Genomic DNA, 120653 nt, shown 5'->3' with positions numbered 1-120653 from the left:
GGAAAAAAAAGATTAATGTGATGATATATGAATGAGAAGATACCAAGCATTGGAATAAACATCTAACAGGACTCTAATATATTGCTGGATAAATTGTCCCAGTTGTAATTATCACATTGATCAGTGCAAATTTTTAACAATATAGCTTCTACACTCACTATTATACTATACTATACTCAGCATATACTATTATTTAAAAACTTTATATCGCAACTGACTCAACAAATTAATGTAGCCATGAGATACTAAATTGAGGTAATGAAAATCTTAATGTATGCATGGGATGTAGACTTTTATTTCTCTATTTTGAACCATGGAATTAATAAAGTTACAGATCATTAAAACGAGCAGTTTTAATTATTAATTATTAAAATTTGATTTCATTTTACTTACTAGCTTACCAAGATCACTAACAAGCTAGCTGGCATTACACTGACTGGTATATTGTCTAACAATCTATAGTTAAGGTTGCTAATAGACTGACCATTATAGTGTATGACAAATAGTAGCCATGTTTGCTGAAAATTTGCTAGACTGACTATTATACTATGTAACAAGCAGTAGCAATGTATGCTTAAAACTAGCTAATGTGAGGCTGATTTTATACTGTATAACAAACAGTAGATATGTTTTCTAACAAACTGGATAATGTTAGGCTGACTATTGTATTGGCACTGGCACTGTGCCTTTATAATTTTCAAATAAATGACTTAACAGCTATGTGCTAGCTAGTTAAGCCATTAGCTTCTGTCTTTAGCTAGTGTCCAGTTTTAGCTCAGAACCTAGTTGTCTATCCTCATGACTTTACCCAAAAAATGGTGAGAGGATTTTTGTTTTTCATTTCACAAGATCAATTTGAGAGTATCAACATGTATCATTAGCATTGATTCTGATTTGTTAATAAATGTCACTGGTGATCAGTCATATGATTAGCAAATTATTTGCACTAGTCATCAGAAGGGCATGAGGTTAAATACCAGGAATGCCAGAAGGCCACAGTTGGATTCCTGATTAAGGCTCTTAACCTTTATCTGCTTAGCAACATTTCTATATGGCTTACAACACATTTGGATAAAAACATCTGTCAAATGAACAAACATAAATATAACCGTAATGCTCCAGTAAGACTCCAGTATATGATCAGTGAACTCCAACATCGCCACATGATCTTTCAGCTATAACACACTCTGAAAATGTGTTTATAGTTTTTATTTATGCTTTAGTTAATACTGGCTCAGTTATGGGATTAGACTGTGTACTGTGGCTGTTCTTTAATCATCTGTCTCATGACACTGACACGTCGACATGTCAGCATCTAAAGTAAACAACTTTTAATGCACAACACAAATATTAACTCTGTGTCACTGATGTTGGAATAGTAGAATACACAAACTTCACACACACACAGACACACAAGAGAGAGAGAGAGGGAGAGAGAGAGAGGGGACAAGGAGAGGGAGACACAGAAAGGAGGGAGACATAGAAAGGGAAAAAAGGGATACAAGTAGAGTGAGTGACTGAGAGAGAGAGAGAGAGAGAGAGAGATGGTTCCTCCCACAGGAAACATAGTGCTGGTTCACTCTGGCCTTTTATGGTAAAAAAAACTCTCCTGGAAAAGTGTGCTGGTGTGAGACAAGAGCTGACAGACAGAGCTTACACACACACACACAAACACACGCACACACACATATCATTCATTTTGACACCTCTGCAGGAGTGATAGGTCCTTTAAGTATGATTCATCGTTGTAGGTTGTCCTGTCCAGCGACTAAGCAGAACACAGATTATTATTTTAATATAAATATTACATGTTAATATATGATTACAATATTAGTCTTACTATTATTAATATTACTATAATATCACTGATAATATCACTATTATTACTACCATCATTAATATTAATAATATTAATATTACTGCTTAATATTAAGATCACAATTATTCATCAGATTATTAAGGAACAAAATAGTCTTAATACATTTGAGTATTTAAATGAATGGAAAATGGTCTTTTCTTTGATGATTCAAAATGATAATAAATGTTAATAAATAAATATAACACTATAATATCAACCAAATTGATGGTTAAAACATGTAAACACACTAATAAGTATTTAAACTAGCATAACTGCTCGGGTAGCACAGCTACCACAAACACACTACCTTGTAATTAAACTACCATGGATTTAACTTTAACTACTGTGCCTACTGTAAAGACTCTAAAAAGTAATCAGATTACTGTAACGGTTGGAGTAGCAAACAAATGGATAAACTACTATACATCCTGGAGTAGTATGCTTACTATAAACAGACTAACGAAGAGACAAACTACTATAACTGCTCAGGTACCATAGCTAATGGAGGAGCGCACCTACCATACATACAAATAGGCAAAGTAATATAACTCCTGCAGTAGCACAGCAACTGTAAACACACAAACTGGACAAACTACAGTAACTACTGGAGATGCATGCGTATCGTAAAACATGCTAATAAGTATTTAAACTACCATAACTGTTGGAGTAGTACACCCACTGTAAAGTGTCAACAATAATCAACCTACTTTAACTGCTCAAGAAACACGTTCACCGTAAACATACTAATAACTTACTAAGCTACTGTAACTGCTGGAGTAGCATGCCTACCACAAACACACTAACAAGTAATCAAACTACCATTACTAACGCAGTAGCATGTCTACTGCAAACACACTTACAAATGGATACACTACCCTAAATACTAGAGTAGCATGCTTCCCGTAAACACGCTAACAATCAGACCGACTACCGTAAGTGCTGGAGTAGCTAATAAACGTCATATTTACAAGTGGAGCTTTGGGAACAATTTTCGTACCTATGTTTGTAACTTGGTGCTGTCCTTTAACATTCCATCATGACAGGAGAAAGACTTATTGCTTTTACTGGTTGATGGTTGGTAATTTTATTATTTTTCTATACACCTTTTTTTTTCACTCTGGCCACTGGCTTATCTAAAATGCTAGGAATGCAACGAAATACATCAACGTAGATACCTAGCTGACATTAGAGACAAACATTGTAAATTTACCATTCTTTTTAGTTCACCCTATTGTCAGGAGATCGCGAAGATGAATCCTGAAGATGCCACAGACATCCGTGGCCATTACTCAAGGGAGCAAAACGGGACATTCTTTCTGGGTGGGAGGGTCATGCTCTCTTTCCACTGTCAATCAAAGCGACACTAGCCAGTCATGGTGTAGCACTGCCCCATAATGATGCATATTATACGTGTGTGTTTAATTATTGTAATTATTGCCACATGTGAATTGTTAGTGCTATCTGGTTACCACCACCGACTAAGTGTTTGGCCCAGTGCTAGTGTTATCATGAGACTCATGATATCAGGCTGCCTCTAAAGATGTCAGGCTGCCTCTCTGGGCAAGTTGTTACAGTGGGCATCTGTGAGCTCTTGTATGCGGAAAAAGGCAGATAGCATTTCCTCCTAGGGTGTTACACCGCCCTGTGACGCAACATGAGCAACAGTTTCAAATCATGTACTGGGCTGTCTTCATGTGTCTCAAAGGAAGCACGTGTTTGCCCCATTCTCCCTTGTCGTGTGATAGGGGACAGTTAAATAGTGGGTTGAATTTGTCAAATGACCAATTTGGGGAGAAAATTTTAAACACAATTAATCTTATTGTCAAATAATGTCAGTTTTGCGCTCTTGGTTGTATTTGGTGTGTGTGTGTGTGTGTGTGTGTGTGTGTGTGTGTGAGGCAGCAGAACTCCACCATATGACAACAAAGCAAAGCCTAACAAATGTAGAAGTTTTAGCCCAGTCTGATATTTAATCAAACAAGTATCTTCTTTATTAAGAACAGGTTTTCTTTTATGATTGAGAATAAATTTAGTGGCAGCATAAAATAAAAAAAAAAAAAACAAGTTGAAATAATAATAGAAAATGAATTACAGTGCAGGCTACAAGCCACGTCTGCTCTGAGTCAGACTGTCCTGCTGGGATATATAGACAGTCACCAATAACACGTTCATCTAGTGCACCACTGGGGAAATCCAACAAACTGAGCCCAAGAAGGAGACAAGGCACTGAACCAGGAAATGATTCAGTGTAGTGCCAGTGGACATGTTTATTAAACAAAAGAAAAACTCTGGTTTGGGATGTGAACTCAATCATTAGACTCACACCTGCCATAACTACACATAATTAGTGTGTATGTCCTCTTGACAGGAAATTTTGTATAACATTGACTCAGTGATGTAATGTCATAAACCTCAGCCTAATATCCATTTTTCTGGATGTTCTCCCTGCGTCCATGTGGGTTTCCTCCGGGCTCTCCAGTTTCCTCCCACCTCCCAAAAACATGCTGTTAGATGGATTGGCTATGCTAAATTGCCTCTTGGTGTGAATGTAAGGGGATACAACACAACAAGGCATGCTATAGGAAAATTAGCAACATGGTGTACGTGGAGTAAATGTTACCACCTTGAAGGTAATTATTTTCCTATAACAGGATAACATGAAGTGTTTTATTCCTCTAATACCACAGCAATTTACCAACAATTACAATTTTTTATTACATACACTATGTTTATTTAGTCTTCATCATCAGCTGTGGATCAGCAGAACATGATGGTTCTGACTGAAAAATGGCCAGGTAAAAGATTTCCAGTTGGTGTTACGCCATCGTGAATCAGTCAAGGACAGCTTAAACAGTGTCTAACGAAGTGCAACACCCACCAAATATTTGATCTCTACTCTACCACTTATGCTTTTTTAAGACTTTCACAATACTTTCTGATGATTGACATGTGATTATGATAATGAAGCACATGTAGTCTGAAGTCTGAAAAGTCTAAAGCTCCTAATACACCTATAATGCGCAAATGATCGGTCAAAATTGCTAGACTAAATCCATGGATGCAATAAGGTGATGTTTTAAACAGCAACATGCAACTTTGGGAGATTTGGGGATTTGGAGACATCTCTGGTAGAAATATGTTATTGCAACTACTAAAGAGAACATTATTCAACAAAAGATGTGCTACGTTTCCTTCTCCATGCGAATTAATCTAATTATCACAGGAAGAAAATCACTACACATTCGAAGAGTATTAAAGTATTCATTAAAGTATTTAAGTATTAAGATATTAAAATATCTTCTGTGGACATAATTATCTGCAGCCATTTTTGTCATCTTCTCAGTATTACAAATGTTTTACAGAAATGGCAATCATGTTGTGCACCAAGTACTCGGTGAAATTTTTATCCTAAGGTTAAAACACAGTTAAAAAATTCATGGTTAGCAAACTGCTGTACAAACCTTAGCTATTCGATTTACAATTTGAGGTTAGTAGAATGTTTCTGGACTTAAAGATCTTGTACATTTGTAGCACAAATGTGTGATAGTGTGGGCGACAGTTTAAGAACATTGCTAAGCAAACCATCACATGCTAGAACATTGCAGGAACATTATTTTTTTTAACATTACCTACCAACCTAACCTTCTTAGACCTTCTTAGAAGGAATACATTGCAAAATACTTTGTTCCATGAGTAGCTAAAAAAAAAAAAAAAAGCTAAAAGTACAAGCACTTTGGCTTTGTGGATTAAAACCAGATAAACACAAGCTGTTAGTGAAAAAAAAAAAAAAACACACACACACAAAGTGGAGAAACAGACATACACAGAAACAGTGACTTTAAACACTTTAATGAATACCAAAAACCTAAAACACCAAATAAAATGTCAGGAACAATGAACAAAGTGCTGTAGTGTGGTGGTGTGCGACATCATCAGCTACCAACAGCACCATCTTGTGATTAATGTTGTGACTCACACACATGCAGCATTGTCTTATTACAGTATATCACAGTGCTGCTGAAGTCTTGATTCTGATTGGTCAGAAGGTGTTGATTAATTTTCTATAACAGCATCTCTGATAATAGTGCAGCTGCACATCACAGTTTTATATTAATGCACTCATTCTAATGCGTTATCATTTCTGTGGTGACAACTTAGATAGGAACTTGTATGTTGGACACTCCACATAAATGAAGACTAATAAACAGATTTTTAAAAAAAACAATAAGAAAAATATACTTTATACTTATAATTTAAAAATTATACTTTAGTTTTATGTTGTCCCTTAAAGGCTCAACCCTTTTTGGATGCTAATAACCTTTATTTTTCCAACAAACCCTTAAAGAACCATTAAAGACCTTATCCTGAGCACCAATATATCACTTTTTTGGGAGACGCACTGATGAAAGAACATTAATTTGTCTAAACTCTGGGATGATAAAGATTGTTTTAGAGTATTAGAGATATTAGAAACATTTTTAAAATGTTTTTAAGCTCTTAAAACTGAAAGTTCCTCATGGGTTCACGCGTTCTTGAGTTAGGTTAGTTCCATAGATGACCCCTGACCTGAACCTAAAATAGTGTTTTATATGACCAGCAGATGGCATAGTGACACTGATGATAAAAATCTGAGTCACACGGCTTGTCCAGATGGTGTCTTTATCTTCACTGGGTGAATAAAATAAAAGCAGTAACACTTTGAGAACACTCCAGAACCAGATCCAAAACCCTGACTGGTGGGTACATTCCTGTTCAAGTGAAAGAATAACTAATGAATTAATTCATCTAAGGGTGCAGTCTTTTTAAATCAGTTTTAAATCAGTGTATAATGTTTGAGAAAAACTTTTTTCTTAAATTGAGGCAGCTTCAATAAAACATCTGCTCAGAAGTGAAACTCTGGTCTGTGTTGCCTCAGGTTGTATACAAGAGAAAAACTAATGACTGGACCACCAACATCAAACCAATCACAGTAAAGATGCATCTCTACACTGGACAAACTCTACAACAGTGTTTTGTATCCCTTTTTTTTCCCCTAAGAGTATACGTAGAATAAATGTAAGTGTAAATTCAGAAATGTCCACCTCTTTCACTGCTTGTGAAGAGAGCAGTTCTAACTGTTTGAAATTTAGGGCTCACAACAACTTGCTTCATCTAAGTTTTACCAACATCTCTGAATATAACTTTAATTATCAGTCGAGTGAGTAAATGATTCTATCATAGGATCACGGGTTAAAATAACTGAAATTTGGTAGAAAGACCACACCTGAAGCTCCATCTTCTTTCTGCTCAATTACTTATCACCTTCTGACCAATCAGAATCGAGAATTGAACAGCACCGTGGTATAAGGCAAAAAATATCTTCATGATACATGATTTTACTGAGGGTTTGTGCATGCAAAGTAAAAATAATTTCACCAAGCATGGTCTCCATGTGCTTTATGTTCATCTGGAGAGGGCGGTGCATCTGTTTCTCCAAAACAAAAAAATTTTTCTCTTTTGGTTCCTAATGCACGCAATTGGAACCAAAATAGAAAAATTTATTTTTTTTGGAGAAACAGATGGAGGCTCGGAAGCTCGGAGGCTGAAATATAAGATGATTATGATGATAAGATTACTCAAAATGAAGTTCCTTCTGCCACTTGCATGTGTTTTAAAGCAGGTGTCATTTCTCAGAATCGGCTTGCAAAGTAACCTGCAGGAACTGTTGCACATCTCCACCTCCATGGTCAGAGCAAGAGCTACTGTGGGTCAATGAACTCAGACTGACCTGTGGAGATTTATGACATGAAAAATGAGAAGGAACCTGCCGCCATGTTTTAATATTAAGACGAGGATGTAAGTGAGAGCTCTAGCGTGTCAGGGAGGTTGAGTTGGAGGACTGGAGTCCATATCAATGGATCACAGGGTGCCAACATAAAGAAAACAAAGCTGTCCAAACATCCTGATTGGATTTCCAAAGAATTCATGCATGTGAAGACCTCAGCTGTGGGATATGAGGGAACAATGCAGAAGCTAGAGCTGGACTGCAATATAGGGGGTAGATATTTGTAAAAGGAGCCATTCGCCAGAAACAATAGGAATGATGAACCATCCAATTGGCATTGTGAAAGAGAAGGAAGGGAAGGTGAACTCGTGGTCACCTGTATGTTGCTGCCGAGGATGATGAGGTTGGGCAGCAGAGAATGTAGAACTGGATTCCAACTCCTTCACACGATGGATCAAGCATGATCAGTGTGTGATTTTATCACTACATACATGCTAAGCAATTTTGTCACATGTTAAACAGACGGCCTCATGTTAACCCGACCTCTGTGGAAAAGAAAAAGGTTTTCCATGAAAGAGAAGAAAACATGCCCCCAAAGACATTATGCAATTCATTTAAAATTTCTGACCATTAAGCTTCATAGTTTATCGTAAACTTTTTTAACCAGAATTCCTACTTCCATTTCATAAGTAAGGAATAAAACACTTGTGGGTGTAATGTTGACGAAAGGGTGGTGTGATGCTGCGCTATACGGCACTAAGCAGAGTTACTGTTGCCACCTTGAAGTTGGTTATTTTCCTATAACAGCACGTCACTTATAAGTTGTCAGTGCTAACAATTTTTTTTTTTAAATTAAAGAATGACGTTGTGGAATGTCCTTAGAAATAATCGACACAGGTAGCATGCCCTATGTATCTTCTTTGTAATTCTCTGCTGCATGTGAAAGGATTGCATTTACAGTGCTAACATTGGCAGGTCTGCACTTCCTTTGTTACGGGTTATCTTCCACAATCTTATAACCCCTATATGGCCTATATGAGTTTGTCCTTAATGACCCCTAACTATATAAAGAACCCTTGAGGAACATTAATTTTTAAAAAATGTGGCCACATTTCAATTCCATTTTTATATGTATAGCGATTTTTAACAGTAGGCATTGCTACAAAGTAGCTATAAAGAAATCTGGATGTAGATTTAGATCCATAATGAACAAGCCAGAGACCAGAGTGGCAAGAAAATTCTCACTGAAACAACATGGGAAGATACCATAAGAGAAACCTGACTCCGGGAACCTATCCTGGGTGAGACTGCATAGCACAATTTTGATCATTACAGTAAAAATACTGTACATACAAAATTTAAAAAGTACAAAATTAATTGTAAATTTACATAATTTCAGGTATGAGCATATAGTAAAATATATATATATATATATATATATATATATATATATATATATATATATATATATGAAACACATACATAAGACTTTCGTGTTTATTATTATTGTTTATAATAATAATAATAATAATAATAACAATGCATCTCTGATTCTTTCTTTTGGCTAAAATGAATATTTTAAGCTTCAAAAAGAGGATATATCTGGTGAAACCTGTATGTCTTGCATGTCACATTATCTATATGCTTCATTTCGAAGCTTATTAAATATAAATTTGTCTGGAAAAAAAAAACAAGGGAATTTTTTAACATGGCTGCTGCAGGACCAGGGCCTGGAAGAATACCAGGGCCTGTCTTTGTGTGTGTAAAACGTTGAGGCGTGAGAAACATGTGGCCGAGCAGATGTGGCATTTCTAACAGAGGGGGTTCTGCTATGAAGAGGGGAAAGTAAGAGCAAGTGGGGGGCACAAAAAGGGAATCAAACACACGGCACATAACTCATAGACCTCATAGACAGGCGTGTGGTGAGGAGATTCCCCAAGGCCTGTGTCGTTTCTCTGTGTTACTCAATGATGCATTTTTACATCCCAGAGGATTTTCAGTCATTTTGAAATGTCCGACTAGTAAGGACAGCTGGATTTGTGTTGTAAACTTGAAGATGATTACTACACAAGATTATAAAACAGACCTTGGATCTGAGATCAGAGCTCAAGAGAAACTGCCAGCACCAGAAGCTTTTTTAAGTATCCCTGAACGTGTAATTTTAAACCATCAAAAACACACAGTGCCTATTTGCACCCAGGTAAAAATAGCATTTATCCACACAGTACAAATATTTAGATCCTAAACACACAAAAAAAAACAAAAATTAGCAATGAAATATGATCACAGAATTACAAATTTGAACTTATTAAATCACCAGTAACCTTCATTTTTACTTCTTTAGCATAGCTAAAGCTTAGCATCAAATACTGATATTTTTTACACAATATCATAGTTTAGCTAAATCAGCAACATTATTGCTTGAATGCATTACTGAATGCTAACATAACTTGAATGATAACATTATCTAGTCTGCTGATATTATCTCTCCAACAGTAGCCAAGTTCACTAGCAAGCTACCTGACATTAGAGGCGCTACTATATTTTGTAATTAAAACCAGAAGACAGGTTTGCTAATAAGCTAGCTAACATTTAGGTTAGCAGTACATTGTGTAACAAGGTAGCCTTGTTACAAAGCTAATTTAAGTAAAATAATTGATTGTGTAATTAAAATTGATGGGCAGCTTTGCTAGCAAACATTTGGGTTAATAGTGTATTGTGTATCAATAGACAAGTTTGTCAGTAAGCTAGCTAATTTTTGTAAACTATTTTATTGTGTATTTAAAACTGATAGACATGTTTACATAGCAAGCTAGATAATGTGAGGTCAGCTATTACATTAGCACTAAGCTGGATGCAAATAGTACATATTCCACATGCTGATGCCTAAAAATAATATGCGAAGAATAATAAACAGTTTAATATTTTTTAATACACTTTTACCCTGATTATACTGCCAAAATCTCTGAATGTACCTACATAACATGCACAAAAACAGCTAGCTGGATATCTAACTGCTAGGAAACTAGCTTGCATTCATTTACTTAACAGTAGCTACAAATGTCAAAATATAACATTCTCAGAACTGCCATTATGTTTAGTGCTAATATTTGCTAAGTAGCTGGCTTAGCATGCAATCAGTTTTATACAAACGTACTGAGAAAGTTTCTGTGTATCTGTAGTGATGTGTTGACACATTTTGCTTAAATATCTGTGTATACAATCAGACGCAGTATCTGGGTGGAGGTAACCATTTTTAAAAAGTAGGCTTTTTTGTGAAGGACTGCTTTAAACTGCTAATCATTACCTCGAGTAAATGGTGCAATTCTCTTGGGTGTATCCTCCTGCAATAGCTGCTAGAGGTTTAAAAGTTTAAAGGTTTCCCGCCATGCCTGATTAAAGTAATAGCTCCAGCATACAGAAAGCTGTGCACTAGAGGAACTGGACAAGTGTTTCTCATTACAGCACAGCTGTCCAACAGCTTTCCACAGAGATGACAGAGGAGAAGGCTGATTTCAAAGTCAAGCAGCTGTTTCTTAAAACGGCACCCTATTGTTTGAGCCAACAAATCTGAAACACTAGCCATTTCAAGCATATTTCTGTGTGATGATATTCAGAGACTAGCTAAGTGTCTTACTTCACCTATCAAAATGAAATTTACACAGTATATTTACACCTCTTGCCAAAAATGTAGTCAATCAGCTAAGAAATGTTGGTGTCCGAATTTTTAGCTTCTTTCTACTCACTACATTTTCAAACACATCACTACATTTCTCTATAATCAAATATTTGTAAAGTCATATTGTGACTATGTAGCATCAGGCAGCTTTGAGGACCTGAATTCCTAACGTATCTAAACTTGAACAGATGAGACAGCGGCAATGAGACTTAATAAACATCACTGTTATCTATCTGTTGCTATGTTCATTTTGTGTATGTCATGTTAGTTTGTATTGGAACAGCTAGTTTGTATGGTCAGAGTTATTAGCATACTACGTAACATTGAGAGATTGGGAATAAAGCTGTTGTTACTTAGCTACCTTATGGTTGAATTCTTGAATCTGATTGGTCAGTCGTTGCAATTCAAATTGCAAGTTTATTATTGCCCTTGTTTTACTACTATATAGCTTTTATAGTAACAGCTCATTCAGTTGGACTTGTATGGCGGACACTCCACATGAGGTGTCAGCGCTTTGTAACAGTCGTGCTTCGTGTTCTCTGTCACATAAGAAGCTCCAGTTTTTTTTGTCTTGTTAATTTAAAGAGAAAGAAAAAATTGCAGCTAACTGTTAACATTAAAACATTAAACATAAAAGTTAACATTACGATTACTAATACAGTATATTGTGAAATTAAAACCTATAGCCATGATTGTTAGATTATTAAAGGCTCCTTTAATATTAATTTATTAAAATTAAAAGTTTTTAGGAAACTGTGTTTATGGCCAGTATTGTGTTGTTTAAAACACTAAAATGGCGGGTTTTGGTTTCACTAAAACAAAGCTAATTTACACCCTACTATATGCACCATCAGATATCTGTGTAGGACATACTCACTGTCATGTTCCCTTGCTGAGTGTGCACTTTGTATACAAATGGTCATCAGAGCAAGTCACAGAGGAAGTATTGCACTTTAGGACTCTGGGGTTTTGCAGCCAGACACAGTTACGCCACTGACAACTGCGAACGACTGTACCTCTCACATCCACAGGGAGGTAACATTGCAATGCTAATGTTTCAAAATAGCATAGCCTTCTTAGCAGGTCTGTCTCTCTCTCTCACACACACACCAGACATCTCAGTGGAATTACATACAGCATCTAAGGTTAGCGATTTCCACAATCTGTTCGGTCTTAGCTGCAAACCCTGTGGGCTGCCGAAACATTCAAAGGTTCAAACAGATGGCTTTTATTTGCGCCACTTGCAAATATTAGTATCAGCTTAGCTGTGTTTAAAAAAAACTGAAGGTCTTTTATTACACTAGTGTTTATAGTGTTGTTTATAGTTCAAGCTCTTTAGTTCAGTAGAATTAATCTGGAATGAAGCTTGATTAGGAATGTTTACCGGCAATAAAATAACCTGTAAAACTGACTGAATGGAAGGTCTGGATATGCAGTTTACAGTTTGAAGATGCTGATCAGGCTGAAGCCGATCCTGCGATCCTGCTTGTGCAAAGCCCCAGATGTGCTGGCTGGAAACCACGACTCATTTTCATTCTCACTTGAAAGTGATGTCTCGTGATTAGAAACAGCAAATTTTTGCTGTAAGTTATACACGCCAGCAAAGCATACAGGATCGGGCACTTGAGTGAGCCGTTACCCATTCAGGAAGTGCATGGTTGGGATTTTGGTCATGGTTGCTTGCTAGAAACTATGTTTAGCCCAGAACTGACAAGCTTGAAGAGGAATAATGCATAGTCTAAGGTAGAAACTGCAGTGTACATATAAATGGGGTTTTACTGTAACCACCAAGCACTTGGGGGAAAGGTTGCCTCTTGTCTATTTTAGTTAAGACATAGACGCTAGAAAAGTTTACTACCTAATTCAGTTGGGATTTTCTCCCTAATTAAGTCTTGGCCTATTCCCACCCACAAGTCAGTCAGCTGTATCTTTTTGAACTGCTGCATAACACAGTTGGAGGAAAGTGCTATCTACTTTCCTGTTTCCAGTTGCCCATGATTGGCTATTGTCGCCATCATTGACAGGGGAGAGAGAAAAGGCCACCCCTCCCAGCCAGAGAGCACAGACTCCTAGCCACAGATGGCTGCTGCATCATTGGGATTCAAAATCACAATGTCTGCAGAATAGGGCAAATGCTTTTCTGTTGCACCACTCAGGAGCAGATTTTTGTTTGATAATTGTAGCAGCATACAACAATGTTAAAATGTGGTGCTGCTATATTTCTCTCTAAGATGGATTGTTAAGCCCTACTGAGACAGAATTAATATTATTACAATTCTCTCTGATGTTTGTCATGATGACCAGTACACTGAGCAGCTTTATTTGTCTGTGAATATACAAATCCTCTAGTGATGTGGAAAAAAAAAACACTTGGAATAAAAAAATACCCTTATATTCTTGAAATGGGGCTTAGTTAGATTTCAACATAAATCAAAACCAGAGGAATTGGACTGCACTGTTTAGGAAATTCAGATATTTACTTTGCTTACTTATTTACTAGGACAGTCAAGTGATGAGTAAGATTTACTGACACACTTCCTCTAAATGAGACATTAACCCCTTAAACATCTGGCTTATTATTCAGTTATTTGAATTAGAGCATATGTAGTAGCCACTATTCATTTATGAATTTAATAACAATCAGAGGAAAGGTGTGCAGTTACAAGAGTGAGGAGTGTTGACTTCGTGGCAGATCCTGGGAGGTTAAGGGGTTAAAGTCTGTTTATTTCTTTAAAGAAACTTCCATTTATGAGACTAGAGAAAGGATACAGTAATTGAGTACCAGGGTGGGACTGTCCCTCTTCAAACATTTTTTTCCCTCTAGGGGGAACCCTTAAAGCTTCTATGTAGAAGCTTACACCAGAGGAAGTCTACACCCTTTTGGAAGTTAAGAACCCTCAATTATCCAACAAACCCTTAAGGATCCCCTGAAGAACTAATGATTTTGAGGACATTCCACAACATTGACTGTTACAATAAACAGACAAATGTTATGACTTGCCATTCTTTAATAAATAATAAAAATTGTAATCGTTGGCATATTGCTGTGGTGTAAGAGGAATAAAACACTTTGGGAAATGACGTTATAGGACAATAATCAACTAAAGTGTAGTAACAGTCACTTTAACTTGCATTGGGCCGGATCACAACACCCTGCTGTTCATTATTTTCCGGTAACTGTTACATGTCTCAAGTGTTTTATTCCTTACATAACGAATAATGTTAAAAAGTACAGAAATGCAATTAATAAAACATGATATAAGTCATGATATAAGTGACTGAAAGTTGTCAATTAAAATGTAAGCAGTGAAAATGTGTGTGTGTTTTTATGGGAATGTAGTTGACTAAGAGAATGTGTTCCTTTTCAATATTTCTCAGATAACTAGAAATTATACTTAAATATAAAATAAAAAAATCTAATACTGCAATTACTTTCCATTTCTCTGAGTCCACTGCAAAACAAAATGGCTGCTCTTTCCTTAGTCTGAGACTTCATTGCACATTATTAAGCTTCTTAATGCATATTTCAGGAGTTTCATTTGCACACACATTCTATTCAAACATGTGGTTCTGATCAAACTTTCACCAGTATTTAAGTGCATGTGTTATGTGTATGAGTGCATGCATGTTCCGTTACATAATACCTCTTATGGTATGCAGTCAAGATGGTGAATGGTCAGAGTAGAAAACTCCCACATACTCATATAACAACACCAACCCCCCACCCCTACAACCCCCACCTCACACAGGGCTTTGGTCATGGTGGGGTTAAAATGTCTCAACTGTGCAGTGTGCCTAAGCTCTGCTCACCACTGTCCACCCAATCAGCTTCAGTATTTTCTCACACGCCCATTGACCTGCTCCCCAAACTCAGAACCTGAGCTCTATGACATTGGCTTTCTCAGGGCCAAGATCAGGACGAGATCCTCGCTACAGATCAGCCTCCACACTGCAGTCACCACCACTGCCGCTGCTCCTGCTGGGAAATGCTGGTGCTTTTCTTCTTTCACATGAGCCAAACTGTGGCATTATCAATTAAATAAACAGTGTGGAACCTGGCAAAACATCTGGTGTGAGAGTTTTTAGATTTAGTATATATTTAGCAGGATAAACAGTATAAACTGGAAAACCTGGGCTGATTTTACTCATTCTGAATCATTCGCCTTAGACGAATATGTAGGTATAACTATATTGTTGCAGAGTAATAATGTAGCTCTTTATGAATATATATATTCAGTATGTGTTCCTTGGCTTTATAGGATGTGTGAATCATTTTCAAAATAAAATAGTTTCATTCCTTGTTACAAGTCCAAAGGATAAAAAAAAAAGATTAAAACAAAGTACTATATATAGATATTTAAAATGTTACTTATGTAAATGTTACTTTGATTAAAAAGCATATAATTAAACTAAACATTCACAGATTATTTATATTTACTTGTTTATTTAATTAAAATGTAATTATTCAATTCCTAAAAATAGTGTGTTCCTGCTGCCATGTCCAGAGATTATGTTTGGAAGTATCAATATACAACACAATTGTGTGTGTGTATATATATATATATATATATATATATATATATATATATATATATATATATACATACATCAGCCTTCGTATTTATTCATTTATTTATTTATTTATTTATTTATTATTTAAACGAAAAAATTTCAAAGATTACACGCCTCCTGATAGTGAATGATTAAGATTAGTGTGTGTGTGTGTGTGTGTGTGTGTGTGTGTGTGTTGGGGTCGAGGGGGGCGTCGAGTTTTTTTTTCTTTTTTTTTTTTTTTTTTTTTTTTTTTTTTTTTTGCTGTTTATGCCCCGCCCATTGCCTCTAACAGGGCCAATCATTTTACAGCTTATTTGCATATGGACCAATAGAAAGTGATATGCATATGAGGTCCGGCTTGAGGCTTAAAGACACGCTGATAGCGGCGACTATTTCTAGTGGAAGTGCTGAAAGCGCGCAGGACATCACGCTCAGTACTCTCACCCGGACTAAACCAAACTTTATTCTGCAATTATTATTAAAAAAAAAACCGAGTAAATATTTAGCACTTGTCGAAGAGAATATGGGAAGAGAAAACCTTGTTCTGCTCATCATCTGGATGTATTTTTTGAATCTTTCTTCCAGTTTTTCAACCACATTTGCTCCACCAGTGGAACCAAGCGCATTCAGTAAGTATTAATGCTTCTGATTTTATTACTGATCACTTCATTCACACTGGAATAACATTGGTTTGGAGAAAAAGGTGCCCCCTCTTCCTGGCAGTTGTGAATGTAAAGTGAGTGAAATTGAATTAAACAGATTGTGGAGCCCACAGTGCTGAGTCAGTGTGCTGGGGCCCTGCACAGACTCTCTGACTTTACACAAATGCAAGCAAGAATATAAATCCAAAGAATATAAATCTGATATAAAATTAGGAAACTGTATTTTTTATTGGTGCAATTTATGCAAATACAAACTGATGAATGAACCAAAAACTTTATTTGCATTACAGACTCTTAGAATTTAATGCACCCCTGTGTGCATTGTGTTCCATTTTTATTTTCACTTTTCTCTATGATTGGTCTGCTTTTTGTATTGCATCATAGGTAGGTTAAAAAAAAACTTAAGTCTGTAGGTGTTCAGGCATCACAAGTGTGTGCATGCTACTATTGTTGTAATTCGATTCGTAAATGATTGGTAAATACTGCAAGGGTTGCAAGAACTCATTTAAAGAACGTTTAAGGAAATCTGTTTATTTTATCATTTAAAAGTGCATTGCAGCACTAAATATTTAAAGTTTTAAAGCATTTAAACATTGTTTTCAACTTGTATTTAAGTAGGCAACACCACAACCAACTCTACAGACTGGATGGTGGACTTCAGTGACATTGAGTCCAAATTTGCTCTGAGAACGATTGAGGAACCGGAGGATGATATATGCTACATCGTTCCTGGCCAACGGGACAGCATTAAAGAGTGCAATTTCAATCCAGACACCAAGACTTTTATAGTCATTCATGGCTGGACGGTAAGTGTGTAAATTCATAAAGTGTGTTAAAGCAAAGCGAGTGTGAACGTGTTTCCCACACACTGATAACCTGATCTGTGTTCAGGTCACTGGAATGTATGAGAGTTGGGTTTCCAAACTGGTGACAGCGCTGTACGAACGCGAGCCAGTGGCCAACGTCATCGTGGTGGACTGGCTGGTCCGGGCACAACAACATTACCCAACCTCAGCCGCCTACACCAAGCTTGTGGGCCGCGACGTGGCCAAGTTTGTCAACTGGCTACAGGTCAGAGACTAAGCTCAGACTCCACAGAGCTGTGATTAGCTTGAGATTTGAATAAGTGCATCTGCAAAGTTGGCAGCATATTATGACTAGCTTGAGATTTGAATAAGTGCATCTGCAAAGTGGCAGCATATTATGCCAATAATATCAATACAAAAGTTTGAATCTCCCTTTCTAAATGTTGCAGAAATCTCCTCTATTAACATGTATGTCCTGCCTTTGCCTTTATAACCACCTACGAACTCTTTCACATCTTCTGAAGAGCTTTTGTTTCTTCTCAGTTGTAATATTTACTACCCTTGCATAAAAATTCTTTCAAACTCATTTTCTAATGGTTGTACTAGGGGTTGGTGATATGACAAAAATATCATATCATGATTCTCAGAGGCATTTCTATGATACACGAAATGTAGCATGATATAGGTTAGCTCACAAGCTACCAGCAATACAGTAGTGTTCCATTTAAAAAATATATATTTATTATATTTGATGTTGAATATTTTCTAAAATAAAAAATTAAAGCCGAAAAGGAGAAAAATATTTAGTAAAAAAAATATTCTGTTATTTTTATTAATATTTGGCAATTTTAATGTACAAAATTTAAACATCAAATCAGATGCTGTCATTTTGTAATTACATTTATCTAAAAAAAAGCTTTAAATTTTTTTTTAATTATGATATCCGTGAAAGTGTATTGTGAAATGATATATCATGGCTCAGCCATAGATTGTACCTTTTATCTTGAATTGTTCATCTTGTTGCAGAATTTACCCAGATTTCATTTTTAGCATGGTGACATTGTACACTGTCTGAAAAAAGGGTACTAAACTCTACCTTTCCTTGTCATTTAACCCTAAAGGGTACAGCTTTTGTATCTTTAGTGTGTATTGTTTAACTAGTGTAGTGTAGCTTTAAAGCTTTACTCTAAAAGGTAATTATTGTCCAATTAAATCTGTTTTAAAGGTACACTATACCCACATTTCCAGATAAAGGTATAGGCAGCGCAAATGTTTGCATCATATACTGTAAGGTTAAAGAGAAATAGGTATTCCCCTGTTACTCCCATATAAACCAAAAAGGGCTTGCTTTGCTCATTTCCTGCTGACAGGCTGAGCTGGAGTATCCATGGGAGAAGCTTCACCTCCTGGGCTACAGCTTGGGTGCTCATGTAGCCGGCATCGCAGGACTCCTCACAAGGAACAAAGTCAGCAGGATCACAGGTAACTCATCAACATACACCCTTCCTGCTGGCCTAACTTCAGGTTTTTAATTCTGCTGGTTTGGTTAGGCCTCAGTGAAAGTCATTATTAGGCTACAGGAGCTCATTATTGTCTTTAGGAGGACAGATTAGAGCTGTTAACCCTTCAGAGGACTTCATACATGAATACATTTTACATGCGTTTTTTTTTTCTTGTGGAGTCTTGATTTAACTTATTAAACACCCAGGAGCTGGTAGTGGGTTCAGATGTACATTCCTCAGTCTCATTACTGCTTGCATTTCTGTTAATTTCACTGTAGTTAGTAAGCATTATGCTTTAGGATGAATATTTGTATAATAAACTGGAAGTTTTGCAACATGAATGATTAGCAACTTTAAGAAATTTGATTTTATATTTGATAATTATCTATATTTTCAAGTCAAAAGTGTACATAGTTGGCGTTTAATGGTTTAGTGTATAATTTGCTCATATCAAAAATGTCATAATTGTCAGTTATGGCATATTAAATGGTAAGAATTCCTTAGAGGATTGACACTGGTGCTTCACAATATATCATTTATTAACTGTTATTGCAATATTGGCCATTCCAATACTGACATCACGGAACCAAAGGCTTTTATTATACCCTGTGAAGGTTCCCCATAAACTTTACATTGGTGTTTTGATAAATCGTGACCAAAAAGTGAAAGTCATGCATGCTGATATAATTTAGCCAATTTTATTGTGACAGTTGTGTTCATTAATGCTTTGACTGTCATTAGTTTTCAAGCATTTTTTATTTCTGTTCATCCAGGCATGGATCCAGCTGGCCCAAGCTTTGAGTATGCTGATGCCCAGAGCACACTGTCCCCTGATGATGCCCAGTTTGTTGACGTGCTCCACACCAACACACGTGGCTCTCCGGACCGCAGCATCGGCATCCAGAGGCCCTTGGGCCATGTGGACATCTACCCCAATGGGGGAACGTTCCAGCCTGGATGTAATCTGCAGAACACAATGATGATGGTGGCTACCACAGGGTTGAGAAGTGCGTTCTCCTCTTTATACAACAAGCAATTTACAGAACCAAAACATGAATACAACTACATAATCCTAAGACACATTCTACAACCTAAATTAGAGTGTTAAAAAAAAAAAGCTGTCAAAAAAACAGTTAACACTATGCTTACATGTGTAGCTTATCTTGTTCTTGCTGAAGAAATGGATCTCCACTTCCCTTTTGTATGCAGATATTCTTACACAAATTTTTTTGGCATAAATAGAATGTCGTCATTACATGCACTCACAGTAGAGGTGTGCTTTGAGACCGAGATCTCATCAAAACGTCACAGAGGTGGGCAGATTTACTGTCATGCAGTCAGGAGCGGGTGGTCACGTGAAATTTGTGGGACAAAGAAAGGTCACGTTCATTAACTTGGATGCATACTGGGTACATGTGAGGGACACAATTACCGCATTCATTCATCCTTAGTAATTGCTTTATCCTGGTCAATAAACTGTAGTAATTTGTTTATATTTTGGGAAACAGAAACAATTTCATTAGAAAATATACTGAGAAGATGCAAACAACAATAAAAAAAAATGTGGGACTGTGCAGGATTGGTTAAATTTTCTCCAAGAAGAGGCAAGAGTGGTCAGATGTGCTCCAGGAGTGGATGGGATTGGTCAGACGTTCTGCAGGAATGGGTGGGATTGGTCAGAGTTTCCACGGGAATGGGTGGGATTGGTCAAGCTTTCCGTGAGAATGGGTGGGATTGGTCAAGCTTTCCACGGGAATGGGTGGGATTGGTTAAGATTTCTGCAGGAATGGGTGGGATTAAGGAATGGGTGGGATTGGTAAACTCTTTGAGGAAGTTGGTAGGATTGGTCAAACTTTCTGCAGGAGTGGGTGGGATTGGTCAGAAGACCCTTCAGGGAGGGAGGATGTGGAATTAAAACGTTCTGCACACACGTCTAGTGCACAGCATGCATAAAAATACATCAGGAATTCGGAAAATATAAAATCTGACCCAAAATTTTAGCCCAATGTTGGTCCAATTACAATACACAGTGCATTGTTAGTAAGAATGAGTGGCAACTAACAGGTAGCACCTTGCCACTGTTAGCTTTTTACACCAGTAATGAACTCATTCTTGTTTGTTGTCTTCACTAGACATGGACCAGATTGTGAAATGTTCCCATGAGCGCTCCATCCACCTCTTCATCGACTCCCTGGTCAACATGAAGCAGCAAAGCATGGCGTACCGCTGCAGTTCCAAGGAGACCTTCAACAAGGGTGTGTGCCTGAGCTGCCGCAAGAACCGCTGCAACAAGGCGGGCTACGAGGTCAACAAGGTGCGCAGCCGCCGGAGCAGCAAGATGTACATGATGACCAGAGAAATGATGCCGTACAAAGGTAAAACATTAGGCTTGTAGCTTTAGTTCAAAAATGAAAGAAGTGAATCACAAGCACCAAGCATGTCTTTTGTACAAGAGGAACCCATTGCTCTATTCCTAATTGTAATTATATTGATGTGCTTTATTGGACCAAGTTTGGGAATTTTTTTAACTGAGTTCTGTGGCTAGCTGTAAAAAAACAGATTGCATAAGAAATGGGTTGGTTTTAAATGTTGGTTGTACAGTTACATCCTGAGCACATGTGGTCATTTTTAGAGCTTTGTCTTGTGCTGTTATTAGTGAAATGACAAAGGATTGGTTGTAATGAGGATCATTAATATGTTTATGATATTGATTTTACAACAGAGGCACCTCCGCCACTATAATAATGGCTGCAAGCCAGTAGATGTTTCCTTTCAAAATAATTCTGATTACTTCCTGTCCCCACAGGGTGGGAATTTCCATGTCTATTTCTGTTTCTCAAAAATTCTTTTTTAATCCCGTATAGTTTTTCACTACCAAGTTAAAGTCCATTTCTTCAGCAAGAGCAAGATAAGCTATACAGATCAGCCCGTGAAGATTTCCCTGTATGGTTACTCTGGAGAGAAGGAGAACATCCCCTACATTATGTAAGTTGGTTTCAGTTTCTCAGGTCAGGTACAGGGCATGGACTCTTGTCGATGGTGCTGTATTTCATGATGTCTGTGTGTTGGATGCGACTCTGCAGACCTGCTTTGAAAACCAACATCACCATCTCCTTCTTACTCACCACGGATGTGGACATCGGCGAGCTGCTGATGGTGAAGCTGCTCTGGGAGAAGGACACCATCCTCAGCTGGCCCTGGTGGAACCCCGACACTTTCCACATTCGCAAGCTGCGCATCAAATGTGGGGAAACACAGTCCAGGTGATTAAAATGGGAATAGTAGGGGTGGGGCATAATTAATATTTATGATATAGTTGTATGTATTTATGAAACAGCTTTTATTGGGTAAAAGTTTGAAGACAGTCAAGACTTAAATGGAGCATGTGGCATGTGCCTGTCAGTCCCAGTGCAAGAGGTGTGGCCTCTGTGCCTGTCAGTTCCAGTAAGGGAGGCATGGCGTGTATGTAAATCAGTCCTAGTGAAGGGGGCATGGCCTCTGTGCCTGTCAGACCCCATAAAGAAGGTGTGGCCTCTGTGTTAGTCAATCCCAGTGAAGGAGGCATGGCCTCACACTCAAAATGATAAAAGTCACAGTACAGTACTGAATCATGATGTAATGCATCGTATTGTGTTGTTAATCAGATTGTTGATTACATGTTAAGATGCGTAACTCAGGAAAAGTTACAAGCTTGCACATTTTTGGCTCTGTGCTACTACATATCTTTTCTCTGCTCACCTCTGGTGTGTGTCTCTACATGAATTTAGTTACAGTGAAAAATAGCCTTTGTGTTGATTTGCCATTTTACAGCTGTACACACCCCTAATATATTGCAATATGTTTGCACACTTTCAGAGTGATCTTCATCGCCAAGGAAGGTGAGTTCTCCTACCTTGCTCGTGGAGGGGAAGCTGCTGTGTTTGTGAAAGACAAAGAAGCTCAGTCAAGCCGCAAAAATGAAAGGTAACATTTTGTGATTTTATTTCCCAACTTACTGAAATACAGTTGTGTCCTGAAAGAGACTCGCATTTACTACCAAGAATGTTTTATCATGTAACAAAGCTAATATAAAATGTTAATCAGTTGACACGTTTTATATTGTATATATCAATAATATGTTTGACTATGTCTTTGACTTTGACAGATTGCACAAGTTGAAGATGCATGGCAGCTCATTCAAAAATACTGCCTTAGATGCTTAGAGATGCTCTCACACTTCCACCATTTTGCCAGAGGAACCAGCTGAAACTGGACTGGGAAGGAGACGGTGCAGTTTCTGTACATTCTGATCCGAGCAAGTTGCAGAATAGTAGCAATTGTGTGACCTTCACCCATAAGCACATCCTGTAAGGAACTTTTACTTGTGATAACCTTTAACTGCTGAGCAGTTTAAATAAAAAAGCCTAACTTCTGATTACCGCTCAGTATTATCGATTAGCCAGACTTGATCTGAGGTCACTGGAGCTCAGAGTAGAGCCAGAACCTGATGTGACTGGAGCCTGACCACTTCTCATTGGCTGTAACTAGGCATGTGCCGATGATAAAATCGGACCATTCAAAAGACATCATGACTGAAATACTGCTGAGGTTTGTTTATGGTTGAAAAAGCTGACCAATGAGACCAGCAATGATTTTATGATAATAGTGATAGGCAATAATGGTAGGAAAATCGTGCACATGCCTAGATGCTAAATATTTCTTTAAATGAAAGATAAGAAGTCTTTTATTGTTATGCAATATATATGTGCGTATATGTAAGTAAACCGTTACACTGTTATAATGTGTGTATTGAATTTCTGTCAGCTTTGGTCAAACCGAAGTGAAAGTAATAAACAATGTAGGGCAAAGTGGGCGTCACGTGGGGCTGCACTCAGGTCACAGGGGCTTCGTATGCCTGACTGACTGACTCACTTAGTCACTGACTGACGGATTGACTCATTGACTGACTGATTGATTTGCTGACTGACTGATTGATTCACCAGTCACTGACTGAATGACTCACTGACTAATTGATTTGCTAACTGACTGACTCACTGAGTTACTGACTGAATAACTCACTGACTGACTGATTGATTTACTGACTGATTGATTTGCTGACTGACTGATTGACTCACTGAGTTATTGACTGAATAACTCACTGACTGACAGATTGATTCATTGAGCCACAGACTGATTGACTCAATGAGTCACTGACTGATGGACTCACTGAGTCACTGACTAATTCACTGACTAGCTCTGAAGGTGAAACCACCTGATGAAGGGAATGATTTTTGTGTCCCTGTTTACCTGCCTACATAGCAATCAAACACTGAGTGTCCTTGATCACAGTGAAGTGGCTGGTGATGCCATGTTGAGGTAGTTTATAATGACGTGATGCTAGGCTTTGTGTATAAGATGTCATGGTGAAATTTTATAGAGTATAAAAGGTGCACAACACTCTAAAACTCTGCGAAACACTGTGAAGCTGCCTAAAACCTATATACTACCTATCAGATACACTTAATGCTGTAGATCCGATCTACATGCAGGAATTTAGCAGTCCACTTTTTACCATAGAATTTAAGTAGGCATAGTATGTTGACCACTTGCTAGCAGGGGACCAAATACTCTCTTAGCTGAATCTATATACAGAAATGATCAGTGTAAATATGTTTAATTGTTCTATATTTGGAAATGTGTAAGTTTAAGTTGTTTTTGTGTCTGTGTTTGGGTTACTGTGTTTGGCACAGGTCACTTTATAGGCTTGGATTAGTTTCCTGTTCAATCTATTCATCACTTAATGTCACAATCAGATGTTTTCATTCTTTTGGTCAATTGCTCACAATTAAATCAAAAGATCACTCAAGACCTAAAACATATTTGTCTAACGTTTAGGTTTTGATTGGTTTTCAGTATTTAATCATACACTTAATTTTGCCTTATAATGTGCTCTTCTGCCAGATTGTTGTGAATTAAAGGAATTCTGAACATGCTTCTGCACACTTCCTGATTGTGGCTTAAGTAGGTAAACTACACACAATTCATCAGCTGTGGTGTTATAGTTCCTACCATGCACCAGAAACCTAGCCCTGAGGAAATCAGAATTAAATAGGCCTTATGAAAATTCCATCAGGATGAATTTCCCCCATAAGACCCATAAAGACAACAGGATTATTTATTAATTGTATATATTTGTACATTAGCCTTGTATAAACAATGTATACCCTTGGGATTATTCATCGTATTAATATGCAATGCACTGCATAAGTATATTTTAATAAAGAGTATGTTGCATTATAACTGTCTAAATCTCTCTTTCTTTATGAGTTTTGAGATGAAATTTAAAAACTCTTTATGATTTAGTCTAAGGAAGGAAAGTGTAGTAGCTTTGTCTCACTTTTTTGATACAGTTCAAAACAGTTGATTAAACAGATAAGTTGTATATAAGATTGATGATCACTGACAACAATTGGAATGAATTTAAATGAAAATGCACAGAAATCACTTAGAAAGTTGTGATAAATTCGACTTTAATAACTGTTTAATCCTCTGAGGTCTGTCTATTTTTGCTCTTTTTTTGATACCTAGGTGTAAATTTAAAAAATTCCCCATTTCATTTGGGTTTTATCTAATATTTTATGGTTTTATGCAGGTTTTATCTAATATTTTATGATTGGTGTTCAGACTGAATTACAAAACATATGATTGGTCAATTTCAAAGTTTTGTTTGAAATCTGTGGGCCTTCTGTTTATAGGGCAACTAAACTCTGCCTTTACAATTGAACAGCAAATAAAACCTATCTGAGTGCTATCTACCATTTTCCACATACAGGAGCTCACAGACGCCCATGATTGGCTAGTGTCGCTGTGACTGACAGGGGAGAGACTGTATGCCCCTCCCACCCAGAGAGCATAACCATTGTTGCTCTCTTGGACTCCTAGCCACAGATGGCTGTGGCATCAACACAATTTGAACTCCAGTATTTCAATGATAACCAACACTTTTTTTCTGTTGCACCATTCTGGAGCCCCCCTTTTTTTAAACAAACCATCACAACTTCTGTGATGATTCTCTGTTTCAGTTTATCCAATCACATGCATTTATGTAAATGATTTAGCTTTCATAGATTTTTTATTCCATTCGCGGTTCTGCTTAGTGAAGAGATGACATGGCTTGTTGAAAGTAAAGCCGGCCACGAAAACAGATTTGTTCAGGGTCTGTGGTGTCAAAAGTGGTAATTTGAAGTGCCACAACGAAATAAATACAAACACTTCAAATTGTCTTTGGAAGTAAGTACTTCTTGACAAAAAGTTGAATACCTCTGCTTTAAAGTTTAGAGCTGGACTTCATGGTAAATGAGCCTGTATTTATTGAAATAAGGGCATCGACCAGCATTCGCCAGGGCAGGGCAGGTCTCTGACCAGAAGGTAGTGAGTTCCCAGGGCAGCCAGAGAGCCAGTCCTTAATCCTCAACTCCTCAGCTTGCTTGGACTGAGTTCAGTTTCTTAATAAAAAGCATCAGCTTAATGAACTAATGTAAATTGTAAATGTCCTAAAGAGGACATTCAAAAGGTTTTGAGTTTTAAATAACTTTGTTATTTCAGTACAGCATGTTTTCCACTATGACATCCAACAGATTTAATCTTGAGACTGCAGCTTGTGTTAATAACAATGCATTCATGTGACATCCATTACACACCCTAGTATGACTGTATTATAGTTTCACTTTGTCCTGATAATATTAATACTACTGTTCAACTAAAACAAGCCCTACTTCTAATCTTAATCTTATTCCCAAATCTGCACCAGCTTTCAGTTTTACTGACATTTGTTTGTTAAACAGGCATTGTTTCCTGCAATTGTGTGGACATTTTGTCTCTGATAAAGACATTAAACAAAACACACATGCATATGGTGTTGTGAAATTTGTTTTTAATGTATCCCTAATCCTTCAGTCCTGTTGGTGGAAAAACAGTCTCCCTCAAAAACAGGAGGTGATTCTTGGCACGAATCTGCGTCACATGCCTTTTATTGGGCTCTCTAAATGGAATTCCTGGAAAGTCAAGGAGGATTTTGGATGCGTCTCAGGTCCTGGCAAGACTTGATGTTCGGGTTGGAAACAAAAACTCTCAAAAGGCCATTTGCTGTGTCTCTGCACACACACACACACACACATACACAGACCAGTGCATAGCCACCTCACAACAACCACAACAACAACCACAACAACAGCATCAGCACTGTGACTCAACTACACGTGACATAAACACAGTGGTAATTATGAGGAGATTCCTCTGAACCTGTTTGCCATGCTTTTCGAGGAAAAGCGGAAACTTGCTTTGGGAATGAATAGAGTCTATTGAAGTCTGTTAAGGTGAGGTTCAATTCAGATAACACTTCCCTTGATGTGTCCATGGAAATTGAGCATTAAACAGAACTGCCAGGACTGCCATAGAACCATTGTTGGGTACTTGAACAAGAGCCGTAACCCTAAGCCTTGGATTGGATTCATTTCATCCTCTAACTTATGTTACTTTAAAACGTTCTGTAAAAATCAAATAAAATTTGGACAATTTTCCTCTCACACCTAATGTAGTTGATCAGCCCAAACATATTTGGTGTATGACATTTATGTTTTTCATTTCTTACCAGAACTACAATTCTAAAGTACAAAGCGATGCCCACCCTCTTCGGCATACAAAGCGATGTCCACCCTCTTCTTCATAGCTCACACTCACCCACGATTGGCTAGTGTCACATGATTGACAGGAGACAGATAGTATGTCATCCCTCCCACCCAAAGAGCATGACCAATTTTGCTCCATTGGCTCCTGGCCACTGAAGGCAGTGGCATCATCAGGATTCAAACTCGCAATCTCCGGATGATATTTTCTGTTGCTTCACTTTATGGAAGGAGTCTGCAGTGTCAGTGCCTTGTAAGAGTCAGAAGTATAGCTGTAACTTTAAATTTTCCAACACAGGAAAGTCTGCAGGACAAAGGAGCACAGAACAGCATGACACCAAATGTTTTATTCTTTACTTACAACATACATTTTCTAAAAAATATTTTGCATAACTGCTAATTACAAGACAATTTGCTGCAATTTTCATGTTATTTTCCCCTCAAATTTCTATGCTTGGCCCCTTTCTCTTACGGAGCATGAAGTATTGTTTTGGCAGGTGACACTATCCTCCATCCTCAAAACAAAGCACATAGTCCAAAAACTATTTCAATGATGAAACGTTTCTTGTTATAGCACTACAGCATACATCTGTCAGTATAGCTCCATCTGGCACCAGCATCCTGACTCTCACGGAGGATTTTTTCCTTCTGTTTTGAATTTCAAGCCTGCAGATCAGGAAGATCACTTCTATACTTATAGGCCTGTTAAGCTGCAGAGAAGAACTCATGATCCTCAGGTCAAGAGGGCGAGCTTCTCTGGCTTTTAGAAGTTTCTGAGTGTGCATGAGGTCACAGATCATGCGAGGACCAACAACACGCTCTTTCCAGGCCATTCGTCGAAGCCCAGGATGACCCCTTCAAAGGTTATTTAATCACTTCACAGTATTTCTTGTAAAATGTCTTGAAACAGAGAAAGGGCAATAACACTACTGACTAAAACAAATATTTTACTTAGATCAAAGGCTGTGTTTGAATCCTTTACTGGTTATTGATGGATTATACCCGAGTGGATGAACCTAGAGAATAAAGATTTTTATATGATCTGCCTTGGCTCTGTGGTTTGCTCTGTATTTGTAAATGTCTAAGAAGACGTGATAGTGATAATGAATCCTAAAAGGGCTATTTGGAAACAATTAACATGGTGAATGTAAGACATGATAAAAAGCATTCTACATCAAAATCCATTATGTAAGGAATAAACAAAGGTACTGTTACAACCCAAAAGTTGATTATTTTCCAAAGTGGTTTATTCCTATTATACCCCAGCAATTTCTTGCTTAATTGATTAAAGAATGACTTTATCTTTTTACTTTTTATCTGTTTATAGGTACATATACAGCATGTAGTGACATGTTGTGGAATGTCCATGAAACAAGTTAGTTCCTGTTGTCACTTACATTTTAGCAGCTATTAACAGTCACACTCTCACTTTCTCTTGAAGTGAATAAGAAAAAAAAAATGCAGCTTGTCATGTTACTGGAAAACAGCGTAACAAGTGTAAATTCCTCTTTTCTGAAGACTTTCCTGTGTCAGAAAACTTAAAGTTATAGCATTACATCTGACTATTTAAAAAGCCCTGACACTGGAGACTCCTTCCAAAGATGATAAATAAACATTTCTTCACCGAAAGCAATGAAGATGTGCTCAGGAGTAAACAAGGGATGCAGCAGTGCTACCCACTTCATCACTGTGCTGTTCAGATATTCTGTCTATTAGTCTGAAATGTGTGGCCGTATGCCTTTATAACTCATTCATCTACAGGGACGTATCCAGACACAGGGTGGTACAGAAGGGTCTGTGGTGTGGTATGCCTTGGTTATGTACAGAAAAAAGCTGATGTTTGTTCCTTGGTGCAAACTGAATGATGGCATAATAATATTATAATGTTACTGATTTCATAGCCATTCTAGATTCTATTACATTAAATTTGCACAAACTGCACAAAAAGAATTGTGATGGGTAAATTTGATTTACTTTATTTACTGTTATTTCTTTATTTTTTAACACTAATGTGGGTGTAATATTGCTTTGTCATTAAACACTAGTGAATGAACACCTACACCTTTACATATAAGCTTATATACAGTAAGTCTAGCATATTCAACAAGTTTATAGGTTTTATATCAATACTGGGATTTAAATTGGTCAGTCTTCTAAAAAAAAACTGCATAGAATTTTTTATATTAATAAATAGACAGGTATGATACAGCATTACAGATAAGAGGAAAAATTACAAATAAGGACATACAACAAGTGCCTATTTAAAAAAAAATGTTCAAGTCTTTGTGTAAATCTAAAATCTTTATAGATTTCTTATTTCTCAATCTATATAGTGTTTTAAAAAGATCAATTTCTATATTAAATTCTTATGTCCTTGTTGGTTTTTACACTTATGAATGAAGTGTTGGCCATGAGTGGTGCAGTGGGTAGTGTTGCCTTATCACAGCTCCAGTGTCCCCAGTTTGACACTCACCCGACTGTCTGTGTGGAGTTTCAGAGCATGTTCTCTTCACGTTTGAGTGGGTTGAGTGGGTTTCCTATAGATTCTCCAGTTGCCTCCCACCAGCCTAACATGTGGATTGGCTAGGATAACATCCAAGCACCCCTAGGACTGAGTAAGCATGTGAACATGTGTGTACATGCCCTGAAGTGGACTGGCATTATTCCCATCCAGGGTTTATTCCCACCTCACATCTAGTGTTCCTGTGCTTACTGAAAGTGAGTGTTTTCCATATGAAATAAAAAAGACTCAGTATATCGTTTAATAGATGACATGCTAATAGATAGATAGATAGATAGATAGAAACTTTATTTACAATATCAAAAGTTTTCATCATACAGTACATACAGTAAAAGTGAGAAACAGACTCAAGCCCCAAACAAATCCTGAGTTTAGCGGTATAAAAAAAAAAAAAAGAGCGCCAAACTGACCCGGGATCAGCGTGGACTAACGCGCAAGCTAGAGTACCGTGTGCTTAGGCCACGCCCACTACCTGTACCCCAGCCAATAGGAACCCGGAACACGCAGGTGGCTGACAAGCCCTCGGCTTATTACTGCGATTTGTGTACTATTTCCTCATTTCCTTTCGTCTTATTCATTCAGTCTGTTTAGGATGTCGTGCTGTTGCGTTTTGGCCAAATTGTGATTAAAAATAATTTTTAAAAAAATCTAAAAAATATCCAAGTGCGCAAAAATTAAGAAATGAACATTCGCCCATTCAAATGTGTCTTCTGTGTCTTCTGGCTCGCAGCTCTGGAGGGACTGTCCTGCACACTCAGTCTCCATGGTAAGTGCACAAACTGCAAGTTATATCTCTTACTGCAGTCAAATGAGTCATTTACATCCATGAAATATCATAAATATGCTTTTATGCTTTTATATATTTTGAACTTTAAAACTTGAATTCATATATATATATATATATATATATATATATATATATATATATATATATATATATATAGCTGGAATTCATATATATATATATATATATATATATATATATATATATATATATATATATATATATATATATATAACACGTTTACTCAGGGGTTCTCATATGGTTTACAACCTGGGACCCCTTCCAGAGTAAAACCATTTCCAGACCCCCTTATGATCATGGTACAAATTTAATTTTAAAAACAGAGCAAACACATACCATCATATTCATTTATTCGAGCCATTAGACCTTTTTAGATCTATTCCTGTACACTCATCCAGATGTAGATTTGAAACACTGTGTATCATATTAACATCACTTCCTTTTTTTTAACTGCAGCTGGATTAAAGTTAACATTATTTATACTTGTATTATAGTTGAGCTTTAGATTAACCCCAATCATTTCGAGCAACCTGTCAATTACGATTACAAATATGACAATTCAATAATAACCATAACATAACATTAGGGACTACCTTGGTATACATCATGGACCCCTGGGTGTCAGTGAGCCCCAATTTGAGAAGCATGGCTGTCCTATAACTTATCCCTAAACATTTCACTCTGTCCTGTGAACATCCTGACCAATCTCAGACACTCCAGATGATGTTCTTTGAGGGTTTTGGGTAGTTTCAGTATCTGCAATGGCTGCATGAAGTGGACAAAAATAACATCTTGTAATTATATTACTACAAGCTACAATCATGATATACCTTGAAGTATATACAAACAAACTAGTAAAACTTGTGAAGCCTGTGATGTCTTTATTAAATTGACCATTATTGTTGTTCTTATTATTATACCCAAGTCGCCAAATAGAAAGGGCTTCATCATGGATGAAGAATTCCTTGAACCAGTTGCACATTTCTATATGCCTCGTCAATTGTGCATGCAGTTTTTGCAGAATGAGAGACATTGTTCTTATTAATGTTTCGTCGTTCCCATCGATGATATTCAAACCTTGATCAACATCAGTTATATCTGGTGTGAGATGAGTCCTCCTGCAGGAGCACCTCCAAACAACACACCATTATCTTTCAGTTAAACCCCAGAGCACCCGAGATAGGTTACCTTGACTGCACCTAGGTTCAAAAACCAGCTTTTACTTTCAAACCAAATTATTGGAACTCTTGGTGCAAATAGGCTTGGATCCAGAAAATGCCCTAAATTTTACTTTTGAATTGTTTGCTACTTCTAAACAAATTAATTCATTCAAGTTCAATAAGTGCCTTATCCTGGTCAGGGACCCAGTGGATCAGGAGCTTATCCTGGGAAAACTACTGGCATGTTTTGTCCTACTGGCATGTTTTGGGAGATGGGAAGAAACCCACATGAGGAGAAGATTAAAGGCTGAAGATTGAGCTCAGGACCCTGGAGCTGTAAGGCAGCAATGCTACCATCTGCGCCACAGCCCCACTTCTGAACTTCTTCCCAAATAGCTTGTTATCTGAAAGATAAACCTTCAGCATTTCAACATATTTACGACATACTTTTTCCCATTCTTTCACAGATAACTTCTTGGAGCCCCTCAAGAGCCTGGGTCTCCAGAGGGAGGCTGGTGAGGCCCATTCCAAGTTTTCTCTAAGGAAACCATCATTGCCTGACGATGACATTTGTTACATTGTGCCAGGCAAAACTGAAACCTTGCACAACTGCAATTTCAACAGCACAGCCAAAACATTTCTGGTGATACATGGATGGACGGTAATTCCTCTTGAAACCAGTTTAATGTTAAACCTTTGTTTACACTTGAGTAATTGATGTGCAATCTCACATTTGCTAGGTGAGTGGGTTGTTTGAGAGCTGGGTGGCCAAACTGGTAGCTGCGCTGTATAACAGAGAGAAAGATGCCAATGTGGTAGTGGTGGACTGGCTGGACACAGCTCAGAATCACTATGGCGTGGCGGCGCAAAATACTCAAGAGGTGGGACAAGAGGTTGGTCGCTTCATTGATTGGATAGAGGTATGATTTCATAAAGCACTCAGTATGCTTTCCAAACACACATTCATATGAACACATAAGTTCGGTATGGAGCATGAAAAAAAAACCCAAATGGATTAGACAGTACAAGAAACCTATAAAGGTTGGTAATAAATGTGGGAAGTGTAAGATCAGGCAGTATCCACTGTATGTCATACCACAGTAGTTTGTAATTCACTGACAGTACTTTGAAAGTACATTGAGAGTACATTGAAAGTACATTGAGAGTACATTGAAAGTACATTAAGAGTATATTGAGAATACAGTGAAGATCCACGGAGGGTACATTGAAGGTATATTGAGAGTATATTGAGGGTACCTTGAAGATGCTCATGGGATAACTTATGGCCTTGGGAGCCTTGTGGAGACTTGCAAATGATGACCATATAATGTCATTTGGACATAGGAGTCACTCCCATTATCGTCAGCCAGTATTTATGTCACATGTCTCTCAGTCACCACACCAAACTCAAACATATCTACGGTCACAATCGACTTCTAACAAGGCACACTTGTACACGATGACATACATACTCCCTTTAAATAACCCAGACTTTCATTCAGCCTTTGTTGCCTTTCATTAAGCATGTGCATGTGACATTCTGAGCTGTTTACATTCCCCTTATAGTTGTTTTGACCTTTGTTTGTTTCTGGATTTCTCTTTTGATAATTGTCTTGTCCCTTTGGTTTGTCTGCTCTGGAGGGCTGAATCTTCACCTGCATCCTTCTGTTCACCCTTCACAGGGTGCTGGATCATTCTCAATCTCTTTTTTTTCCATTATATTCAGGTTCATCACTATGTCTAACAGTTTTCTGACTGTGAGACTCTCAGCAAGAGAAGGAAGTGTCTAAGTGTTTGGTTTAACTGTTTGTTTCCGTCTCCTTTCACCTGATCAGTTCTTCTAGGCACCTTCAAGCAGCTTGGGAAAGTGATGTTGGGGACAAACTGTAGGCAAGCTAAGGGTCTACAAATGTTTCAGTAATGCTCTCTTAATGCCAGTCTTCAGCTTCAGAATTTACAGCTTCACACATTCTACCCATCAGTTCCTCCACTCTATATCTGATTTATGAGTTCTGAGGGGACCGTTGCTTATACGTTCTAATTGTGACTAAAGGTATCTAGCTTAGAGATTGATCCAGATATTGACTTAGACGTTCTTGGATAGTCAACTGTCACTTTGGTGTGGTTGTTGCCAAAAAGACCTAGTTTTTAAGGATGGTCAGTTGATATGATCTCTTCCTCTTGACTTGAAAGAATAGATCAATCAATTCAACAGCAGTTAAATTCAATTATATATTGCAAATCCAAAAATTAAAAATCCAGTGGCATGTTTGTCATTCTTTCACTTCATTGTTCACTTTGTATCCTCTATATGTTTGTGTCTGTCCTTTGTACTCTTTTTCAATTCTTTTACCCATTCCTTAGTTACCACAACCATGTTGTCTGGCTTGTTTTATGTGCATTTGAGTAAGGGTGAGAGCTTGGGGAGGAGGTAGTCTTGTCATTTGTTTTTCTGATTTAGTGATGTTTAAAATTGTACCTGTTGATATAAAACTTAATACATAAAATATTAAAATGACTACCTTTGGTCAGTGCAAAAGACACCTTTTTCCCCATCCAGATTTTGATACTGCTGGATATTAACATTTTCCATTGTCCAATCAGAGGACTGCTCAGGAATAAGTACTACTAGCCAACTAGGTGAAAATAACCATAGTGCAAAAATAAACAATTTGAAAAATATAGTAGGCAGAAGTGGTAAAAGTAGTCTCATAACTTATGTCTCGTAAGATAAGATTTTACTAAGCTAGAGTAATAACTTTAAAGTTAAATAGTAAGCACTGCAATTGTTTATTTAAAATATTGTTTTAAAACCAAAATGTATGCATACCAGAATGGATGATGGCAGCTTTTTGTTAATTATGCCTATATTCCTAAAACAAGGAGACGACCAATATTCCACTGGAGAAGATTCATCTCATTGGCTACAGCCTCGGTGCCCATGTTGCTGGAATCGCAGGTAGCCATGCCTCCAGAAAAGTTGGAAGAATAACAGGTAGATGTTTATCTCAACTCTATAACCAAGGAACAACATTAAAATTGTATCAGTTATGATGCCAAACCAGCTACTTTATATGCGATCCATAAGTTGATGTTTGGGCTTTGTAGGTCTTGATCCAGCAGGACCAGATTTTGAAGGAGTCCACGTGCACTGTCGGCTCTCTCCTGATGATGCCCATTTTGTGGACATTCTTCACACCTTCTCAGGAGGAACCCTGGGCCTCAGCATTGGTATCGAACAGCCGATCGGCCATGTGGACATCTACCCCAATGGAGGAAGCTTCCAACCTGGCTGCAACCTGCGAGGAGCCCTTGAGAACATCGCACATTATGGATTGCTTGGTAAGAACTCTAATTGTGTTGTTGAAAAAGAGGCGTGGCCTCTGTTCCTGTCCATCTCAGTGAAGGAGGCGTGGCTTCTGTGCCTGTAGAGTGCACTATTGCCTTAAATTAGACTGCCATATGATTATTTGTGACTTTTTGTGTGGATGCTCAGTCTACACTTTATCCCATTTCTCTCCAGCAATGAATGAAGTCATCAAGTGTGAGCAGGAGAGATCGGTCCACCTGTTTATTGACTCCCTCCTGAATGGAGCAGAGCCCAGTAAAGCCTACAGCTGTGGGAGCAGCACCATGTTTGAGCGTGGAGTGTGTCTCAGGTGCCATAAGAACCGTTGCAATACGGTGGGCTATGATGCCAGGAGGGTTCGCAAAGCCCGCAGCGTGAAAATGTTCACCAAGACCCGAGCCTCCATGCCATTTAGAGGTCAGTAGCTAAGATTCCTCAGCTTATTGTTACATTTATCTGTTTGCCAAATTTAAGCCAATCCAAGTACAGATCTGTGTAAAAGCCAAAAAGGTGTCCCTGGGTTTCAACAAAGGTGTAGCATAAGTTAAAAAATTTCAACCAATCAGAAATTCACATAAACATTCATACTCAAACAAACCATAAAACACACAACATTAGCTAAGCTGGGAAACAGCTAACTATCTAGTTAGCTGTCCTAACATTGACATTAATGTTAATGAAGCAGCTGTCTAAATTTACATAGCTAGCCACATTTGTTAGCACACTACATTATGCTGCCTTCATTAGCAATTGGAATTATTGTAAATGCAAGCTCTTGACCATGTCCAAGTTGTTGATGTTCTTAATTCTTTATTTTTATTAAAACAACTTACTTTTGTAGTCACTAATTAGGATATAGACACCTGCTTACATCTATAAGCACTGTTTGTAGATTATAAAATTGTTGATGTAGATTTTCATGTTAGTACGAAATAGCTGACACTAGCTAACAAGCTAACATTAGCATTGGACTTGAACACAAATACTTGCTTTTAAGTATTACAACTTTGCAAGTGGGAAATAGCACCTTCTGAGGACAGCGAGCTAGCTCTGGCTTAAATATTATAGTTTGGAATCAAAAACAGAATTCAAATAGTAAAAATAGCCAAAGATGTGAAAAGGTTTGCAATTGGCTAATATGATATTGAGATTCCTGCTGTACCGCCATCAGGGAAACCATTATAGGTTCTATAGAGAACCCTGTAAGAGAGGGCTCCTACTGCATTGCAAGTTCTGGTAGAATCCCTGCAGGACCTGTTTTAAACAAGTGCAGCTAAGCCTTCCTTAGAAAGAACCCATTTCTTGAATTTTGATGGTCATGGTTGTCTTTCTCTGCACAGTTCATCATTATCAGCTGAAGATTCACTTCACAGCACAGACAAATCAGTCTGTGACAGAATCCATGTTAACAGCTTCCCTTTACGGCACCAATGGCAATGCGGAAAATCTCCATCTTAATGTGTAAGTAACTTCTACTATCCATAGCCATAATTAGGCATAATCGCATGTTAGCAAGCACTCAGTTACCTGTTTCTTAAGCAGAAGAGGAAAAATTGGCACCAACACGACCCATTCCTTTCTCTTGGTTACGGAGGAAGATATTGGTGAACTGCTGATGCTTAAGTTAAAGATGGAGTACTCTTCCTCACTGCTGAACATGATGTGGCCCTGGTGGAACGGAGATTCCCCTGAACTTCATGTCCGAAAAATAAGCATTTGGATCGGGGAGACACAAAAAAAGTATGCTTGCTCACTTTTATAAACACACCATTCCTGATTTTCACAATTCACTGGATTAGGCCCAGTATATACTTCATGTCCATAGTGCTGCATCTCCTACATTTTGTCAGCTCAGCTCAGTTCTGTCCTAGTAAGTTTGTGATGTGATTTTTGCTAAAACTTTGCTTCTTTTTTCACCAGGGTTGTATTTTGTTCAAAGGATCTCCAAAATACAAATCTGCTTCATGAGGTGATTTTTGTGAAATGCAAAAACACATGGAGGAGATCGTCTATGAGGTAAGAGTACCAGCAGTAATTCATACGCAACCTGTAGCATAGATGATTTTATTCATTCAAAATATTGATCCAAATCTTTAGATAATTTTTTCAAACTCCGCAGGCGCAAGTACAAAAGCGAATGAGAAGATAAACTCTAACCCACTGGGATGAAGCACTTGAATTATTATTTATTCTGATCTTATTTATTTACCGTATTTGCATTTGACCTTAGGGTTATGTACATTTTATATTATTGTATTGTATTATTGTAATTCATTTAAAACATTCTTTTTTACAAGCACTTCAATTTTAACTCATGGTTGTTTAATGCATAATGAAACGGTACAAATTTCTGTGATGGAGATTTAGTAAAGGCCAAAGACTGGATGCTAGCATATTAAACACCACTGCTGTGCTCTGCTCCTGAACACAGCACTCAGAGAAGCTTAGTCTCAAACCATGTGTGCCAGAGCTGACATCAGAGGACTGAACCGAACAGTGGATTCAGTTAGAATAATTATGAATGTCTTAGATTAGATATTAGGTTAAGTTAGATATTATATTAGATGAAATTATTATATTATGTTATATTATGTTAAGTAAGATTACTTATTAGATTAGGTTTGATTAGATATTAGGTAAAATTATATTCGTAGAGATTAGATTAAATATTAGACTCGACATTGGGATAGATTTAATTATATATTAGATTAGATTACATTAGATATTTGATTAGACATTAGTTTATATTTGGTTAGATAACATTAGAAATTAGGTTGCGTTATATTAGATATTAGCTAATATGTTAAGTTATATTTGGTGTTAAATCTGATATTAGATTATATGTTGGGATAGATTCAGTTAGATATTAGATTTGATTAGATATTGGATTAGGTTAGATCTTAGATGGATATCACATTTTTAGCATAAAAAATAACCCTAGATTAGATTAAGAGTGTAGACTCCATGAGCAGTTCTTTGAAAAGTATTTGAACTTCCTAAAATAGTTTTGTACTTTGATAAATCCTGATGACTGTAGAACCCAAAATGATTCCCAGATGTCTTTCTTGTTTTCATTTCTTGTCTTGTCTTTACTTGAAGGCACTGAATGTATTAAAATATTTTGGAATATTCTTTTAATTCTAGACATCACATTTTATTTTATTTTTTAATCTGGCCCTACTTTAAAATGTCTAAATGGCTAACTGATAGCAAAGAGATCTGCTAACCCAGAGAGAATCTCAGATTTGTGTTGAATGTGTGATGTTTTGCACTTTAAGACAATGGGAAATTTTCTTTTCTTTCATTGTAAGTCACTGTATAATATGAAACATTATACATATGTGAATATGTAAAAATATCAAATATCTCAATCAATAAATCTCACCTCTTTAATAATATATATATATATATATATATATATATATATATATATATATATATATATATATATATATATATATATATATATATATATATATATATATATAATGTGTGTGTGTGTGTGTGTGTGTGTGTATGTTGTATGTAAGCAGTCACACAAATCATAGAAATTTTGTGCCATGGTTTAAAATTTATCTGGAATACAGAATCATAAAAATGAACATTTGCAGTCAGGTGTTTTGTGTCAGTGTTAATGCAGAACTCACAGATGAGTCAGCCCTGAACGCTGCTCCGTCTCTTTTAAATACTGAGTTATTTATATAGCTGTACTCAGTATTCTGCAGTGATAACATCAGGAGGGCAATCTGACACACAGGCTGCTGAATACAGCACAAACTCCACAAAGACAAACAGTTTTTACACTCAGTACAAGTTCATGAGATTACCAAAGTTTATAAGGAATATTCACATCTGATATTTCTTGACCCTTAGAGGCTTTTTTCTCTCTGTCTACACCTCTCACCCTGAGTCTTTCTAAAAATGATCTTATAAATTTACAGGATCTTACTGCACTCAATATTTACAGTAATGTGTTTACAGTAATAGCACATTGTATTGCATTTTCAAATAGTGTGCAACTACTGAGTACTATAACACTGGTAAAACAATGGTCTTTCATTGGCAAATATACATTTTAAATATTTAAAAGTGTCAAATATTCTAACAAAAGATTCTGATAGAAATGTGTTCGTTAAAACAACCATTTCAGTTCAGTTCAGAGAAACTGAAAAAAATTCTGTAAAAATGTTTTTAAAATATTGTTTTTAAAAATTTTATCTAATAGATTTAAAAAAAAAAAAGTCAAAATGAATAACAATAAATAATGAAATAAAAATGATGTATACATGTATAAGATATGAGATTAAACAATACGAACTATAACAGATTGCACAATAAAAAGCTACTAAAATGAACAGTGGCAGAATTAATGATTCACAGCTCTGAACATCACAGAAAGAAACATGAAGAAAGTAAGTTTTAGGGATTATCTATTTAAAACATTGTGCTAAACTACCTAGCAAACATTAGCTACCTAGCTTTGAAACTTTACACTTGGCATTTGCAAATGTCTATTCTATGTCTCTAATTTGCTCCTTCTGTTTTATTTTGCTTTTAGCTAGGTAAAGCTAGGCTTTACCTCTGGTTTAAACTTGTTGCACTTACCCTGCTTTGCTAAAATTTTCTATAACAGCAGCTCTGATAATAGTGCAGTTGCAAATCACAGGATTATATTAATGCACTCGTTCTGATACGTTATTGTTCTATAGGTACAACTTACATTGTTAGAAACCTACACACTCCACATAAATGGACTAAAAAATGTGTGTAGTCATTGGTATGGTGATGTTTCCTGTGAGGATGTGTTTATTTAATGTTATGGAAGGAGTAACTAACTTGAATTGCTGAAAAAATTGCTAGCTTGCTTTTAACACACAAACAAAAAGTAGAGGGAAGGAGAATCACAGAAATAAAATGTGAGTTGCATACATAGGCTACATTTAGTCAATGCATAGTGAGAGTTACGGAGATTAAAAATCAGTGCCTATAATGAGTGTGAGCACAGTGCACAGAAACTCAGATATACTGTCAAATATATAACAACAGTGTATCTGTATTAGTGTTTATATTGTCCAGCAGACATATTTCCAGCTCAGTTAACGTGTCGTCTCTTCTCTGTCGACACTCTCAAGTGTATGTCCAAACAGACAGACAGTGCCAGCCATTACGGCCGAGACTCCCAGGATTCCCAGCAGGATCGCCCACCAGTGGGCCTGTCAAACACAGCACAGCAGGGACACACACACACACACACACACACAGATAGATAGATAGATAGATAGAACAAGGATGATTGGTTAACCTTAGTGACAACAATACAGATTCCCAATTTTATTGAAATTTTTACTGTAGTTAAGTAACTAAGTACTTAAATATCTGTACTTAGTTTTTTTTAACTTTACATTTTTTTCTTTCACCTAATACATTTCAAAAGAAATATCTCTCCTTTCTTCTCTCCTTTCTACTCACTACATTTGTATGTCCTAAGGGGATTTTTTTTATCATCAGACAACTTTAAGGATCTAAATTACTAACAAATTTAAACTTTGACAGTGAGAATGACACCTAATACTGGTCACTGAAATCTGTACGCTGCTAGTTTGTATTGTGACAGATAAAGATTAGAATTCAGCTAGTTGTTATGGTCACCGTTATTATAATGCCAACATTTGAGAGATTAGAAATTATGTTGTTGTTAGTTAGCCCACATTTATTCATTCCTTGATGAAAGAAGCACAAATTTTTCATCAGGAACTAAAATCAGTGATTTGAAATTTCTTGCACTTCTTGTACTTCATATTTTAAGTAAATTGAAGTTTATAATTTTCTACTTTACCTTCACTGAAGAATTTGAATCTGTACTTCAACTTATTTGTTTTAGCATTTATTTACTGAATATTTATTTAGATGAAAACTATAGGCACCCAGACACAATTCACAATTCAGACACATTTCAAATGTGTTAAATCTGTCACAACTGCACTGTTTTTACACTGGATGCCCTTCCTGAAACAATCCTCCCCTATTTTATTTGGGCTTGGGACCAGCACTGAGAGTGCACTGTTTCAACGCAACCCCAGTGGCTGGGAATCAAACCCAGGCCGAAGTGGTGAGAGCGCTGTGGCCTAACCACTAGTCCTTCTGGGACCTGTTCAAATCAATATCTTGTCCATAAATATATACACAAATTTTCTTATACTTGCTTCAAACTACATTGTTAAGAGCAGCGAGCGCCTGTATTTAGAAATTTAAGTTCTAAGTTGAACGTATATTATCATCTGCATTATTAGTCTTCCACTGCAATTCCGCCTTTAAACTCTGAGGGGCGGAGCTTGAAAAATGAAATGATTTCAGTTGTCCAAAATGGCCACCTGCATAATGCCCAGCTACACTGTGCAGTTCTTTCCTTGTTTTTAGCTAACAGTGGGTCCCACTCTCTTTCAAACCACATCAGAAAGTACTGGATGTGGTTTGGGGCAAATATTTATTCAGAAAAATCATTCTGAGTGACTTTTTTTTTTTCAGACATCAAAATTTGCAAATTGCAACTACATTTACAAATTGTGTACATTGTAGTTCCTATGGATTTTAATAAGAAACAATGCTGTGGACTGAAACAAGCTTAAAAAAAAGTCAAACCTTCATCCAGTCTGCTACGTCATCAAACTCGCGCAGGTTCAGGAAGGAGTTTTTCAGTCTGGCAATGGGGCCATCCGCGTCCAACAGACGACATGTCTGGAAGTGATCGCAGTAGCCCTGGTTTTTGTGGCATGGAGATCCAGGCACCAACGCCACCCGCTGTCCCTTAAAGTACATTGAGAGCACTGAGGAAGTGGTGCTCGCGCATGTGTTGGGGTTTCCTAATCACAAAAAGATGGCCTGATTAGTAATGAGAGACATTAAGATTGTTATTAATAATCAGGGCTGGAAAATACTTAAGTAAATGTACTTCTTTACTGTACTTAAGTAATATTTTGGAAGATTTATACTTTAAGTATTATCAAAATTGAATACCCTGTACTCTTAAGTATATTTACAACAGAAAAATATGTCTCACTCTGGTTGTCTAAGTATTCTTTAAAAATGTAAAATGCCATGAGATTTTTTTTCTGTTTTTCTCTTGCCTGGCTGCTATGCTGTATTGGGTTTTCCCTTTTTAAATATTTTTTGAAGATATCCAAATCAAAATCATATCAGTGTCGAAAAATCAAGCCCTTTCCACAAAAAATGGAAGGACATAGAAGCAGGGTAAAATGACTTACATCACTTACACTCATTATGGAAAGATTTTCACGTCATTTTGTCAATGAGACTAACCTTCAAAGATGTGTGCAGAATACTTGAGTAAGTTTAAATGTAGTTACTTTTTGACTTTTACTCAAGTAGAAATTTGGCTCAATATTTAAACTTTTAATTGAGTAAGATATTTATAGTAGCCATGCTTTTACTTAAGTTGAGTTATTTTCCCACCCCTGTTATAAGGTAAGAACTCCTGATGTGTGGATAATCAATAGGTTTTTCTATATGCAGTCAATAAAAAAGCTCTATTTGCCTGGGAGCTATATATAGATATAGGAGCTCCTTTAAAACAGGTAAAGTGGGTAGTTTTTACAATATTATTCTTTACATTACACTTATACAGAAGTTGTACTTTGAGCTTTAAGGGCGTATTTTATTGCCCAATATCAAATCAGTGATTGTCTGTACACAGCCCATATGACATCAATTACAAGCAAGATTAGAGTAACTATTCAAAACAAACAAACAAAAAAAAACAGATTCAGGTGCTCACAAAGCTGGTTACAAGAAATACTATAAATTTAATGTATCTCAGCGTTTACCTCTCTGCTGACAGCACATGTGACATTTTTCTTTCTTGTTCTCCCCTGGGCAGTCACACTGCTCCAGGCTGTGTAGGACACACAGGGAGCGCGAACATTCCTGCGCCACACATGCAAAAACAACAATATAAAATCCATCAATCTGAACAGCTCCATGTTATATAACTCCCATTCCTATTTCTCAGGCCATTAAACATCCTTCTAAAGAGACATATTCAAAATTCAGGCTCTCTTACAGGCCCATATTTCTCACATAGGCCGACATATTGCCAATATTTACTACTCTCCTTTGCACTCTTTTGGATTTTTTTTTTTTAAACAAAACAAAAAAACAGGATATTGGTGATTTAAGGACACATTGTTTATATTAGACACAGTAAAGGTCTGGACACACAGACTGAGACGTGAAATAATGTTAGACACACCCCGTTAAGACAAACCCGTGTGCCCAGACTGCACAATGTCATGTTTGGCTTGGCAGCAGGTTGAGGACATGTGGCAGAGGTTCCTGTGCACATGCTTTTCATCCGACACTCAGAGTCTTCCTCACACAGCAGTCCAGAAGTTTTAAAGACACAACCAGAGCTGCAGCACAGACCCTGGCTAGGACTGAGGGATTAAAAAAAACAGATAATAAATCTCTTTTAAATGAGAGTCACAAACATTTCTCAGTTTACCTATAACTATTTCTTTCTCAAATTTTCTAATACTAGAGTATTTATCCAAACCAAAATGTTAAAAACTTTTGACTAGCAGTATCTATGGTATAGCATCTCTGGCCAGCGCTGCTCCATTGATGCGTTGCTAAGCCGGTATGGAGAAAACCTGAGGGTTAAGCTACGAACCATCTAAAAGAAATGCTGAACAAAATGCTACATGAAGGCTATGTGTGGATCAACCAATGAGACGGAATACCAGCCTGCACTGTTGGTTAGGTTTTAGCCGACACTGAATTCCTATTGGCTCCCTTGAACTGTAGCAACACGGATCACTTGCGTTGAGTCCTACATCACATTCTTCTCCTTTCTCCAAAATCCGGTTTCCACAGATTGGCTGATCGCTGACTGGCAGGTTACAGCACACACACACACACACACACACAGAGTTCATGTGATTTCTTTTAAAACAAATGATGTGGCTTATGTTATAATAGTGAGGAGTAATTCTTTCTTCTGATGAACATGGCTTCCTTTTTGTTCTGTTGTTGTGTTTTCTGATTTGCTGTCCTGTTTCCAAATTTGCTGTGGAGTTTCTAAATTTGCTGTCGTGTTTCCGAATCCGCCATCATGATTCAGAATTTGAATTTGGATTTACTGTTGCGTTTCCAACTTTACTGTCATGTTGCTAAATTTGCTGACGTGTTTCCGAATTTGCTATTGTGTTTCTGAATTCGTGAATTCGTGTTTCGAAAATTGCTTTTTTGTTTCCAAATTTGCTGTCATGTTTCCAATTTTTCTGTTGTGTTCCCGATTTTTCTGTTGTGTTTTGGGTTTTGTTGTGGTTTTGATTTATTTGTTTATTTATTTATTTTTTTACAAGGCCAACTTTCAGATTGTAAACTGAGACATGTTCAGACAAACCATCAAGATCAGGAACATCAGGAATGGACCCTACAGAGGTTTGACTCATTGTTTAATTGTCAGATTGAGTTGAATCAAGTGTAGTAGTTTAGCGATACACAGAAATATGCAGCGATGTGGCCCTCCAGGTGTACAAGAGCCCATCCCTGCTCTAGCAGCTTCTTCTGACTTGTTGAGTTTGATGTCTCACCCACAAAACATTTGTCCTTCTTGATCTTCAGCAAACGGCTCATGTGCCGGAGGCTACACGGCGAGAAACGGTCGCTGTTCTCCTTCACCTCGTCTGCAGCATGTGGGAACATCAGGAAGTGTCCTTTCCCATCAGTGATTCCCAGACCACCACAATCCGAGCCTTCATCATGCTAACATGCAAACACAGAGACAGTGAGCTTGACACTGAAGCATGACCGAGTGTGAGTTGACTCAGTCTAAATACACACATTTCTTATGCTATCAGGGCATAAATTTTATATAAAAGCAGCTCTGACCATAGTGCAGCTGAAAATCAGAGGTTTATATAAATATACTTGTTCTAATATATGTTATATATATTAGTACATATATTAGAACAAGTATATTTATATATGTTATATAGTTGCTATAGTAACTAACACAGGATGGATGCTTTTTAAAACAAAATTTTAAAAACTGTTCTTTTTCAACAAAGAATAATAGGGTTATATTTTCTGTAAGGAAGCATTTATGTCTCCCATGTCCACACTTTGTAACAATCAGATGCAAAGCTGTTCATTTTTTGTTCATGTTTTTGCTGTGGGGAAGTTGTCAGGAGAGATACCTTTGCACTTTGCAGTTTCTCGGTAACATGACAAGCTGCATTTTATTGTCTTATTAACATCAAGAGATAGAAAAAAGAGAGGTTGGTGAGGGAACCACTGTTTAACAACTACTATAACATACAGGAGAACTAGAACTAACTTGTTTCACGTATGTTCCACAACATTAAACGAAACTATAAATGGATAAAAATTAAGACATATCATTTTTAAATAATCAAATCCGTAATCATTGGTAAAGGGCTGTGGTATAAAAAAGAGGAATAAAACACTTGGGGACTTGTTGCTATATTAAAATAATCAACAGCACACATCGTGTTTTATTCTTTATGTTGCCAAATGTGTCAAACACTACAGTTACACTAACAATATTGTTGATCACAAACATTAGCTATGTTTGTTAGTGCACAGGTTCTGAAGTTCTGTTCTCTACTCTGTTAAAATTTGGGCCATGAAAGGTTCCTATTTTGCGAGATCACTAACTGAGTTTCCCAAACCAGTTTTATACAGAAATACTAAGAGAGTCTTTGTTTTAAATAGTCAATGTAAAGTTAGCTCTGTGGTAAGAAACCTGTCCCAAATTCCAATCTATACACAGTGACTTGCAAAACTTTTCACCCCCCCCCCCAAGTACAGTTTGCAATTTTTATTTTATTTATTTTTTTTTTTTTTACTAACAAAAGATGTACAGGTTGACTGCATAAGTATTCACCCCTAAATTAGTTCTGCAACCAGTTACCATCAGAACTCAAATAATAGTTGAATCGTGTCAATCTGTGTTCAATCAAAGCAATCTCAGTATAAATACACCTGTTCCTGGACTCTTTACTAGATAACAAACCAAAACAAACAGCATCATGAAGACCAAGGAGATATCAAAATAATTCCGTAACAAAGTTCTGGAAAAGTATCAATCAGGGTTTGATTAGGGGAAAAAAATCATAGTGGTGAATAATTATGAAAGGCACTTTAATTGCAACCATAAGCAGCATCCAAGAAGGACTAACCATTACAAAATGAGTTCAGGTATTATTTTTAGGTGAGTATATTTAGTTTGCTATTTGCTGATGAAAAATTTAGAAAATACTTAGAAAATTTAGAAAACACAGAGAGGAATAAGAGAACTGGGGCACAGAACAACAGCTCCTCTTATAAGTCACAGGTGAAGTGAATCCTCTGATCTCTCCACACCTCCAAATCAAGTCTGGAAACAGTTATGCATCAGTTATGCACGCCTTCCAACTACTGACATAAGTACCTTGATTTATACGGACCTGAGACAGAAGCATAAGATCAGGCACAGAAGGCATGGGAGAAATCTAAAGCCTGCTCAGGAAGCATGAACAGCACTGGTGTTGATGACGCAGGTACAGTAGAAAGCATTTAAACAGCTGGGGGAAGGTCACATCACAGGGCAGTGAACACACAAAGGGCACATAACAAAGCACCCAAATGACCTTTAACAAAGCACTTCTTAGGGCCTTTTTCCAACACCTCAAAAGTACCAGATATTTTGGCAACATTAACATGGAGCTGTATTTTTTCTTCTCCCCCACAACCCCCACCCCCCCCCCCCCCCCACCCCCCTTTTTTTCCCTTCATTTTCCACCAATTCAGTACCAAAGGTTCCAGTTGTATGTTGTTTGTACCTGCTCAAAATTGGCTCCAAGTAATCGAGGACCAAAATGTACAAAATTAATATCACAAATAAATAAGCAACAACAATCTTATTTTCATTAAAAATAAACAGAAATTAAAGTAATTTTGATTTTTATCACAGTGTGGGTTTTTTTTTTTGTTTTGTTTTTTGGAATTGTCATTGACCAAGAAACACTTCTTATTAAACCAGCTTTCTACGTTTTGAACTGATCTGTTGAATCCTGCTCTGTTCTTGTTTTTAAACATCGTTCATTTATAATTTAAATGTATTCATGATTGACTTCTTATAGGTCACTTGAATTGGTTTAATCCAAATCTCAAAAAAAATCAAAAACAACCCAGTTTATAAATAATGTCTACTTGAAACTTAATTCATTTGAATAAAAATTGTGATCTGTTAGTGGAAACTTCTATGGCTTCAATAAATAGCCAGAATTGTACTGCACACATTTCAATAATGAGCTTAGTTAATCTGTAACAGCATGGTTGCAAATAGTCTGGAAACCCCCATCCTAAGAAACCATAAAGTTCTGGTCATCTCATTGTTTGATGGTGAGAAGGTGTTGGACTCACAGGAGCTCCCACGCTGTGGCCAAGCTCATGAGCGAAGGTCAGCTGGACGAACTTGGGCAGAAGGTAACGTCCGAAGTTCTTCAGGGTGATCAGACCAGTGTTCAGGCTGGACGACTGGCCATCCCGATTGTGTATGGGTTTGGAACAGATCCCACCCCAGTTATCTACAGAGGACAGAAGAAGAAAGGAGGTATGAAGCTACTGAATTGCAATCCCCATTACTTCATGCATGACAGCCACAGTTAAAGTTAAACACTGAAGTTGCGCTGGCTAATGCAGCCTACTGTATTGTGCAATAGAACTCTGGGATATCTTCATGACCAAATATTTCCCTACAAAGCTTACCATCCCAACAAACCCAATTCCAATTCCAAACTAAAACTGCATAATACAGTTTTAATGAAGCAGTACTTATTAAAACTATGCACATTTTCTAAACAGTTCTTTTATCAAAGTCGTAAAATGGTACTGAACCAGAAGTTCACAGTTCACTGCCTATTTTTTTATTCCACAATACCATTGAATTCTCGATGGGTTTGAAGGTGTTGGTTACAGCAGCTCAGACAGTAGTGCAGCTGCAAATCAGAGGCTTATGTTAATGTGCTCCTTCTAATGCATTATCATTTCTATGGTAGCAACTTACACAGAAACTTGTATGGTAGATGATCCACATAAACAAATGAGAATATGTATAATTGTTTGTATTGTGAAGTTTTCTATAAAAAGAGACATTTATTTAACATTTATTTTAAGGAGTATCCAGTGTCAGCACTTTGTAACAGTCGGAGGTAAAGCTGTAACTCCGTTTTCCAGCACAGGAAACTCTTCAAGACAGATAGCTTTGCGACTTCTCGAAAACATAACAAAATGAATTATTTTGTCTTATTACCTTCAAAGAGTAAAAAAGAGAGAAGCTGGTGAGGGTACAACTGTTTATAGCTGCTATAATGTACTGTAAGTGATAGCATGAGCTATCTTGTTTCACAGACATTCCCCAACAGTAAATGTAACTATAAGAGGATAAAACACGAGATGTGGATTTCTTTAATAAAAATTTTAATAAAAAATTCGAATTGTTGGAAAGTTGCTTGGTTTTAGGAGGAATACAACACACTGAAACGTGTTGTTATTGGAAAATAATCAACCCCACCCTGTCATGTTTTATTCCTTACATATTTCAAATGCATTTACCATAGTAACAATATCTTATTTCTACTGATACACCCTTTCACATGTGAACTACATTTTAATGATACATAAGTAACAGCCCAAGCATTTACACTTACAAATTTGTCTTGCAAATCACTGATGCGTGCAAAACGTCCAACCAGCAAAAATCAACCTAGCATCAGCAGCCTAATGCAACAGGGAAAGCGGAGATCTTAAATATAAAGCCAGGTGTGCTGGACCTAAACTCTGTTGGATGGAATGTCTCCTGAAATGTAGTTGGGCTTCCATGCACTGATGAAAGAAATAACAGAAACCAAAAAGATACTCAGTTACAGCATTAAAATCTGGACTAAATATTAGAACGATGGACCATAAAGTAGACTTCATTCAGCATATTTTTTCCACAGTGTAGATCTAACATTTTGATTTGACTAAACAGGTGTGTATTAGCCACAGGTATGGAAAGTCCCTATACTTACTTACTATACTTTATTATTATAGTATAGTATTATTGAAAGCTATTATTGAAAATTAATACTTGTATGCTTACATAATCACATTTTCATTTACCTTTTTTATTTAGACCTTCAAAGTACTAATCTCAAAGGTCTCTTCTTTTCTCATCCAGCCAGTGACTGTCAGAATGAGCTCCCTAGATGACATGAACTCTGTCTAATTTGAAAAAAAAACATGTTGATGTAAGTTTTGCTAATTTGCTTGTTTTCTTTGCTAATGCCAGGTTAGACTAGCATCAATTCCAGTAGCCAATATAATCAGCTAGGCAGCAAGTTAAATTCTAACTAATGGTAAATATTGGTGACTCACAGGATATTTGACTTTTGATTATTTTATTAACAAACTATGTAGTGTTAGTCATGCATATGAGCAGCAAACTTACAGAGACTGAATCACGCTTTCAGACAAAACTTAGCTTCATCAGTAAAACAAAAATTAGTTTTTTAGTATTTAATACTTTTAAAAATAGCAACTTTTTTACTTTCACTTGAGTAAATTTTTTTGGCTGGATATTTCAACTTTTAATTGAGTAAGATTTTGACTAATTATCTAATTTCTCAGTACTTTTTCCACCCATTGTCATCAAAAAGTCATCTTACTCATTGTGTTTGACATTTTAGCTTAAGCTGCTCATCTCAGAAGACCTTGCTGACTATTTCGCACCAATAAATACTGGGATATACATCAGAATAATAAGTACCACAACTACGAGAAAATTCATATGAGGTATTGAAGGTTGAATGCATCTTTCCCATGGCCTGGTTTAGCCCCTTTCTCTACCCCTTTCGCCACCTCTTCGAAAGCATTCATGTGACTTTGTACCAGTTGCCTAAGAGGACAGCTGGGCAGCTTGTGAATGCTCTTCTGTACCAACATTTTCCTGGAAAGTAAAAGAATCAGTTCTTCTGAGACCCGTGAGAGCAGCTCCATGCTCTCATCCTCTTTACCAAGCCAAAATGCACACAAACAAGATGGAGAATTTCTTCACTTTTACGTAAACTTCCTCAGATTAACAGGAAAGGGTGTTCATAAAAAAGGGAGCTGATGGCAGGCTGACAGTTTTGGTAGGGGTACAAATCGGAAAAGCTATTCTGTATTCCTGCCCAAATTACTCCTCCTCCATTATAAATGAGACCTCAACTCAGTAATGAAGGAGCTTTAATATGAGAGGACAGGAGTACAGTGTGAGGCCTGGGCGAGGGTTTCGACAAGTTCACTTTACTCCCACTGAGGTCACATCTCTTTGCTCTGCTATATTCAGCTCTGTTTCCACTAGGCTTACACAGAGATATGTTTGGCACAAACCAAGCTGACCCTAGTGAGGGACGTCTAGACCTGACACACATCATCCCACATCATACTGTATAAAGTACAGTAACAAGATAGAATTCCCAGTTTTACAGTTTTAGGTTAACAGCACTGGCATAACTTACACTGGGGATGCTGGGGATGTGGTCCACCACTGTCTGAAAGTGTCTTAAAATATTACAACATTTACTGTAGTTAATATAATAGTTAGCAAAAGAAACTGAATTAAACACTTTCTAAAAATAACAGTTTAGCCCTATTCACAGTGAGAATGGTGTCTATAATAAATGTATCCAAACACACAACAGTATTTAAGGTATACAACACTTGGGGTCGTGCTGTTACAGGAAAATAATCAGTAACAGGGTGGTGTGCTGAAGCAGAGTTACTGGAACTACCCCACTGTTGATTACTTCCGAATAACTGCACATACTGACGTGTTTTATTCTTCTTATACCACAAGAATTTGAAGAAAAAAGAAAGTCATTTATTAAAGAACAGATTGTCATGATTTATATGCTTATAGTTCTATTTAATATTGTGGAATCGTCATTAGTTCCGGTTATCACCTGCGTTTCAGCAGCTATATACAGTCATTGCCTTGGCAGCCTCTCTGCTTGTTCTCTCTCAAAGTTTATAGGACAAATAAATACAGCTTCTCAGAAAACCCAAAGCATAAACTCCTTCGTCCTGAAGACTTTTCCATGCCAAAACTTAAAATTACAGCTTTAACTCTGTCTGTTACACTGGAGACTCCTTCCATAAATGTTAACTAAAAGTCTCCTTACAGAAAACTTCAAGGTTTACACACATTTTTAAAATCTTTTTATATGGAGCATCTTTTATACAAGTCCTCATGTATGCTGTTACTACAGAAACAATAATGTATTAGAATGAGGGCATTAATATAAACCTGTGATTTGTAGCTGCACTAATATCATATATAATGCTGAAATTAATCAACAGCTTATGACCAAACAGATTCAAGAATTCAACAGTGCTGTGGTATAAAAAAAAACATTAGGACATTATGCTTTTAGGACATTATAGGACAAAAGTTACAGCCTAACCTTCAGAGAACCTTTTGAATAGTTACAGAACTTTGCAATAACATTCTCTATAAGCTTTGACGAGCCACACTAGGTCAAGTTTGGTGATGTTAGATGATATAAATTTGCTCCAGTGTCTTACTGGAACTGTCACAATTGCTGCTTGTTTTGGGAACAAAGACAACCAAACCATAAATTTCATCCGATTTATAACAGAATCAACCTAACTGGTCTCCAATGAAGCTCTCATATAGTTTAAATGAGCTGTTTTAAAACTTAACAATGCTTCGCCACCCTGCCTGGTGAGAGGAATGGGGTGAAAAGCTAAATCCTCAGAGACTTTAGGGATTCAGAGACTTTTCACAGACTTGCCACAGCAGGAGGGAGGAAACCACAAGCTGTGCAGCTTTCCAGCATTTTCTTCTAAGGGCATGCTGGGATAGAAGAAAATCCACAAGGTGCCACATTCCACTTATTTAACTCAATGATGCGTGAGGAATAGCTGCTCCAAAACTAGAAAAACATAGTATTTCCCCTGGGATTCAGATTTATATCTCAGTGAGCTACACAGTATCTAGGGAATGTTGCAAGGCGGTTTGCAGAGAATTATTTTGTTGCATGTTTCTTAAGTGTGCTCATTTGTCTGCATTTATGTAAAGATGCATTCTTAGTGCACAGAATGAACATAGTGTAGATAGTCCAGATAGATGGGTCTGATTTTGTATCAGTCATACATAATTAAAAGGTTCCAAAAAATTTATATCTACACAACTACAAATATCTGGCTATCTCAAACAAAATTGTTTTTCCTGAGTGTGGTTAGTCAGCATGGCATGGCAAAGGATAAATTAGTCCCATTGCTCAATCCAAAGCCAAAAGGGGCCTTTGTTGTGGTAGATTGTTCATGGGAGGTCTCTGGGTTTACATTCCAGTGCCAAACCAAGGTTAGTCCAGTTTATTCATCCAAAATACAAAACACAACAATTCTGCTATGTGGATGTGTGGATCACATGTTTGATCATTGAACCAGTCTGGAAAAAGTCATTACAAAGTCATTGGATGGAAAGGTTATTACATGTTTTGTGCATAAACCTGTCCATGTGAGTCTCTCACCATGGAAACTAATCCAACATGAGGAATGTGGTCATTCCTTTTTTCTTGTTTCTGGTACAGATTTGGGAAAGGGGGAGGCAGGGATGGTGGGTCAGGCCGCATATCTTTCTCAACATGTCACCATTTGTGACAGCTCACACCCCCTGTTTTTGACCAATCACGTCTCAGGCAGCTGACAATGACACAGCCAGCTTTGTCACTAATCTGTACAGTAGAATAACAGAACAAAATCTAAGATGACACAAGAGTGTAATCAGGATCCAAATGATCAAAATGTGGATCAAAATGGTCCACACTGCAGAAATGTGTTATAGTTAAAATATCATAGTGCATACTAAAACATCTGCAATTTTAATTATGTTTAATTATATTTTTTAGAACCATTATGTTATGCTTCCATTCTTACATAAACTGCTCACTCCTTGACATCATATTAAACGTGCACATAGTACAGTGTAAGAGGTCCTTTGCAAGAATTATGTCTACTTATCAAAACATTGCTTTTTTTTTTACCAGCCTCAAAGCTTTATTTTTCCTTATTTTTCCTTGCATATTTCTTAAACTTGTCACAGTGAACTGACTTCCTATTTTAGAACAACAGAGTACAAATCTTACTATTAATACATCATCTATTCTATCTTGTTAATGTAACTGATAGAACTGAGTTCATTATTTTGTATATTATAGCCTATTTACATAAAAAAAAATTTCTTTTAACAAACTTATGCAAAATGAACAAAATATTCCAGGAAAAAGATGTTACATACAGTAATTAATAAGAAACATAGCTAAATGTGAAAACAAAAACTTCAGTTGGCTTAATTTACCCTAACTCTGACCATGTGATGTCAAAACTCTTGTCATAATTGCCCAATAAATGCCCAAAGGACAAATTGAAAAAGTACACATCATTTTCACATTAAGCATTTTCGGCTCTATAGAAACCCATTACAAGTTAAGTGTTAAGCACACAGGATGACAAATGTTCAAAATTTACAGTGCCAAAGTGCAAATCATAACTAAAAACATAACAGAACTCATTGACTTAGATGGACCAACCATTCTCTGTTGTTGAGTTATATTATGTAATTTCTTTTCTACCACTGCTTTAGTAAAGTTTATGTGATATTTATGGCCTTCAGGATTTAATGGACAGATCAGATGATATGTGAATGCATGAAATAAGGTATGAGATAGGTAGATTAATATAATAAAAACACCTAAAGGAATTTCTGACAAAGGCTTGACTTCAGCAGTAAGAGGTGAAAAGGAACTGAGGATGGCAAGCCCTGGCATGCTGTTAATGAGGAATGTTAATAAGGCAACGGCCTCCCAAATACAAAAACAGCCCCCATGAAAGCTTATAAAGACTTTGTCTGAGCTGTGAGAAGGCAGATCCAGTCACAGTGATTGTAAACAGACCAGGGCTTATATGGAGCATCTGGTTAACTTGTTTAACGATGTTGCATGTGCAGGATAATTCCGTAATTAATTATGTAAGAAGTCTGTAGGGGTCGTTTCTCTGAACTTTACATCATGCCTGCTTTTTTTCCTAGAAAGCCCCTTATCGCACCAGTTTGCAGGAGGAAATATCTGAAGGTGGATGATGTTATCAGCTTTCACTGTTTCAATATGATGTCGCCTTAAGAGCAACTATGGACAAAAGGAACATTCCAGAAACTTTTCCGCATTGAACCCTAATCAGGATCTGCAATCAGGACACAATGTATAGTATGGAATTTTCCCACGATCCTCTTCTGGAGAAATTTCCCACAGTTATCACAAATCAGAATGTTATTGTAATGTGGTAGAGGATCACTCAGACTTCACACACCAGGGAAAATGTCATTTTTTAGATTTGATATTTACACTCAATGTCTGCATTGAATATTGCAGTTAACCAATGTGACTACAGTCACTATTGCATGCATATTCGTATTATTATAGTAACAATGAACGTTTGATGTTATGGGGAAAGGAGTAATGAGTGCTAGGAATGTGATTATGGGGACGTATGATGAAGTCAACTTCAGGATGCGTTTCATGTTTGACCTGTTTGACCTGACCTGAATGTCCAAAAATTTTAATTGTAATTGAAACCACAGATGAATAGCTATGTTTACTTGCACCCTAATAATCCATTAATAATCTGACTGATAGCTCAATAGGAATAGAGTTAACTAATTGAAGTCAGTGAAAAAGATATTTCTAATTTCTAATCAAACAAGGTGGATAATCCTTTTAAAAATTTGGTAAGATAAATAATAGCTGTATAAAACTTTGTGCCTGATTACCTTCACTATCTGTGCACGCATTCTTCCCAGACAATTCTTTTAATCTTCGTAGAAAATGAGAAAAAAAATTATACCAATAGATAAGGTGTCCATTTTATGCATTTTTTCAACAACCAGAGCATCCTTGCTTGGGCAAATATGAAATTGTTGAGCAACTTTGCTGTAATCACGAACCCTTCTTCTCTGTGTCCATTCAATAATCAAACTTTGATGACATTTTGCTGAACCAGAATTAATTAAATCTTGTTAAAAACTCAAGCAATTAAAAGCTGCTACACACTCCTTGTTGTTATGGTAACACTGACACTAAACCTTGTTCCTTGTATGCACACAGCTTTAGATCAGATTACATGTAACATATAAACAGAGATCTACACGCTGCCCAGTTTAGGATCCATATACACCAGAGGTCTTCAATCTTATCCACAAAGGGCTGGTGTGGCTGGAGGCGTTTAGACCAGCCAAATAGGAGGTACACTTGATAGTTGATTGGAGATCAAGCTGAACTGATTAAACAAGTGGAATTAGGTGTGGCTTCTGCCTGGTTGGAATGAAAGCCTGCAGCCACACCGGCTCTTTGTGGATAAGATTGAAGACCCCTGATATCAACAGTTCAATTGGAATCTGCAATAGGAATGAATTCAGATTGGCAAAAATCTTTGCATGTAAACACAGTCAAGGTTGTTCGCATCCTGTTGGAAAAAGTCAAATTTCAGATTTTATTTCCTGCTGGTGAGACTGCAGAAAATCTTTCCTACTCAAATGCCATATGCCAAAAAAACGTGTGAATAATTTCATATTCGATCATAAGCTCATGATGCTTTTGAGGAACTGAACACAAACATCTCACCTGGTTTCCCCTCCCAGGCCAGGCCAAGGATGCCGCTGAAGTCGCGGCTGGTCAGCAGGAAGGACAGGCAGTAGTTTCCCCAGTTCGTCTCTGAATAAAGACTCAGCAGCTTCTCGGGGCCAATGAAAGTCTCCTGCAGCGGGTCATCTGAGTTTTCTTCTAAAACAAACTGACAAATGCTCTGTATGCTTCTGTTTGTTGTTATGACTGCTGGAATTTTCAGAACATTTGTTGTTACAGGAACTGAACAAAGCAGCTTATGTGGATTTTTGTGAAATAAGCAAAATGAGAAAAGATCTTACACTCATCGATTTCACCTTGAAGTCAATTACGTCGATCCCATCAAACTCAGCCTTGTGAAATATATTGTTTACTGCTTTCATGTATGAGGCAACCTGTGAAAATTGGTTCAAATATAGTAGTAGAAATATATAAATATATGAACAACATAATCTTTTATTTTTTATTATCTTTTTTTTTTTTTTTTTTACATTTAATTTGACATTTTACATTTACTATGTCAACTTTATCAGTGACAGTAAAGCCAATGAGCAAGACTGGAATTTTACAAGATGTAAATTATTTCCACACTTCAGTGTAATAATGTAATGTAATAATGTAAAAATAACCTTTAGTTATCTTTAGTTAAAGGCTCAGAGTGCTTTACATAAAAGATTAAAAATTACACGAAGAGCAAAACAATAAGTAATGCCTATAAGGATAGAGGAAATTTGACAACAATTAAAATGTGTATTTATTACAGAACGTCATACTCATGCTATAGCAGCTATAAATAGTCATTCCCTCAACAACCTCTCTTTTTTCTCTCTTGAAGTTTAAGAGAAGAAAAAAATGCAGCTTGCAACATAACTGAGAAAAAGCAACGAATACATTTAATACTTTCCACCTCTGTCCCCAATAAAAGCCTTTCCACTGGGATTCAACTGAATTGCAAGAAAATAACTTACTAAGGATTGCAGGAGATTTTACTGCCTGGTTTGTGTGATTGTCCAACCCAATATGACCCAACAGTCTGCACAGTAACGGCTAATTGAGGCCTGATTAATATGACTGCAAAAATGATGGCCAGTCATTGTTATCAAAAAGAGTGTTAATATTACCAAACAACTATCCAACTACAAAGGGTAGCAGATGAGCTACAGCCAGTAATTACACACTTAAAACGTGTCATACAATATACGATAGATATTTTTGATAATTTAGGTAGGTGTACTTAATAAACTGATAAATGAGTCAAACCAGATGTAGAAAATTGACAGTAGATAGTTAATAAGATTGGAGTCACTTGTGTAAGGTCATTCGGTAAAATGTAAGAGTAATAATATGAATGAAAGCTGTGTTGCTGTAACAGACCTGTGACAGAGGTAAACAAACTACTGGAGTACAGACTGAGCGAGGGAGTGGGCGCGGAGCCCATGAATGAACTTTTATCTGATATTAGTAGAATAGCAAAATCCTTACATAACGTCTAAACCAAAAATAATACACGGATAAGTGACCTCATGTGGTGCAAAAGCGTCCAAAGGGATCCGAACGCAACTTTCCATTCACCAAGGAGCACACGGGTCTTATCTTTAGCATACAAACATCACTTGATGTCCGATATTTGTGTGATTTAGTTGACAGAATGCTGTGTTCCAAGAATCGTGAGGAAGTGGGGGGTAATGAACTTAATCGAGCTTTATGTTTTCCACCCACCAATTCCAAGAACCCGTCCGTTTAACCAATAAGGAAAGCACTTTTATATAGTGCAAGGTGAGGAGAACTGTACACAAGCATATATAAATCCTCAGTTTTAACTGGAAGAACAGCTTATGGTTAGCACCCCAAGGTCACGTTATCAAGGTTGCATTTGGGTTGAATGACCTGTGTGTATTGGATTTTTGGATTCACCTGGGCAACGACAGCCTCGATGCTGCCAAACCGCTGATAAAACAAATAGTCCACATGCAGATGGAGGAGACAGGTAGTCTTGGACTGGTCTACTGTACGTTTTGACCTGGGCACTGGTTCATCCTGTGGGTTGCATGACACACAAATATAAGTGTCCTGTTGTTGGTAGACAGGTTAATATAAGACAAGCAGGACAAGGAAATTGCACACATCTGTTTAGACGATATTCAAAAATGATCACATATACAGTGGAATTTACAGCTCGCCTGACAAGCGGGTTTGTTATTGTCATTAAAATACCCCAGAAACAATGGCTTTTATACATTGGAATGACTGCATACCCCATTCATGAACAATAACTGCTGTTAAAGTCATTAGCATCTGACATCAAAACCATACCTTCACTTAAGAGTTTGCATGAAGGTGTGACAATATATTATGATGGAAATCTGGAAATTTTACTACATGTGAAAAATAAATTCAAAAAGCTAAAGATGCCAACTAAACTCATTTCCTAATTCTACCTAATGCTATATATTGAGGCTTTGCCTACATTTGCTTGGCCTTGCAATTACTCAGCTACAGATTGTTGCGGAAGGAAAACTGATTTTAAAAAGTGTTGCCTACAACAAACCAAGAAACAGTGTAGCTTACTAGAGTTTCACAAACCTGATTTTTTAATTTTTTTTTTTTTGTTAAAGGATTAAAGGATTGTTGATAAATATATGTATATATGTATATTTATATTTTTTGCCTTTTTAACTTTAATTATTAATTAAATAAAACTGGGTCACATACGGGCAATAAACATAGATCAGAAAAAATGGGACTGAAAAGCCACAGACAGTCTCTATAATCACTTCACTTGCTGAAAACCTGACAAAAAGTGTGCATGCAGAGGTATAAAATGTCCAGCTTTACAAAATGCAAGATACTCTGGACATTCCCAGGGTTCATGGGTGGAGCTTCTGAGGTTAAGTCTATGTCCTGATTAAAGAATGACTTCTTGATGAAGCTGATTAAACTGAAAAATTAAACTGTTTGTGGCTATGAGAACACACAGGATGGGAGTGGAGTCAGTGGAGTGAAACAGAGTCTGAATACAGTGTGTGTTTATATATCCAGCAAGCTGAAGAACAGTTTCTACCTGCAGGCCATCAGGATCCTGAATAAAGTGCAATCCAGTCATTACTCCTTCTTCCACTGTTTCACTCATGGCTCCACTACCTCCTACACACTGCTCACCTCACTGACAGCACAAGGACACCCATGCACAATCTCTTCACATGTTTCTGTCACTTTTGGGCATGTCGCAATATTTCTAAGGGCACTATTACCACTTTACTGCTGCTAAGGACTAAGACCTGTCTCTGTGGAATATATCATATTTATTACACACTACACATACTTCTACATCTAATTTAATTTAAAAAAAAATTTTTAAATTTTTTTAAATGCTACTTTGTACTCTGCTGCTTTTTATATTTATACTCTCCTATGTCTATAGAGGACTGCTCAGACACTACAACTGCACACAGCTACTATTTATTTTACTACCTTTTTTGCACTCTTGCTCACATACTGTGACTTGACCAGTGTTTACAGTTAAGATCTGCACTTTACTTCCCTACTAACAAGCATACATACAACAAGCATGTCATGTACTATTGTCACTGACATTTTGTTCACATGACAAATAAGCTTGAAACATGAAACTTGAAACTTGAAACTATGTGTGTGTTACAGTGACATTATGTCTGACCTGTCTGAGGCTTTGGATGAGACTCTGCAGCCGGTCCGTACCACAGAATCCAGCACGGCCCCCTTCCATGGGAATGTCATCTGCATGCGCACGCGCATACACACACACACACACACCACACAAACACATGAGTTAACTGCCAAGTAATTGAAGAGTGTGATCTTATAATAAATCAAAACGAGTCTCTGGAACACAATGAGCCAATCATAAGCCAGTATGATAAGCCAGTATTATTTGCTCTCTTGTAGATGTTACTAGAACAGCATTTTTACACTTCACTTCTGGATTTGAAACAGAAGTGGGTGTGGTCTAGACCAGAGGTTTTGGTCTCTACCAGATGTCATCTGAAACGTTCTGGCGTTTCAGCTAACTATCTCTCAAAATAACAACATCATTCACTAATCAGGGAACTGTTGTTTATAGTTGACAACAATAGCCACCTAGTAATATTTTATGAGATTTACTTTAGCTTTTGTGCTTGTCACACTCTGGAAAGATCAGTAAGGTTCAGTGGATATGCTACCAGAATCTACTACAAAGCTAGGATGCAGTGCTGCTGCTCATCAAAATGGGGTCCTTTTAGTTACATTTTATTATAATACCTGTATGATTTTCCAGGAAGATTTTCTTTTAATAATGACGGAGAACATACATTCTCAACAAACATAAGTTAATAGTCTCAAAATTAATTAATTGGTGATTTTTGGAGAACCTGAAAGAGATATGCTGCCCTGTGTACAGCGTGAGGTCTACATGGACTATATTGAGCTGTGGCTCTATGAATAAAGCATATTTCTTTTGTGAATTTCAGGCCAGTTTGTATAGAAATACAATATATGGCCAAAAGTTTGTGGACACCTGACCATCACACCCATATGTGCTTTTGAACATCCCATTCCAGATTTAGTCCCCCATGTGCTGATAACATCAGGTAACCACTGACAATCGACAAAAAAATGAATTTTGAACATATTATCTGTTATATCCTTATTCTACAGACTAATCTGTCTGATACCTGAGTCTTGGCTGACATTTCAGTGTACTTTATTTAAAATGTCTTGGTATTTAACATTATTACCTTGCCAATACATCAAATTCAGACTACTGCTTGTTCATTAGAGCAGCTCATAAAGGTACAAATAAAATAGAACAATATTACACAATGTATTACAATGTTATAGTGTTATGATTGGGCTCATATTCAGACAGCAGATGATCCCATGCCAAATACACTCAAGTTTAGCCATCAGGGTTATTATGGAAATGGCAGACACATTTGTGGTTTTCATGGCATTTTGAACCCAAAAAATTGCCAATATGTAATCAACCATATCTAATACTTGTTTCATTTTTGGCCCTTTACTAACCCAACTGTAACTTTGGTCCACATCATGCCTAAGATTCTGATAAAGTAGCTTTGTTCTGGCAGCCAGATTCTGCTGGATGAAAGTGGAAATCCTGGGCCAGCGTTCATTTGTTGGCTGGGGTTTCTCAACTGTATCACAGAGGCCTCAACGCACAATGACAAAAAGCTTTGGGCCTTTTGAGGAATGTTTCAGAATACAGACACTGATTGCAGTGATCCAGAATGACCTTTAGTCCTGGAATGTTGCTTTGTTGGATTTTGTTGCTTTGAAAAATGTTGCATTTACTAAAACCAAATCATAGACATTGTAGAAAATAGATCAATTGGCATTGGCCCTAACTTACACTGAGGACAAACATTTTAATGGACTTTCATCAACCTGTTATGCATTATCTAATACTACATCAGTGCTCAGAAACACTGAGAAATTAATAGTTATAAAAGATGTATATTAATAGCCCATCTACAAAAATGAAGACAAAGCCAAAACTTTGGTCCTGATCTGGTTTAGGATTTCACACAAGGTGTAAAAGAGACAATACTCTGCAATTAAAAAAAGCATCATTAATCATCATTTGTTTTTTATTTGTACACAATAAAAAAAAAAATCAGATGATTTGGACTCGACTTGGACTCAAGACACAAATTTGCTGACTTTTGACTCGACATGATTAAAGAAAACTTGCGACTTGGCTTTGACATTGGCATCGATGACTTGTTGACAAATTTACTCTGGCTGTAAATTTGTTAAAGAGACTTGTTTAGGGCTTGAGACCTAAAATTAAGAATTTGCAATTGAATTGAATTTATCAGCCTTGACTTGGGCCTTGACTTAGACTTGAATGCCAACACTTGAGACAACGCCCCAACCCAGCTATGCAAATGACAACACCCCATTCTGACTACCCAAAAAACACCCCATTCTGATTACCAAAACAACACTGCCCCATTCCAACTACCCAAATGACAATGATCAATCCCAACAACCCAAATGACAACACCCCATCCTGCCTACCCAATCAGCAAGGTCACATCCTGACCAGACAACGATATCCTATTCTTACTACCCAAAAGACAATGTCACATTTTTACTACCCAATTGGCAACACATGATCCCCATCAGCAAAACCACAACACCCCATCCCAACAACCCAAATGACAACACCCCCTCCTGACTACGCAAATAACATCCCATCTTGAGTACCCACCTGACAACACCTCATCTCAATGACCCAAATAACAACACCCCGTCCTGATTACCCAAATGACAACAGCCCATTGTGACATCCAAAACAACGCCCCATCCACAGTACACAACTCCCAGTCTCAACCCAAAAGGTAATACCCAATCCTGACTACTCAAAAGACAACACCTAATCCTGACAACCCAATTGACAATTCCCAATCTCCAAACTGCCCACAGAGTAAAACTCGATCTCATCTGCCCAGTCAACAACACCCATTCCTGACTATTCATATAATGTAATTAATGCCTGTTTAACAGAATCTATAAGATTTAGATACTCAGTTTCCTTTCCACTCTGGCATAAAAAAAAGAAACAGGATGTATATTATAGGCTCCAGTTCAGCACACATCTCATTTCCACACATCAATGAGATGTTCACACAAGTTCACACACATCAAACTTTGATTTGAGTCATACATATCAGACAGGCTAGGAATTTACGTCTTCCAACATTTAAATATGGTTAATGGAGATATGTTGTCAATTATCTTTCACAGTTAATTATATCAGTAGTTGGTTTATAGTTTTAATCATTTTAAATGCTCAAAACCTTGTTGACACCACATCTGTAGAGCCTCTTAATACATTACAGCAATAATCTGGTTAAGGTTGAATGGTCTGACAGACTAGGATTTGGCAGAACTACAATGTCATGATGTTCCTCTCCCAGCTGACCATCCAAATAGAGAGTCAGTGTGATCAGATCACGCCATTCCAGTGTACAGCAACCAGTCGAAAGAAATCTCACTGTACTAATGAGGCAGGAATCTCAGTGAAATGGAGTAGAAGGGGTTGTCCCTTGATCTGGAAAGTGAGCCAGCTCATGAGAAGTAGAGGGTTACTCTCAGCCACTGACCCATTTACAAAAATGACTTCCAGACTGATGATTAAAACAGCATGCCTCAGCATGAGGGGATCAAGACACACATTCAGTGAAGTGTAGAAAAAAACAGCTATTTGCCTGTGCAGGGGAACAGTGTAAATGAAAACAACTCATATCCGTCATCATGAAAGCAGTTGCTTGGCTAGTATGTTAGTAGTGGCCTTAACATTTTACGTATTGACAACATAATTTGTGCTCTGAATTCAGGATTTAAACCAAAATGCTAATGTGGCTATTAATGATCCAAAACTATTACGGTATCATTTCAAGTAAATAAGAGAAGTCATCCTCATGAAGAAATACGAGGAAAGAAAGAAAGAAAGAAAGAAATGATAACCAAATTTAACCAAAAAAAAAAAAGAAACAACTAAAACACTATGATGCATTAAGACATTAATACTGCTCAAAATAATAATAATTCAAGCATTAAGCATGGGTCTAGAAGAACAGACTGACTCAGAGAAGAATAAATCAGTCATGTTAAATCACTGTAAACATCTGTAATTTAATTAATCCATGTTTTCATACATATCATACGGTATTTCACAATTATCACACATATATCAGATTTATCTGAGACAAAGTGAAGTACTGAAGCAGAGAGGAGGAATATGATTAGAGTTTGTCTCAGTGAACATGCTGACCCGGTGTTTCTGAGGCAGCAGTGTGTGAAACCTAATCGAGTGCCAGCAGCCCATGTGACTGAGTTGTGTTCCTTCCATATGTGACACAAACCTGGCAAGTTTTTCCACCCGGAGGTTTTAACCACTCTCAAGGATGTATATACATTAGAGCATGTCTATTCAAGGACAGCTGTAGATTAAATTCAGTATCATGTGCTCTTAAAATGAACAAACTGTAGGCTTTATAGATACTCTTAAAGGACATGGTGCAGAAGCTGAGACGGTTAAAAGCATTTGATGTGTACATATTTTACACAATGGATAAGTAACTAGCCTGAGCCTGGGAAATGCCCAAGGGTAACCTTCATGAACCCGTGGTGGTGTGACTGCAATCACATGACTGAGTATGACCATCATGGCTCACACACCCAAGTCATTGTTTACCTTCAGCTATACAGTGTTACAGAGTTAAATTTCAGCACACACAATGAGGAAGGGTAATCTAACAAACACACACACACTCACACACACACACAATGCCCTTGTGAGGATGTTCCACCGACATAATTATTATTAATTAAATAACAACATAAATAAAACAATCTACAAATATTAAATTAATATTAATATTTATCACAGTCACAAATTATACATTTACTCACTGGAACCTTATATAAATCAGTATTGACCATGTAGGTCTTTAATTTGGATTTAAAATCATTTGCAAACTTCGCATTGTTAATGACCATCACTGGCTGAGCTCCCATTGATTCTAGGAATTAATAGTAACCCTGCTAAACGAACCTGAACAATTGTATACCACACCTAAATCAATCCCAAATGTCCAGACCAGGTCAAAACTCTCAGATACATCTATAACTATCCTTGTGGGAACATTTGGTTCCCCACCAACATCTAAAAACATAACCCACCCCCCACCCCTAGTTTTATAACACACATACACAGTTATACAATCTTGAAACCCTATACCTACCTTATACAATATTCTGAGCTCAGCTAAATTCTTTTGTTAATGCTATGTATTTAAGGCTGTTGTGTTTTATAAAGCAAAAATATGTAAAAAGGATAATAAAAAAAAAAAAACTGATTTTGTCTTCTGGTTTTAAACATTTCCAAACATTAAAATCATATTTTATGTTTATTCATTTGACATATGGTCCAAATATCTGAACAGCTGATAGTTGAAAGGGGCACAACATTGGCTCTCTGACAGTAATTACATTTGAATTACATTACATTTGAACAACAGATCAATAATGCAAAACCTAAACTGCTGAGCTACCATGCTCATGTGTGCAAAGTGATGAAGTATACACAATTATTCATTTACACCAGATACAGTTAATCAGCCGAAATATTTGTTATCTGAACTCTGTTTCTTCAGTTTTGGAATGGAGCTATGAGGGTAAAGGTTTTAAAAAGAAGACTGAAGACTAGTGTTTCAGAGGAAAGTAACTAATACATGCACAAAAGTTTGCTAGAAGTCACCAGTGTCATAGACTAAGTCAATGAATCATCATGATCATATGCATATCAGAATGTGTTACATTTTCTGAAGTGATTAGTCATTGGGTACAATGGTGATCAGTGATTGGTCTTTGGGAACAATAGTGATCAGTGATTGGTCATTAGAAACAAAGGGCAACATATTGGCGCTTTTATTTTACTAGGGAATGAATTTATGATGTCACCTGCTGTCCAGTACAAAACTCAAGTAAAGATCCAACACCAACCATGTTTTGGCTGATCACTGTAATGTTATCTAAAGTAAGATGATAAACTCATCACTTACCGATATCGTCCTCATGGTAGATGATAGAGTGATTTTCTGTTGACTCAGATGTGTATCTCTGCATGGATTCTATGTAGAAGGTCCCATTGGAGGTTTTGATGGAGCCTTCAAACTGGCCATCGAGGACTGACCCCTGGCATGAAGATCCGACCTCGTCTATGTGTTAGAGCACAACACAGGGTGTTTGGGCTTCGCATATTAGGATGATTACAGGATTTATATAGTCAAATTCAACAAATTTAGGTCAATTTAGGAAAAAATGGAAGGAGGGGCAATAAAAGGAGAAGACTAAGCATGCAATTTTATTTGGTAAACAGTGGTGTAAAGGTGGAGAGAATTTGTCAGCCCCCTCTATCCCATCCATCAACGGTAATGGCAACATGTATCTGATTAACCTGATTAATTACTTTCACACTAGCAAGCAACATATCGCTGTTGTTATAAATAAATGTGTCATTTATTGTTTGTCTCTTGTGGGCGTCTAGCAGCCACTACTGTTGTCACTTGTCAGTGTGCTCTGCCCAACATATTTTTTTAGTTCTGTGAGAAACAGTAGTAGCTACGTATATACAATATACCTTCTAAAGCTAACTAGTTAAACTAGTTCCCACTAATCAGTGTGAAAAATGGTTGTTTTTGATTTACATGGTTTGTGCTCAGCTTCGTACTAACTTTGTTGCCATATTAGCAAGGTAAGCTAACTCTACTAGCTCTGTACACTCACCAGTGGCACCAATGATCTCTGCTAATTCCTTCCAATGTTTATTTTTCTTCAGTATCTCTCTATACACATTTAGTGAAAGATCATAAATGACAGGATAAGATGAAACCACAGCTATCTTCCCTTTTTGCTTGGCATATAGTGATTGGGGACTCCCATTCCCTAGTGAATTGGTGAATTGCAGTGAATTGCAGGTATGAACTATAGTTGCGAATGGAGAACTGGAAAACATTGGATCATACGTGTCATAGAATTGGGCATACCTACTTTGCATAGAATTGAGAAACTATAATTCATATGTCGCTTGTTGCTGAAATTATGGCTCCATGTCACATACCTAGAACTTTAATGGCCAGCTGTCGCTATGACACTTGCTAGTGTGAACACAGTCTGAACCTTTACTGCAACCTTGACTACTTAATCCATTGTGAAAACACTCATGTATCCTTTGCTGTACCTTCCAGCACTCCTGAATATATGTGAGAGAGGTCGCCTTGCAATGACTGGTTGCTGGACAGGAAGTTGAAATCTTCTGCAAACCCATCAGAGTCTGGCTTGAGTCGTAAACGGAAAACCCTAAGATAAACCGCAGCTTTATGAAGCATCTTATGTAACAGCATTCAGCAGGAGATAGTGATGGTGGTGTCAGAGGAAAGAGTACCTACTTCTGAAAAGCTTCTAAGTCCAGATGCAGCACCTGGGTTTCTGGATCGAGATGACGCCTTACTCGCTGATGCTGCTGCAGTAATGTGGTTCTGTCATAAGAGAGGCTCTCGTAGTACCTTAGGAACTGCCGGATATATCTGAAGTCCTCTGGAATTTGGAATTACCATTGTATTGTCAATTAAAACAAAGGTGTGTGTGAATAAAGAGTCTGGAAAATTTCAGTGAAATTACCCACAGCAGCTTTTTAAATATGGTGCATTTGGAACAAATTCTTGCATGAGAAATCAATGACCTACCAAAGCAGTGGCATCAACATATACTGTATGTTTACATTTACAGCATTTGGCAGACGCCCTTATCCAGAGCAACTTACATTTATACAACTGAGCAGTTGAGGGTTAAGGGCCTTGCTCAAGGGCCCAGTAATGGCACCTTGGCAGTGCTGGGGTTTGAACTCATGACCTTCTGATCAGTAATCCAACATCTTTTCCACTGTTGATTATTTTCCTATAACAGCAGTGTTTTATTCCTCTTATACCTCTGTGATTTGTCAACAATAACAATTTGTACTTATTAAAAAAGGATGGCTCTTACTTTTTATTTGTTTATTGTTATATTTAATGTTGTGGAAAGTCTGCAAAACAAGTTCCTGTTGTCATTTACATTATAACAGCTACACTATATAGCCAAAAGTAGATGGACACTTGGCTATCACGTCCATTTGATTCTTCCCGAAACTGTTGCCACAAATTTGGAAGCACACAATTGTATAGAATGACTTTGTATGCTGTAGCATTACAATTTCACTTCAACGGAACTAAGAGATCCAAACATGTTCCAGCATGACAGTGCCCCTGTTCACAAAGCGAAGCAGAATGCCTGTTGTGCCACAGACCTTCTCACTCAACATCAGTGCCTGACCTCCTGAATGCTCTTGTGGCTGAATGGATAAATTCCAAAAAGTGGGATATTCAAAAAGCACATTCTGTACATATGGGTCTGATGGTCATCTGTCTACAAACTTTTGGCTATATGGTGTATAAACAGTCATTCCCTTATCAGCCTTTTTTCTCTCTCTCTCTCTTTCTCTGGAAGTTAATGAGACAAAAAAAGCAACTTGTCATGTGACTGAAAGCATAAGGTTCTAAAAACTTTCCCATGTTAGACAACTTACTGACTGTTAGACAGCACTGTCACTGGAGACTCCTTCCATAATTGTGAAATAAACATCTCCTTATAGAAAACATTGTCATATTAACGATTTTATGTTTTACTTTGTTAACTAACAACATTTTTTAAAATTTATGTGGAGTGTCTGCCATAGAAGTGTGTAAGTTTTAGGGCATTAGAATGAGTGCATTAACATAGATCTGTGATTTGAACTGGAAAACAGTCTGAACTGGAAAGTAATCACATTCTGACCAGTCAGAATCAAGAATTCAACAGCACTGTTGTATAAATATGTACTATATAATTTAAAAAAATTATACAAATAATAGAAGACCATATAACAATAGAAAGCCTATCTGTTGAAGGCATGCTCAGACAGGCCACCCTGTGCTAACCGCTCCAGTTTGAGCCAAGGCCCTTTCCAATCCCTTTCCAGCAGCTGTAAAATCAGTATCACGTGAATATGAGACCATAGGTGAGCCGTCATACCTGCACAGAGTCCCGTTAAAGCCAGGTAAATGATCACCACACAGATCTTCAGAGCGTTCAGAGCTTCAGTGGCCATGTTGACTTCTCAGTTTTGAGTGATTGTCTGCGGATGCGACGCGAAAGAATGCATGTATTTCCACAAGCCTATGCAACACACACAGGCAGATTCAGACATGCTGATGACATCATGGCAGGGTCTCATCCTGGAGTTCCAAATATCTCATTATACCATTTGGGAGATGAGCCCACTTGAAACTTTTATGCAAAGAGAGAATACAATTAAAGTAATCAAGTGTTAAGTTCACAACAGGACGAGCTCAGACCCTTAACCTCTGAGCTACCACTAGAATTGCTAATAATTCTTTTATAATTCTACTAACATGCCAAACTCACACACTGGTTAGGCAATCTTCAAGGCAGTTGCTGCTTTGGGTGTTCATATCCTTTGCACCTTTTTCACGTGATTATACAAGTAAAATGTCATCAAGTGAAAAACATGTGAAGGTGCACTTCAGTATGTTATGCCCTGAAATTATACATGTGAAGTCAAGTAAACCTCATGCCCTACATGTGAAAAATGAACTAGTGAAAAGAAATTGTGAAAAATCACATATGCAAATCATACCTCATGTAAAACATGTAACATGTAACAAATCTTGGGTAAAAAATGATGTGGGGAAAAAAATAATAATAAGGTACCCAGCATGTAAAAAGTTAATATCAGTAGCTACCATGAATTTTTTTGACACGTCCATAAATTGTAACAAAAAAAAAAAAAAGAAAAAGGTCTGGGAATATTGAAAAATCTATTTCTGAGAAGTATTTACGATATTGTGGTGCCGTTTATGCACATTCATCTTGTAACAACAATATTTCCAACAGGCAGCTATTCCAGGGTAAAAAACATCCATTCTGTCCATGTTATGTAGAAAAATGGTTGTGCTTCTGGATCACAGGACTGTTATCTCATAACAGTTAAAATCTGAGCTTGAATGCTAAAATGTATTATATACATCATGTGTATTCACTTGAAACACCATGAAATCCTTATTTCTGGGAAGCCAGCCAGCCTGTCTCTATAGTCTTTACACGGGTTTTATTGTAAGCAGTATGAAATGGTGTCTTACTACAGGAAACGACTACGGACTCAAGGTGGAGAGCAGGTGAATGCTGATTTCCCACAGGGTCACAATCTTCTCCAGACTGCATCCACCAGCATTTCCAGATTTCCCCAAAGCAAGCACCATTTTTTGTGAGACATTTTCTCATTGTTATTCCAGGAATATCTAAAACATTAAACATTAAACATTAAACTGTAAACATTATGCAATTTTTATATATTATGTTATATTACATAACATCATGTTCACATGATCAGCCCTGCTGTCATGGAGGACAACCAGGGAAGCTGATCTGGGCCCAGGAGGGTTTAGGAGTTAATTCACATGCAGGATAGAACCAGTAAAACAAATATGTCCATTTGAGCAAAACGTAATGGTAAAAAACTAAGTTCATATTTCCCCTACTTTGTAAAAGCTGGTTTTTGTGTTAAGAGCTTCCACACCCACTGAAACTTTGGCTAATTACAGACATTTTCTTATATAGAGGGTTTCTGGCTCTTAGTTATTTTCCTTCATGCAAGTTTGCTAAGATGTCACATAATCACTTGCACTAAAAATGAAAAAAGAGGGAAGAATGATGGGTTCACTAAAGGGAGTGTTTGGCAAAGCTCTTAAAGTAATACAGAATATCGCATTAGGAAGACTTATAGCTCAGTTATGCATTACAACTGTTTATATTTCACAAGTTGTGTATGTATGATTCCTTTCCATTATAATAACAGAAAAAACTTGACATGAATGTGCAAGTGGAAGTGTCCTTTAAACCTCAGAGTAAGAATATAATTATACACAGCCATAGGAATGTAAACCTGATCTTGGCTCCACCCCCATAATATCCTGCTCCACTCTGATTGGCCCACAAGAAACAGCCTGATCTTGAAGCATGACATAATCAAAGCGGCCCTCCCATGTTACTTGAGGTTACTCGGGCCTTCCACACAGCCCGCTGGATAATCAGTTCCATTCGCAGGGTCAGGAAGAGACAAGCTGAAAACTTTCAGAGCTGAAATCTCTCCTCAGCCTTGAGCAAGAGCAGGCATCAGAATGCCTTACTCAACCCTCCTCCACTTTGCAACAGGGTCATTTTTCATTCTTAATCTAAGAATTTGTGTCAGATTGCTGCACGGCTGACCCAAGTGACAAATATTTCATATCCAAAAGTGGAGGAAAGACAGCTTCTTTCTTTCAAAACCTTCTTACCTTCGAAGTCTGTTTGAGAATCAGTGAAAGTATCACTTACAGAAACTAAAAGTGGAATCAGAACACTGTTTTAACATTATGGGTTCATTCATTCCTCTTCAGTAAGCGCTTTATCCTGTAAGGGTCGCAGTGGCACAAAGCCAATCCCAGGAACACTGGGGGTGAATACACTCTGGATGACACGGTAGTCTTTCACAGGGAACCATACACACACATTTACACCTTACAGCAATTTAGAGTCCCCATTTCGCTTCCTGTGGTGTTTTGGGAGGTGGGAGGAAAGTGGAGAACCCAAAGGAAACCCACAAGGCCACGGGGTGAGCATGAGAAATTCGACACAGACAGTAACATTAGCTCAGGATCAAATCAGGGACCCCAAGCTAGAAGGCAACAACACTACCCACTGCACCACCCCGGTATCATACATCCCGTCCAAACGGGCATAGTAAAGATTTCGTTATATCCTGCAGGAAAAGAGTTTTTGCGTTTTTTCTTCAGTATAAAGGCACTACGGGAAACTTAATGACAGGTATCTGCTTCAAAATCAGCTCGAGTTCTTTAAAACAGACTTTTCAATCATCTCCTGCCAAAACCAATCCAAAAGCGAGTACTGGCCAAGTTTACAATGCAGAACTTTAAAATATAGATGAAACTTAGAAGGACATGTAAAAGAAGCGACACTTCTGAAGGTTTTTGGCAAGTTCCTAGCACAGGTTCCTACAGACGTTATGGTCATGTGACCTACTAATGATAAGACACAAGTGCTTTTAATAAGTCAATCAGTTTGAGTTAAAATGAGGTGTGCATAGTACGTATGGAATTGTGATGAGCACGCGTATATCATGGTGTCCCATCCTCGACATTTATCCCAGCTGAATTTAATTGAACCAGTGACAGCTTAGTAGTTAAGGTACAAAAAAAACCTTAAGCAAGACCTTCACGCTCTTTGTGTCTCACTTAGATACAACTGTCTACTAAAAAAGAAATATCAATTCATTTCATTTTGCTCATTTCATTTCAATTCGCTCATTTACTGTCATCGAAAGTAAAATTCCATGTGATAAACCATTAAAGATACAATAGCAAAATGTTAATCTGAAAGCATGATGAGCATGGAATAAGAATCTTTTCCAAGAATGTGGCGGATAAAGACAAGTGCAGCTGCATCTGCATTTTGGAGGTCATCTGAGGCTTTTTCTATTTGCCTTGCACAATGTGCGTCAGTCCAGAGAGGGCAGCTAATCAAAACACTGAGGCCAAGGTCACACAACAAAGCGGTGGGGATTTGCGTGGTTGTGTACACAATATGAACGAACATCCTGAAGCATTTACTCGTTTACCAAGTTTTATTAAAAAAAAAAAAAATTCCCTGGGATAAACTGGCTCCTTGTAGTGAGCCAGGGAAATGACAGATAAGCACTTGCTATCAAAACTCTTAAAAATAAAAATAAAATAGAAATAATTTTTGTCAAATGGTGAAAGCTGACTCTTCATTAAGCATGCCACTGATACATAAGCTACTCATGAAAATAAGAAATCCAGTATTTATTACTCTAAAATGTTTCACACACACACACACACACACACACACACACACACACACACAGACACACACACACAGACACACACAAGACACACACAGACACACACATATATACACACTAAAAACAGACCAGATTGGACCAAGTGTGTTTTACGAAACAACTTTATTCACTCATCAACCGGGGGGAAAAATGTTGAGCATGCACACAGTCACGATTGTAAGAATGTTACAGGAGTTGTCCTAAGGAAATAAGAACAACACAACAGCGCCATCTGTTAACATTACAAACGCAATTCACTTGACTACAAGGGTTGAGGAACAATTCCACGTAACATGACCTAAAGAAAAATCACGTCTGTATCCATTTAAATAAAACAAAAATGTGAAGACTTCACTGAAACTCGCCTTGTCTGCAGCACGATTTCAGCTTCTCACAACATTCCTGAGCATTAGAAAAACCAAGACATTCTAAAAATTGTGAACTTGAGGGGAAAAACAAAACATAAAACTTGACATATTGTACTTTGTAATAGTTTAGTCAGTCTTTATAGGGCCAACAGAAAGCATCTTTAAAAAGCTGAACAAATTTACAAAGCTTTAGAAGCTATATACAAGCTGCGAGATCACAATTATGTATAAAAAAAAAGGCTGAAAGGAGGAAAAGTGGATCAGTAACGGCGGCCGAAAGCTCCGGCCCCCTGCATGCCGCCGCCTCCCTGCATCATCTGATTCTGTCGGTTCATGGTTCCAGATAGAGACTGGGACGTCCCGGTCTGCATGTATCCACCCCGGCTGAGTACAGGTACAGAAGTGTTAATATTTACACTGCCAATGACCGAGAGTTTTATGCAAGGTACTTATTTGCTAATTTGTGCAAAGCATAAGTATTACAACTAACCCAGACCTGCCATCCCCAAACAAGAATAATGCAGAGCTCCACAAACTGGAGTGAGAGTATACACGGAGTTTTACGTTTTACATTCCTAGAAAAGTTCACATACTTTACATACTTTACACAGACACACACACACAAGTGTATGTACAAAATTCACATAGATGTACACACTTTCTTTTCCAATTCCAGGAAAAAGTATGCATGTAAACTTTTCTGGTGTTTATATTTCAACCAAAACAGATAAGCGGCAGCCATTTTCCTCTCAAATGCCTGATGGTTACCGTAAAACCCCCAGTATATATGCATACTCCAATTTCTACCGCAACTGCTTTGATCACGCTGTTTGAATGCATCTGCGCACTGCTATTTAATCTTTTTTTTAATCTGCCAAAATTTTCAGCCCTTTTTTCTTTCTTGGGGGAAGACTCTCTGGGAATATTTGAGTGATAACTCATACCAGCATACGCAGAATGTGGAGCTCCTACACAAAATGTGTAGAGATTAGCAGGTCTGCTACCCCCAAACAAAGCAAAAAAGCAGACCGTTGAGGCCTACAAACAGGAAGCCATCTCTTACCCAGCCATTCCTCCTCGGGTCATGTGACCCTGGCCTGGCATGCCCCGGTCTGCTCCTGGAAGAGAGGAGGGGTTACATTAAAAGAGATTCCCCATCATCTCTGTATAGGTTTAGAGAGTAAATGAAGCTGCATGTACCTTGCCAGGGTCTGTCTCCGTCCATCTTACGCCCAGGCTCCCAGTCTCGGCCATCTCTGTGCCAACAAGAAAGCAATTTACAACAGGCTCTAATCTGAATCTACTAGCTAAAATCTAACAAGTACTGCACTTATCCATCACTATATTCATTATTAACATTTAAAAAAAATGAATATCAAATATGATTTGTCCATCCCTGTGCATTACATGAAAGATCTGAGTGAGGTGCTGTTTTACCTGCCAGGGACCGGCCTTGGGGCATTCATTGGCCGCTTGTCATAACCACCTCCACTCCAGTTATCCCGAGAGTCTCTGTTGTGCCGGTCCCGATCAGAGAAGTGCTGCAGAGAGAGAGAGAGAGAGAGAGAGAGAGAGAGAGAGAGATGAGAACACAACAATTTCACACAAACTTACACTCTTTATGTAGTTAGTGCTCTAACTAAATGCACATGTACTTGATTTACAGATTTCATTACAACATTCCCAAAGTTCTAAAAGTTAAATATTTAGGCTTGCATGTCCTAATTTAGCCACCTAATGTAAATCTGTCAAATCACACAGTCCTGTCAGTGTAGGAAAAAGGCCCTGAGGCAATGCATGTTATTTATGTAAAGCAATTTTGTCAGCCATGCAGTGCCACCTACAGTCTGTGCTAGGTTATTAGCAATCATTAACTTATTTAATAGGAGAATATTTTTACCTGGCCGTCTCTGTCTGCAGGCATGCCTCCTCTGGGACCATCTCGCCTAAAGCAAAAACAAAAACATCCAGATCAATAACAAAGTCATTGATGTTTGTAGTAATTATATATTAAGCAAGGAATAAACCACTAGGAGGTACGCTGCTATTTATAAAAATAATACTAATAAAAAATCAACAGTAACGTTGTGGTGTGAAAAAGTGGAGTTACTCCTCCCAGACTGAAGCTGATTAATACAGCATGTTATTTTTATTAATCAAGTTATTGTAACTGTACCCTCATCAGAAGCCATTTTGTTGTATCAGACACGTAGTGTATCTATGTCTTAATGGTTGGTTGGTTGGTTGGTTGGTAAGTAAGTAAGTAAGTAAATAAATAAATAAGAGCACAGCAGGACCTACCTGTCCATAAACATGTCATCCTGGTAGCGGCTGCGGTCTCGGTGGTCGAAATCTTGGTAGCGATCCTGACGACCAAAATCTGAGCGTCCATATCGGTCATCCATGGGCATCCTCTTTACCGGCCACTCATCTTTCCTGTGAGCAGCACAACACACCGAAAGATCATTTACTACTTCAGATATTAATATTAAACCTTATTAGATATACAAATGTACATATATGAAATTGAGGTTATAAATAAATAAATAAAATTATATATTTTTTTATATACACACACACGTAACTAAGTATGCTCTGCTATAATACAGCTACTCAAAGCATTTACTGAATTGTGATCAGAGTACCTGCTGTCCATGTCGTAGGGTCTCTTGAGTGGACGGCGCTCCTGTTCGTAGCGAAGCTGCTCCTGCTGTCTACGCAGCTCCTCACGCTCTCTGTGAATTCGCTCCTGCTCACGTCGGCGCTCATACTCCACTCGCAAGCGCTCACGCTCCAGGAACTCCCGCTCCATACGATCGGCGTCCAGCCGCTGCTTCTCTACCTCCAGCCAGTTACGCTTGCGCATCAGTCTCTCACGCTCCTCACGTTCGCGGAACAGACGGATGCGCTCACGCTCGCTGCGACTGTCACGGTCACCGCTGCACAACAACGATATGCAAACGGTTACAAACTAACAATCTTACACGCAAACAATGATCCCTGGGTGTGCGCATGTGTGGATGCATACCCAGAGTGCCTGCGTCTCTCCACTTCTCGGATCTCTCTCTCGCGTTGCCTCTGCCTCTCGCGCTCTCTTTGCTCTTTGATTTGATCAAATGAAAGGATGTCCTTTCTCTCTCGGCTCGGCGACTTGCGGTCACGACTCTTAGTGCTCTGCAAAAAGCACAAATACTCATGTGGAAGAGTAACCCAGAACAAATATAAAAATCTTTTAATGACCTTCTAACAACATTCAAGCCAACTCTGTCACATCCAACAAGTCATTATACAGCAGTGGGAATTCATTTTATATATTGCTGTTCTGTTGTTTACATTTTGTTCCTCTTTAATCTGCTGCAGAGCTGAAAACTGCAAACAAGAAAATCCTAAAAGTCAGAGGGGAAAAAAAAAAAAAAAAAAAAAAAAAAAAACATTTCTACCACAAAAACTTCTGGTATGTCAGCAGATGTGAGGCATCTAACTTTTTTTTTTTTTTTAGATATGTACCAAGCAAAAGTAAGAAAAAAGCAAGCAAAAGTCCATACATTACTTAAGTGATCATAGTGAACACAGCCCTGCCCTCTTGTTTAATACTGGCTTACAGCATGAAGCCTTGTGAAATCACCTAGATAAAATCGGCTCAAAGTAAAACTCGGAGCAAAGCAAGTCCTTTCCCCTTCAGTGAATCGGCTTTTCCGTTGGGCGAATTTTTTCTTTTTATTTTGTTCTTTTTTTCACGTGGCTCCTGAACCACCAAAGCGGCATGTCAAAAATCATAAATGCTACACAGATAAATCACAGATGATGGCACATGAATAATGCTAATTTGTTAAAGATAGTCAATTGCTCTAAATAAATAAATAAATAAATAAAAAAGGCAATTATAGGCAATCTTGTGATTTAGGAAAAAACTTAGCTAGAAACTGTGAGCAACAAGCAACATTGAAAAAATATATCAAGTCCAATAGGACTGCTAGTTATCCAAAATTATCCTAATTATCCAAAATCTGCTCACATTTCCAAAGTTTCTGAAGGATAAAGTTCAACTCACCACAAAGTGGCATCAACTTGTCTCATTCCCACATTATTACTGCTTTTTTTTGCCAGACAAACGCAGTCATATTTGGTGTTACTGCTCCTTTCCCGTAAAACTTAGTTTTGTATTAGCAAATAATCAATCAAGTGGTGACGTTTCACTATATGTAACCTGCTGCAGACCTTATAGCCTAGAAATCTGGTCACTGCTCTTCCTGTGCTTTCTTAATTCAGCAAGAGAATGTTTTAAATAAATAAATAAAGTGTCTCAGAAACACAGACAAGTCATTTACCCGCTCCTTGCTCTTGGTTTTGACGCTGATAACAGGCTCTCCTTTTGATTTGTCCATGACGACGGTCCTCTCCCCAGCAGCTGCGACACAAAAACAGCCACTGTGATACCCAAATACACCAATTTCATCTCACATCTTTAGAGATGTGGAAAATAAACTGCCACAATTAGCTGACTTTTCTACTCACCTTTATCATCTGAGCCTTCAGTTTTCTCATCCTTGCTATCAGATCTACAAAAGACAAGACACCATGGTAAAACTCTGCTCATTCATCCTACACCACTTTAGTGAAATGAACACATGTCTCACTTTTCAGTCTTGGACTCTGACGAGTGTCTCCTGTCACTGCTTGTCTTCTTAGTGTCGCTTCTGTCTGCAGGTTTCTTCCCAGCCGGTTCATTCTTGGCCTACATAGGGGAAAAAATTTAATAAGAACAACCTTTATTTATATAGCATTTTTCATATATTTAAAATGCAGTAAAAATGAAAGAAAATAGTCAAAATAAAATAGTAAAGTAGGAAAATAAAAATGCAATAAACACCAGTGGCAAAATGACATAAAATACAAAAAAACTAAAAATATATAAATAAAATGTAGAGGAGTGTATAAAACTGAGTAAAACTAAAAAAATAATAATAAAGTACAACAATTAAAATAACATGGTAATTAAAATTAAAATAGTAATGTAAAAATGATGTTAGTAAAGCTAGGGCAAGTAATAAACTCCAGTAAAAAATATATTTAGCTGTAATTTTTTTTAATCACTTTTTTTTTTTTTGACAAAGGTTCACTGGAAATGGGTTCCAAAACTTTGCGAAAATTATGCGTAAAAAAATAAAATAAAAATACTGAATCAACTAATTTTAAGTTTCATAGGTTACACAAGATAATCATGACACAATTTATCATAGTGACATCTTGTATACATCATTCATATTCAACACGACGCAGTAAGTATGTGTCCAAGCACAAAAGAGGGTACAAGGTGCAGTAAAAGTGCACTCACCCTCTCTACAGAGATCATGCGGCCATGCAGCTCGGTCCGGTGCAGGTGGTCAATGCACTTGGTGGCCTCCTCTGTAGAGCACATTGTCACGAAACCGTAACAACGAGCTCCTGGGCTCCGAGCGTTCGTCACCACTTTAGCACCCACCACCTACAAATTCACAAGAAAATCAAATCAGTGCAGAGAACTTAAACACCACCCATCATCTAGGCTCATTTACGAAATATCCTTAATTCTCCAGTGGGACCCACAGACTCCGTTGTTACTAACAGTAACAAATAGCTGATTGGGTGTTAAAATATACTATTTTATACCACAGCAATGTTGAATTCTGGATTCAGATTGGTCAGAAGGTGGTGGTCAATTTCTATAAGAGCAGCTCTTACAGTAGTGCAGCTGCAAATCGCAGGTTTATATTAACGCACTGATTCTAATGCGCTATAGTAACGTGAAGTTTTCTGTAAAGTGACATTTATTTATTTATGGAAGGAGTCTCAAGTGTCTGTGCTTTCTAAGTTTCCTGACGCAGCAAAGTCTTTGCAGTTTCTAGCCAACATGAAACATGTTTTTTGTCATATTAACTTCAAAAGAGGGGAGGAAAAAAAAAAAAAAAAAAAAAAAAAAACAGAGAGAGAGGCTGGTGAAGGAACAGGTTATAGTTGCAATAACAAGTCATAACTAACTTGTTCTGCAGTCATTCCACGTCATTAAATGTAACTATAAACTGACAAAAATGGGAGTTTGAATCCTGAGGATGCCACAGCCATCCATGGCCCTGAGTCCAATAGAGCAAAGTTTTCCTTGCTCTCTGAGTGGGAGGGATGGCATTACTCTCTCTCCCCTATTAATCACAGTGGCAGAAAAACTCATTTCTAAAGATTTATTCTAGGCTAGGATTCAGCTAGGAGTTAGCGTATCAAGTACACTAGAAATGTCTTCAAATGTCATAATGTTATATTTCTGTCATATTGCCCACCCCTACATTTGATTAAAGGAATAAAAAAACATACATGAGCTTATAATGCACAATGATTAAGTGATAAAATGCAATAAACTATTTTGCTCCCAAGTTGTGGGAACAAAACAAACCTTGCCATATTTGCTGAACAGATTCTTCAGATCAGTCGCTCTTGTGGTTGACGAGAGGCCGCTGACCCACAGGTTCCTTCCACTACTTGCAGCACCACCTGTTCACATTGGATAAAGCACACCATCCTTTTATCAAACATACTGTAATTTCATTAATGGGTGTATTTCTACAAATCCAATTTATTTACCTTTGTCATCTTTTGAGTCAGGCTTACTTGATTTTTCATCACTGCTGGAGAAAAAGAAAAGAAAGAAAAAAATTGAAATATTTCAAAAAGGTAATGCATGTGAATACACTGGAGCTTAAAAAAATACCCACCTGGTCAGGACACAGCCTCGGGTAGTGAACAAACTACTTAAATGTGGACTCTACAACTTGAGAAAATTTCTGTAAGCATGCCACTAAGGCGTCTTAGATGGCAATCAAACCGTTTAAATAGTTAACAAGAGGGAGAAGGGGGGAATGGGGGGGTGACAAAAATAAAATGAAGGACGAAATGCGCAGTCCATTACACCTCCCCAAGAGCACCCAAACTTGTTAACAAAGGAGCCAAAGTAACAAGATTCTAACAGCCATTTTTTGTTCTAGTAGACAGAAAACAACAAACCTTTTCTGATCACCACCCTCTACTGAGGACTCTTTCACTTCTGAAGATTCTGCAGCACTCTCTTCAGTCTTCGTGTCTTCCTTGGTCCCCTCGGCCTTCGCCACGCTTTCTGAATCGGCGCTTTCGATTTTGTGCAAGCCCGTTTCATTTGCGTTAGCAGCCTGAGCGGAGGTGCTCTCGGCACCCGGCGAATTGTCCTTAACGCCTTGTTGGTCCTCACATGGCGGTTGGACTTCACTTTGCTCTGAGGCGTCAATGTCTCCTTCCACATTGCCGGCCTCCTCGGCTTTACCGAGGTTGGACACATTGTCCTCCTCTTCCTTGCGAGAATCATCCCACAGTGAAGCGTTCTCCTCTTCAGTCAGCTCCTCGTTAAGTGGCTCTGATATACAACACCCGGCTACTTTCTCACTTTCTACGGATGTAACAGGAATAGAATGGCACAGAGTTTAATCACTTCTGAGACATTGCATTGGTTAGCGTGGAACTGGACTAGGACGCCACCCACTGCTTCACATAAGACAGTTAGTTAAGCCTAGAAAGAGACTGGAAAAACCAGAGTGAGTGAAAAAGCAACCCGTTTCCTGGCTAAAAGTCGACTCTTGTTAAGTTTCACCTGATGCCAAGCGTGTGGAAAGCCACATGGGCAGCACACAGATCCCGAGTGTCCATCGTTGGTGATTTGTTTTGCAGTTCAAGTGTCCGTGATAGAGAAGATGGAGACTTTTGTGCTGCCTTTAAAAAGCCATTTTTTTCTTTTGAATCAAGCAATTGGTCCATTTAGTGAATCTCCATAAAACAAACATTGAGTCCTATATGTGATTTTGCTTCAATGTGATCCATTTCTTCATTTTCTCTTCTGATGTCTTCTTTAGGCAGAAACTGAACTGCACCTGCAAAAGCTAGCAAGACATTGCTACTAACTAACCACTAATCGTTACTGGCTCTGCGCATAAGCTTGTTTAGCAAAAAGCATTTTCTGAATACTCAATTTTTCCTAACACACTCTGAATGGAGTTAACTTGCACACAAAGCCAGTAACCTCTAGATTTCCAGTCTCTTTGTCAGGATTAGGAGGAATTATTAACTGCTAATCGAGCTTTAAAATTCACCCTGAAATTATTAAGGTGTTAAACACCTCCATACAGTCAGTACCTGTCATGTATTCACGTTCCTCCTGTGGATCAGATCCCTACAAAATAAAACAGAAGCGATAAGTATTAAGCAGTAACAAAACACACGCAGCTTTCACATATGTTTGAATGGAACCCTGGTGTGCTCTCCCCCTACATGCAGTTCTTTAGACAGGTGAGAGCACAGCAATCACACTCAGGTGCACACCAAAACAACCGAGAGAGGCTGACCAAGGTGGTCTGTCTGCTCCCAAGTGAACTCGACTGCAGTGAGAAAGTGAAATACAGAGATATTTCTGATTCGACTCAACTGCAGAAAGTGAATCGAACATGTTGTGTGTTTTGTGTGTTTTGAGTAACTGCACCAAAGGACAGAGCTGCAGTGCTACAGAAATGCCTTGTGTTCTGGAGATTTAGATAAACAGTGGATATGGAACACAAGATGTAAAACAAGTTATTTATATAATTATCTAACAATGTCTTCATGTCTTCTGGAATCCTTGCACTGGCTCCCTGTCAGGTTTTGTGTAGATTTTAAAATTCTTATGCTTACTTACAAGGCATTGCATGGTTTGGCTCCCCAGTATTTGACCGAGCTTTTAACCCATTACACCCCAAAACATGATCTCCGCTCCTCCAACTCTGGTCTTTAACTGTCCCTCAGACTCGTTTGCATACTATGGGTGATAGGGCCTTCTCATCTTACGCTCCAAAACTGTGGAACTCCCTTCCATCTGATCTTCGAGAAGTCCAATCTCTTAGTACATCTAAATCTTCTCTCAAAACTTATTTTTTCAGGATTGCTTTTATTTGATTACTTTGTTTTGTTATTAAATTATTGTTATTACTATTATTGTTATATACTCATGTAAAGCGCCTTGAGAGGCCTTTTTAAAGGGGTATATATAAAATAAAGTTTATTATTATTATTCATGGTTAGATAATTTCGATTTATGTATTTGCAATTTCTAACACACTTAACAAAGGCTTGCTTGTTTTCCTGTCTAATTAATAAAAGAAGGTTTATGAGGATGTTTTCAGCCCTACGTGCCCCTTGCCAAAAGTGTTCTTTTTTAGTTCCTTTAATTCTGTGCAGCATGAAACAAAAAGAGAAAAAAAAACAGCAAAAGAACCCAAAGAATCAATTTTTCTCTTACTCAGACAAGGAAATAATACGTGTGAAAAGGCCCTTAGAGTTGATATGCCACTTTAGTACCTGAGTATCCGGTTTCTGGTGATCTTCTGAGTCTGCATCTTTAGTTTCCATATCCTAACGCAAGCATATCAAGTCAGTCAATTTTTATTTCAAATATATGAGCGTCTATGGTTAAGTCATACCCACAGCCTTATTCGAAACACCCACCTCTTCTGACTCAGATTTGAGTGCATCAGAATCTGCAAAGTCTTCTGCATTGTTTTCATTCGAAAACGTGTTCAGAAGGTCATTCTCGTAATATTCATCGTCTTCGGCCATCATGCTGTTATCGATATCGGCTTCATCCAGAACATTCATGTCCATGATGTCCATGTCATGAACGCTCTCTCCATGTGCATCACCATCGTCCTGGAGAACAGAAAGTCAGCTCATGTTAGTTGCTCGTTAAAGGGCATGAGATTTTCACTTTTGTTACTGCTGTTTTGTTCAGTTATATTGATGATTTGCGCAATAAAAAGCACCTGGCCATCGACAGACTCCTCTTCCAGTGCACAGTCCTCTGATTCATCTGCTTCTGCTCTCTTCCCTATAAAAAGTGGTGTAATAAGTAAACACTAATCACAGCTAAATCAACTTTTTATTACTACAAACAAAACAAATTGCAAATTTTACCTTTAGGAGTTCTCCTGGGTGTTTTCTTAGGAGTGATTTCAAGCTGAACCACTATTTCATCAGGATTGCCTCCTTCCTCCTCAATGGCCTGCAACAAAAATTTTTACCTTTATTCCCTCAGTAGACAGCAAGAAATCAAATGTCCACAATTTTCATCGTACAACGAATTTATTAGGCTAGTGTAGCTAATAATTAAATGAAGGTTCACCAAAAATCTCTGCAGATCGAAAAAAAAATGGAATTTTGTGTGGGTTTCTTTCTTTCTTTCTTTTTTTTTTTGCCAAACCTTTGCTTAAGTGTTTTGCTCATGTTTCCATCACTGCCTCTATGGATTCAATATCTTCCAGTCAACTCATTAAAACATCAGAAAATTTCCAGCATAAACATAAATGTAGAGTACACCGTTTAAAAGGCATCTTTAACAGAGAGCATGAAGGCGGCTGATCTGAACATGCAGAGAAGTATCAGTGAACTGTCATATGTGAGACCACTGTGAGAAGTGAACACTGAGACAAACACTTCCTTTCCACTAACTCACCAGGGTCTACACGCTGCGCGCAATTCATGTTCATTTTTGAGACTTCGGTGCGTGGATGAAACATATGGCTATGATTGAGCACTCTCAATCAACCCCCTTTCTCCTCGAAACACAGACCCTGATTCCATTCAGTGCAAAATTCCCAAAATGGCCAATGGTTCCCAAAATGGCTAAAAGTTACTGATTAAACTCTGCAGTAAAGTCTTGTTAATTGGAAGTTCATTACATGCTCTGAGGACATTAATTAACCTAGAACAAAAAACAGCATTACTGCCAACTACCATTAGTATTTATCAAATTATGCAAATTAGTCACAAACAATAAAAGAGAGTTAACCCAAATGAGAGATATGATTAGAGATGGCAAACTATTAATGAATGACCACTTGTCTCTTTATTTATTTTAAATGCAAGCCATGAAATTAAAACATTTTTAAATGTATCCTTTTCAATGGCCACTAGAGCTGCACAATATATCGAAATCTAAATACTGCAAATATAAATATCGTGATATGCATATCGCAAGGGCTTGCGATAACCGAATGACTTTAATACTTCAAAAAATTACAAAAAGAGAGTTTTAGGGCGACGCAGATAGCAGAGAATGCTTTCTTTTCCTCAAAAAAACATGAAACGCGTATGTTGGTTATGTCATTTTCAGTTTTTGAAAATATAAATATAATTTGCATCAATTTTACACACTCACTGCATTATCGTACCGCATATAGAATTATTTATAGACTGCACATCACATTTTTCTTCAATATCGTGCAGCCCTAATGGTTGCATTTTATAAATTGGTAATTGAGTCAATGTTGTTAAACAGCATTTGTTGAATTTTTCACTTCTGTATAAAACTATTTCAGGCAGCATTTGTGATGTCACTAAATAAGCACCACTGCCTGAACCAATCGCAGCTTAATGTGCAAATTAATAGAAACTGACAACGTGATACACAGAATCATTTATGGCGCAGAACCGGTATGATAGGTTCTGTTCGTGACTAACTATTTTGTCATTTCTTCTCATTTAAAAGCAACAACAAAGCTCACTAAAAGCATGTAACATTACGAATGCGGTCAGGTTATGAAATCTATTGTCCTTCACAAAATATTTTTATGGCATAGTTTGGTTAGGTTTGGCTTCTGGAAAACCTACCTATAACAAATGAAAGCTAGTTAAAGTATTATTTGGATAGGATAAAATTTTCAAAAATACGCCTAGAATTAATGTTGTCAGAGGTCGACTGTAACGTACGAGTGATTTACAAAGGACATGTGACAAGTTACCTAGACATCAGGAAGAGTCACCAAGTCCACTTATAATACACGACTTTGGGCTTCTTTTTTTTTTCATTTGAAAAAAAATATATCATGGGTTGCAGTTTTTTGGGCCAGTTTTAAAAAAATATTGCTGCTTGTTAGGCAAATCTGACAAACAACTTTTTTTTTTTACATTTATTCCCCCCAGTGCATTGACTGACACTGTCTGCTCACAGCCTCACAATAATACATCAGTGTTGTAGCGTAATTCGCCCTCCCACAAAACCCCATGTGGACCTAACCCACCCTCTGCTGCCCTCATTGCAGAAAAATCACGTCATTCCAAGCGATGATAGTTAGTATAGTAGACACAGATAGACATATGTAAATTTCCAGAAGCAATGCCACCAACAAAGTGGTCCAAGTATGGCAAAAAGTACATCAGAGCCTGAGAAAAGCATAAACAACTGAAAGGCCGGATAGGTTGAGTGGTTAGTATTCAGGTACTGTAAGGCAGAGATTCATGCTCACCATGCAGACCTCCTGCAACATGCATGCACATACAAACACAGGAGGAATGCCAAGCAGGCTTTATTAATACTGGGCTTGTTTTTGGAGCTGCCTTTACTTATTTGTCTCGCGAGACTTGGCAACACTGTTACTAACGTCAGTTCGGACGGGAATTATTTCATTACCCCACTTACTCTAACACTAACCCGGCCTGAACAGGGCTCAGGATAGCTCATGTTAGTAATCACATGTCTCTTGGAATAACATGTTAAATAACATGTTATATTTAATGGCGATAAAGGAGTATAAAATGTTCCTAGGCTTTTGTAGTAATTTACAGTAAAATATCAAAAATATATTTTAGAAGTACTTTGAAGCATCAACAAAAATACTTAATTAAACCGTGACTTTAGTTTCCCAAAATAAATATAACAATGCTTGCACGGTTTCAATATTTTAGCATAGTGCATGAGAAATAAACTAGTTTTACGACAAAACTGTAACTTAATTTGTTTTAAATTTAAGAGACCAAAACCATCATTACCTCAAAGAAAACAGGAAGTTAGCACGCGTCGCTAGCCAGTGTAGCTACAAGCTACTCACACTAGCTACTAACACTAAAACATTCATATTCTGGACCACTGGTGCTCATGTCCATATTTTCCAGCATCTATGTCATTTTAATGTTTATATAAAGATAATAGCTGCACTTACAATAGTGCCGGCAAAGTAGAAACCAAAAACTAGACGGGCCTTTGCTAATGCTAACGCTAACAGCGCGGGGACCTTTTAGCCCGCTTAGCTAGCACACTGTCTTGCTAGCAAGCTGTTGAGCATGCTTTGCAACATAAAACAACAACAAACAGAAAATAGAAAGACCACATAATGAAAAATAAATTCATTAAAAATCGCAAAAAAAGCGCAACGGCCAAAAGTGAGTCGCGCTCGTCACGCACGCGTTCAGCAGAAACCTCGTTCTAGTAAACAGTGATTTAGATTCGTTACTGATTAACAAAGCCAAACTGAAGGAAATATTTAGAAGCTGTACTCTGGCATCGTCTGCAGCACCTGCTTTGGGAGTCTCACCTTTTTGAGGCGCTCTGACAGTATGCTCTTGTTCCCGCTGATGTCCAGGTTTCGTTTCTTCAGCTCGGCCCGCAGATCGATGACTCTCAGCTCCGATAATTTTCGAACCCCGGCGGCTTCAAGAGCCTCTCCAGCCCCCGAATCTATCGCCGACGTGTTTTCAGACATGACTGAAAAATTCAGGGATAAAACTGCGCTGTCTAACTTTGCGTTTGAACGACTCAGACTGGTCTTGGCGCCAGCGTTCAGCCTACTCTCCAAAATTTCTTGCACGCGACAAAATGGCGTCGGTGACCAGAACTGCGCATGCGCCAATGTCCAATGGCTACACGTTCCTTCCATTCTCCAGTGGTGCAGCTACCACATGTAGTGCAAATGTTCTGCCTCTGTTCAGGTCCTACACTCTCATCACTAAATCTGCTTATTACACACAGTCTCAGTTTTCCATTGTTTAAAATACGCTCCCTCCACTCAACCCCTACCCACTAATCACCCTCTACTCAGTACCTATCCTCTCTCTCATCACTATATACATTTCCTATACTCAGTTACCTAAATATGCTCCTTTCACTCATCACCAACCTCTTATCCCTGTAGCATACGCATCTTGCCTAAAATTGTGCCAATACACGCTCCCTCCACTCACCCCCAACCCACTAATCACTAAGTAGGCTTCCTATACTCAGTCCCTTTCTTCCATTATGTATTAGATAGTTATTGCAAGCAAGGGATAGCCAACCAAATATTAAGTGTTATTTACTCTAATTTACTTTAAGACTGTCTGTTCCAGTACTTTTGCACACCTAAAAATTGGGTGAGCTGCCACCAATGATGCCATGTTCCAAGTTGTTTAACACATCTAGATGTAAATATCAGGAAATAAAAGCTGAAATTCTCATCTATCATTTCTTATTCATCTACTGATCTCAACCCCAAATGTCTTCAATGTACAACAAAAACAAAAGATTTGGCCTTGCCATTCCAAAACCTTTGGAGGGGAATGTAATTATCTTCGTCCAAACAACCTCTATAAATTAATGACTTTTTATGCTTCCAACATTTAGTCCCTGTCTTCTATTACCCAAATTCTCTATACATGCACAACCTCTTATCCCTGTACCATATGACATCTTGCCCAAAATCATGCATACACATGCTCCCTCTACTCAAGCTCTACCAACTAATCCCTAAATATGCTCCCTATATTCAGTTCCTACTGTCTTATCACTAAAAGTTCCCTAGGCTCAGTCCCTACCTTCTATTGTCTCAATATGCTCCCTCACTCAACCCTAACCCACTACTACCTTACCCCCGTTTAGGATTACAAACTAATCCTTAAATACACTTCCTCCATGCAAACTCCTACTGACTAATCCTTAAATACACTCCTTCCACTCAACCCCTACCCACAAATCCATAAATGCATTCTCTCCACTCAACCCATACCCACTGGACCCTAAATATGCTCCTCTCAACCCCTACCACTGATCGCTAAATACACTCCCTCCACTCAACCCCTACCCACTAATTCATAAATGCATTCCCTCCACTCAACCCCTATCCATTAATCCCTATACACTCCCTCCACTCAATCCCTACCCACTGATCCCTAAATACATTCCCTCCATTCATGCCTTAACCACTAATCCCTCACTCAAGCTCTACCAACTAACCCTTAAATACACTCCTTCCACGCAACTCTACTGATTAATCCGTAAATATACAACCTCCACTCAAACCCCACCCATCAATCCCTAAATACATTCCCTCCACCCAGCCCTACCCAATAATACCTATGAACTCCTTCCACTCAACCCCTAACCACTGATCCTTAAGTACACTCCCTCCAGTCAGCCCTATCCACTGATCTCCAAATACGCTCCCTCCATTCAATCCCTATATCCTTTTATGCTCTGTCCTTCTGAATGCGCTTCCTGTATACATACCACTCAACCCCTAACCCCTATTTCATCACTATCCTCCCTCCCTTTAATTCCATACCCGTTTCTTTGCTTCCCATATGCTTTGATTTAATTTTAAGCTCAATTTTAAAATTCTAAAAATCACAAACCCCAAAAAGTCACAAAAATTTATTAATTAATGACTATAAAGATTTTTTCAGAAGTTAAATAATGCAAAGTATTGATCCGTGGATTTACATGCATACGATTCATAAAAACACAATCAGTCCATGGTATAAAATTCCTTGGGTAGATAGTTGATACAGTCGCATTACATATTACATAGCCTACAGTATTACAATTCAAAATTAATAACCAAAAAATAGGTAGTCCTTTGTAGACGAGTCATTCCTTGTGCATGATGCCTTTAATGGTAAAGCAGAGTTTAGCCTGCTTTTTAAAATGGAGCTGTTTGTTTATGTACAAAAACAAATATATTAATAACTCTATCGTAACAATATACAATCTTTTATTAAGACTTCCTACTTAAGACCTCTTCAGATAATTCTCATATTTCACAAATATTTCATTGTTTTTCATCTGTCCCCAATATAATTTCCTGTTAGTATGTAGTGCTATTGCTTTAAGAAATTAACCCTGCTTTCATGGCAACGATTTTTCCCTTTCACTTTGATGAGTGTTTCAGTTTAAGATAGTTAAGCTCTAACACTCCTTGTTATTTTGATATATTTTTTTTACTTTTTACTCATAACAGTATGTTACACTCATACATTTTCAAAATGTATGAGTCACTATTATTCTACCACAATGACTAATTTTCCTGAATGACAAGTTTTGCCTCTATATTTCCTCCCTGTTAGGTTAAAACACACAGGAAATCAATAACATTTCATATTTTTTAAATATACAGTATAAGATACAAATATTTCAAAATATGTTCAAGGTAAAATGTTATTCTACTACAATGACTTTTTTTTTGTCTTTGTATTACCACCTTGTTATCTTCCACCCTGTTAGGTTAAAATACACAGGAAATAAACAACATTTCTTAATTTTTAAATACACATCTAAGATATAGTTATTTCAAAATATGTTTAAATTCAACTAATATTCTACTTTTTGCTGACTTTTTCCTCTGTATGTCCACCCTGGTCTGTTCCACCCTGTTAGGCATGTGATTCCGAACAGGGAGACATTTATACACAATATGTATATATTCTTTTGAAAAATAGATTATTAATCTATATATAATATACATTCAGGTTAAGTGCTTGAACCATAAAGATATTATAATTTTTTTAAAATGCCTTCAGGCCTAAAAGATATCACATACACGGAATGACCCAGAACTAAGCACCATTGAACAACTGGCACCATTTTGAGATAAATATTAACAGAAAAAGAAGCTGAGGTCATCTTGCACACGTTTACACTAGAAGGAATGAAAGCTACTGAATTTGAAAGGTTTGTCAGCACTAGTGTGAGTGAAACTTTTAGACGCTCTGGGTTCCTCTGACGTGAGGAACTCAGGGCTGATGTTCTCCTCGGGTTCGTTTATCCTCTTCTGAGCAGAAGCAGAAGAGAATCCAGCATGTGGGTAGAAGTAGGACTCGGTCGATTCTGTGAAGGAAGTGCTGGCATCTAAGGAAGGCAAACTGGCCTGCAGATCCTGAGCAAAAGACAGCATGCTGGCAGACTGAAGATCAGAAGAGGATGACGCTGATGAAGCGTGGAGTCGCTGTGGCTCGTGCAGGTTCAGTTTGGAAACCAGAGGTTTGCCCACAGTTACCGTTCGCCGTTCCTGCACCTCGTCATCGAGATTAACGTACTGATAGTGCAGACACACGGTGAACGACAGCTCGCTCTGTACAGGAAATACATACACAAGTATTAAATCAGTAGCTACATTTACATGCAGCTCAATAATCTGACTGAGAGCTCAACTGGAATAAAAAACTCCTCAATCAGAATAGAGTAAGCCGATCCAAAGTAAATCAATCCAAAAGAAATTTCTATCCGATCAAAAGAAATGGGAGATCAGAATCCGTGGGTACAAGCAATAAAATAATAATGGAAAAAACATAGTTCGTGTTACAGATGGTATAATCTGTTTATAATAATTGTGATAATGATGGGTGGTGGAATGAGTGTCAGTTTCACCTGATGAGTCAATTTCACTTGTAATCAAACCATTATTTCCTGTGTTATTCTCAAACAATGGCTTTTGATGTAACTACTATTGTAAGACATTATACTGATGGATAATGTGTGCATTTTTGTAATTTTCAACAAGCAGTGTGTCCTTGTTCCTAAATATCTTGCAACATTACTGTGGTCACAAACTCTTCTTCTCGATGTCAATTCAATAATAACACTTGGATGACATTTTGCTGAGACAGAAACGATATAAGAATCATTAAACGCATAATTAAAAAGCTGAACGCCCTGACCAGACTCTGGTGGTAGTTATGCTAATGTTGGCACTAAACCTCACACCAACTTTGGATGGGATTACAGTCCAGTTTAGAGTGTGCAGTTTAGCATCCATATAAACAGTTCATTGGAAATTTGCAATCGGAACGAATTCATTCTGATTGGTAAAAATCTTTGCATGCATGTAAACACAGCCACTGAAGCAATCAGAATCATCTTAACATTCCTGAGACTGAGAAGGCAAACCAGTAATGACCTTGAGTCTTTGCAGTGCACAAAGACGAGTGAAGAGTCGCGGCTGCTCTGGTGGTAGACGATCGTCCATGACTAACAGTAAACTCCCAGCATCTCGGAGACTCGCTTGATTGGTACGCTTAAGGTCAATCTCTGGGCCCTAAAACAATATTACATGCAACATAAGTCAATATCAAATGTCTATAATATATATTTTGTTACCTGCTCGGGAGACTGATGTCCCCATTTTCTTGTGGTTCTCTTTGTACACATTTCTGTCTTATTCCAAATGACATGTCTGAAGTTTGCTTTACATGTCGTTACACAGAAGCTACATTGCTAGTGCTAATGGTAACAACACTTCCTCTGAGTAGCTACACACTTAGAATAAGCAGAAAATCTGATCATATGTTTTAATGAACACCATTAAAATGAGGCAAGTGTATTATTTATATAAGGAATAAAATACGGCGGAGTGTGCTATTGTAGGAACGTGATTAATGACAGGGTTATAAACGCTTCAGCTAAGCTGATTATTTTGCTACAGCACATCCTGATGTGTTTAGTTACTTTTATACAACAGAAACTGGCCAAAGTGAATGTTTTTTTATGTTAAGAATGGCACATCATATTTTTTTTTATCCATTTGGAGTTACATTTAACATTGTGGCCCATCCATGAAGCAAGTGCATGTTATAATTATATCAGCCATAAACAGTCATTCCATCACCAGTCTCTCTCTTTCTCTCTCTCTTGAAATTTAAATATTCTAAGATTGTGTCCACCAAATGAATAGAACCTTCTGCTTTAACTGGTAAGGTTTGAAATACAGACGCTGAACATACCTCAGTGAAGTCAGACAGCTGGGCAGAGCAGGTACTGATGTCTGTGGGTGTCTCCAGTATCCGGGTGTAGATGATCATGATGTTGGAAAACTCTGCTGCGAAACCCAGCTGCACCTTCACACCGCAGTCGAACTGGAGCATGCGGCTCTCTGGCAGAGCTGTCACACCAAAAAGACAGCAATTCAGCAGTGTCAGTGCTTTTATTTTAAGTGTATGTAAAATTATTTATGGCAAACCCTGAAGAAATGTGTGACCATCTTCCTAATTCACAGATGGTGCACAGAGCCCTGACCTCAACCCCACTGAACACCTTTGGGATGAACTGGAATGGCAAATACGTCCCAGGCTTCCTCACCCAACATCAGTGCCTGACCTCACTAATGCTCTTATGGCTGAAAAATTCCCACAGCCATACTCCAAAATCTAGTGAAAAGCCTTCCCAGAAGAGTGGAGGTTATTATAACAGCAAACGGAGACTAAATCTGGAATGAGATGTTCAACAAGCACATATCGGTGTGATTGCTGAGGGTCCACAAACTTTTGGCCATATAGTGTACAATGGGTCAGTTTTTTTGTAGTTAATAAAATGTTCTACCTCAAGGACAATAATATGAGTTTAAGTATAGAGTTGTTCACAGTTCTCAGTAATTGTTAACTAGTTAGGTATGAAATCACACCTAACTAGATACCATTGATCATATTAGTCAGTACTAATGACATTAAATTTATGTCTTATGGAACAAAAATTAGAACTGGAGTACTATTTTCTATTGTCCCTTTATACTCAATTTTTCCTTTTCTGTTAAGTATCTTCTGTAGTACTTCAAAGTAACTCTAGGGTTATGAGTAATAAAGATCGAGAAGGTGCACTGATCATGTGAGTGTGTTCTTTCTTGGAGAGCCTGGGAATCATCTGCACTTGTGAAGTGCCTGATAGCCTGATACCTCCAGATCTCATCAACCGACATGCAGCACATTATAACCACTAAAGAATGCTCTTAAGTCGCTGCTCTGTGATTTACAGTGTCCGAGAAAGAGGCTGCAGATGTTGGGAATTTTAGCAAACTCTGGGGCTCTATTTCTGGCTTAAAATGATTTCTAAGGCACTGCCACATAGCTCACTGTTTAAAGCGATTGTTTTCAGAGTGCCCATTTCATTGACTTTATTCAATCAAACAAATTTTTGGAGAACTGAACATAGGAGCCCGGGAACCGTGGTGCACCTTCCAGGGCTTGCTCGCTCACCTCATCCTCATTGTCAGGAAAATGCTCTTGGACCAGTACTCAGCTGCAGCTACCACTACTAGTGCTAGTTTGATGCTGTTCTAATGTATGTATATAGTTGAAAAAAAAAAAAAAGCATAAATAATTCTCTCTGCCTGCTGTCTATTCTACGCATACTGGCATAGGTTAATGTTTCCCATTCTGGAGGCCATGATGGTAAAACCACGATGGACCGAGTTGTATAATAGGGAACTGTTCAAGTGTGCCCTCTCTGTCTTTTAACTCTATGGAGTAGCCTCATTTGAGAAACACTGGTGTATTGTACCCATATCAGACTGATATGATCTCACCGTGTGCTATAGACCACTGCAGGTTGCGTGTTGATGCCATAACCGGACACTCTGGCGCCTGAATGCGATCTGTCAGAGTCCGGCGCTCAGAAAGGTTACTGCGCAGCTCCAGGGCCTGCCGACCACGAGTCAACTCACACCTGCCCATATCTGTAATCATAAACAGATCATTTCCATCACACTCTAAAACAGCCACCGGAAATTTACTGTTATCTGCAGTTCAAAGAACACTAAAAATAACCAAAGTGTCAGAACAGAGCACAAACCTTCAAAGTGTGAAGATTCTCAAGAAAAGAAAAATCACAAAAAAAACATTAACGCTCATGCTCCGTTCAGAACTGTCTCATTTGCTCAGGTTAAAACTTTAGTGTATAGCAACACAACTGCTCTTACGTCCATCTCAATAAATTAAACCTTTGGGGGAGTGCTGTTATAGGACGATAATCAACAATGGAGAGCTGTGACGAAGCAAAGTTACGTTACTATCCTGAAGTTGATTAATAGGAATATTTCCTATTCTTCTTCTACCACAGCAATATGCCCAAGATAGCAATTTTATTTATTTATTTTATTTTTTATTTGTACTGTATCTTCTGTGTATATTTATATTTAATGATGTGGAACGTCTTCAGAACAAGTTAGTTCCTGTTATCACTTATGTTATAAACAGCTATAAACATTGCCTTGCCAGCATCTCTTTTTCTCTATCTTCAACTTAATAAGACAAAAGAAACTCAGCGTGTCATGTTACCAAGAAAGCAGAAAGCATAAAAAACTTCCTCTGTCTTGACGACTTTCCCATGCAGGAGAACTTAATGACCTAATGTTACAAAGTGCTGATACTGAATGTTAAATAAATGTCTCCTTACAGAAGACCTTACTATATCAACAATTATAACATTTTACTTTGTTAAATAACAAAAAAGTGTTTAATCTGTTAAATCCATTAACGTGGAGTAGTCTAGTAGTCTTTATACTAATCGCTGTGTAAGATGTTACTATGGAAATGATATGAATGAGAATGAATGCATTAATATAAAGGTGTGATTCACAGCTACTGTCAGAGCTGCTGTTATAAAACATTAATCAGAATCGACAATTCAACTGCAGTATTATATAACTTATTATTAACAATGTTTTAACACTCTAAAATGTTTTAAAATGGCAATCTTTGTAGTTAAAAAATTGTTTGTCACGTTCATTGGAGAAATTGAACCAATCATAAAGTTTTAAATTAATATCCTTGTAGGTTCAAACAATAACATTTTTGGGCTAAAGAATGGCTCATTTTGAATCAAACTGATTATAAGTGTTATAAGGTGAAGCCCAGAACCTTCAGCTACTCGGTCCAACATGACGGTGACCTTCTCCTGCTCCATCAGTCTCTTCTTCAGGAAGCTCATGAAGATGCCATTGGACAGGTCATCTTTGTTCACCTCAAAAGCCTCGGCGTCAACGCATCTGTATGCAGAAAGACAGACATTCAGTTGCACCTTCATGATCTTCACGATTTAACAACCAGCATATGAACAAAGTTTGTAAGACTCACGTTGCGTAGCCAAACACAATGTTTGCTGTGACTTTCAGCGGTCCAGGCTGCTGGATGATGTCATCATTCAGGTTTCTGTAACAGTAATACACAGACACAGAGACTGAATAGACTGGAAAAAGGAGCTTCACTTCTACTTACAATATAGTTTAACAATATGGAATTGATGTTTATTGACATTATGTCATATTATTGTTATATCAGTGATCGATTCTGTACTCTAGTACAGCTCCACATCACAGGGTTATACTAATGCACTTATTCTAATATGTTATCGTTTCTGTGGCAACTTACACATGGACTTGTATGGCAAACACTTCACATTATCAAAGACTAAAAATATGTATAAAAATGTGTTATTTAAGAAAGAAAAACATAAAATCGTTGATATGGTGAAGCTTTTGGAAGGAGTCTCCAGTGTCAGTGCTTCGTAACAGTAAGTTTTCTGACATGGGAAAGTCTTTAGGATAGAGGATTTTTTTTTAATGCTGTGTGCTTTCTCAGTAACATGACAAGCTGCAGCCTTATTAACATCAAGAGAAAGACAAAAAGAGAGGCTTGTGTCATTCTTTAATAAATAGAAATTGTAATCATTAGTGAATTGCTGTGGTATAAGAGGAATCAAACACTTTGGGGTGTGCTTCATCACACCACCCTGTCATTGATTACTTTCCTATTACAGCATGTCCCAAAATGTTTATTGCTTACATATTAAGCCTTTTATCAAAAACAAGTATATATTAAATCCAGACTATTTCCTGCTAAATACATTTCTCTGTTTACATTACAATTCATATGCACACTGCTTACAATGAACTCCTGCACTGACAGTATTAGAGGATGTTATAAACCGTACCGCTTGCGACACATGTCAAGTAAGAACACGTTGAGGCCGGTCTGACGCTCCTGCATGCGCTGTAGAACGTCCTGCACCCAGAGACAGTGATCCGACGTGTACGAGGCCGGAGCGTCTATAGGCACCATGAAGCTGTTTCCGTAATTCTCATAGCCGTGTCCAGCGTAGTAAAGCAGCCCTGCACCATACAGGCATACAAAACAGGATCAGCCATGAAGACACATCAGTTACATCTAGATTAAAGTAAAACTCTAAGGTCATTAGCTGAAATATAGATGCCTATTTCTGTAAATCTGGTGTATAGAACTGGTCTAGCAAAAAAGTCAGAAAAAGTTTACAAAGTTCTCCTTACGCTAAACAAAGCCATGACTAATGTACGGTTGCTGTACTTTACTCCAAGATTAATGTAGCTAATAAGTAATGAAAGTGTACGGGAACAACATCCTGTCTTTAAATAGTGGCATGCAGACTTTACAATGTGTTAACAATGTGCTTACAATGTGATTTTTATGCTAAACTGCAATTTGATCCTGACCCTCAAAGTCTGAAGGTGGAATTGTAGAGCAAAGCTGGAAGTTAAACCCTACCAAAGTCTGAAGGTGGAATTGTAGAGCAAAGCTGGAAGTTATTAGACTGATAATACATTTGTCACCTCTTCATTTGCAGCCCACGAAAACACCACCTCCAATTTCAACTTTTCAGTACTCCAGTTCAAGACTCATCACATGATTCATACCCCTGTTCACAATCACTGGACTTCTGATCGGCCTAATCTGGTCACAATCACACCTGCTCCCGAAGTTTTACGAGTTATGTTAGCCAGCTTATTCTGTGTTCATGATCCTAGCTTTGTTTTGGTTACCGATTTTTGTCATTGTCTAGTCTAGTCTAGTCTAGCAAAATATTAGCATTATATAGCCAAGCTAGCTAGCTGCCCAGTGGATAACAACTGGGTAAAACTTGATAGCTAGCCTAGCAATGCCTTTGCTCATATGCATCCTTCAGTCATCCAATTTTGGTGGAACAAACCCAATATTGGCCCAGCCTTCTACACATTCAAGCTGCTCACTGAGGAAGAAATAGTGATGCTGATGACCATAAATCCTCCACCAACCTGCTCTTCTCTAGACAATCTCCAGTGACCTTGCAAAATATGTGACCTCTATAATCATTTCATATCTATCAAGTGGTCTGTCTCCTTCCATTTTCAAGTCTGCTCAAGTTACATGTTGACTATAGAAACCCATACTTGACACCATTAATGCTGCTAAACACAGACCTGTTTCCCTCCTACCATTCCTATCCAAGACCCTGGAATGTGCAGTTCTCAAACAGCTATCTTCAAATCTTCAACTAAATGACTTGGAGGTCCATCTGTCTCATTACAAAGCCATGCCTTCTAAGAGTTCTAACTAATTAATAAATGTGTCACACCTGCCAGGGGCATTGCACCTCCTCACCTGCAGAGGGGCCAATATCCCAAATACTAGGACGCTTCTTTCATTGTCTCACCACTTCCTGTTCATAGACTATATAAAGCATCTGCAATGATACAGACACTGCAAAGTCTTGAGTTTACCATTGCTCTGAGCCTTTGTATTATGTTTGCTTATTTGGTATTTGATATTTTCCCCTTGTCTTGATCTTTCAACTTCGAATTTGGATTTGACCTTTGATATATTGGATATGAATTTGAAATTGTTATTATACCTCTTGCACATTAATTCACACAACTTTCCTTGTTTGTTACAAAATAATTCCTAAAAAAAAAAAAAAAAAAATCCCCAAAATAAGTGGGAATTTTGGAGTGAGAGTGAGCAGAGGTGTACCATAGACTCCACGCCCGAGCAGCAGCAGGAACTCGCTGACGGCTCGGTGCATCTCGTGCCGGTTGAGGTCGAGCAACGAGACCACCTTGAAGTCGAGCTGCCGCAGGAGGTTGCTCAGCTCATACACGTCAGCCATAGGAGCTCTGAGCTCCCGGTGGTGCACGTAATTCATATTCCCCATCAGCAGTGCAACCTTGTCTGTGGCTAAAAACATACAAGAAATGTAATGTTAATGCTTATGATTAAAAGCATTAATAACAAGCAGTTTCTGGTAGTGTGCTCATTAGTCTGTGATCTACAGGACTCCTTGAGTGAAACTGTACTTCAAGTTTAAGCTCTTTTTATGAAACTGAAATGTACATACCATATAAATCGCCCATCTGCCGTGGAAGAGAACTGGCTTTATCTGAAAAGTAAGTGCACCCATGAGTGGATTAAGCTGATAAAAATGCAAAGCAATAACTCTAAGTACATGTGATAAAAATTGAGCATACGTCCATCATCTGTTTCCCAGTAGGCATCAGCGCACGACCCAGGGCCTGAATGAAAACAGTGTCATGCAATTCATTCGTTTATAGAAGAGCTTAGGTTTTTTTTTCACTGTGACAAATTAAAGGAAAACCAAATCAATGGCTCTGTTATGCTGTAGGGGGTATTTATTTATTTATTTTTGCTGCATGGATTGCCTACACATATAGTATCTCTTTTCAAGAGAACCATTGCCACAAATCAATACAAAGTTTTTCTGACTGGTCACCTTATCCGAATATGAAACAATTCTATCTTCCAGGATGACCCCGTCCCTATCCACAGGGCACGAGGGTCACTGAATGGATTGATGAGGCTGAAAATGATGTAAATCATAATCAGTGATTAGGCCTTCGCACTTACCAGTTCTCATCCTAACTGAATATCTATGGGAAGACATCTAAGTTAGAAAGCCCTCTCTACTACCATCCTCATCAAAACACCAAATGAGGGAAAATCTTTTTGGAAGAACAGTGTTCATAGTTCCAGTACAGTTCCAGAAACTTGTAGAATCGATGCCAAGGAGCGCTGAAGCTGTTTTGGCATCTCATAGTGGCCCATTTACAATTTACAAAGACAGTTTGTGGTTGGTTTTTCCTTTAATTTGTCACCTGTCTGTATGCTGTTTAACATTTCCTACCAATTTCTACTGGCACGTTGTCACTCCAGATCTCATGATAAAGATTGTACACTCTGCAGCTGTAGATACCTCTGTCTGCTGTGGTTACACATGGAATCTGAAAACAACACACACACACACACACATCAACAATTAAGTTTTACTTTGTCAAAGAACATGTTTTCTTAAAATGTGTTTATTATTAGTTTCAGATCATGTGGAGTGTCTGACATACAAGTTCATGAAATAGAAACAATAATGTATTAGAACATACACATTAATATTAACCTATCATTCACGTTACAGTTGGAACTACTGTCCGAGCCATGCTGTTTTAGAGAAATAATGCACACCTTCTGAGCAATCATATTCAAGAATTCAATTCAATTGTAGACACATTTATACCACAATGCGGTTGAGTTCTCAAATCAGGTATTGATTAATTATCCATAACAGCATGGCTTTGAAAGTTCTGCCTGCTGTATCATAAATCACAGGTTTATATTAATGCACTTGTTCTAATGCATCGTCATTTCATCATCACAGATTTTTATAAAAGTGAGATGTTATTCAACAAAGAAAAATGAATAATCATTGGTATGGTAAAGTTTTCTGGAAGCAGGCATTTATGTAACATTTAGCGAAGGAGTCTCAAACGTCAGCGCTTTGTCAGTAAGTTTCGTGCCATGGGACAAAGCAGTCTACACTTTCTCTGTAACATGACAAGCTGCATTTTTTTTTATTTATTAACTTCGAGAGAGACAAAAAGAGAGGAATGACTGTTTATATCTGTTATAGAATAATCCAAGTGATAACAGGAACCACTGTGTTTCACAGATGTTCCATAACATTACATGTAATAATAAATGGATCAAAAGTGTTACGTGCCATTCATTAATAAATAAAAAATGTTAATCATTAGCAAAATTGCCGTGTTATAAGAGGAATAAAACACCTGTGGACATGCTATTAGATAGATAGATAGATAGATCTATTTATATATAAGTGGCACCTTTATGAACGATCTGACGGCCTTCAGTAGAGGTTGCTGGTTGTGGTACCACTGAAACTGGGGAGGCGGGTTGGCCTGGGCAGAACATTCCAGATGTAAGGTATCACCCTCGGACAGCACCTGAGCTCTGGGCTGCTGCGTTATACACAACCCACTCACTGATGATGGGAAGCTCACATCAGAGCCTGCGGTACAATCAGAGACACATACACTCAGCCTGAGCCTCACGGACATGTGTAGTATAAAACAAGCTCTGATTGGTGGATTAAGCAGGTCACCTGAATTGGCAGAGTGGAGCAGTCGGACGTGGGCCCACCCACTGAACACATACTTCTCCCCGGCATTTACGCGACAAATGTAGGCGCCTTCCTGAGCCGGGTTCAGAATCAGATCTGACACATTCCCACCGGGCACCTACACAACGAACACGTCATTTCATTTTGCATCATTTCATTTTGCATCATTTCAAATCAAATTCGAATCATTTCAAAAAAGATGTCTGAAAAATGTCATAGGAACATCTCAACATATTAATTTTGTCTTATTAACTTCAAGACAGAGGCTGGTGAGGTAACAGTTGTTTACAGCTGCTAGCTTTCTTTTTTCAATTACACAAAAATGTACAATTTTGGCATTTCTGCATTGATTAACTGGTTACAGTTGTGTCCAAGCAGCCATGTTGCCATTTTATTGATTGTATTTGTTATTTATTTTTTATTTCCAAAAGTCTGAGTGTGTGTGTGTGTGTGTGAATTAGAGGGATGTGGTCACTGGGTTGGTTGTTCTTGCTTTCATTATGTGTACAAATCCGGCAGTGTTGCTCATATAATAAATACACCTCCTGAAACTAAACTACATGCTCTGCCCTACTTTCTGAACACATCCTGTTTGGCTCTTTGTTCAGACTAGGGATGTAACTGAATATGAATACATTATTTGGAAAGAATAGATAAACTCAATACAGATATGAATAGGAGGCACACAATATGTTTTTTGTGCATCCAGACTGTAATCCCACAGGATGCAACAAAAAAGTCATGCGCGACGGAGGTGTGTACTTTCATGCTGGAGATTCTCGTTGGCTCGATACCTCAAGAACAAGTGGTTAAAGGTTTGTAGGATTTATAAGGAGTTATCATTGTAACCAGCAGATGAATAGATTAGATTTGTCAAGCTGCTTTGTGACAATGTCCATTGTTAAAAGCGCTATACAAATTGAATTGAATTGAATTGAATTGAATTGAATTGAATTTTGGAAATGGGGTCAAGGTCACAGCAAGATCAAATGTCTGAAATAGGTTTTCCTCAATACCTTCCTTCAGTTTTAAGTGTATTTTAAGAATATTTCAGACATACAAATTAATAACAAGAAGGTCTAGACTTGATAGCGGAGGCATCCCTACTCATTTTGGAAATATAACCACCTAATTTGTGGGCAGGTACAAACAAAAATGATAACTGCGTGAGCAGGATCAAAACGAACTTAAGTCGAGTAGCTGAGGTTGACGGAATGTCAGAGGCAGAATTCACACACCACGCTGACACTGCTGACGTTTCTGCATCTGGGGATTTTCCTAGTGTCTCTGGGGGCATGGTGCTAGGGTTTATATTTAAAGAAAAAAGGAATGCGTATACAGGTACAGATGTTTGGAGCACGAAAGAGATACGGATATGGATACAGAGAGAGCTCTAAACAGAAACACATATGGATACGAATACACATATTTAGATAAAGACAGTAGCATTGTGTTACACCCCTAGATCAGACCTCATCTCCCCTCCTGAACCACTGGTAGCTGAGTCCCGGCGGGCCAGCAGCTCTACAGCTGAGTGTTACTACGCTGCCTTTCGGCACCTGCACATCCTGAGGCTGAGTCGTTATCTCTATTGGTCCCACTGTAAATAAAACAACACACACACAGGCACATAAGGACACTGCAACTAAGAAGGCTGTGATTTTTAATAAGGGCATTAATAATCCATGTGTTGTTTTTAATGGTTATGTGTGAACACCAGTGAATATCTAAAATACCTTCTCAGACATTTGAAGTGTGTCCTGAAAGTTTGCCTGTGAAAGTCTGTGTGGATGAATTCCTGCTCTAACATATCTTATTGAACCAATTATCAGATTTAGACTTTACCTTCCTTACTGTCATAACTACATCCCTTTTCGTTTCACTGTAGTTAATGTAGTCTTTATAAACTTCTTGATCAAACAATATTACATAATTTTGTAACGTGTTCAGGAATTTTTTTTCCGAAAACATTTTTTCCATTTTCCTTCCAATTTGCTACTACTCTGTTACTGTGAATAACACTTTTGTAAAATAAAATAAAATAAAATGTTCTATTAAACTACCTTTCTCTCTCTGTGTGTGTGTGTGTGTGTGTGTGTGTGTGTGTGTGGGTGTGGCATGCTGTTATAGCATTATAGGAATTTCTGCATAGGGACATTTGGACTGCATAGGGACATTTGGATGATCCCCAATAGGGGTTTTTTTTTTTTTGCTTTTGCTTTGCTTTTGATTACTGATTATAAGGTTAGAGTTAGATTTATGTGTAGCATAACATTAATTAGCTGCATTAATAATTATGTCAACAGAAGGTCCTCACAAGAATAGTAAGACAAATGTGTGTATGTAAATACCGCATGCAGTGAGGAAACTGACAGCCCCATGGTGTTCGATCTTTTTAAGGCATTGCAGCAAGAAGGCCAGTGAGCACCTCCTGTCAGCGAGCAGTGCCAGCAGGTATCGGCCAGGACTGCCACGAGCACTGAGCACCTGGAGAGAGCAGCTAGTCATCTCCTTCTCACTGCACACAGGGAGAAACATGGACACCAAACATGTCTTAGATGATCATGAACATGGTGTAAGTGGAACATCGTAGATGGTGTAAATTAGATTCTCCTTCAAACTACTCCTTTTAATTTTTACCAACATACTAAAATCTAAAATCTATCAATACCTTGACATACCGAGTTCTTTTTGTGTAATTTGTACTTTGACTGTTAACTACCTCCAGAAATATTCTGAGATGGTGATGTCTGTTAAGTCTATCTGCTTTTAGTTTCTCTTCCAAAGGCAAGAGGAAAAAAAGCATGATTACACCTGCAACTGTATTTCATGTGTCTTATCAATCACTGCTGATGCTGTGTTACAAATGTATCAGCAAAGCAAATGGTACATTCAAATATCAATTCAAGATATTGAAATATCAGATATTCAAAGCAAATATCTGGGCGTGTCACCCTGTGTAATCACCTGACATGACTGTTATAGGCTGCATGAATCTACAGCCTGGGATAGAAAGAAATCAGCTCTAGCTTTGCTTCCCACTTCTTCAGACCATTCTGTGTACTTTTCTTATGAAATTTGGCGATGCTGTTGCACTCGATTCCACCATTCTTTTTTTAAATCCACCTTAAAACATTTGTTAACAGATAATAATCTTATGTGGATGCAAAAACGAAACCTTATAATGATGTCTTTTTATCTTTGAAAGACAGGGGGTGAAGCTTTTGTGCTAGTTGTGCTAGGACGTTTATACCAATCGGCCTTTAGTAGGACTACAACACTTCAGTAAAACAGGGACTACATGCACAAACAGTGTGACAGACTGGAAACAAGTGACATTGAAAACTACTGCAAGATTGTACCTGTAGCAGAATTGCGGCTGCTCTTTAACTGCTGCTGCCAATTTCCTCCAGCCGCAGTTTGAGTTGTCAAGCATCTCTGCGAGTCTGTTCAGCGCCTGTTCGCTCAGGGTCTCCAAGCCCAAACTCCAGTCAGCCATACCTCAGCAACGTTCCCTCAGAGTCCCAGCAACTGCAGAATCAAAATCGAAATTTTTGTATCACAGAAATTTGACATACATGCAAAATATATCATATACACCACATACATATAATATATGACTTTACAAACAAAGAGTGAAATCATTAAACTTCAAAACTGCATCATAAAACTGTATTACAGTGTCTGGATGAATGTAACAAAACAAGTGGTAATTAACACAGAAACTGTCCTATTACATATTGTAAATTAAACTTTTATTTATAAGCTAAGAAAACATGCAATTTTCCCACTTACAAATGCATTCACCCATCTGAGGCAATGTATCTCATCTTTGTACAAGGTTACTTTGCTGACACTGGCTGTATTTTGCTCTTAAATTAGTAACAGGGTTGAGGTTTTCTTAAGCATAGAATTAGCAAATACACAAAATGTGGTTAACTAGGATCCATGCTAATGACGTGAGGACATCACGGCCTTCTAACTACTTAAAAATCTACTTTTTAAATAATAATTTGTTTTCAGTCTATAATCTGAGTAAAAGGCCTGCACTTTCAAAGTGAGCTCGTCCGTCAATATCTCATTATTATTGAAGACTAAGAATAAAGACGTGAAAAGAAACAATTCAGGAAATTCAGATGATGCAACTTCCTGTTGAACATGCAGCTTGAACATATTGAATATTCCAAATATTTCATGGCTTGAAGGTGTTCAGGTAAAAGGGTTGAGTGAAACTAAAATATACATTTTAATAATATTAATAATTAATGACTTTGTGGTTTAATGAGTACATCTTCAAGGTAAGGTGTAGTTAGCTGTTTTCTAATTGCTGTAGAGGGTTTATAAATTATCTATAAATTAAGTTATTTATTTCATTATTTATCTTTAAATATGCACATAGGTTGATGTTGTGACCTTTGTTTAAAATGTCTTTTACCTTTATGTACTTGTGAATGGAATATCACTGAAACACAAATCATGGAAACACCCAACTAACAAGGAAATGAGTGGGAAATTATGGACTAATCAGGACTGTGTTCCCAAAAGCATGCTCATAGAGCAGACTCAGCTACTCTCTTATACATCTAATTAGCTCCTTAAAGTATTTTTTTTTGCGCATGTACAGTTTTTAAAGAATATTTCCATTTTGGTTTTAATTTTCACTTATATTTGCACTTATGTTTATACTCATATCTGTTTTTTTTTTTTCACTGAAAAGTTGGCCATTTTTTTTCAGATGTACGGCTTTAAAGAATATTTCAATTTTTATTTTATTACTAGTATGTTTTTATCTACATTTTATCTACATTTTATCTACATAAGACATTGCCAAGTTTGAAATTAGTAAATTAATAATCTTGCTATATGATAACCTCATCAAGAGGAAATATTAGATCAATTTGTCTTTATTCAAGGTATTTTCACTTGCCAAGTAAAAATTTTTTGGAGAAAAAAACAACAACAGAAAGGATGTGAAAGTCGTTAACATCCTCCACCCACCCCACCTTGTACCTACTGAGTCATTCTGAGTGAGTCATGTCTCATCCGAACTCTGTAGCGTAAACAGCAGTAAACAGAACAACTAGCACTGAGCAAACTGTAAACACACACGTAGCTTATCTATTACTAACTACCATTTACTAGCAAGGATAATGTGAACAGGTTCTATGATACGGATCCTTAGTTAGAAACCCAACAATCTGTGTACCCCATAATGTCAGTGAGTAGCTTCTGAGTTTATATTAAATTATATTACATTACATTTATGGTATTTGGCAGCCACCCTTATCCAGAGTTACTTACATTTTTCATCTTATTTGTACAACTGAGCAGTTGAGGGTTAAGGGCCTTGCTCAAGGGCCCAGCAGTGACAGGCTCGCAGCAGAGGGATTTGAACTCATGACCTTCCCATCAGTAATCCAACATCTTAACCACAGAGCTACCACTATCGAGCCTTTGAGCAAGTTCTTTAACCCATAACGTTCAGCTGTATGCTTGTATCATCTGAGAGTTGTTTTGAATAAATGCAGTTACCAATAATTATTACCTTATATTCGTTATGGTATCATATTACTACAAAACATCAAAAACCAAACAGTTTAATACAACAACATAATTCATTCTCTTCTTTTTTGACTTCTTTAAAAAATGGCAACATCAAAATTACTCTGAAATGTGTGTGCATGCTAAAATTATGGCAATATCCACCTACTTTAGCCAATGAATTCTGACATCTCTTAGAAACACTCAGTGGTCACTATAACGAAATGAAGTACCTGAACGCTATTTCATATCCTGTGCTCAGCTGCATCAGTTAAACAATGCACTGAAAGCTGTACACAATTTCGGTGGCACCACATGACACATAAGGTGCGTCATAACTACTAGCGCATAAAGTGATCAAAGATGAAAACTTGATCACATGCACAGTGACGCTTTCCCCCCCAACTGCAGTCAAGCAGTAACACTCTCCGACATCAACAGGAAACACATGACTTTAAAGGAAAACTCCACCCTGAAACACATTAAATATATTTATAATGAAATATTTGTGATGTTTAGTGATTCTCTTGCTAATTTGTTGGTTGGTACTGTATATTCATTAATCCTGTGACACGTTAGCAGTTGTGTGCTGCTCTGATGTCACAAGGTGACACTGCTATTGCTAGAACAGTTAAAATGGTGCTTAATAGGAGAGAAAAAATTCAACAATCTCAAACATAAGTGTTGTCGATCAGGTTTCACTGTTAGCTCATAAAATTAAAAGAGCTTCTTTTCTCATTCACCGTTTCACAATGTGCAGCGTCACATTAATGAGAAATATAGCATAGAAGTAGTGTAGATGTTGGAGCAAATGCTGGACCCAAAGTCCCAGCATGCAATGCAGCTATACAATGCTGCATTACGGTACAGCAGAAATTTGACTCGGCTAGTTAGCTATCTACAAGATGACAGGCGTGATGGTGTTGACGGTTGTATTAGCATGAAAATTGAAGCTTTGAAAGCTTTGGAAGCTGATCTGTTTGAGCAGAGTGTACAGATGTGGAGGTGATAGAGCTAGACAGACTAAAGGACTAAAGCCCCGATGCATTGCTCTCTTGAGGTAAAGATGAAGCGAGGGCTAAATACCACTTCACCACGATGAGCAGGTAGTGGAACAGCATTGTGGATAATATAGGAAACCAACACTCTCTGCTTTGACCATACTAACCCTCTCAGCTTCACCCAAACCAATACTCTTTAGCCATGCCAACCGCCTCAGCCAGAAACACACCAACGTTATAAGTTCTAACCACAACAACACTCTCAGCTCCAACATCACCAACACTCTCAACTCTAACCACATTAACACTCTCAGCTTCAGCCACAATACTCTTCAGCCACACCAGCCCTCTCAGCCAGAACTACACCAATGCTACAAGCGCGAACCACACCTTCAATCTCAGCTCCAACAACACCATCACTTTCAGCTCCAACACAACCAACACTCAGGTCCAACAGCACCAACACTCTCAGCTTCCACAACACCAACCCTCTGAGCTTCAGGAACACCAGCACTCAACTGCAACAACACCAACACTTTCAGCTCTAACCACACCAACACTCTCAGCTCCAATAACACCAACACTCAGCTCCAACAACACCAACACTCAGCCCCAACAACAACAACACTCTCAGCTTCCACAACACCAACACTCTCAGGTCCAACAACACCGACACTCTCAGGTCCATCAACACCGACACTCTCAGGTCCATCAACACCAACACTCTCAGCTCTAACCACACCAACAGTCTCAGCTCCAACAACACCAACACTCAGCCCCAACAACAACAACAACACTCTCAGCTTCCACAACACCAACACTCTCAGGTCCAACAACACCGACACTCTCAGGTCCATCAACACCGACACTCTCAGGTCCATCAACACCAACACTCTCAGCTCTAACCACACCATCAGTCTCAGTTCCAATAACACCAACACTCAGCTCCAACAATACCAACACTCAGCCACAACAACAACAACACTCTCAGGTCCAACAACACAGACACTCTGAGGTCCATCAACACCAACACTCTCAGCTCTAACCACACCAACAGTCTCAGCTCCAATAACACCAACACCAACACTCTCAGCTCTAACCTCACCAAGAGTCTCAGCTCCAACAACACCAACACTCAGCCCCAACAACACCGACACTCTCAGCTTCCACAATACCAACACTCTCAGGTCCAACAACACCAACAGTCTCAGGTCCAACAACACCGACACTCTCAGGTCCATCAACACCAACAGTCTCAGCTCCAATAACACCAACACTCAGCTCCAACAACACCAACACTCAGCCCCAACAACAACACTCTCAGCTTTCACAACACCAACACTCTCAGGTCCAGCAAAACACCAACACTCTCAGCTCTAACCTCACCAACAGTCTCAGCTCCAACAACACCAACACTCAGCCCCAACAACAACACTCTCAGCTTCCACTATACCAACACTCTCAGGTCCAACAACACCGACACTCTCAGGTCCATCAACACCAACACTCTCAGCTCTAACCACACCAACAGTCAGCCCCAGCAACACCAACACACTCAGCTTCAGCAACACCAAATTTTCAGCTTCAACCACACCGACACTCTCAGCTTCAGCAACACCAACATTCTCAGCTGCAACCACACCAACACTCTCAGCTCCAGCCATAACAGATTTCTCAACCCCAACCACCATAACATACCCATACCAATGTTCTCAGCTACAACTATACTGAACCTCTCAGCTTCAACCACACCAATATTCTTCAACCACACCAACCCCTAAGCTCCATCCACTCCTACACTTTCAGTTCTAACCACACCAACACACACACCATTTGCAGCCTCACCCGGTTAGTTAACCTCATTGCCCAAGGGAATTTACATGTCATTCCCATCATTATCGTGTTCTTCCTCTATTAGAGGTACTTTCCATGTCACTGTTTCACTGTTACATTATGTTGCACAATTCAGTCAGTATTCTATCTAAAATTACACTGAAATTTAATATAGTAACTAACAAACACCATTGCAAACATCACTGCTTCTTTAGGCCTGTTGCTTTGTAACAACCCTCAGTGTAGTTATAGATGAGCTCAGGTTTGATGTCATGAGCCCCTTTTTGAAGGGATAACCTTCCTTATAATGTAGTTGTAATGTCTGGATCCAGAGGCCATTTGATCACGCACAATCTTTCTGTTGACAATCATTATCGTTATTCTTAGGTGACTTAATCGCTAAGTGTGTGCCACCCATGTATGCAAGTACACCAGGAACACTGGCGATATAAAAGCACTTTTGACCAATAGTATTTTTTTTGCCTGGCTGTGACAGGAACAGTGTGTACAGTAAATTTTCATTTGTTCCTTACATAATGATAATGTATCGTATTGTTGATCTTACTAATCTGTTCAGGTTAGACTGGTGCATGTTAATGAAGTCACCCACTAGGTTTTTACAGGAAGGAATGTCGGAATGTAAATGATTGATTTTGTTGATGTTGTTCTTCCAAATGTTTTCTTAAATCAAATCAAATACAAGTGTTAATTTTTCTTATGGCAAATGTGACACAAAGTTTTGGAGTTATGACTGGAAGAACAAAAAACATGACCCAAGAAACAAGAAACAAGGTTGTTATTTGGTGCAACAATTCATTGTAACGGAAATTTATACTTGCACTACAATTGTTCTGTTTATATAAACAATGTATATTGTAACTAAAAGTGAAACAATATGGTTAAAAAATGGTTTTCAACATCCAACATGAGGCTTTCTGTTCTTAACTCAGTTTCTCTAATGAAGATGAATGAACATTTCTTACAAATAAGTGTTACAATTGCTGAGGTTTGTAAATTTCAACCAAAAGGTTACTGAAGATAGTGATGTCCCATTCTCTTCGATTCTGATTTCCACTTGCATCTGCCATCAAGAACATGCCGGAACATGAAAAGGGATTTACTGAGTTGAAGAGAACTTTGGCTACTTTTACATTACAAGCTCTGATTTTTTGCTCAGCTCACATTCATAAGTGATCCATATCTGTGTTTAATGTTAATGCACCTGTTCCCTGAAGTGCCTCGTATGTGCATATCGATATTAATTTCGCATGATTCAGCAAAATTTTATGTCTGAGACAGCAAGATTTTATGTCTGAGACAGTTTATCACAGTATAACAAGAACTGAATGTGCTATTAGCCCAAGCCTGCATCACAATTTGCTCTGGAAGCTGGCAAACACCACATCAGCCGTACATGAACAGGGAGAGAAGGTGAAAAAAGCTACATGATGAGCTTTTGGTGTTTTTGCAGCTATAACTGATGTTATGGGTATGGTAAAGAGGGCAGCAACAAGTGGGTTTATCACCCAAAATGTGCTTGAGTTATTCTTAAAAGGGACATGCTGAGTGACCATGGCAGCTACGTTGATTCAAGTCTACTTGATTGAAGCCTCCTTGAATTGACTCTTAAGGCTCTTTATTTTCTTTGGCATTGAGGCCACTTTTGTTTGTGCCCACACTTTGCCATTTCATGGGTAATTGTTTTGATCTCTGCTCATTATGATAGGTTCCTTGTAGTTCTGTTTCCCTGAATATTAAGTAAATCACAAATACCCTGGTTAAATAAATGTTACCGTTGTATTGTTATAAAACCTTAAAAGATGAGTGCAGACAATGGGACACCACAGTGTTAAGTTCAACTGGTGAAATACAGTTAAAACAATTCAGGTAGAAAAAGCAGGAACTTGTGGGCAGTGCTATACAGGAGCAGAAGTAGAAGTGTCCATACATTATAAAAGCTGTATTACTGATATACGGTAAATTATTGTGATACTTCAACATTTTCATGACACACACCATATTTAGGTTTGCTAACAGAGAGCTACCAAAACAGTAGTAACACATTTACCTTCACAAATACCTTCAATAACGTCTACAAAAATGAAAATGAAACATTTTTGTATAAAAATAGAACAATTTTAACAATTGATCAGCTACTTGCAACTGTAATAATGGAACTGTTCAGTCTTATAAAAGTACTGAGTGCTCCTGTAATCCTCTTGGATCACTGTGTTGTGATGTATTGATATTATTTTGTTATTTATATCATAGCCCTACTGTTAAATGTTTGGTTAAACTGATTTTTCTTTTTATTCCCTGACTTAATTCAACAGCCTTCTGAAGAGGAAATACTGTTTCAGTTCCTGATGGGAATTGACTTAATGGTTTGCATTAAACAACTTCTTATCAGAAGAGATAATGGTTGTAATGGTTCTAAAGAGGTTCCCTGATTCAGGTCCACAACATATAATTAGTGTGTTTTTAATTACGTTGTTGAACCAGTATGAAATATTGGCCTGATGTGATTTCATTGCACTGTCCTGTTACTTTGGTAAAGATGTGAATATCACAGAAGTCCACCAGATCCATTAAAACACCATTAAATCATAACAGATTACACTCAGAGAACACCAAAAACGCATCAAAAACATGTCACCAGTAACCATTACAACTTTTTACAAAACCACCAGGAACCAGCTGAAACCTCTAATGGTTACTGTATGTTAGCAGTAATACTGTAGTATTGTTATATACGCAAAGGGGTTCCTTGAGGGTTCTTTCAATGGTTAATGGTTCTAGCTTAATGAAGAGCTTCTACCAGAAACTTTCTCTGAAAGGGAAACCCTGTGTTGTAAGGTTCCACGTAAAACCTTTATGGATTCCCTCAAACGAGACCAACCAAGCTAACAGTTTTTATTTAAATATAATCATCTCTGAAATTATTTTTCTCTGGATTTTTGGTTCTAAGAACCTGTCAGGTTTTCTGGGTTTCTCTATGAACATATCTATGTATGCGAGAACCCGACAGTGGTGGTACTAACGGTTCATGATATTTCAGGAAGGAGGCGAGTGTTATGGAAACTATAAATGTTGTACAAACATTTATAGTTTCCACAACACTCGCTTCCTTCCTGAAATATTGTGAACCGTTAGTACCACAGCTGTCCAATTCCTGAATCTGATTGGTCTATTGGTCTACATTTTCTATACCAGCAGCTCTGACAATAGTGCAGCTGCAAATCACAGGCTTGTATTAATGCACATGTTCTAGCATGTTATCATTCCTATAGTAACAACTCATTCATAGGGACTTGGCAGATACTTGCATAACATAAGGTTAATAATAGATGGATTAATTCAAATGTGTTTTAATTTAACAAAGAAAACATTTAATTCTTCGTTATGGAGAAGATTCCTGTGAGGAGACCTTTATTTAACATTGAGCTGGTGAGCGAACGACAGATTATAACCTAAGTTATAACAGGAACTAACTTGTTCCACTGACGTTCCCAAGGAACTGTAAACTGTTAAAAAATCCATTTTAATGAATAAAAAATTGTAATCATTGGAAAATTACTGTGTGTTAAGAGCAATAAAACACTCCCGGATGCACTGTTATAGGAAAAGAATGCATTTTTGTGGTTCAGCAGTAAGTCTGCTTTATTATCCGTTTATTATTTACCTATGCCATCATATCACACACATGAGTGTCTCATGCCTCACATGCTAGAACCTGTCAGTGCTCAGTGTCCTGTTCTCTGGTTGAGTGAACAGTGTAGAGTCATCAGCATATGACTGCAACTCAAATGAGTAAGTCCAAAGATACACACATTTACAGATGACTGTGAAATGCTGAACTTTACAGTGAATGAAAGGAACAAGCCTTCTCTCACTCTGTGTGCTTCTGACTCTAGCTTGGAGCGACAGATGCCCTTATATCAGTGTACGCATGAACCCTCAGAGAGAATATAAATCTGCTCAGACTTCAGTATGATGGGCTGAAAACGCGTGATCGATGTTTAAATGGAATGTTTACCTGTAGTGTAGTAGCGGGGTTTCCCGGAAGTGTCTTCACTCGCAGGCCTTTAAAGAGCTTTTTTTTTCTTTTTTTTCTTTTTTTTTTTAATAATCAGGGTTTAAAAATCTCGCACCATGAACAGAAAGAGATCCATCAGTCCGATCGTTTCAGTCGGATCCACTCATGTAAGTTTGATCACCAGCACAAAGCTTTACACTAACACAGACCCTGAAGATCCTGAATCCTGAAGCTTCTGTGAAGAGCTTGTCTGTGCTCTGGGGCCGGCAGTTCCTCTTTCTAACACGCATTTGCATGGCACCTTCACACTGCAGCTCGGGGTGTGTGTGTGCGGGTGTGCGCGCGCGCGCGCGTGTGAGAGTGTGAGAGGTTTTACTTTCGCCTACTCCGCCTGCAACTCTCTCTTTCTCTCTCTCTCTCTCTCTCTCTCTCACACACACACATCGTTAATTACACGGAAAAGAGGAAAACATCACCACAATGCAAGTAAATCACGATACATTTAACCGGTTACACCGCAGCGCTGTTGAATTCTCGATTCTGATTGGCCAGAAGGCGTTGATTCACGTTCTATAACAGCAGCTCTGACAGAAGTGCCGGCTGTAATTCAAATGATAGCTTTATATTAACTCACTTAATTTTATACATTATTGTTTCCATAACAGCTCATTCACAGCGAGTTGTACAGCAGATGCTCCACATAAACAGATTAAAACCGTGTGTAAGTGTTGATATGGTGAGGTTTTCTGTAAGGAGACGTTTATTTAAAACACTCATGGAAGGAGTCTCCAGTGTCAGAGTCTCCAGAGTTTTGTTAGTCAGTTTTAAGACACAGGAAAGTCTTCAGTAAAGAGGAGTTCTCAGTAACATGATGAGTTTTTTTTTTTTTTTTTGTCTTATTAACTTCAAAAGAGAGAAAAAAAAGAGAGACTGGTGAGGGAATGAATGTTTATAGCTGCTACAGCATAAGTGAAAACAGGAACTAACTTGTTTTGAGGACACAACATTAACTATAACTATAAACAGATGAAATATGACATTATTATTTAATAAGTAAAAATTGTAATCGTTGGCAAATCCCTGTGGTACAAGAGGAATAAAACACAATGTAAGTGTTGTCCTTGTTCTTCTTTCAGCTGTTCCTGTTGGGGGTCGCCACAGCAGATCTAATAAAACACAACATAAATCCCTGGCGCTAATTATTTTCTTGTAACAGCAAGCCCCCAAATGTTTATTCCATATATAACGGTTCGTCGGTTTCTTTACAAAGAGAAAGCTTAAACTGCCTACCCGAATGAGCTCTTCAGTTTGTCCTCCAGGAGGAACCCCTGAAGGTTTTCTGTACAGATCCCTACAACACAGTGCTTCCCTGTCAGAGAGGATTCCAAGCAGAACCAAGGGATGAATTCAGGATTTTGAAGACGGTTGTCATGGATGCTTACACGGAACAATACTTTTTGATTTTTTTGTTATTGTATGAAGTGCTCAACTGTAATATCAGAAATTGAAATGTGATTAAAACACAATTTTTGACACATTTGTCATGAAACACTGCCCATTTAATGCACAAGATAGAACTGGATCATTTTTTATATATGTACTACAAAATTAAATGGTTATAAATTGATTTTTAAATTAAAATATACAAAAAAATACAAGTCCAACTACAACTACAAATGGAGGTTTTTCTTCACTCTACAGTCTTTAGTCTACAATAAAACATTTCTATCCTGGTGGTAGTGGTCTTTTCCTGTATGTCCCTGCCCCTGTCCACATCTCTGAATGGCTCGATGAGGCTAAAACTGATTTAAATCACATTCATCAGATCTCCACCCAACTCACAGCCACCATCATCATCATCAAAAAAAAACAACTCAGGGAAAATCTCTTCAGAAGAACAGTGTTCATTTTATTTACATACAAAAACATGATGTTGAATAAAGATATACTCTTCAGTTTTGGACAATGTTGATGTGAGTTGCAACTACATTTCCTGTACACTCTGTAATCATCTCTCCTGAGGCAACATGATAAATAAACACAGTACTTGGCATAAGAGTTGACGGACACAAGCGAGTCCCACAGAAGATGATCAGATGTATGGAAAGTTGATCATGGTCTGAACTGCATCAGTCCGACACCTCCACTTTCTCGCCACAATGAGACTGTATCAAAGTTCCTCAAAGCTAAATAAGTGTGTCAGATTTTCTCAGATTTTCTTTCCTTTATGCAGTTTATTGAAATGCCAGATGTGCTCCTTCCTCAAGCGCTTCCAGTATTCGTGACTCTCTGGATCCAGCTCGTTGAGTTTTTTCGGGGGACCAAGATTCAACTCGAACAACCTGGAGACATCCTCAAGTGTCACTTTAGACAACAACACATCACCAGCTCTAGATTTACTGGCACCCTTGAATAGATTTCGCTCATATCTTTACTAAAGGTGCCAATAAATCTGGAGCTGACTGTATAATATATAAATCTAGATCATATGATCTACTACAATCCAATTATGCTGCTAATCTTCTATAAAATTCTAACTATTGAATGACTATTGTCTCATAAAAAATAACATAACAGGGGTTTCCCTTAGGCAGAAATGGGGTATATGTAGAATTCTTGTAAAAGTGCAATTAAATTAAATTTAATTATTATTATTAAGTGTTTCATGACCTTAGCAGAACGACTTTTTAATAGAATCAGTACATCCACTAATTTATGTGAGTTCTACGATTAATATAAACCCACAGAATATTGCACCTGGAGAGTGTGAGCTTTTTTTAGGCATATCACCACACACAATAGAATATTAATAGATTTTTACAAGGCGCACTTGGATATTACAGCCTAATGATCATTACTATCTTGTAACATACTTTCTATAATGTGCAGCCCTTTTCCTTCAAATGTAATTGTCAAATTTTGCAGATTTCAAATTTCCAACCTTTCTGATGCGAACATTAATCAGTGTAAATGATTTGATTAGGTCCTGTATGCTTTACCATGCTGGATATTCCTCTTTGGGTTTCAGTGGTGGATCTTCTCCTTGTTTGTAGATGTTTACTCCCACAGCGTAGGAGGTCAGCTTCACCGGGTCCTTACACACCTCTGGGCCCTTCAGCACATCCTTCACCATGCCTTTTCCTTTTCCTTTAGCAGCTGAGGAAACATGATGAAACACAAATGCATTACAGCAGGACAACTGGAGAAGATGCTGTGTGTCATGGATGCACTCAAATCTGAAATAATATCCTCCTGTCATTGCCAATTTTACATTCCTTTTGAAAGTGTTAACAGTCAGCTTCATTACCAAATCAACTATATGCATCTGTATGGTTTATATAACATGCATTACTTAATTACTTGCTTCTTATTTATTCTCTGTGAGCCAAGGTCAGGTCTAGGCTACACACTTGTACCAGGACGTTAGCTAGTTGCCTAGTTACCTAGAAACGTCGCATAAAAATAATTTAAAAAAACATACCTGCTTTTTTGGCATATCCGCGAATCTGGACGGAACTGTTCACTAAAGCACAAGCACAAAGTCGGGCGTGTGAACTGAACAGATGGAGATTAGCTCCATTTAAAGACTTCAGGACGTTACTGAGAGCCATTTTCCTGCACCATGCTGTAAAACATTGACACGTGACCAGAGCACTTCCGTAATCGGTATGCTGTTAAAGTCTCTAAACTGGATTTACTGTATCTATAACTGTTAATGTGTATGATACTGGAGTCTAGAGAGAGCACGTGGGAAGGTTAGAACTTTGTGTAGCATTATCCAAATAAAAAAAAAATAATAATAATAAAAGAAATTACTAGAACCTTACACTCCTTCCGCTAAGGATACAAAACTTCCGGCTCGTTTTCTTTTCCAGAAAAAACGTCAACAAGATGGCGGAATATTCGTCTGTTCAGAAAGGAGCTTTAAAACTCAAAGGAGCTGGAAATATTTCAGCTGGTAAAAAGTACGTATTTTGTTTCACTGTTAAAATATAATAAGTAAAAAGTGATGTGGTTTGTTTTAGTATAACTAGCCAGGCTCTTGGCTTTATTGTTTATGAGCTGCTTGTCTAGCTGATAGCTTAGCTAACCTAGCTAAATCTTATATACTTCTTAATTCGGTGTATTAAGTCATTATATCAATTATAATGGCTTTTATACTCATATACTGAATGTATAGCATTTTTAAAATGGGAGCCTTTTTGATGTGGTCAACTAACTTGGCTAACGCTGTGCTGTTTTTAGCCAGAATTAGCTGGACTTTACTGCTAGTTATGTTCGGAGTAAAACACTCGTGTGTCGTGCTGTTATAGGAAAATAATCAACATCAGGGTAGTGCGATGAAGTGGAGTTACTGTTACCACCCTGAAGTGGATTATTTTTCCCTAACAGCACGTCCTGAAGTGTTTTATTCCTTTCACACCGCAGGAACTTGCCAACCATTACCATTTCAAATTTATTAAAGAACGTCATAATTTTTATCCGTTTATAGTTACATATAATGTTGTGCAGTGTCTTTGAGACAAGTTAATTCCTGTTATCGCTTATATTATAACAGCTATAACAGTAGTTCACTCACCAGTCTGTTTTGAAGTTTTTAAGACAAAAATTGTAGCTTGTCATGCTACTGAGAATCCGCAGATTGTTGTCTTGTAAATTTAGAGATGCTAGTGAGAACAACCATTTATAGCTGCTATAATGTAAGTGATTACAGGAACGTCTTTCATGGACACTCTACAGCATTAGATGTAAATATAATTGGATAAAAAAAAGAATGGCCTGTTCTTCATTAATAAAAAAAAAAAAAACTTGTAATCATTGGCATTGCAGTAACCAATAATCAACTTTGAGGTGGTTATAGTAACTACCTCATCACACCATCCCGCCACTGATTATTTTCCTATACCAGCATGATCTCAAGTCTTTCATTTCTGACTTAATATAATGTTATGTCATTTAAACAGGAAGAATAAGAAGGACAAGGAGTTAAAGCGTTTGGAAAAGCAGGTGCTGACCACTTCAACAGACGAGGAAACAACCAAGAAGGCTTATGTTGATAAAAGAACACCGGCTCAACTCGCCTTCGACAAAATCCAGGAGAAAAGAGTGTGTACACCGCTGTATTCTTTTTATAAATTGTAATTAGGCATATACTTAGTGGTTTTTTTTTTGTTTTTTTTTTTAAACAAATGTAGCTGGTCTTGTAATGCACTGCTGGACTAAATCTCAAATTACTCCATGCTGAAGTGCACCAACTAATGGACCAAATCAATAGAATTTAGTAGTAAAAATAATCGTTAATGAAGTTTGATTAGTTACAGCACTATAGTGTTCCACACTGTTTGGAGACAAAGCGCTAAAATTCTTCAAAAAGTGATATGTCTCATTAGATGAGTGTTAAAATGAGAACTTGCAGCTCTACTGGCCTTTTAGTGAAGTTTGGAAACCTTCTTCTTCCCAAGAAAATGCTGTTTTTATAATGTGTGTCATTAATATAATGAACCAGCTATATTTTAATTCACTTTTCTTCCTTTTTATTAGCAAATGGAAAGAATTTTGAACAAAGCCTCCAAGACACATAAGCGCAGAGTTGAGGTAAGAGTGTGTTCTTACTGTCTGTTTTGCTCTGTTATATCCAGTCTCCTGCATTTCTTCTGTCCACACGCACTGATTGCTTTGAATTGCCTGCATGTCTTAGTCAAATATGTCCTGAACAGTGTTGCCATGTCTGTTGCTAGATTTTGTTGACCCTTTAGTGACAATTCTAGTGACATTCTGAGTAGATGTTAGTGACTGACCTGCTCTCAATACGGCTCTCCAGCTTACATCACAGCTTCACTCGACACAAGTTCATTCGACTCACCGCCAGTGTGTAAAACCAACGACCAATCACTGATCACCATCGTTCCCTAACCACCGATCACTGATCACCATCGTTCCCTAACCACCAATCACTGATCACCATCGTTCCCTAACCACCGATCACTGATCACCATTATTCAATTTCCTTCATATTTCCTGACTCTTCTCTACCACTTCATTTTTGTCTGCATTCTTAATAGAATGATAGAATTATATAAATATAAAAATAATTCATCTCTGGTGCTGTCATCAAAGACAACTATTTTCTAGTTATAATCTACTATTTTCTACTCTGATAAAACTCTAAGTCTCTTCAGAAAATCTTCTTTCTTTAAATAACACATTTTGATATGCACATGATCAAAGATGATTAAATGAATATGCAAAATTAGTCCATGATGCTATCTGGAGACTTCTTACTAATGAAGAGTTACATATCATTAACACATTTTGAGCAGAACCAAAAGTCTTGGAGTTGGAGCTGGATCTGACTCCGCTAACCCCTAACACCTAACCCCTAACCCTAACACACAAAGCTGGACAACACGTTAAACACACTTATGCAGCCTGAATCCTCACACAGTTATCTCCACACCCGGGACCCAAGTAGGAGGAGCTGGATCAGGTCCACTTTTTGTTCTGCAGCAAGGGGCACTTGATATTTTGTTAGTAGCAGACTTTATGGCCCTGTGTTTATTATTCTAGTTTGCCCTCTAGTGGAAAAACAGAGAATAGTTTTTAAAAAAATCTTTCAGTTCAATTATTGTCCAAAAGACGATTTTTTTAAATTTATAACTTGGATTCTAAATTCATTTTACGAGCCACGTTAGAACCTTTATCAGGTCACTCCCAGGCCACAGGCCGTATGCTTGACACCTTGTCTGAAATGGAGTGTTAAGTAAAGCTAATCAGGTCAATGTAGCTGAATTTGATTATGTCTGTCTTTTTCTCTAGGAGTTCAACAGACATCTGGACACACTGACCGAGCATTATGATATTCCTAAAGTCAGCTGGACCAAATAACACAGAACTTCTGTGGATCATCAGCAGGATGATGACATTCAGCTGTTGTGGATTTGACATTTTCTGTGACCTACCATTTAAATCAACCGATATTTAAAGCCCTGCAGATCTACAGAGTCTGCAGATGCTATGTGTAGATTTGCTGTCCTCTGTGTTCACTCAGAAGTCATTTGGAGTTGCCTTTTGTTTTTGCAAGAGATACATTATATTATTTCTTATGTACCTTTTAATGTAGGTTTCATTTTGAAATCTGGAATTGAAATGATTTGTGTGCTGTATATGACCACTGGTTTAAGTTCAGTGTTAACTGGTGTTATATTGTGATTAATGTTGTTATTACTAATTTCTTTGGAAACACAATTAAAGTGACATATAATCGATTCTGCTTCTCTCTAATGTGCATAAATCTATAAATCATAACTAATGAAGGCCATCTGTTCACACACACACACACACAGAACACACATCTATCAGTTACAGCATATTTGTAAATGTGAATTATGAAATTATTAAACATGCCTGCACTGCTGTTCAGAATAGTGTTCAGCTTTTAAGAAACTATTTGAAATGAATATCAGAAATGAAACAACTTCACTCTTCCTGTAGTTCAGATGCTGCACATTCATTTGAGAAATGTTTTATGTTTAATATTTATTGTTTCAGTTTTGCACCAGAGCTACCAGTCTAATGCATTACTCCGACACACAATTGTACAGTAACAGTTTAATAAAAAAATAATAACTCATAGCACAGCTGTTGAATTTTTGAATCTGATCGATTATAGTTTCTATAGTAACAGCTCATTCACAGGGACTTGTATGGTGGATGGTCCACATAAACTGATTACAAAGCGTGTGTAATCATTGATATGGTGAAGTTTTCTGTAGGTAGTCTTTCTGTATCATTTGTGGAAGGAGTCTCCAGTGTCAGTGCTTTGTAACAGAGTTTTCCAACATCTTCAGTACAGAAAAGATTACACTTTGTGTGTGTGTGTGTGTGTGTTCGTCTTATTAATGTCAGGAGAGACTGGTGAGAGAACGACTGTTTATAACAAGTGAGAACAGGAAATAACTTTTCCACATTATTAAATGTAACTATAAAAGGAAAAAAATATGAGGTGTCATTGTTGAATAAATGAGAAATTGTAATTGTAGGAATTAAGAGGAATAAAACACTTCCAGATGTGCTGTTATAGGAAAAGACTAAAATTTGCAGTAACTGAGGTAGCAGTAACTGAGCTACAACACGCCAGCCTGTTGTGGATTATTTTCTTTTT

The 120653-nt window shown here is 37.7% G+C and overlaps 7 protein-coding genes across 10 annotated transcripts; 3 read left to right on the top strand and 4 right to left on the bottom strand.

Annotated features, from left to right (window-relative positions):
- Nucleotides 1-16238: 16238 nt before the first annotated feature.
- lpl (lipoprotein lipase) lies at nucleotides 16239-25104 on the top strand. Of its 2 annotated transcripts, none has more exons than XM_026930682.3 (10): nucleotides 16239-16484; nucleotides 17136-17323; nucleotides 17409-17588; nucleotides 18694-18805; nucleotides 19599-19832; nucleotides 20958-21200; nucleotides 21690-21810; nucleotides 21909-22088; nucleotides 22681-22788; nucleotides 22970-25104. In XM_026930682.3, exons 1-10 carry the CDS (start codon nucleotides 16379-16381, stop codon nucleotides 23025-23027), a joined length of 1530 nt encoding a protein of 509 aa, XP_026786483.1. In that variant the 5' UTR covers nucleotides 16239-16378; the 3' UTR covers nucleotides 23028-25104. The 2 variants fall into 2 exon arrangements, with proteins under 2 accessions (XP_026786483.1, XP_026786482.1); XM_026930681.3 differs by having other exon boundaries at nucleotides 17133-17323.
- A 5448-nt stretch (nucleotides 25105-30552) lies between these two features.
- Nucleotides 30553-38702, top strand: LOC113536692 (lipoprotein lipase). The gene is made up of 10 exons (XM_026930799.3): nucleotides 30553-30775; nucleotides 32442-32635; nucleotides 32715-32894; nucleotides 34858-34969; nucleotides 35083-35316; nucleotides 35498-35740; nucleotides 36664-36784; nucleotides 36866-37063; nucleotides 37244-37339; nucleotides 37443-38702. The coding sequence occupies exons 1-10, from the start codon at nucleotides 30691-30693 to the stop codon at nucleotides 37462-37464; spliced, it is 1485 nt and encodes a 494-aa protein (XP_026786600.3). The 5' UTR covers nucleotides 30553-30690; the 3' UTR covers nucleotides 37465-38702.
- A 163-nt stretch (nucleotides 38703-38865) lies between these two features.
- Nucleotides 38866-68968, bottom strand: si:ch1073-396h14.1 (disintegrin and metalloproteinase domain-containing protein 10). The gene is made up of 15 exons (XM_026930798.3): nucleotides 68725-68968; nucleotides 67065-67212; nucleotides 66857-66975; nucleotides 65679-65834; nucleotides 59747-59826; nucleotides 57985-58107; nucleotides 56373-56465; nucleotides 56071-56239; nucleotides 47771-47934; nucleotides 44935-45106; nucleotides 44084-44228; nucleotides 43590-43773; nucleotides 43165-43264; nucleotides 41963-42183; nucleotides 38866-40536 (listed from the first exon to the last, which is right to left on the bottom strand). The coding sequence occupies exons 1-15, from the start codon at nucleotides 68798-68800 to the stop codon at nucleotides 40420-40422; spliced, it is 2067 nt and encodes a 688-aa protein (XP_026786599.3). The 5' UTR covers nucleotides 68801-68968; the 3' UTR covers nucleotides 38866-40419.
- A 3764-nt stretch (nucleotides 68969-72732) lies between these two features.
- Nucleotides 72733-86741, bottom strand: safb (scaffold attachment factor B). 2 transcript variants are annotated; one of them, XM_026930491.3, is made up of 21 exons: nucleotides 86385-86741; nucleotides 82990-83077; nucleotides 82839-82903; nucleotides 82525-82725; nucleotides 82378-82431; nucleotides 81184-81220; nucleotides 80029-80443; nucleotides 79609-79652; nucleotides 79421-79518; nucleotides 78332-78481; nucleotides 77634-77731; nucleotides 77512-77555; nucleotides 77325-77404; nucleotides 76025-76170; nucleotides 75642-75935; nucleotides 75298-75432; nucleotides 74897-74942; nucleotides 74434-74537; nucleotides 74197-74252; nucleotides 74060-74114; nucleotides 72733-73380 (listed from the first exon to the last, which is right to left on the bottom strand). In XM_026930491.3, exons 1-21 carry the CDS (start codon nucleotides 86724-86726, stop codon nucleotides 73257-73259), a joined length of 2676 nt encoding a protein of 891 aa, XP_026786292.3. In that variant the 5' UTR covers nucleotides 86727-86741; the 3' UTR covers nucleotides 72733-73256. The 2 variants fall into 2 exon arrangements, with proteins under 2 accessions (XP_026786292.3, XP_053094151.1); XM_053238176.1 differs by having other exon boundaries at nucleotides 79609-79649.
- Nucleotides 86742-88459: 1718 nt separating this feature from the next.
- On the bottom strand, nucleotides 88460-112825 carry malt2 (MALT paracaspase 2). Of its 2 annotated transcripts, none has more exons than XM_026930877.3 (17): nucleotides 112493-112825; nucleotides 103444-103612; nucleotides 102433-102599; nucleotides 101554-101681; nucleotides 100064-100199; nucleotides 99786-99970; nucleotides 98795-98891; nucleotides 98121-98165; nucleotides 97991-98032; nucleotides 97627-97830; nucleotides 95798-95975; nucleotides 94942-95016; nucleotides 94726-94853; nucleotides 93393-93542; nucleotides 91819-91976; nucleotides 90996-91133; nucleotides 88460-90170 (listed from the first exon to the last, which is right to left on the bottom strand). In XM_026930877.3, the coding sequence occupies exons 2-17, from the start codon at nucleotides 103578-103580 to the stop codon at nucleotides 89739-89741; spliced, it is 2400 nt and encodes a 799-aa protein (XP_026786678.3). In that variant the 5' UTR covers nucleotides 103581-103612; nucleotides 112493-112825; the 3' UTR covers nucleotides 88460-89738. The 2 variants fall into 2 exon arrangements, with proteins under 2 accessions (XP_026786678.3, XP_026786679.3); XM_026930878.3 differs by lacking the exon at nucleotides 112493-112825 and adding an exon at nucleotides 105792-105889.
- Nucleotides 112826-114380: 1555 nt separating this feature from the next.
- On the bottom strand, nucleotides 114381-116166 carry mrpl54 (mitochondrial ribosomal protein L54; the record flags this gene model as incomplete). The annotated part of the gene is made up of 3 exons (XM_026930880.3): nucleotides 114381-114834; nucleotides 115492-115648; nucleotides 115974-116166. Coding segments are annotated over 3 exons (483 nt in total), but the record flags the coding sequence as incomplete, so codon positions are not given.
- A 133-nt stretch (nucleotides 116167-116299) lies between these two features.
- On the top strand, nucleotides 116300-119757 carry fam32a (family with sequence similarity 32 member A). Its single transcript, XM_026930882.3, has 4 exons — nucleotides 116300-116457; nucleotides 117457-117598; nucleotides 118034-118087; nucleotides 119309-119757. The coding sequence occupies exons 1-4, from the start codon at nucleotides 116384-116386 to the stop codon at nucleotides 119375-119377; spliced, it is 339 nt and encodes a 112-aa protein (XP_026786683.1). The 5' UTR covers nucleotides 116300-116383; the 3' UTR covers nucleotides 119378-119757.
- Nucleotides 119758-120653: the final 896 nt, after the last annotated feature.

The sequence above is a fragment of the Pangasianodon hypophthalmus genome, chromosome 11, assembly GCF_027358585.1.
Source record: "Pangasianodon hypophthalmus isolate fPanHyp1 chromosome 11, fPanHyp1.pri, whole genome shotgun sequence".
NCBI lineage: Eukaryota > Metazoa > Chordata > Actinopteri > Siluriformes > Pangasiidae > Pangasianodon > Pangasianodon hypophthalmus.
The sequence above is the reverse complement of the archived record's forward strand: the minus strand, read 5'-3'. Positions and strand labels throughout refer to the sequence as shown.

Excerpts from the sequence above, each read along its gene's own strand:
- lpl (XM_026930681.3), top strand. The coding sequence starts at position 16,379 with ATGGGAAGAGAAAACCTTGTTCTGCTCATCATCTGGATGTATTTTTTG. Across the intron at positions 19,833-20,957 it reads GGCTACCACAGGGTTGAGAA|ACATGGACCAGATTGTGAAA; the intron begins GTGCGTTCTCCT and ends TGTCTTCACTAG. Across the intron at positions 21,201-21,689 it reads AGAAATGATGCCGTACAAAG|TTTTTCACTACCAAGTTAAA; the intron begins GTAAAACATTAG and ends AATCCCGTATAG.
- LOC113536692 (XM_026930799.3), top strand. The coding sequence starts at position 30,691 with ATGAACATTCGCCCATTCAAATGTGTCTTCTGTGTCTTCTGGCTCGCA. Across the intron at positions 32,895-34,857 it reads GCTTCATTGATTGGATAGAG|GAGACGACCAATATTCCACT; the intron begins GTATGATTTCAT and ends TCCTAAAACAAG. Across the intron at positions 37,340-37,442 it reads TGGAGGAGATCGTCTATGAG|GCGCAAGTACAAAAGCGAAT; the intron begins GTAAGAGTACCA and ends CAAACTCCGCAG.
- si:ch1073-396h14.1 (XM_026930798.3), bottom strand. The coding sequence starts at position 68,800 with ATGGCCACTGAAGCTCTGAACGCTCTGAAGATCTGTGTGGTGATCATT. Across the intron at positions 44,229-44,934 it reads GAAGGACAAATGTTTTGTGG|TCAGCGATCAGCCAATCTGT; the intron begins GTGAGACATCAA and ends GTAACCTGCCAG. Across the intron at positions 43,774-44,083 it reads AAACCTAACCAACAGTGCAG|TCCTAGCCAGGGTCTGTGCT; the intron begins GCTGGTATTCCG and ends TTAATCCCTCAG.
- safb (XM_026930491.3), bottom strand. The coding sequence starts at position 86,726 with ATGGAAGGAACGTGTAGCCATTGGACATTGGCGCATGCGCAGTTCTGG. Across the intron at positions 77,732-78,331 it reads GCATGATCTCTGTAGAGAGG|GCCAAGAATGAACCGGCTGG; the intron begins GTGAGTGCACTT and ends TCCCCTATGTAG. Across the intron at positions 74,538-74,896 it reads CTGCAGACAGAGACGGCCAG|CACTTCTCTGATCGGGACCG; the intron begins GTAAAAATATTC and ends CTCTCTCTGCAG.
- malt2 (XM_026930877.3), bottom strand. The coding sequence starts at position 103,580 with ATGGCTGACTGGAGTTTGGGCTTGGAGACCCTGAGCGAACAGGCGCTG. Across the intron at positions 99,971-100,063 it reads GCTCCACTCTGCCAATTCAG|GCTCTGATGTGAGCTTCCCA; the intron begins GTGACCTGCTTA and ends ATTGTACCGCAG. Across the intron at positions 95,976-97,626 it reads GCTCGGGCGTGGAGTCTATG|GGCTGCTTTACTACGCTGGA; the intron begins GTACACCTCTGC and ends TGTATGGTGCAG.
- fam32a (XM_026930882.3), top strand. The coding sequence starts at position 116,384 with ATGGCGGAATATTCGTCTGTTCAGAAAGGAGCTTTAAAACTCAAAGGA. Across the intron at positions 116,458-117,456 it reads AATATTTCAGCTGGTAAAAA|GAAGAATAAGAAGGACAAGG; the intron begins GTACGTATTTTG and ends TCATTTAAACAG. Across the intron at positions 117,599-118,033 it reads ACAAAATCCAGGAGAAAAGA|CAAATGGAAAGAATTTTGAA; the intron begins GTGTGTACACCG and ends CCTTTTTATTAG.